The sequence below is a fragment of the Gymnodraco acuticeps genome, unplaced genomic scaffold (genome assembly GCF_902827175.1).
Source record: "Gymnodraco acuticeps unplaced genomic scaffold, fGymAcu1.1, whole genome shotgun sequence".
NCBI classification, from domain to species: Eukaryota; Metazoa; Chordata; class Actinopteri; order Perciformes; family Bathydraconidae; genus Gymnodraco; species Gymnodraco acuticeps.
The window spans coordinates 4,029-129,161 of NW_022991967.1; the positions used below are offsets into that span (position 1 = coordinate 4,029).

Below are 125,133 nucleotides of genomic sequence, written 5' to 3' on the forward strand. Positions count from 1 at the left end.
GTTTTTTTTGCATGTTAGGTCCACTTTAACTTATGAGGCAGCATACCTCTAGTGAGGGGCCCAGTTTGTCTGTATGTGACCCTCAGTGAAAAAGGTTTGGACTCTACAAAGAAACCTATACCACAGAAGAAGAACAGGGCCTCTTTGTTCGTGGAACATGTTGGCCTTTAGCTGCAGCCAACACGTCTCTAACAGGATATGTGGTGATTAGCTTCCTTTCTAACACCTTCCTTCAGAAACAGTGAGAATAACTTCAAACTTCCTGATTACTGGGTTCCTATAAAGCTAATAACTGGACGGACGTTTTGATAGCAGAGTCTGTCTGCGCTTTGAAGAAGTGACGTTAGCAGGAAGTGCACCTGGAACCTTTTGGCTTCTGAGAAAAATATCTGTGACCTTTTTTATTAAACCACAAAAACACGAAGGTGACCGAGTGAATGGAAAACACAGAAGTCAGACACACACACACACACACACACACACACACACACACACACACACACACACACACGTTTTTCTTCCTGTTTTGACAGAATATAAATGTCAGTGTGGTTTTACCTGCAATTAAACCATCGTTCAGTTTAGTAGAAACACTCACCTGACATTTGAGATGTTATTCTGTGTGTGTGTGTGTGTGTGTGTGTGTGTGTGTGTGTGTGTGGTGTGTGTGTGTGTGTGTGTGTGTGTGTGTGTGTGTGTGTGTGTGTGTGTGTGTGTGTGTGTGTGTGTGTGTGTGTGTGTGTGTGTGTGTGTGTGTGTGTGTGTGTGTGTGCGTGTGTGTGTGTGTGTGACCTAGCATTACTATACTTGTGGGGACCTAAAACTGTCTACACAGTCCCTTAAGGGGACAAATTGGAGGTCCCCATGAGGGGGATCATTCATTTTAGGGTGAAGACTTGGTTAGGGTAAGGGTAAGGTTAAAGGTGGGGTAGGTAAGTTTCAGAAACCGGCTCGAGTGCACTAAAATTTGAAAGTACACAGCCGAAAAGAATCCGCCCCTTCCTTCAGACTTCCTTACAGAGCACCTGCTCCAACACACATGAACGCGCAATGCACACGGCCAATGACGGCACGCCCAATGAGGGTACAAGATACATTTGTGCGTGCACGAGATGGAAGGCTGACAGACAGGGCGGCAATCGCTAAACGGATTGGTTGTACTTTTTACAGAACCACAGGCTTCCACAGATGACATTTTTGTATGGATTTGTTGTCAAAGCACTTCAGATATTCATTGCTATCGGGATGTTAAGAGCATTCCATGGAATATAACATCAAGTGTATCTCGAGCCGGTTTCTCAAACTTACCTACCCCACCTTTAAGGTAAGGGTTAGGGTAAGGGTAAGGGTAAGGGTTAGGGTTAGGGTAAGGGTTAGGTTAAGGGTTAGGGTAAGGCTTAGGTTAAGGGTTAGGGTTAGGGTTAGGCATGTGTTGGTTAAGGTTAGGATAAGTCTCCAGGAAATGCATGTAAGTCAATGTAATGTCCCCTGAAGTGATGTATACATGGTATGTGTGTGTGTGTATACATGGTATGTGTGTTGTTGTGTGTGTGTGTGTGGTGTGTGTGTGTGGTGTGTGTGTGTGTGTGTGTGTGTGTGTGTGTGTGTGTGTGTGTGTGTGTGTGTGTGTGTGTTGTGTGTGTGTGTGTGTGTGTGTGTGTGTGTGTGTGTGTGTGTGTGTGTGTGTGTGTGTGTGTGTGTGTGAGGCAGAAGTGTGGGTGGTGAATAATACATAAACCGCAGTACTTCCACTGCTGTCTCCTCATCAGGTGATGCATGTAGTTCTCATTATAAGCAGCTTATTGGAAATTAGAATATTTCCTTTTGTATCAGTTAAAGGAAAATACAAGAGGAAACTCCTCTGAATCTCTAACGGCAACAAGAGGTGAAGATGACTTAGTTGATGTCTTTGTGTTGATTTGTGGTCTTGTTGAGGTCAGTCAGTGTCTCTCAGCTGTCAGGAGGTGTGTCTTTTAAACATGTCTTTGAAGTCAGTTTCTTTCTCCTTCTAGTTCTCTTTAAAACGCTTTGAGGCCCTTTTCTGCCTGTTTGAGTCATTGTGTAGTCATTCTGTTTCCCATAGTAGTGATGTGTCTCTCAGCTGTCAGGATGGGATGTTGTGAACTCTTTTCTGCATCTTTGTATAATTGTGTGTCTCTTTTTTGTTATTCTGTGTTACATGTTATCCGTCGTGTGTCTCTCAAATGTCAGGTTTCGTGTCTTTTTAAAGTTTTCTGTGTCTTTTTTTAGTCATTTTCAGTCTATTTTTAGGTGTTTCGTGTCTTGCTGTCGAGACATTTTAGCTGTCATGTGTCTCTTAGTTTTAAGGATGTGTATCTTTTCAATCTTTCCTTTGTTTTTGTAGTCATAATGTGTCCCTTTGTTGTCATATGTCCATTAGCGGTCATAATGTGTATCTCTTGCATGTTATGTGTGTTTTTGTATCATGTGTCTCTTTTGTCTCTAAGTCATCAGGATTGTTAGAGAATATTTCTTCTTTCTTCCTAAGTGTCAAATAATAATTCTTCCTTACTCCTAAGATATTGAACATGTACGATCAGCCCTGCTCCTTATCTCCGTAAGGAATGTGATCATGCAGTCGTATGTTGATACTAGGTTTTACAGCTTGACCTACAGGGCAGAGGGAGGTTTTGTGAGTGTGAGAACGCTAGCTTCTAAGCTCCAGAGATGGGAGAGACATCTCCTGTAGCTCCACAGATGTTTACGCCTCCCCCAATATGCTCATTAACTCTCTGATAGTTAAAAGGTCTATCCAGAGATAGGCTGGGCAGAATTGACATGACAACCCACCGTGCAGTCAGAACCTTTTGCTGCTGTGACTTGTGATGTGAATTCTCCGGCCGTTGACTTGTAATAAACTATCATTGTTTGACATCAAAGCTCCAACTGTCCTCGTGTCTCTCTGAGTCCTGACTCTCCATTGCTGCAGAAGTTTCCCTTACAAGGTCCACCTCGCTGTGTATTTCTTATTGAGTGTCCCATTTTAGTTGTCACTTGTCTCTCAGCTGTCAGGATGTGTATCTTTTAAAAGTTTCCGTTGGGTTTTTTTGTAATGAGTCTCTTTGAGGTCATTTCCTCTTCCTATTAAACCAGCTTCTAAAAACAGTTAGAAAATATCCTTAATTTTCTCTCTAAGTAAAATACAAGAGAAGCTGAAGGTAACCACAGAAAAGAGGAAGATGAGGTCTGACACACTGCAGCGCCCCGAGATATCGTCGTAGATTGATTGATTCATTTCTAAGTAGTGACCTTTGAAGGGCATGATGTCATCTTCTGTTTCAACACTTCTTTTCATTTCCACGGAGAGAAAAACCTTATGAGTGTGGTGTCTGTCCACAGAGCGTCAGATGGAGTGAACCAGAGCTGTAAAGCAGACCTTGCAGCAACAAGTAAGACTTTGTGATGATTTATTAATAATGTGTAACATGCAGGAGGTGGTGGGACACGGTTAGTTTAGGAAGAGAGGAGGTGGGACACGGTTAGTTTAGGAAGAGGGGGTGTGGGACACGGTTAGTTTAGGAAGAGAGGAGGTGGGACACGGTTAGTTTAGGAAGAGAGGGTGTGGGACACGGTTAGTTTAGGAAGAGAGGGTGTGGGACACAGTTAGTTTAGGAAGAGAGGGTGTGGGACACGGTTAGTTTAGGAAGAGAGGAGGTGGGACACGGTTAGTTTAGGAAGAGAGGGTGTGGGACACGGTTAGTTTAGGAAGAGAGGGTGTGGGACACGGTTAGTTTAGGAAGAGAGGAGGTGGGACACGGTTAGTTTAGGAAGAGAGGATGTGGGACACAGTTAGTTTAGGAAGAGAGGAGGTGGGACACGGTTAGTTTAGGAAGAGAGGGTGTGGGACACGGTTAGTTTAGGAAGAGAGGGTGTGGGACACGGTTAGTTTAGGAAGAGAGGAGGTGGGACACGGTTAGTTTAGGAAGAGAGGAGGTGGGACACGGTTAGTTAGGAAGAGAGGAGTGTGGGACACGGTTAGTTTAGGAAGAGAGGGTGTGGGACACGGTTAGTTTAGGAAGAGAGGGTGTGGGACACAGTTAGTTAGGAAGAGAGGGTGTGGGACACAGTTAGTTTAGGAAGAGAGGGATGTGGGACACGGTTAGTTTAGGAAGAGAGGAGGTGGGACACGGTTAGTTTAGGAAGAGAGGAGGTGGGACACGGTTAGTTTAGGAAGAGAGGAGGTGGGACACGGTTAGTTTAGGAAGAGAGGGTGTGGGACACGGTTAGTTTAGGAAGAGAGGGTGTGGGACACAGTTAGTTTAGGAAGAGAGGGGGTGGGACACAGTTAGTTTAGGAAGAGAGGATGTGGGACACGGTTAGTTTAGGAAGAGAGGAGGTGGGACACGGTTAGTTTAGGAAGAGAGGAGGTGGGACACGGTTAGTTTAGGAAGAGAGGGTGTGGGACACGGTTAGTTTAGGAAGAGAGGGTGTGGGACACAGTTAGTTTAGGAAGAGAGGGTGTGGGACACAGTTAGTTTAGGAAGAGAGGATGTGGGACACAGTTAGTTTAGGAAGAGAAGATGTGGGACACAGTTAGTTTAGGAAGAGAGGAGGTGGGACACGGTTAGTTTAGGAAGAGAGGGTGTGGGACACGGTTAGTTTAGGAAGAGAGGGTGTGGGACACGGTTAGTTTAGGAAGAGAGGGTGTGGGACACGGTTAGTTTAGGAAGAGAGGGTGTGGGACACGGTTAGTTTAGGAAGAGAAGAGGTGGGACACAGTTAGTTTAGGAAGAGAGGATGTGGGACACGGTTAGTTTAGGAAGAGAGGGTGTGGGACACGGTTAGTTTAGGAAGAGAGGGTGTGGGACACGGTTAGTTTAGGAAGAGAGGGTGTGGGACACAGTTAGTTTAGGAAGAGAAGATGTGGGACACAGTTAGTTTAGGAAGAGAGGATGTGGGACACGGTTAGTTTAGGAAGAGAGGGTGTGGGACACGGTTAGTTTAGGAAGAGAGGGTGTGGGACACGGTTAGTTTAGGAAGAGAAGAGGTGGGACACGGTTAGTTTAGGAAGAGAGGGTGTGGGACACGGTTAGTTTAGGAAGAGAGGGTGTGGGATACGGTTAGTTTAGGAAGAGAGGAGGTGGGACACGGTTAGTTTAGGAAGAGAGGGTGTGGGATACGGTTAGTTTAGGAAGAGAGGAGGTGGGACACGGTTAGTTTAGGAAGAGAGGGTGTGGGATACAGTTAGTTTAGGAAGAGAGGATGTGGGACACGGTTAGTTTAGGAAGAGAGGAGGTGGGACACGGTTAGTTTAGGAAGAGAGGAGGTGGGACACGGTTAGTTTAGGAAGAGAGGGTGTGGGATACGGTTAGTTTAGGAAGAGAGGGTGTGGGATACGGTTAGTTTAGGAAGAGAGGGTGTGGGATACGGTTAGTTTAGGAAGAGAGGAGGTGGGATACGGTTAGTTTAGGAAGAGAGGGTGTGGGATACGGTTAGTTTAGGAAGAGAGGGTGTGGGACACGGTTAGTTTAGGAAGAGAGGGTGTGGGATACGGTTAGTTTAGGAAGAGAGGGTGTGGGACACGGTTAGTTTAGGAAGAGAGGGTGTGGGACACGGTTAGTTTAGGAAGAGAGGGTGTGGGAGTTTTTTTGCAATGATTTTTTGAGACTTGATGACTTTAAATCACACAATGACAAATGTTGACTGAAGCTGATGTGTTTGACTTTTTATCATAATTTATATTCATTTAAATTATTTTGTATTTTATTAGTTGAATATTTCGGTGATTTTTTTATTATTTCTCATTCATATTAATATTTACATTTTAATAAATGTCATTTTTATTTTTTTAAATGACTGATTTCTGATTAAAGGCAGACTGAACTTGTATCTATATCTTTACATCAGTATTTTTCTTTATATATATATATATATATAGTATATATTTGGGCTGTTATTATTCTATTTATTTTCTCTACACATAAAAAAACTACTTTCAGATTAAAGGCACACTTAACTTAAATACATTTATTTTGATGATTTATTATTTAAATATTATATAATTGTAAATGTGCTGGTTTTGTTTGATTTAATTTGATTATTTTAATACTATTATTTCTTCTCGACAAAAAAACTGCCTCTGGATTTAAAGGCATGTCAGCTTTGATCTAACTTCAAGTCTGTTAGTGTTTTTCTTTCTCAAATTATTTTCAATTTATTTTCAATTATTTTTGTTTGATTTTATTTGGTTTCTTTTTTTTATTAAATTCCATCATTTTAGTTTTTTATTATTCAAATGTTTTTTTTATTTATTCGTTTTATTCTTTTTTAATTTTATTTAACAAAACTATTAAAATGTCAGATTTAAGGCAGATGATAAGTTTCTTTGTTTTTTATGTATGTATAGTGTATGTTAAAAAGTAGATTTGTATTTGAACAAAGCAAATACAGAATACGGACAATAAGTCAATTCAATACATAATTAGTTTAAAAGAATGTGACTCGACTTTAAGCATTGCCTATCTAGTGTCACACCTCCCAAAATGCAACAACCCTTTACTTCTTACCTGGCTAGTATCAGTGATATTTGGTGTGTTCAGAAGTCAAACCAGCCTACGTGCCTTTGAGCAGGACCCTGGATCTCTAGGTGAATTATGTGTTCAATTAAAGTCAATTCAAATTCAACGTGGAGCTAATTCTGGCCTTGAAACAGATGATTCCACATCTCATTATCACTGGGTATTTGTCTCACTTCAAGCAGGTGTTGGAGTGTGTGAGTAGAACCAGATCACACCACCTGCGGCAGGATGTCAAACATTTCTATGTCTGTTTGTTGTTCTCGATCACCTGTCAGTGCTTCTCGATGTGGTCAGGGTGTTATTGGATGTGCAGAAAAAGAACACCTTGACACCCACCACACAAATAAAGAAGCAACCGTTCTCTGTGTATGCAGGATGAGAAGAAAGAGGAAGCAGTGAAAGGAGCCTTCGTCAAAACACTTCAAACGCTGGACATCATAAATGGAGAGGAGTCAGAAACCCCGTCTGCTGGTCCTGCTTCTCGCTCTGATGCAGGTCTGCCATGGAGAGGGACGTTGTTCGAGTGACCCGGGCAACAGTAAGTTATTTTGGTTTTGTAGAGTAACTTAACAATCTAATTGTGGTGGAAATGCCATACTTAAATATACAAGCTTAAGCCAAATTATGTTATTTAATATAGAGTTATAGCATTTAACAGAATCTATTTCCAGCTGGAAGGCCAGATAACCTGCACTAGTAGATGGTACCAGAATCTGACCCCGTTGCAACAGGAAAACAAGCACAGGGAAAAGACAAAAGGGGGAGGTCTCAGCTAGAATTGACATTACAGGCTATTGAAATGGGCTAAACTTGCATACGAGCTAATTACAAACCTAAGATCCATATCATAATTGCCTGACAACCATTCTGTCTGAGAACATTTAGTTGCTAGGCGTGAATTCAAACTGTTAGAAAATAAAGTTACAGTGAAATTATATATCATTAAATAAGACTTATGATACATGTCTACAATACTAATGTCCGTCCAGGAGCCCACAATTGGTCACATCAAACTTAAAAATATAATAATAATAAAGCTTTATTTATATAGCACTTTTCATACAACACATGCAGCTCAAAGTGCTTTACAAAATGTTTTAACATCACAAGTTAAAAATAAACAACAATAAATTCCCCTCAGCTCAGATGTCAAGACCTTTACAGACATGCAGCAAAATATAACACTTTAACAGGTTAAGAGACGCAAGGAGGGAAAATGTATGATAATACAAATAAAATACAATAAAATAAATAATGGTTTATCTCGGAAAGATGAGACACAACACAAGTGAATCGATGCAACAATATAAAACCCAATAGAATAAAGTGAACATATAGGTACAAACATGTATGATTGAATTAATACATTTAATTATTTAATTTAAAAGAGTCCTCTCTTCTGTACGCAGCTCTGACAATTGTTCTTCTATTGATAGCCATGTTTTGTACTGACAGGATTCTTGCTTTTTGGGTTTCTTCTTGGTTTATTGTCCCTTTGGATAAAAGTAATGCAATATACAAAATGGTGCAAACCTTGAGAATTTTTCAGAATGTGTCCAATCACATCATTTAAAGTGATTAGAGAACAATATGTGGAAAGTTATGAAGAAAAAAAGTGTTTTGAATTAGATAGACCTGAACATCAGCAGGAGAGAACTCTTTAAAGTAGAGACACTACATACTGATATACACCTGAACATCAGCAGGAGAGAACTCTTTAAAGTAGAGACACTACATACTGATATACACCTGAACATCAGCAGGAGAGGACTCTTTAAAGTAGAGACACTACATACTGATATACACCTGAACATCAGCAGGAGAGGACTCTTTAAAGTAGAGACACTACATACTGATATACACCTGAACATCAGCAGGAGAGGACTCTTTAAAGTAGATACACTACATACTGATATACACCTGAACATCAGCAGGAGAGGACTCTTTAAAGTAGATACACTACATACTGATATATACCTGAACATCAGCAGGAGAGGACTCTTTAAAGTAGAGACACTACATACTGATATACATCTGAACATCAGCAGGAGAGGACTCTTTAAAGTAGATACACTACATACTGATATACACCTGAACATCAGCAGGAGAGGACTCTTTAAAGTAGAGACACTACATACTGATATACACCTGAACATCAGCAGGAGAGGACTCTTTAAAGTAGAGACACTACATACTGATATACACCTGAACATCAGCAGGAGAGGACTCTTTAAAGTAGAGACACTACATACTGATATACACCTGAACATCAGCAGGAGAGGACTCTTTAAAGTAGAGACACTACATACTGATATACACCTGAACATCAGCAGGAGAGGACTCTTTAAAGTAGAGACACTACATACTGATATACACCTGAACATCAGCAGGAGAGGACTCTTTAAAGTAGAGACACTACATACTGATATACACCTGAACATCAGCAGGAGAGGACTCTTTAAAGTAGAGACACTACATCCTGATATACACCTGCACATCAGCAGGAGAGGACTCTTTAAAGTAGTGTTAGAAATTAAAATCAATGTTTTGATAGCATAATGTACCCTAAACATACCGTCAGTTTAAATGCTGTTTTATACTGAAAAACCAGAAGTTCTTGTGCGTCCAGTTGTTAAGCTTTTATTCTGAAAATCCTTCATGACGACTTCCGTGACTACCGCCCATTAGTATCATTAAAGTGGCTATTGACGCCGTTAACATGTATTACATATAAAGTTATGAAAGAGATAAGGAGGAGAAAAGGCATGTGGAAGTAAGCAATGAATGTAAAATGTCGAAATCCTCTGTTTAACGCGATATCGGACACAGACGAACGAGAGGGGGAAGTCCCTTACGTCACTACAGCTCACAGAGAGGAGGAGCGAACAGCGAGCAAGCGGGAAGGACGAATGCTTGTACGGTCTCTTCTGCACGGCCGGCACTTGGGAGAGGGAGCTGCAGACTTTCTCTCCTGAATGAAATATCCTGTTTGTGACTTTACCACGCTTTTTATTAATTAAAGTACCAATTTGAAAACATCTCAGAGACTCCATTTAGTCTCCTTTTTAAGCTTCTCTTTCCTGGACACGAGAATAACCATCACAGTTAACAGTAGAGACACTACATGAAAATAAACATAATCTATCCTCTTTCATTTCTCTCCTTCACTTCCCACAGATATCACCTGCTCCTCTGACTACAACCGTACAATCACGTGTGTGTGGAACAGCGCGTATGATCATTCAGGCAGTGAGTGCACGATAGATGCCTTAAATAAAGACAAGTAAGGACAGATGTATAATTTACATACATGCAGATAAACAATTACTTTGATATCAAATATTATGTGTCTGAAGTCAAAATGAAATGGAACATGTTTTTTTTACAGGCCTAGAAGGAAATCTTCCAACGCTTCATGCACGCTCAAACCTGTTGAAGGCAGATCAACGCAAATGACCTGTAACATGGAGTTCTTTAGAGACGAAAACGTGAGTCTGATTATCTCGCTAATTATACGGCTGTGTAATAAATAAACAAACCACTGGACTCACAATATCAATTTTAAAATGATTGTATTGCTTCCGCTAACAAATATAGTTTAGTCTTAGTTATTAACGGTCTGCTATGCTTAGCAACCGTCTGCATTCCTTAGTAACGGTCTACTATCCTTAGTAACTGTCTGCTATCCTTACGGCCCGTCCACACACAGGCATGAAAAAAATCTTTCAAAGCTTCGCCCATTCACTTGAATGGGCGAAGATTTTGAATCTTCACCGAACTGCATTGTGGGGAGCGGAGCATGGCTTTGCAAGCATCGTGAGCATCAAAAGTTGAGCAATGTTCAACTTTTGATGCTCCCGATGCTTTCGAAGCTGGCATCATCCAATCAAATCCCGTTTATGCAAATCCCGCCAGTACAAGCGCTAGCCAATCAAACCGCGTGCAAGCTGGGAGAGCCAGACCGCAGTTCATTTCCTCATATTCAAAACGAGAAATTACGGTAGCAAATCACCCGGTTCTTTACGACCAGAACTATTTACCGGGATACAAACCGGAGGAGCGAGGCATGGAGGGAGGTGGCAGAGACAGTGGGTGACACTAGTAGGTTTTCGCCTGTTTGGGGATTTTATATCCAGTTTACTTCGTTTTAACATTGCTATTGCTTTGTATGTCGGGGGCGGGAGATTCATGTGATTGGTTGTTGGTCGCGTTGCTCGCAAAAAATCGCCAAGCTTCAGACACGCCCAGCATCAAGATTTTTCAAGATTTGTTTCATGCCTGTGTGTGGACCGGCCGTTAGTAACCGTCTGCTATGCTTAGCAACAGTCTGCAATCCATAGCAACGGTCTGTTATCCCAAGCAACAGTCTGCTATCATTAGCAACGGTCTGCTATCCTTAGCAACAGTGTGCCATCCTTAGTTATAGGGCTGCAACAAACGACTAATTTGATAATTGATTAATCTATCGATTAATGAAAGGATTAATCGACTATTCGGACTATTACTGTATGCCTTGCACAATTTCTCAAACGCTCTTATTTATCAACTTTTAGATTTAGCTTGAGGTTGTTTTAGGCATGTGGAAACTAACAATGAAGACAATAAAGATGAATACTTGATTCAAAAATACATATATTATAAATTAACTAAACAAATTGTGAACAAAATTAACATTGCTTTTTATTTAAATTAAATAAATAATAATTCACATCAAAAGAAACAACAATGTTTTAACAAATAGTATTAAATAATCTGATGACAGAACTGTGAACAGAATAGCTGAAACTTTAACTAACTAAATAACTCAGTTTCCTCTAATCATTAACCCATGTTTGTATAATGTAGTTAACTCCGTGTGTTGCTGCTAGCATACATAACACCTGACGTGGAAACGTTCCTCGTGGATGGGGCTACAGAGCTGCTAGAAAGACAGTCGAACCCGGTGCATTTCCTCCGTCTGCATGTGGAGCACTTTTGATAAATGTTTAGACAAACTGCTCGTGTTACCGCCCTTACATGATAAACTCTTATTGCACTTTAGGTAACGAGCATTGTCCACATCGAGGCGGGTAACATTTAACCACACCTTGGAGCGCTTCTCTCCGCCATCCCCTCCGTGTGTTGCTGCTTGTAGCAGCCGCGTGTGTGTAAACTGCCCCGCCCCCTCGCGCACAGACGGGGGAGAGAGATCCCGTCTGGATTGGAAAGATCGAAAATACATCATAGACGCATTTGTTTGTCTTTTTGCATATTAGAAACGAGTTGGCGACACTAAGACTGTGATATAATGTTTATGTAGCAATAACACATATGACATATCTTTTTTAAATGTCTCCAGTACCGATAAAAAAGCCGATAACGTCGGAGCTTAACGCGTAAAACACACGTGATGACGTCACCAACGAATCGACGACTGAATTAGTTGTTGCACCCCTACTTAGTAACAGTCTCCTGTCCTAAGTAATGGTCTGCTATCCTTAACAACGGTCTGCTATCCTTAGCAACAGTGTGCCATCCTTAGTAACATACTCCTATCCCTTAGTAACGGTCTGCTATCCTTAGTAACCGTCTGCTATGCTTAGCAACAGTGTGCCATCCTTAGCAACGGTCTGCTATCCCTAGGAACAGTGTGCCATCCTTGGCAACGGTCTGCTATCCCTAGCAACAGTGTGCCATCCTTAGCAACGGTCTGCTATCCTTAGCGACGGTCAGCTAGCCAAAAAGAGCTTTCAACCAAACCCTGTAACAATTTGTTTTTATGTTTCCTAATCTTTATTGGTGACATTTTAAGGGGCAGGCATATAGCTATTCTCAGTATTTGTGCTAAGCTAAGCTAACTAGGCGAAGGCTACTAGTTGTTAAATAACATTTAGAGTACAAATATAAGAGTTGTATTCATCTTCTTATCCAACTCTCGATACAGCAATAATATTTACATTAAAGACTATTAGCTTGAGCTTTTAATCATATTCTCACCTTTATAAAAACATCACCTACCAACAGCTACTCTCATTTCATGTTGTATTGTTGTCCTATGAATGTTTTTTTTTAATCAACATTATTTTCTTACATTTTCTTAGTTTCAACCTGCCGATATCTTCTCCATGAATCTGACCTGTAATCCTGGGCCGGCCAATGTGACCATGTGCTTCCAGCCAGAGCATCACAGTGAGTACAATGAATATATCACCTTATGTGATTCAATCTGTGAGCTATTCATGATGACCTAAAACAAACTCTGTGTGTGTTTGATTCTGCAGTAAAGCTGAACCCTCCACAACGACCTCATATCAACTTCACCACCATTTCCTGGCACCCCCAAGTTAAAAAGAGATACAAAATCACACTGTACAAGTGCCAGTTGCAGTGGAAACAAGAGAAGCAGTCATGGAGTGTGTGTATATATGTTGTTACTGCGTTAGTATTTTAATGCATGAATAATTGTGTAATTATTTAGGCATAATTTCGCGTTCACACCAGCCTTGATAGTCTGGTTGAACCCTGGTTTAACCCCTTGGTGGGATCCAAGTCTCAGATAGCTTTAAGTGAACTAAGGTCTGTTTTATTTCTATTGTGAACATGCGTCAAACCCAAAAAACATTATTGTGTATTTGCATTTGTTTGAATAAACTAAACTAGTTCTGGTGAACTAGTAGTCAGTGGTGCTACCGCTGAGTTTGGTGAACTTAAAATGTATCAGCCAACAAATGAGACAATAATTAGCTAGCTAACACTCGCCGCCTCACTAGAAAATGATAGTTGAAACCCAGAGCTACCGCTGGTCGGCTCCCCGCTGTTTTGCTCATTTCCTGTAACCAGTGTAGGATAAAACATGAAGGAATAAGCAAACTAGCTAGCTAACTAGCCCGTTAGCAGCTAAGTGTCTTCTCATTCTCGTTCCATTGTAGAAAAGCACACCAGCCATGTTGAGCAGTTTACTATACAACTAACCTTACGTATGTTTATGTTTGAAACTCAGACTAGCACTGCCTGCTGGTTAGAAGAGTTATTTAGTCTTAGCAGTTGCAGAACATACGTGACATGGCTGTTGGTTGTCGTTTTTCATGTGCGACTTTTTGGCCAAAACACAGCAATCGACACATGTTTTGGTGAGTCACAGCCTTTAGTTCTGGACAGTTCTTTAGATTGTTTAATAACTTGCACACATGTTGTAGGATATCAAGAAACACTACATGAACATCAGCTTACTCAACATCCACTCATTTCTTCTCTGTCAGGATCCGTCTGTGCAGAAAAACACAAATACTTATCCATGGAAGTGGGAAGAATCAGGGTCCGCTGTAGAGCTTGACGATGATTGGCTGATTCGAGGCAAGAGGTACGAGGCACGCGTTCGAGTGAAGTCCGAAGAGACAGACCAAAGCTCTACCTGGAGTGGCTGGAGCCCCACTGCATCATGGGTATCCACCGTTGGAAGAACGGAACAACCCCAACCACCATCAGGTAAAGACGGCCAAATATCAACATAGATTGATTTTGTTTATGAAGGTCAATGTAAAGATTTTAGATACTAATTTGTGGGATTTGTATTCCTATTTGTTATGCTAATTAAGGATCATTAGAAAAAGAGTGTGGTATGTTCTCTTCCTGTATTTGAATTCCTGAGAATTAAGGAAACAAGTCGGACAAAAAAACTTTTTCTATGTTAATAATTTTTTGTTGTTTTTTTTATAACATATCACATGGAAACATGTTATAGTTTGATTGAACAGCTATAGAGGTCATGTGAATCAAGATCAAGCAAAGCCAAATAAACCTTGATATGCTAACGGTATATTCTCTGTCCTGTGTTTGTCAGATCTTGCTTGGCGTGTTTCGGGCCTTTTTGCCGTTGCAGCTGCGATTGCAGTGTTTCTGGTTATCGTACGATTTAAGACTGACAAAACCACCTGGTAAGCAACAACACAGTACTTTTACAAGACCTTAACTAAATGTTGTTCAAGAGCAATAAGCTATATTTGTTCTAACCTTGCTCATGTCTTTGTGTTTTATAGGGTTTACATCGTGAAGATAATCAAAGGTCCGCCTATTCCCAACCCAGAGAAATCCTTCCTGAAGGATCTAAAGTTCGAGGTGAGCTTAAATATGCTTTTCTTTTAACCTCTTAGGCCCCACGGACCCGGTTCCGGGACCGAAATCGCGTTATTTGCAGGAAACAACGTCTAAAGAACCGTAATATTTAATAAACTATGAATATGTTATATCCATATAACGGGAAAAAACACACAATGCCTATTACTGCACCGATAATCACTCTTAGCTCCCTTATTACTTATCCTAGCTGCACATCCAACACATCGTTTATGATCGTAAAGACACAGAATCTAACGGTGCCCACCTCAACACTGAAGGATACAAACTCCCGACGTTATCAACAAAAACGTACATCAAGACATGTGGCGCTAGGTAGCCTACAACGCTAACATGGCTTACCTTGGTTTTGTCTGGTCAAAACTGGTCTTCAATAGCATTAAAACGATAACAACGATACTGTACTTAATCCATAGGTTAATATCCAATGTGGCTGTGTCCCCTTTGAAATGTTCTGATAATCTAAGCAATAAAACTGCAATTCCATTCTCAAACATCAGAGCAGGGATATTCCTACGCTCTGTAGCAAGATTGAATGCGCGAAGACGCCCCTTTTTTTAACATGAGTGTGTGCGGGACGATTTCCCTTCGATTCTATTGGCTCTAACGGTCAGAAAAAGATGTCACATGTCAAAATTGAACAAGAGATAAGGAAAATCCACCCAAATGGCCCCAGAAGAGGTTTTTCTTGCTAAATCTGTCTAAAAAGGTCAAATATCACTTGTTTTGCATCAATCTTGATACAGGGTACTTATTATATGTTGTACTTTGGATTCCTAAAGCTTTTAGTCTACTAACCCATCATTCAAGGTTAGTTTTCACTATAAGTACAACATATTTTTTGGACGGACACTATAATTTACAGTTTTTGACTATGTTCAATCAGAATTGTCTTTAAAATAGAAAACATCTATATTGATTCTGACTCTTCTACATCCAACTCACAGGTTTATCATTACTTTGAGAAAAAGATTATTCATTTAACCCTTTTAGAAGATATGGTCATTTGTTCTGGGAATGTCATTTTCGAGCCTGAGACCTGAACAACAGGCTTGGGGCTGACCAAAAACAACGATATATGAAAACACAATCAACTAAAAGCTGAGAAGAGAGACACACTTTGTTATAAATATATAATTGATTTGTGGATTTCGAGACTTGTGTTTTCTGTTGGATTTTTTGTTTAACGATAGTAGAGATAATACAAATATCTTCTCTGGCTCTCCTTTTAAGTTTTTTTAAAACCCAGACATTTGTTCAACCGTGACATTTGCATAGTTTTGACCGTCGATATTGGACATCTGGAGTGTGTTATTATGTACAGACTAACGCTAACATTAGTCCGTCCTTTTGTGATGCAGCTTTGCAATGAAAGGAGCATAAAGAAAGGGAGGTGAAAAGGGAACGTTTATTATAACAGGTGTTGCATCAATTTGGTTTAAAGTATTATACAGTACCTCCACTACATTTATCTGACAGCTTTTACGGATTCAGATTACTTTCTAATAAAAACTATGAATCCACTAATAAATAAACATGTATTATAGGATCAGATATCTAAAGTCATTAAAGATAGCTCTAGATTTCAGCTGTGATGAACACATTGATGCATCAATAGTCATAATAATTGGTCAACCGCTTAGAGATGTCCCGCCCCTTGTGTTGGAGCGCTAGCCATTAGCAGCGCAATAGTTCCATAGTGATGTCACTATGTCCCACAAGTAAACAAAGGAGTCCAATGGAGGCATATTTTTACAGTTTACTCTTGCTACTTTTACTTATCTGAATATGTGAGTTCTTCCATCACTGTTTTCATATAGATTTAGAACCTTAACGGGTACTTTTAACACTTTAAGTATATTTAAATATATCTTGAACACTTTTTTACTTTCACTTAAGTAAGAATTAGGATGGACGTATCTTGTACTTCTTCCACCTCTGGCTTTATGCATCTTTACAGCCGTTATAATCCAATGAATATTTAAAATGAGATAAGAAGTACTTTATTGATCCCAAGTTGGGTAATGTTTGTGTTGCAGCAGCATAAAAAGACATGGCATTGTACAATAGAATAAACCTTCCAAAATGTCAACATCTCAATAGCATTAGCAAAACATATAAGAAAATATACAGTACATGTTGAATTACAAATGTACAGTGACACAATATAAAACAGGACATTATATATACATAAGTATGTGAGGAATGGAATATTAAATATTAGATTGGATATAAATGTTTCACGTTTCAAGGCTTTTATTGTCAACATAGCTACAGTTTAGATATATCAACGACAACCTGAGGTCACAGGCTCCTCCTCCAACGCAAAAAAACAGATGAAATATTACAGGTAGATAAAATAGAATGTAATAGAAACAGTGCCCAATAGTCTCTATGCCGTCACTGGAATATTGAAATGTAACATGTACAGTGTGATATTAGCAACATGTCCTTTAACCTCCTCTTCTCCTGCAGAGTCGGTCGAGTCCTCACTTCCTCATCGCTTCGGGGGAACTGGACTCAGTGGAGATCTCCTCCTGTGTGGACGCAGTGTTGCCGTGCAGCCAGGAGGAGGCGCTGCTGCACAAAATCAGAAGCGAAATGACCCACGAATCCACCAGTTCAGACTTCTCCAACCCCAATTACTCCCATCTCCTCCCCCAAACTCCTCCTCCTCCTCCTCCTCCTCCTCCTCCTCCTCCTCCTCCTCCTCCTCCTCCTCCTCCTCCTCCTCCTCCTCCTCCTCCTCCTCCTCACATGTCCTCCATCACAGCAGGGAACCTCCCTCAATGCGTCTCCGACGCTCCTTACGGGCCGGTGGGAGGTCAAAGAAGTGAAAAGGAAACGGATGAAGACAGAGGGAAGAAGGAGGAGGAGGAAATCCATCAGTTGTTCTCTAAAGGGAGTGAAGCCATGCTGCTGGTTTCAGACTATGAGAGGGTGGAGGAGTTAAAGGGGGAGAGAGGGAGGCTGCAGAGCTTAGATTCAGGTGTTGGTAGTGGGGGAGAGGAGGTGAGTCAGGAGAGCATGGAGGAGGTGAGTCAGGAGAGCATGGAGGAGGAGAGCATCACTGTGGAGGAGAGGGAGGAAGGGAATGAGGAGGAGAGGAAGGAGAAAGCGCAGAGGGAGGAGGTGAAGGAGGAGGAGAGAGAGAAGGAGGAGGAGAGAGAGGAGGAGGAGGAGGAGGAGAGAGTTGATTTCCACAAGATGTTTGGAGGTGGGGGCATTCAGGTGTGCTCTGGTTATAAAAAGATGCACCTGGTAGAGGAAGAGGAGACAGAAGAACTCCTGCTGTCTCCTCCTTCCTCCTGCTCCTCCCCCTCTCTCCCCTCTCTCCCCTCTCTCCCCTCTCTCCCCTCTCTGGGCTTCTCTGAGGGTTTGAAACCTGACCTCCTGGAGAGAATGTCTCTGATGAGCCGCAGCCGGTCAGTGGCGCCCTCTGGTGACGGATACATGCCGGTACGACAGGAACAGAGCTGACAAATAAATACATTATTCTCAGACAGTGTTTGCTCCGTCGCCTGCAGCTGGTCCAAAATGCGGCTGCACGCCTTCTTACCGGGAAGAGACGTTATGACCACATCACACCTTCCTGCCAGTTACAGGATCCAGTTCAAGTACTTACTTGTTGTTTTTAAATCTTGCATGGACTGGCACCACGTTACCTGTCTGCGTTGTTGCACCGCCATGCTCCAGCTAGAGCACTGCGCTCAGCTCAGCAGAACATGTTGGTGGTTCCTCGGAGCAGGAAACCCCAGAGGTCAGAGGGCTTTCAGTGTTGCAGCTCCCAGACTGTGGAACAGCCTTTCTTTCTTTTCTTTACTGTCATTACGTAGTACAGGTATCAGTAAGTGGTTTCTCTGCATTTGACCCATCCTAGTGTTAGGAGCAGTGGGCGCCCGGGGAGCAGTGCCTTGCTCAGGGACACCTCGGTAGCACTTGGTCTTGCCGGGGCTTGAACTGGTGACCTTCCAGTTGCCAAGCCAAGTCCCTATGCACTTGGCCACCACCGCGCAGCCTCCCAGTACATGTAGTACCGGGCTGCTGAATCTATTGAACTTTTTAAATCTCATCTGAAACTCACCTCTTTGCACTGGCTTTGAAGACTATCATGTTTTTAATGATTCTTTTATTATTTTACTCCCATTGTGTTCTTTGATATTGTATTGATTGCCCTACAGCACTTTGGTCAACTGAGCTTGTTTTAAATGTGCTATAAACACACAGATTGATTGAGAACAGAATTGGGGGAAAAGCTTTTAAATATACTGCTGTGTGGAATAATGTGCAGGTGTCATCACTTTGGGGAAGTTCAGGTCCATCTTGAAGGACAGAGAACACAGACTCAAGGTCGATGTGCTTGCTTTTTTATCCCCTCATTGAGTTTTTTGCTCTATAACAATTTGTGTTATTTGCATATCGACTGGCCATTTCATTTGTGTTTGACGACAGCTGTGTTTGTCTGCCTGTCTGCTTTGTGTTGTAAACATTGTTGATGCTCCTCTTGGCCCGACTGCCCTTTCAAAATAGATGTTTATCTCAGAGTCTTTTGGATTACCTGAAAATAAACCCGACAGCGGCAGTTTTCATTTCAATTGTATTTATTTAGTTAGCCGCTACAGTATACTGGTGTCATAGATGTCTTTATGATTGACTCTTTAAGTACAATCTTTACATATTTATAAAAACATTTTGATACTGAACCGTTAAAATATGATTCGTGAAACATGTATAATATATATGAACCCATGTATGGCAGCTGTTTCACAAAGTACTGACGGGAAAGATGAATATTTTCATGGACAAAACTTGATTTGAATCTGAATGTCTTCAGTTGTTCTCATCGCTGCAGCTATTACCATTCATTGTCCTGTTGTTGCTTCTCTGTACATTGTTTTTATAAGAAGAATAAGTGTTTTTATAAAATACATGAGAAGTAAATACTTGCTTTGTTATTATGTTTGACCTGAAGCATGATGCATATATGATTCACAAAGGGTCAAATAGGCAACAGAATAAATCAAATACATATTCAAAAAGTAATCAAATGATATCCCACTCAATCAAAGTGAGAGAGAAATAATACACCATTGTTTTTCATTAATAATACAATAACATTATATAAAAAGATAGATTATTCAAGATAAAATAAATAAATAAAAATAATTAAATTAATAAATCACTTAAAATAAACTAACTAACTAATAAATTAAAAACAATATAAAAATACTGTTACAAAAAGGTCGATGAAAAAAACTAGGGATGAATTAAGCTGACTCGAGTCACAACAAATGGTCCTTAGGTGCTTTTATTAACAGCCAACATGCTGAAAAACACAAAGTCACAAGGATTTACATAAAGAAAACCTCAATAAATATATATATATATAATATATATATATTATATATATATACAGGTCGTGGACATAGGACTGGGACCTCTCTGCTCTCCTGCCACAGTCAGACTAACTCTCAAAACGCTTGTGGCCAGGGGTTTATACGTTAAGCCCCTCCCCCTAGGACAATCCACTATTTATACCCCTAACCAGTGTCATTCTCATCTCCAAACACATTCACAATGCAAGGCAAATGACCCAAACACAACAGATCAAATAGGCCAACATATTCCATATCTCTGACCACAGAAGCCCCAAACAATAACATTTTTACACTCGCAAGAAAAGTGCCACCCGCGCCCATGCACTACATAGTATGCTCCAATTGAGCACTGGTGTTCCCACTGATTGAGCCTCGACTTAAGGCTGCTTCTTTCTGTTGCTCTGTTCGGCCTTCACAACCTTGAAGGAGAGGATAAGCAGGTTACTTGTATCTGACTTCCAATAAATCTGTTTTGAACAAACAATGACTTGGGTTTTATTTTATCAATCAATCAAATCACAAAATTATTAATATTAAAATTATTACTTTCTCTCAAAAATCTCAGAATTTTTACTTTTTTATTGCTTGATTTTAATTAGATGTTTTATCTTATCTTAATTGTTTGTAACTTCTTTTAGCACCTGATGAAGCGCTTGATGAATAAAATGTATTGTTATTATAATTAAATGTCAAGAATAAAATAACACTTGAGACAATAAATGATAATCTGAAGCTTCACATGTATTCTCTTTAATATCTAAAAGCAAAGTGAGTCACGAATGAAAAGTGGAAATGTTGATGAAAAATGGGGAAAATGTATAAAAGTCAAGAATGAACATTATGTGGGAATCTTGATTTATTCTTGACTCATCTTCCTCTTCCTCCCGGTTGTCTGTCCTTAGTGTTCTTCCATATTAAGAGGTGTGGTTTCAAAACCCCTCGCTTCTTCCTTTACTCTGAAGTCAACCCGTGTCATATAAGGTCATTTCCGAGTAAAAAAGTACACATAAAAATACGTTTTAACGGATGTTCAGATGAGACAGAAAGGAGTCCGACTCTGAGGAAGAAACATGTCTTCATAACCGGTGAGTCGTTATTAATAATATTAAAATCTCTCTGTCATCTCACTGGAAAACTGTTAGAGGGGGAGAAGTACTCAGATTGTGTACTTTAGTAAAAGTAGAAGTACTCAGATATTGTACTTGAGTAAAAGTAGAAGTACTCAGGTCTTGTACTTGAGTAAAAGTAGAAGTACTCAGGTCTTGTACTTGAGTAAAAGTACCAGAGTGTAGGAATACTCTATCATTCAAAATGTTCCTCAAGTGAAAGTAGAAAAGTATTCTCATCAACATATAGTGAAAGTAGCGACAGTGAAAGTAGTCGTTGTGCAGATTGGTCCATTTCAGAATAATATATATGATATGTTTAATAATGATTGATCATGAAAGTGTTCTCAAAGCTGGTGAAGGTGCAGCTAGTCTGAATGGCTTTGTATTCTGCAGGGTAGCTTGTGGATTTACTCCAGGTGGAACTAAAGTCTGATTCAACACTTGATTATATTTACCATCATTCATCCACATCTGTGAAGTAACTAAAGGTATTAAATACATGCAGTGGAGTAGAAGTACACCATGTACCTCTGAATTGTAGTGGAGTAGAAGTACACCATGTACCTCTGAACTGTAGTGGAGTAGAAGTACACCATGTACCTCTGAACTGTAGTGGAGTAGAAGTACACCATGTACCTCTGAACTGCAGTGGAGTAGAAGTACACCATGTACCTCTGAACTGTAGTGGAGTAGAAGTACACCATGTACCTCTGAACTGTAGTGGAGTAGAAGTACACCATGTACCTCTGAACTGCAGTGGAGTAGAAGTACAAAGTAGCATACAATGGAAATATTCAAGTAAAATTCAAACACCTCAAAATGTTACTTAAGTACTTGAGTAGATGTACTTAGTGTTAAAGAGGCTTTCATCCCACAATTCTGAACATACGGCTGAAGGAGAAGAGGGGATTATGAGGGGGAACAATGCTGAAACTTCTCTCAACTGGTCTGGAATCTGTGTTTTTCAAATGCTTAGAAATGGCAGGAGTTTCTATCTACATACAAACAGATTGAATTAAAGAAATACGTGGCAGAGTATAGTCAATTAAAGTCATTAATGTCTGGATTTTAATTGAACAGTTTTCACTGTTAACACGTGTGGTGCTTGTTGCTATTTAATTTGTATGTATTTTTAAAATGTTAAAAAAATAAAATAATTACATTACAATACATAAAACAATTGAAAAAGAGAAATACTTATTTTAAAATGTTGTCTTTTTAATACAATAAAATAATAAAAACAAACTTGAAAAAAAAGATAATACAAGCTAAGAAAAAGTTCCAAACATTACAAAATAACTACAAAATATCCTTAAAAAACTAATTATAACGATAAAATCTCAAATACAAATAAAGGAATTACTATCAAAAAAGATAATAAGAAAATAGAGGAATTAGTTTGTGTGTGAAATAAGTGGAAGTGGAAGTTTCTATCTATATACAAACAAATTGAATTAAAGAAATAAGTGGAAGTGTATTCCAAAGTCAATTAAAGTCATAATGTCTGGATTTGTATTGATAGAAAGATCATTTAAAAAAATAGAGGCATTAGTTTGTGTCCCCGAAACGTTTGGGGATATCTATCAGGGGACAGGGTGATATTTAAACATTCATGAGCATTACCTTCCACTGCAACATGTATTTGTTTATGTTTATTTCATGTGCTTTTGCTAAGAGTCTGCACACAAACTGAGAAACGTGAAGTTTCACTTGTTGTTGTCGGTTTTTAAAAAGACGAAGTGAAATAGTTTGTGGCTGAAAGTGAAAGTTTAACCTCTGATGTTTCTCTAAAATCTGTAAAACACTAATGTTGATTAAAGGTTTGTCCTGCAGCAGAAAGATCTGGATGGACAGCTTATTATGGTCTGTCTGCTCATCAGCTGGTTTGATATGTGACTATGGGACCATATTTTGGGCCAAACATGTGTATTTCTAGTCAACACACTCTCACTCCCTAATCGTCCAGGAGCGACGTTTGGTCAGGGTCCCGTGGCGTGCAGTTGTGACGCTCCTAGGCTCCTTCAGCTTCATAAAGGGACGCAAATAGCTTTCAACTGATTGCAATGGATTCCCATCTGCGGCGGGATTTGACGCTCATGGAAGCACCGCATTCGTTTGTGTCGGCTGCCCTTAAAGGCAATGTGAGCGTCCATTCCCATTGGATAACGGAGAATTGTACACCCGGAAGTAAGTATTCCCCTTACTGTCGATTGATTTTACAGTGATATCTGCACTACTCATCGACTAAAAAACACCAGATTATCCTTGTTAATTACACAACATTGATTGGTTTAAATTGTGTGCAATGCTTTTGTATTTTTCCCCTTCGATTCGGAGAAACAAATATTTTTTCTGAGTAAAGGATGGCAGAAGACACTACACTACCCAGAATCCCCAGCTATCGTTTGGACTACACCATGTGCTCTGTTTGACATCACGTGATCTTCAAATTAAAGTAAATTCAAAATTATTTTATTTATTGAATATAAGTGATCGTTAGTTACGTTACTTTGCAAACCTGAAAATCACTCCAAGCACGTTGAGAGCTGTACATACACACAAGGGGAGTGAGTCGGTTCTGTGAGAGCCAGCATGCGGGACCGGGACTCTGGGATTTGTAGTCTTTCTAGTTGCGTATTTTTCATAGTCTTATATTTCAACAGTTTTACGACTAAATGTGACTTTTTTGACATGGAAATTATTTGTTAAGATTGACAAACATCATGTGTGTAATTCATGGCACAATTCAAACGGGATCGAAAGATAATCTTTTTCTCTCCATTGACTTCAATACATACTTTTTCAGAAATAAGGTCCCATGGGGCGGAAGTAGAAGGGCGGGACTTCGCCTTTCTATGGTGATTATTTTTTTGCTGCACATATTAAATAGAAAAATACTCTGAGCATGCGCAGTGTAGTTTTACAGAACCCATTCACTTTAACAGCAGAGAGAGGGGCTTGCCCCACGTCGCTCAAAACGGCTCAATGGGCACACTGTAGACACTAATTAGAAGAACGCAGACTAAAACAGCAATGTACAGACGAGTTAGATGACTATACATGATCTTAAAATATATTTTAAGATGTATTTCTTTTGCATTTTTTTGCATTTATTTGGAATTCTTATTTGAATTATTATCTGCTGACACTGGGTGGGGCTGTAACAACTACTCATCAGCTACTCATCGAGCGTTAACTGAACAAACCGAACTCAGATATTACTAAAGCAAAAGTTGCAATACTAAAGGCAATATATTTAAATATACACATCGTGGGTACTATTACTACAATTTGCAAACCAGTTTTAAAATGTACAAAAACATTTTTACAAACTGTTTCTTCGGTCACCAAAGACTTTTTTTAGTGGAAACATTCAGAATTACACATTTATAAATATCTAACTTATTTTTCTCAATTTACACTTAACTCTTTCTTTTAACAAACACATGCTTCAGTATATTCCAGTGGGTACTTCAAATATAAGACTAGTAATTAAATCAGTTTATGTTGTACTTTGAGAGTTGAGTTGTTCCTCCAGGCGGTAGCAACGTCTCGTTAACACCTTGACTTTATTCTGCTTTTCAGAGAGCAATTAGTGGCTCATTAATGAAACACTCACACCGCGGGACCAATTAGCAACAGAGCGGTTAATGAGAGGGCACAAAGATTATGGTGGTTAAATAAGACAATAACAGTGTAAGCAAAAAAGAAACACATATGCAGTCATTTTATTACATTTGGATTTTATCAAAGCACATCTTATTTAGAGTTAAAAATGACGTGGAGCAGGAAATTAAATCCCTTACATGTTGAATGTGTTCCTGTGGTTTTACAGATGAGAAAGAGGTATTACTTTTGCAGTTAACATGTGTATTATATAGTGTGTGTAATGCTCTTTGTGGTCCATCAAATAAGTGTATTTGAATTTGAAAAAACATGTTAGGGGTTTGATCGACACGCTAAGAAGAAAACACTGAATAACGGAAAGATTTTGAAATCCTTGCTTTTATTGTCCAAAAAATAAAAAATAAAAATAATAATGAGCAGTATGGAAATAATGCAACACAATAATTACAACATTTTCCACAAAATCTTTCTTTAAAATAACAGTTTCAACATTTTATTAAAAGATTAAAAAAATCACATTTTTAATTCTTAGGTGGATACATTTAAGTATTAACAACTACATCTCCCATGATGCTTTGAGAGCACATCTGTGTCTGAGACTCATGGGAGATGTAGTTCAGTAGAAATAAACTACAGATATTAACTCTGAGTGATTTTCCTGTGCAGTTCCTTCAGATCCTCCTCACTGGCTTCAGGTCCGTCTTCTGAGGAAACGTACCCAGGATAGGTGGGGTAAAACTGGGGAGGGGCTTTTAGCTTAGCATCCTCTTCCTCCTCCTCCGAAGCTAACAGCGGTATCAACTTAGCGTGAGCGTAGTCGATTTCAAAACCCTCGAAAATAAGCCCCACCCCCGATGCTCCAAGCCCCGCCTCCAGGAGCCTCGCCACCTGGAAGAGGAATAACTTTTACAGTTAAAATGTGTAATATATTCTATATCTACCACCTCTTTCTTCAAAATAACATTTTATTAAAGAAAATCAGGAATTTATTTATGATCAATCACATTTAGCATTCTTTATTCTCACAAGGATACATTTAAACAATAACAACTACATCTCCCATGATGCTTTGAGAGCACATCTATGTCTGAGACTCATGGGGGATGTAGTAGAAATAAACGACAGGATTAACTCAGAAAGAGGAATAACTTTTAGTTAAAATGTGTAATATCCTATACCTACAAAATCTTTCTTTAAAAATAACATTTCTATTAAAGAAAACCAGGAAGGTTTGATGCTCTCCCACCTTCAGTGCTGCCAGAACCAGCCCCTCGTAGTCCTGCTTCTCTAACCTGAAGATATCGGAGGTCAGAGGTCGGCGCGGCACCAGAACCGTGAACCCGGGGGAGTTTGGGAAGGGCGTGAGGAAGGCCACGTGACTCTGGTCCTCCCAAACCCTCCATTGTTCCTCCTCCTCCCCCCGAATGATGCGAGGAAACAGGCCGGGGTCCGCCGGGTCGACCCCCAGGAAGGAGAGGTTCTGGGGGGCGTTGGGTTCTGGGAGCTGGGCTCTGATCCGGGTCTGGATCTCAGAGAGGCGAGAGGAGGGCCAGCGGGGGGCCGTTCTGGAGGAGATGTATCCTGGATCTATAGCGTTGTAATCCTCCTCTCCCGCCAGGTGGGGGCGCCACTCTGAGGCCAGCCCGTGAAGAGGCAGGATCCGGATCTGAGGGGAGGAAATACAAGGTTTTATTCAAATGGAGTCGGACGAAACAATAACATTTTATAATTTTTTTACATTTTTACCTGTCTATTATATTTAATATCTTATATTTGTTTTAAATGTTCTACTCGTATTTTTAAGTATAGTAAGTAACCATTTTTAAGCTCCATAATAAACACAGATAATATCTATTTAAATCTTCCCGGAGACGTTAAACCGTGGACTCTGACTGTACCACTCTGGACTGTACCACTCTGGACTGTACCACTCCCTCACCTGTGCGGGGGTGTCTCTGTGAGGCCGGTGCACCAGAGCACACCTGAGCACCCCGAGGCGACGGCAGAGCAGCTGGGAGACACTCTGAGCCCCGAGCAGCAGCTGCAGGAAGCGATGCTCCTCCAGCTGGAAGACGCTCCTCCCTGGGGGGCCGGGGGGGCACAGCTGCAGGGTTACACACCCCGGAGTACAGGGGTGGGGCGAGAGGGAGGCCACCAGACCCTCAGACCTCCAGATCACATAAGGGGGGAGAGAGGACATCCTGTGGGGGAGAGAGAGCATCATGAGAGGAGAGTGAACATCATGTTGTCTTCAAAACACATGTTAAAGTACTTTAGTACATGGCTTAGTTGAATACTCGATTCTGATTGGTCAATTCAGAACACGTGACACGTTGTTAATCCAGAAGAGACAGACCGCTGTCAAGGACTTATTGACCGTTGTTAAGGACGCTCACATCTGCACAAAGAAGTCCGTTCGATTGAACTGTTCAGCTGAAAAGCAAACTGCATGTTTGCTTGGCGTCGGGATCCTGATCAGCCTGTCGGTGTTCTTTCCCCCATGATGACCGCCTCGCTGCACATTATCCCTCACGTATTACATGCCCCCATAGTATCAACTTTCAAACTAAAGTTATTATGTATGTCAGAAAAATATATTGTATGCTATGTTATAAACACGTTATTAAAAAAGGCACAAATTGCGTCATAAACAGTTGAAAAAGTAAACACCTTAAATGACTCATAATTAAAAGCTGAGTGTCTTTGGATCAAACCCTGGACATTTTCGTTGTGGCCAAACTGCGTTACTATTTAAGACACTGACAACCACTACAAAGACACTTAAAACCACTACAAAGACACTTAAAACCACTACAAAGACACTTAAAACCACTACAAAGACACTTAAAACCACAGACACTGAAAACCACTACAAATATATATTGTATTCTGTAGATTGTGTACATTACTTTTCACTTATGCACTCCTGGTTAGAAGCTAAACTGCATTTCGTTGTCTCAGTACCTGTAATCTGTGCAATAACAATAAAGTTGAATCTAATCTTGAGCAGGAACAAATGTATTTACTTAGTACATATCTGACATTAACGATTAAACACATTTGTGCATTCTTCAGAAGAGAGAGACTTGCTCTGTCATACTGGGTCAGGGTACAAGGAAGTGGAGAGGGAAATATCACAAACAGATAACAGGATTGCTGGGAATATGCAAAGTTCCAGGGGCGTGGGTTTGGCTGGACGAGTGAGGAGAGAACGAGGGCATCTGGAGTGGAGACCATCACGTTTCCCCAGAAGCTAACATAGATGTGAGTATCATAGAAAGCAGAAAAGAGTGGTGAATAAATGAAGTGGGAATTAAAACGAGTACCTGAACGAAAAGTATTACGATTACCTCAACATTTACACAGATGGATCTAAGAAGCAAGAATGCGTGGGGATAGGCGTGTATATCCCAGAACTCAAAACGAGTGTCAAATAACCATCAGTTTATACAGAAGAAATACTCGCAGCAATTATTGGGCTACGATGGGTTGAAGAAGTCAGACCTGATAGGGGGGTGATATGCACAGACTCACTATCTGCTTTGCAAAGCATACAGTCCACAATAACAGTTAGAGAAGATTTAATCATTGAACTTAACCACTGCTTACTGAGACTTCAGAGGAGGGGAATAGATGTGCAGTTAGGCTGGGTGCCTGCACATGAGGGGCTAAAGGGAATGAGCATGCTGATAAGTTAGCAACAGAGCCAGAGGCGTTACAAAAGGAAATAGCAAAACCAGTTGGAGCCTGATGGGGACACTGGGAACAGAAGGTGAGGGGGTAAGAGAGGCAGGAAGGGAGTGGAGCCTGATGGGGACACTGGGAACAGAAGGTGAGGGGGTAAGAGAGGCAGGAAGGGAGTGGAGCCTGATGGGGACACTGGGAACAGAAGGTGAGGGGTAAGAGCTACCAGGAAGGGAGTGGAGCCTGATGGGGACACTGGGAACAGAAGGTGAGGGGGTAAGAGAGGTAGGAAGGGAGTGGAGCCTGATGGGGACACTGGGAACAGAAGGTGAGGGGGTAAGAGCTACCAGGAAGGGAGTGGAGCCTGATGGGGACACTGGGAACAGAAGGTGAGGGGGTGAGAGAGGCAGGAAGGGAGTGGAGCCTGATGGGGACACTGGGAACAGAAGGTGAGGGGGTGAGAGAGGCAGGAAGGGAGTGGAGCCTGATGGGGACACTGGGAACAGAAGGTGAGGGGGTAAGAGAGGCAGGAAGGGAGTGGAGCCTGATGGGGACACTGGGAACAGAAGGTGAGGGGGTAAGAGAGGCAGGAAGGGAGTGGAGCCTGATGGGGACACTGGGAACAGAAGGTGAGGGGGTAAGAGAGGCAGGAAGGGAGTGGAGCCTGATGGGGACACTGGGAACAGAAGGTGAGGGGGTAAGAGCTACCAGGAAGGGAGTGGAGCCTGATGGAGACACTGGGAACAGAAGGTGAGGGGGTCAGAGAGGCAGGAAGGCCATTCTTAAGTATTTGAGTGAAAAAGGGTTGATTGGAAGAATTTAAAACAACGTAAATACAGTGGTATAATTCCACAAGTGGTGATAGGATGATATGGTGATACACACTCTTGTACAGTAGGTGGCGGTAGCAGAAGAAGAAGAAGAAGAAGGAGAAGAAGAAGAAGAAGAAGAAGAAGAAGAAGAAGAAGAAGAAGAAGAAGAAGAAGAAGGAGAAGAAGAAGAAGAAGAATCGGCTTTAGCAGCAGCTCATCTCAAACAAGCCTATTGTTAGAACGTTAGTAGGTCACGTGATCTGACCTACCTTCTGATGATAGTCCTTGGAAACAGCATGAAGTGGATAAAGACACACACCTGTCCTCTGATCAGAGAATAGAGAGGTAAACACGAACAGCTGACAGACAGTCATGTGACTTCTGCTCGTTCTTCTTCTTCTTTTCTTCTTCTTGTGCATTCAAAATATTGCATTACTGCCTCCCACTGGATTGATGATGAAACTACAATTATTGATATTTTCAACAAAGTAAAATCTTCAGAATCAGAAACAGGTTTATCACCAGGTAGGTCCACACATACGAGGAATTTGACTTGATGTCATGGTGCAGACATCAAATATAAAATAAGAAATCTAATATAAAACAAAAATCTTTAAGGACACCGTAATAAAATATAGTTAAATAGCAATAAAATAAAGCAGTAATTTGCATGGAAATAGAATGCTATGAATGAATTATAGGATATAAAATATGAAATATGTGCAGTAAGCAGTAGGAACATTGTGTGCATTAATGTGATGCATATAGAGTCTACGATGTGGCAGAGGTAAAGTGTACATGGGGGGGGGGGGGGGGGGGCGGGCCTTGTTTGAGAGGCCGGTAGCGGAGGGGTAGAAACTGTTCAGGTGGCGAGAGGTTCTGGTCCTGATGGAGAGAGGTTCTGGTCCTGATGGAGAGAGGTTCTGGTCCTGATGGAGAGAGGTTCTGGTCCTGATGGAGCGCAGCCTCCTGCCAGAGGGGAGGGGGGTGAACAGTTTGTGTCCAGGGTGGGAGGGGTCGGCCACTATCTGCCCGCCTCAGGGTCCTGGAGGCGTGCAGGTCGTGGAGGGATGGCAGGTTGCAGCCGATCACCCTCTCTGCAGAGCGGATGACCCGCTGCAGCCGGCCCTTATCCTTGGCTGTGGCTGCAGCGTGTCAGAGGGTGATGGAGGAGGTGAGGATGGACTCCATGATGGAGGAGGTGAGGATGGACTCCATGATGGAGGAGGTGAGGATGGACTCCATGATGGAGGAGGTGAGGATGGACTCCATGATGGAGGAGGTGAGGATAGACTCCATGATGGAGGAGGTGAGGATGGACTCCATGATGGAGGAGGTGAGGAAGGACTCCATGATGGAGGAGGTGAGGATGGACTCCATGATGGAGGAGGTGAGGATGGACTCCATGATGGAGGAGGTGAGGATGGACTCCATGATGGAGGAGGTGAGGAAGGACTCCATGATGGAGGAGGTGAGGATGGACTCCATGATGGAGGAGGTGAGGATGGACTCCATGATGGAGGAGGTGAGGATGGACTCCATGATGGAGGAGGTGAAGAAGGGACTCCATGATGGAGGAGGTGAGGATGGACCCCATGATGGAGGAGGTGAGGATGGACTCCATGATGGAGGAGGTGAGGATGGACTCCATGATGGAGGAGGTGAGGATAGACTCCATGATGGAGGAGGTGAGGATAGACTCCATGATGGAGGAGGTGAGGATGGACTCCATGATGGAGGAGGTGAGGATGGACTCCATGATGGAGGAGGTGAGGATGGACTCCATGATGGAGGAGGTGAAGGATGGACTCCATGATGGAGGAGGTGAGGATGGACTCCATGATGGAGGAGTGAGGATGGACTCCATGATGGAGGAGGAGGTGAGGATGGACTCCATGATGGAGGAGGTGAGGATGGACTCCATGATGGAGGAGGTGAGGATGGACTCCATGATGGAGGAGGTGAGGATGGACTCCATGATGGAGGAGGTGAGGATGGACTCCATGATGGAGGAGGTGAGGAAGGACTCCATGATGGAGGGGAGGTGAGGATGGGCTCCATGATGGAGGAGGTGAGGATGGACTCCATGATGGAGGAGGTGAGGATGGACTCCATGATGGAGGAGGTGAGGATGGACTCCATGACGGAGGAGGTGAGGATGGACTCCACGACGGAGGAGGTGAGGATGGACTCCATGACGGAGGAGGTGAGGATGGACCTCCATGAGTAGGAGGAGTGAGGATGGACTCCATGATGGAGGAGGTGAGGATGACTCCATGATGGAGGAGGTGAGGAAGGACTCCATGATGGAGGAGGTGAAGAAGGACTCCATGATGGAGGAGGTGAGGATGGACTCCATGATGGAGGAGGTGAGGATGGACTCCATGATGGAGGAGGTGAGGATGGACTCCATGATGGAGGAGGTGAGGAAGGACTCCATGATGGAGGAGGTGAGGAAGGACTCCATGATGGAGGAGGTGAGGATGGACTCCATGATGGAGGAGGTGAGGATGGACTCCATGATGGAGGAGGTGAGGATGGACTCCACGATGGAGGAGGTGAGGATGGACTCCATGATGGAGGAGGTGAGGATGGACCCCATGATGGAGGAGGTGAGGATGGACTCCATGATGGAGGAGGTGAGGATGGACTCCATGATGGAGGAGGTGAGGAAGGACTCCATGATGGAGGAGTGAAGAAGGACTCCATGATGGAGGAGGTGAGGATGGACTCCATGATGGAGGAGGTGAGGATGGGACTCCATGATGGAGGAGGTGAGGATGGACTCCATGATGGAGGAGGTGAGGATGGACTCCATGATGGAGGAGGTGAGGAAGGACTCCATGATGGAGGAGGTGAGGAAGGACTCCATGATGGAGGAGGTGAGGATGGGACTCCATGATGGAGGAGGTGAGGAAGGACTCCATGATGGAGGAGGTGAGGAAGGACTCCATGATGGAGGAGGTGAGGATGGACTCCATGATGGAGGAGGTGAGGATGGACCCCATGATGGAGGAGGTGAGGATGGACTCCATGATGGAGGAGGTGAGGATGGACTCCATGATGGAGGAGGTGAGGAAGGACTCCATGATGGAGGAGGTGAAGAAGGACTCCATGATGGAGGAGGTGAGGATGGACTCCATGATGGAGGAGGTGAGGATGGACTCCATGATGGAGGAGGTGAGGATGGACTCCATGATGGAGGAGGTGAGGATGGACTCCATGATGGAGGAGGTGAAGAAGGACTCCATGATGGAGGAGGTGAAGAAGGACTCCATGATGGAGGAGGTGAGGATGGACTCCATGATGGAGGAGGTGAGGATGGACTCCATGATGGAGGAGGTGAAGAAGGACTCCATGATGGAGGAGGTGAGGATGGACTCCATGATGGAGGAGGTGAGGATGGACTCCATGATGGAGGAGGTGAAGAAGGACTCCATGATGGAGGAGGTGAGGATGGACTCCATGATGGAGGAGGTGAGGATGGACTCCATGATGGAGGAGGTGAGGATGGACTCCATGATGGAGGAGGTGAAGAAGGACTCCATGATGGAGGAGGTGAGGATGGACTCCATGATGGAGGAGGTGAAGAAGGACTCCATGATGGAGGAGGTGAGGATGGACTCCATGATGGAGGAGGTGAAGAAGGACTCCATGATGGAGGAGGTGAGGAAGGACTCCATGATGGAGGAGGTGAGGATGGACTCCATGATGGAGGAGGTGAGGATGGACTCCATGATGGAGGAGGTGAGGATGGACTCCATGATGGAGGAGGTGAGGATGGACTCCATGATGGAGGAGGTGAGGATGGACTCCATGATGGAGGAGGTGAGGATGGACTCCATGATGGAGGAGGTGAGGATGGACTCCATGATGGAGGAGGTGAGGATGGACTCCATGATGGAGGAGGTGAGGATGGACTCCATGATGGAGGAGGTGAAGAAGGACTCCATGATGGAGGAGGTGAAGAAGGACTCCATGATGGAGGAGGTGAGGATGGACTCCATGATGGAGGAGGTGAGGATGGACTCCATGATGGAGGAGGTGAGGAAGGACTCCATGATGGAGGAGGTGAGGATGGACTCCATGATGGAGGAGGTGAGGAAGGACTCCATGATGGAGGAGGTGAGGATGGACTCCATGATGGAGGAGGTGAGGATGGACTCCATGATGGAGGAGGTGAGGATGGACTCCATGATGGAGGAGGTGAGGAAGGACTCCATGATGGAGGAGGTGAGGAAGGACTCCATGATGGAGGAGGTGAGGAAGGACTCAACATACTAGTATGACTAAATGAGTATTTTATGCATTTTTCTCATTTTTCATTAATAAATAAAAAATCTTCGACACAATGTTTTTTCTCCTGATATTTGTGACATCCTATGATTTCATGCTAAACTTCGTTTTTCTCATATTTCTGGGCTTCTTATACCAAGTCATTCTTTCAGGACATAAACTAAAACGACTTTAATATGTTGTAACATTGCTAACACTCAACACTCAATACAATGATTTTGATAAATAAAAGGTTTTGTTTCAATGAGGAGTAGAAGAAATACAAATACAGTGAGCAAAACATGAAACAACTACTTTTACTCAAGTACAATATCTGAGTACTAGTAAATCCACCAGCTACCCTGCAGTATACAAAGTACTTCAAACTAGCTGCACCTTCACCAGCTTTGAGAATACTTTCATGATCAATCATTATAAAACATATCATATATATTATTCTGAAATGGACCAATCTGCACAACGACTACTTTCACTGTCGCTACTTTCACTATATTTTGATGAGAATACTTTTCTACTTTCACTTGAGGAACATTTTGAATGCAGGACTTTTACTGTAACAGAGTATTCCTACACTCTGGTACTTCTACTTTTACTCAAGTACAAGATCTGAGTACTTCTACTTTTACTAAGTACAAGATCTGAGTACTTCTACTTTTACTCAAGTACAGAGTCTGAGTACTTCTACTTTTACTCAAGTACAAGATCTGAGTACTTCTACTTTTACTCAAGTACAAGATCTGAGTACTTCTACTTTTACTCAAGTACAAGATCTGAGTACTTCTACTTTTACTCAAGTAACAGATCTGAGTACTTCTACTTTTACTCAAGTACAAGATCTGAGTACTTCCACTTTTACTCAAGTGCAAGTGAGCTGCTCCCTATTGAAAGGTGAACGTGACGTTTAACTAGTGGGTTTATATATACAGTCTAGTTACAATATACAATGACCTTTCCTCCTTTTGTTGACACATTATAATATCAGTTTTCATGTTTTTGAAACGCTATACAATCAGCCGCCAGCAGAGGGCGCTCTCGAGCTGCAAAGTGAAGTGCCTCCTCATTGGTTGAATGTCACACCATCGCTTCATTCAACACCTCCTGACTCGTATAAATGATTATGAAACGCATGTAACATATTTTCTTAATAACCACTTCCTGTTTCATCAGAGGGTGAATTATTCTAATTTTGAGGCTTTTTCTTAAGTACACTTCCTCTTTCTGGGGAAATTCGATATAGGATTAAACACACACACCACACGCACACACACGCACACGCACCCACAGCACACACACACACACACACACACACACACACACACACACACACACACACACACACACACACACACCCTACATTCCTGTGCTATTAATCTTCCCTAACCAGCCCATACTGATCTTCTCCTAACCTTAAACTAGAAATATTTCGACCTTAATCTTACACATAAAACATATTTTAAGACTCGTTGTGTTCCTCACAAAGATAGGCATACACAAACACACACACACACACACACACACACACACACACACACACACACACACACACACACACACACACACACACACACACACACACACACTGTCTATTTTTATATATTTACAGATATTACATATGTCCACATTTTAACCAAATGTATAATGTAGGTATAACTCTTATTTTATTTTTGTTTATATATTCTTTTAACAATTTTTACTTTAATTTCTCATTTTAATACAAATAACTTATTCTAAATGTGTTCTATTTGTATTGTAATCTTAATGGCACGTTCTTGTGTTCATATACATATTTGTATTGAATTGTATTTCATTGTAAATGGAGCATTTGTTTTACCGAACCCTCAGGATAATTAAAGTGTTCTTCTTCTGATGTACAAAACAAATATATTAAATATGATATGCTCTTAAACATAAAGCAGAATGCACCAATTATATATTATATATCTGTATTTTATGTATAGCTGCTATTGTGTGTAATAAAAACATGTAATGTCTGGTTTGATTGGGTGATCAGTTCTTAGAGAGAATTCATTGGCCTGTAAATCTGAGAGAGGATCTGATGTTCAGTGTAGGACGTGTGTTCAGTGTGTCCCCCTCAGCTTGCACGTGCTCTCATGTGAGAGACAGTTAAAGTGAGCGTCGTACCCCTCCCTGCAGTAGCCTACATCTGAGCAGCTGAGCAGCTGACCTCCGTAACGAGCTCAGCTGCTCAGAGCACAGGAGGAAGAGACTCTGAAGATCTGAACCTCATTCCCTCAGGTACACACGAGGACAGAAACTCTGACTCAATAACCCTCTGTGAGGGCCTAAGATATTCTACAAAAATAATATTTAAAAACATTAAAAAATAACATTTCCAAAGAAATAAATCCTTCGAATCTGCCTATTCAGTTTCAGTTGGAATGTGAAGGGTTACATTAAAGAAGCTCGTCTCTGCGAGTCTGTGAAGAGAGGAGCTGTTGGACGTCCAGGCGGTCCAGCTGTGAACTCACAGAGGGCTATAGTAACTGACCGAGAGAGTAATGTCAGATGACAGTACAATTGACCAATCATATCTTCCCTCTAAATGGGTGGGTGTTATTATCGCGGACTTTATGACAAGTTCCGCCCGCTGTGAAACTTTTCTTGTTTCCATAGCAACAACAACTTCCTGTCAACAGCGTTAACTCGCCTTCAAAATAAAAGCATGCCAAATTACACTTAAGACATACAACTGCAACGAAAGTAACAAACACAATGCAATATCCTTTTCAATTTCAAAGAACACAAATAGGGTTATTTACAGGTGTTGTTTTGTGTGGTAGAGGGTCGCTTTCATTGATGCGTTTTGCACCCCGGGCCGTTGTTTTGATATTCCGCTGAAGTATACGCTGTGACGTAATAACTCGACGGAAGGGGTGGCGGTCAGAGGGCCTAGGCATAAAAGTCACGGCTCGCCACTGGTGACATGTATGTAGTAACGTGTGTTGTTTGCATGTTATTGTTCTCTTTGATCCTTTCTAAACTAAACTGAACACATGCAGTTTTACAGGTCAAACTATGTCAAGTTAAAGGGGTTAGAATCTGCTCTTGAAGTCTTGAAGGTTTTCTGCATCAGAGAGGAAATGTTGTTTATTTTCATATAAAATCTAATAATCTTCAGAAAGCATTACAATTAAAACTATGCTTTAATATTCCTGAAACACGACAAAGACAAAAGGACCACAAAGACACGACAACTAGCACAAAGCGACTGGGAAGGACTGCAAGGAGACTAGAGACGACTAGGAAGAGAGACTTAAAACAATTACAGAGAGAATAGAGAGTACTACAGAGAGACTTAAGACGACTTCAAAAAGATACTTAAAACAACTACGAAGAGACTTAAAATAACTATATTAGACACAAAATAACAACAAACAGATTGAAAACACTTTAGACGATTTCAAAGACACTTAAAACAACCATAATGAGTCAGAAAACAACTACAAAGACACTTAAGTCACTTAAGACGACTGCAAAGACACTTAAAACAACTATAAACAGAATGAAAATGACCTGAAAGAAACTAACAACAACCAAAAATAAACTTAAAAAAACTTCAAAGACACTAAGACGAGTGCAAAAGTGGAAAAGCATCTTTAGAGACACATAAAGAGAGTTACTCTGACTGCAGAGAGTCAGTGATTTCCTGTAAACGGTGGTGAACTGAGTAGTAACAGTAATATATTTTTATTAATGCTGTCAAAATGATCGCGTTAACAGCGGTAATACATTTTTTGAATTAATTGCGTTAAAATATTTAACGCATTTAACGCATGTGCAGAATGGCCCGCCCCATACATCCCACCAGTGGCAGCGCCAGGGTATGGCTGGGGTAGGCTACACCCATACCAAGAAATGGCTTAGCCCCTCCGTGTGCACAGACAGGCTGCTGTTAACGTCGGTCTGTACAACGAACTTGTGCCAAAACTACGCCAATCCGCTGCGGAGGGAGACTCCCCCCCCTTCACTGGAGAACTGCGCTAAAACAGCTGATCACAACGTTCACACTCTGTGGTCACAAAGTACTCCACTGCCCCCGTCCCCCCGCCCCCCCCCCCCCCCGTCGACTTTCCTGAAGTACTCCCCCGTTGATAGAAATCAACACGTAATGAAATAAGACCTCACGGTTTGATGATTGATAGGTGTGTGGGCTGTCTTTCATTTTGACACACATAATTTTTTTATAATAAACATAGATACTGTATGTTAAATGGATATTACATTACATTACATTACATTGCATTTAGCTGACGCTTTTATCCAAAGCGACTTACAATAAGTACATTAGACCAGGAAGACACAACCTTGAAGAAAACAGAATCATATAAGTACATCAGGTTTCATAGAGCCAAACATTTCAAGTGCTACTCAACTGGCTTTAGATAAGCCAGTCCTTTATTAGTATATAAGTGCTTTGTTAATAGTTCTATCGCTCGAAGTGGAGTCGAAAGAGATGAGTTTTCAGTTTGCGCCGGAAGATGTGCAAGCTATCTGCCGTCCTGATCTCAATGGGGAGCTCATTCCACCATCTTGGAGCCAGGATAGCAAACCCACGTGTTTCTGCTGATGGGAACTTGGGTCCCCCTCGCAGCGAGGGCGCAACGAGTCGTTTGGCTGATGCAGAGCGGAGTGCACGTGCACGCGCTGGGGTGTACAGTTTAACCATGTCCTGGATGTAGGAAGGGCCAGATCCATTCGCAGCACGGTAAGCAAGTACCAGTGTCTTGAAGTGGATTCTAGCAGTTACCGGAAGCCAGTGAAGGGAGCGGAGGAGCGGAGTGGTGTGGGAGAATTTAGGAAGGTTGAAGACCAGACAAGCCGCTGCATTCTGGATGAGCTGCAGAGGTCGGATGGCACATGCAGGTAGACCAGCCAGGAGGGAGTTGCAGTAGTCTAGGCGTGAGATGACGAGAGCCTGGACCAGAACCTGAGTCGCTTTCTGAGTCAGCTGGGGACGTTCCTGATGTTGTAAAGCGTGTATCTGCAGCAGCGGGTTGTAGCAGCGATGTTTGCAGTGAAGGACAGGTTGTTATCTAGGGTCACACCCAGATTCCTTGCAGTCTGAGTCGGGGAAACAACTGAGGTGCCGATGTTGATTGTTAGGTCAAGAGTGGGACAATCTTTTCCCGGAAGGAAGAGCAGCTCAGTCTTGTCAAGGTTGAGCTTGAGGTGATGAGCAGACATCCACTGAGAGATGTCAGCTAGACAAGCAGAGATGCGTGCGACGACCTGGGTCTCTGAGCGGGGAAAGGACAGAATGAATTGGGTGTCATCAGCATAGCAGTGGTATGAAAAACCATGCGGGCTAATGACTGATCCGAGCGAGTTTGTGTACAGGGAGAAGAGGAGGGGACCAAGAACAGAGCCCTGAGGGACCCCTGTAGTTAATTGACAAGGGTCGGACTCAGACCCTCTCCAAGTCACCCTGTAGGTACGGTCTTTCAGGTATGAGGTGAGGAGGGAAAGTGCAGAGCCTGAAACTCCAAGTTTTTGGAGAGTGCGAAGGAGGATCTGATGATTCACCGTGTCGAATGCAGCAGACAGGTCCAATAGGATGATGACAGAGGAGAGGGATGCAGTTTTGGCAGTGTGCAGTTCCTCCGTGACAGCAATGAGAGCAGTTTCTGTGGAGTGACCTGCCTTGAAACCAGACTGGTGCGGATCCAGAAGGTTGTTCTGATTGAGATAACAGGAGAGTTGTTTAAAGACAGCGCGTTCAAGTGATTTAGACAGGAACGGGAGGAGAGAGACAGGCCTGTAGTTTATAACATCAGACGGGTTGAGAGTGGGTTTCTTTAGGAGAGGGTTTACTCTTGCCTCCTTGAGACTGTTTGGAAAGTGACCAGAAGTTAGAGAAGTGTTGATGAAATGGGTGAGAAACGGTAGAATATCAGCCTTCTTTCATTTATCTTTCCATTCCCACAACAATATACATAAAGAAATGGCATATTTTGGACATAGTTCGAATAGTGATTAATCATGATTAATTCATTTTTAAACTGTGATTAATCTGATTAAAAATGTTAATCGTTTGACAGCCCTAATATATATATATATATATACTGTGTGAGGGTATAGAAGGGCATTCCCTCACACAGCCTCTGATGCTCTGAGACAATCATCACGTTTATTTAAATTACATGACAGGACTTGATGGCATGTGACTCACTGAGAGGAGGGGGAACCCAGTAAGGCTGTCAGGCTTTAAATAGTTCCTCTACTGTGCATGTTTGTTAGCTCAGCAGTTTGGAACATATTCAGAGCACAAGCTGTGAGTGGGTATTCCAGCTAATATTAACACGTTAGATCAAGGAGACGTTTCTACAGCTGTGGATATTTGAAGAGACAGAAGTATAGGATACCAACTCGTAGGATTATGGATGCTTACGTTAAGAAGGAGAGGACTCTTTAAAGTAGAGACACTACATACTGATATACACCTGAACATCAGCAGGATAGGATTCATCTTCCTATTATACACACATGCATTTCCAAACATTTGGACTACCTATGTTGCAAATGTATTATCTTTTCAATTTGCACACGGCATCTATTGCACGTCTGTGCGTCCTGGGAGAGGGATCCCTCCTCTGTTGCTCTCCCTGAGGTTTCTCCCATGTTCCCTTTAAACTGTGGGTTTTCTCCGGAAGTGTTTCCTTGTACGATGTGAGGGTCTAAGGACAGAGGGTCTAAGGACAGAGTGTGTCGTATTGTCATACTGATATTTTGTACAAACTGTAAAGTCCACTGAGACAAATGTAACATTTGTGATATTGGGCTATATAAATAAACATTGATTGATTGATTGATTGATTGAGAGGACTCTTTAAAGTAGAGACACTACATACTGATATACACCTGAACATCAGCAGGAGAGGACTCTTTAAAGTAGAGACACTACATACTGATATACACCTGAACATCAGCAGGAGAGGACTCTTTAAAGTAGAGACACTACATACTAATATACACCTGAACATCAGCAGGAGAGGACTCTTTAAAGTAGAGACACTACATACTGATATACACCTGAACATCAGCAGGAGAGGACTCTTTAAAGTAGAGACACTACATACTGATATACACCTGAACATCAGCAGGAGAGGACTCTTTAAAGTAGAGACACTACATACTGATATACACCTGAACATCAGCAGGAGAGGACTCTTTAAAGTAGAGACACTACATACTGATATACACCTGAAACATCAGCAGGAGAGGACTCTTTAAGTAGAGACACTACATACTGATATACACCTGAACATCAGCAGGAGAGGACTCTTTAAAGTAGAGACACTACATACTGATATACACCTGAAACATCAGCAGGAGAGGACTCTTTAAAGTAGAGACACTACATACTGATATACACCTGAACATCAGCAGGAGAGGACTCTTTAAAGTAGAGACACTACATACTGATATACACCTGAACATCAGCAGGAGAGGACTCTTTAAAGTAGAGACACTACACTTTAAACACCTGAATCAGCAGGAGAGGACTCTTTAAAGTAGAGACACTACATACTGATATACACCTGAACATCAGCAGGAGAGGACTCTTTAAAGTAGAGACACTACATACTGATATACACCTGAACATCAGCAGGAGAGGACTCTTTAAAGTAGAGACACTACATACTGATATACACCTGAACATCAGCAGGAGAGGACTCTTTAAAGTAGAGACACTACATACTGATATACACCTGAACATCAGCAGGAGAGGACTCTTTAAAGTAGAGACACTACATACTGATATACACCTGAATATCAGCAGGAGAGGACTCTTTAAAGTAGAGACACTACATACTGATATACACCTGAACATCAGCAGGAGAGGACTCTTTAAAGTAGAGACACTACTGATATACACCTGGACATCAGCAGGAGAGGACTCTTTAAAGTAGAGACACTACATACTGATATACACCTGAACATCAGCAGGAGAGGACTCTTTAAAGTAGAGACACTACATACTGATATACACCTGAACATCAGCAGGAGAGGACTCTTTAAAGTAGAGACACTACATACTAATATACACCTGAACATCAGCAGGAGAGGACTCTTTAAAGTAGAGACACTACATACTGATATACACCTGAACATCAGCAGGAGAGGACTCTTAAAGTAGAGACACTACATACTGATATACACCTGAACATCAGCAGGAGAGGACTCTTTAAAGTAGAGACACTACATACTGATATACACCTGAACATCAGCAGGAGAGGACTCTTTAAAGTAGAGACACTACATACTGATATACACCTGAACATCAGCAGGAGAGGACTCTTTAAAGTAGAGACACTACATACTGATATACACCTGAACATCAGCAGGAGAGGACTCTTTAAAGTAGAGACACTACATACTGATATACACCTGAACATCAGCAGGAGAGGACTCTTTAAAGTAGAGACACTACATACTGATATACGCCTGAACATCAGCAGGAGAGGACTCTTTAAAGTAGAGACACTACATACTGATATACACCTGAACATCAGCAGGAGAGGACTCTTTAAAGTAGAGACACTACATACTGATATACACCTGAACATCAGCAGGAGAGGACTCTTTAAAGTAGAGACACTACATACTGATATACACCTGAACATCAGCAGGAGAGGACTCTTTAAAGTAGAGACACTACATACTGATATACACCTGAACATCAGCAGGAGAGGACTCTTTAAAGTAGAGACACTACATACTGATATACACCTGAAACATCAGCAGGAGAGGACTCTTTAAAGTAGAGACACTACATACTGATATACACCTGAATATCAGCAGGAGAGGACTCTTTAAAGTAGAGACACTACATACTGATATACACCTGAACATCAGCAGGAGAGGACTCTTTAAAGTAGAGACACTACTGATATACACCTGGACATCAGCAGGAGAGGACTCTTTAAAGTAGAGACACTACATACTGATATACACCTGAACATCAGGCAGGAGAGGACTCTTTAAAGTAGAGACACTACATACTGATATACACCTGAACATCAGCAGGAGAGGACTCTTTAAAGTAGAGACAACTAAATACTGATATACACCTGAACATCAGCAGGAGAGAACTCTTTAAAGTAGAGACACTACATACTGATATACACCTGAACATCAGCAGGAGAGGACTCTTTAAAGTAGAGACACTACATACTGATATACACCTGAACATCAGCAGGAGAGCACTCTTTAAAGTAGAGACACTACATACTGATATACACCTGAACATCAGCAGGAGAGGACTCTTTAAAGTAGAGACACTACATACTGATATATACCCTGAACATCAGCAGAGAGGAACTCTTTAAAGTAGAGACACTACATACTGATATACACCTGAACATCAGCAGGAGAGGACTCTTTAAAGTAGAGACACTACATACTGATATACACCTGAACATCAGCAGGAGAGGAACTCTTAAAGTAGAGACACTACATACTGATATACACCTGAACATCAGCAGGAGAGGACTCTTTAAAGTAGAGACACTACATACTGATATACACCTGAACATCAGCAGGAGAGCACTCTTTAAAGTAGAGACACTACATACTGATATACACCTGAACATCAGCAGGAGAGGACTCTTTAAAGTAGAGACACTACACTGATATACACCTGAACATCAGCAGGAGAGGACTCTTTAAAGTAGAGACACTACATACTGATATATACCTGAACATCAGCAGGAGAGGAACTCTTTAAAGTAGAGACACTACATACTGATATATACCTGAACATCAGCAGGAGAGGAACTCTTTAAAGTAGAGACACTACATACTGATATACACCTGAACATCAGCAGGAGAAGACTCTTTAAAGTAGAGACACTACATACTGATATACACCTGAACATCAGCAGGAGAGGACTCTTTAAAGTGGAGACACTACATACTGATATGCACCTGAACATCAGCAAGAGAGGACTCTTTAAAGTAGAGAAACTACATACTGATATATACCTGAACATCAGCAGGAGAGGAACTCTTTAAAGTAGAGACAATACATACTGATATACACCTGAACATCAGCAGGAGAAGAACTCTTTAAAGTAGAGACAATACATACTGATATATACCTGAACATCAGCAGGAGAGGAACTCTTTAAAGTAGAGACACTACATACTGATATACACCTGAACATCAGCAGGAGAGGAACTCTTTAAAGTAGAGACACTACATACTGATATACACCTGAACATCAGCAGGAGAGGAACTCTTTAAAGTAGAGACACTACATACTGATATACACCTGAACATCAGCAGGAGAGGAACTCTTTAAAGTAGAGACACTACATACTGATATACACCTGAACATCAGCAGGAGAGGACTCTTTAAAGTAGAGACACTACATACTGATATACACCTGAACATCAGCAGGAGAGGACTCTTTAAAGTAGAGACACTACATACTGATATACACCTGAACATCAGCAGGAGGACTCTTTAAAGTAGAGACACTACATACTGATATACACCTGAACATCAGCAGGAGAGGACTCTTTAAAGTAGAGACACTACATACTGATATACACCTGAACATCAGCAGGAGAGGACTCTTTAAAGTAGAGACACTACATACTGATATACACCTGAACATCAGCAGGAGAGGACTCTTTAAAGTAGAGACACTACATACTGATATACACCTGAACATCAGCAGGAGAGGACTCTTTAAAGTAGAGACACTACATACTGATATACACCTGAACATCAGCAGGAGAGGACTCTTTAAAGTAGAGACGCTACTGATATAATGAAACCTAATCAAGTGCAGAAACATATTTTCTGTGTCTGAAAATAAACGAACCGACGTGCTTCTGATTAAAAGAAGGAATGTGACGAGATAGGAATAATTTCTCTGCTTCAAGCCGACACACCCAGGATCTGCACCAGCATGCCGAGAAGCACACACACTTTACTACACACACACACACACTCTATAGCACACACACACTTCTCAACTTTCTCAGGGTGTGTGAAGCACATTTGAAGCCATTGCACAAAAAAAGTTGCAACGATATTTGAGAAATACTCGGCTGAGACACTTCTCACTCAGGAGACACTCCTTTAGCGGAATGCAACAGGAAGTGAAGCAGGAAGTGAAGCAGGAAGTGAAGCAGGTGTGAGAGGAACACAGGGATTCAAACAATAGGCGTCCTTTAAACAACTCTTTAGTAGGTCATAATAAAGCGGTCGTCTTTATCTCTTTCTCAGGAAGGCGAGGCCTCACTACTGTGTGTGTGTGTGTGTGTGTGTGTGTGTGTGTGTGTGTGTGTGTGTGTGTGGGTGGGCGGGCGGGGTGTGTGTGTGTTTTACTGCAGACTAAATTTACATAGCTCTCTGACACACAAGTGTGAGTCTCACGAGAAACTACAGCAAGTTGTTTTCAGTCTCAGGATGCATCACTGGACACACACACACACACACACACACACACACACACACACACACACACACACACACACACACACACACACACACACACACACACACACACAGGTCTGTGAAACATGTCTGTCTGGTTTCACAGTTTCTGAGCTTCTCGTAAACTCTTCTCTCCAGATGTTTCTCTCGCTCTCGTTTCCTGACACTTAGGATTGCAGGCGGAGAAGTGAGACTGCACTTTTTACACACACACACACACACACTTGAAAGTGTTCCAGTTTGAACTTGTCTGCCAGCTTAACGTAAGAGAGTTTGAACACTCACAGAACTTTTTAGGACTTTTGAAAACCACATTTACTTTGTATTATATATCTATATATTATGAATGAAGAGAAGTCCTAGAATCACTTTTAAACATTCAATATTCAAAGCGACACAAAGAACATGCATGAACACATCTGTCTTGTTTAATAATAACTATCCGTGATGCCGTTTGTGGATCAATGCTATAGAACATTACATCGTTGTGTTACCATCATTATTCAAGACGTGTGTATATTATTAAAGTTATATTGTGTTCCTGAAGACTTGCTTTCATTCTTATGTTTCAAACCGGTCTTATTCTGTTAGAGCGTGTTGTTATTTACTGTCTCTTTAATGCCTGTTTTTAAATGCCATCATATTTTGCATTTCTACTTAAAAATTCATTCGTAAACGTGTTGCCTTTAAATGTTCACACTGTTCTTTAGGAAACTACAGCATGTCTCATCTTCTGAGTGTAACTCTGTACACACCTTTCTCTCCGAACACACACAGCCAACAGGAAGTGTGTGTTCTCTCTGCAGGAACAAACACTGGAACCGGCCCATCAGGATCTGCCTCACTCTTCATATTCCCCATGTATTTATTTACACATTCAAATGGCGTCCAGAGAACACGTGTACATATTTAAATGACTATACTCACTCAGAAACGCTTGTTTGACTGCGTTTCTCATATCAGCATCAAATGATAACACTTTCATGGTCCAACATGTTTACACATTGATTCACTTTAAGTTTATAAGTTATACTTCTTATATTCTGTCTTTTCATCAATGCTTCGGTTCCAGCTTCTCAAACGTAAGGATGCTTTTCGGTTCGATACCCCAGGCTCCTGCTGACGGAAACGTCATTTAAACAACACATTATTTCTGGTTCTTCTCTGCTTTTAATGCGAGAGGTCAATGAAGAGGGTAGTTTGTTTTAAGCGACTGTACATCCTAAAAAGGATTGATAAATGTTTTCCTTTGCACGTCTTAGCATCGAGGATAACATGTAAGACTCGTTTCATACCAAACACAGCCCGTCTTCCTCTTAGTGTGTGCAGCAGGAATCAGTAAAGCACCGACACGTCGCTGAGCACTGAAAGATATTTATTAGAAAAGAGGAGCAAAGCATTTTTACAAGGCGATCAGCAGCACGATCAGGATTACCCTGCGATCAATAACAGGAGCTTCTATATCTGCAGCACAGGAGGAAACACTATATACACACACACACACGCACGCAGTTTAACATCAGGGACTGGTGGAGGTGTCGAGGCCCTTTCTGGACTTGAAGCTCTTGAGAAGGGGGTTCACTGAAGCGAGGGAACGGCAAACGGTTAGTGCAGAGGTGCATTGTGGGAGCTGAGGGACCTTCCCCCGACTGTATCTCCTGAGGAACCCTTTGGTTGTAGCGATGGCTATAAACCCCCCCGGCCGCTCTTCACAGAGCCTTGCTCTTGTTGCGGCGCCGCCGGACCTCCTCCATCAGCTCCGTCAGGTACCTGATCTCCCGGCTGATGGCCTCCGCTCTCTCCTCCAGAGCTTCGTTCTTCTTCATCAGCTCCTCGCACTCCTCGCTCACAAGGTCCTGCTCCACCCGCTTCTTCTGCCGGTAACGAGTGGCCGCCGTCTTGTTCTGCTCCATCTTCTTCAGCTTCTTCTCCACCACCTTGGGAGCGCCGGACACCGACTTCATTTTGATGGAGATGGAGGAGGAGGAAGAGGAGGAAGGTTCTGGTTTTTTAGAGTACGGCTTGGTCCTGGAGGAAGAGGGAAGCGTTGGAGTTGGAGGAGAAGAAAGGAGGCGAGGGGGGGAGTCGGTGAAGGACTCGATGCCTGAGTCGCTCTCACAGTCGCTGGATGGAGGAGAGGTTTTGATTGGCTGATCGGAGAGAGCGTTCACTACCAACATGTGGCCTGAGGAGGGAGGAGAGGGGAGTACAACGGGGGAGGAGAGGACATCCAGGACGTCCTCTTCACTCCCCAGGTCCAGGGTGAAAGCAGGGGAGGGGGGCTCGGACTTCAGCACCACCTCCTCCTCCAGGTGGGGGTCCAGAGGCAGAGGGAGGGAGGAGTGGAAGGCGTCCAGGTGGGGGTCCAGAGGCAGAGGGAGGGAGGAGTGGAAGGCGTGGGGGTCCAGGGGCAGAGGGAGGGAGGAGTGGAAGACGTCCAGGTGGGGGTCCAGGGGCAGAGGGAGGGAGGAGTGGAAGACGTCCAGGTGGGGGTCCAGGGGCAGAGGGCGGGAGGAGTGGAAGGCGTCCAGGTGGGGGTCCAAGGGCAGAGGGAGGGAGGAGTGGAAGGCGTCCAGGTCCATGTGGGGGTCCAGGGAGGCCAGCAGCTCCTCGCGGGAGTCGTCAGAGCCAATCAGAGACTCCAGGTCCAACTCACTCAGGTCGATTTTCTCCGACATCCAGTCCATGCCAGCGAACGCATCATCTGCCGAGAGAGGAGAGTCCTTTAGTTTATATACACAGAACCACATGACCATCGTGTTAGCCGACGTTTAAGACTATTCAAACCCTTTTAGGAATGACCCGCAGAAAAGCTGTACAAACCAATCTATCAAATAACAAACTGATTTGACCGGCGTCTTTGATTGATCACTGAAATGCTGGAATCTGTTTGACGTTCAATAATGACCTCAAACGTTAATTAAAACGTGAGTCTCACAGCCGTTGGCTTTAACAGACGCCAAGAACCACAATCATTACAACAAAGAACACGTCACTGAGAAACGCCACTTTTAACTAAACCAGTTTGACACACACAGAGAGAGAGAGAGAGAGAGAGAGAGAGAGAGAGAGAGAGAGAGAGACACACACACAGAGAGAGAGAGAGAGAGAGAGAGAGAGAGACACACAAACACAGAGAGACACACACACAGAGAGAGAGAGACACACACACAAACACAGAGAGACACACACACAGAGAGAGAGAGAGAGAGAGAGAGAGAGAGACACAAACACAGAGAGAGATGAGGAGAGAGGAGGCAGAGATAGGAGAAGGGATGAGTAGATAGACGATGAGACCGAGAGTGAGAGAGGATGAGAGAGAGAGAGAGACCACACACACAACCCACAGGGAGACACACACACACCCTAAACCATGACTGTTTTTCACAACCGAACACACCCACGCATACCGCGGCCGGTCCTTGATTGTCATGCAACTCGTTTTTCGTACCACGACCTTCAAAGGACTTCAGCTCAGAAGGAGGAATGACCCTAAATAGAGGGACAGTGACCTTGAGAGCAATTAGCTTCACCATCTGGAGACACGTCAAAGCTTCAGGAGATCCACTGACACCAAACAGCCGTAAAGCATTCACCAGTCTCCTCTCACCGCTCACTGAAGGAGTTTCTAACCTTACTTTCAAATCAGCTTCCAGGTAATGATGACCCATCAGTCTCTGTTGACGGGCTTCAGTGCTACCAATCCTCTGGTGCCTTTGGTAGGATTTAGGTCTCCAACAACGCAAGGAAGGTTTAAGACTTTTCCTAATTTAATACAAGACACTTTATAGCTGTCTGGATGCCATATTGTGAGATCTCTTTTATTCCAGTTTTAGTTAAACATGTTATTTCAATATTGTCTTTATATAAAGAACCCAATTCCCCACTAGAATAAATGGAGTATTCTGCCTTTTAAACAGAGGTGTTGAAATGAATCGTTTCTACGATGCGGACGATTCTGCATCGATGCAGAGACAGAACATAATCGATTATAGCGTAGTCACGTTGCTTCCTGATCTTCCGGCTAGACAATAACGTTTTTTTTTTTTCTTTTTCCCATCAAACCGGTCGGTGACGCAGAGATCAGGGAACGGACGTGACAGCGGCTCCAAACACGGAGCAGTCTGCGTTCTCCAGCAACAACAGCAGAATGACCCGCTCTGAATCAGCCCGTGTCGCTGCGGCTCAGACACATCGAGTTATGTTTTTGTCGTCATGTCAGGTTTTTGGTGGATTTAATCAAGTCTTGGATTGCAGAGTGAACGTCCTCTTGCTATTTTCAGACGATATATACGTGTGTACAGTTTGTGAAGGCAGGAGGAAAGCTTCCGCGATCACCGTCTCCTCTCTAGTGCTCCAAACCCCGCCCCCTAGTTTTGATATGCTGTTGTAAACACTCCTGTTGTCTGCTGTGTTCAGACTCAAGTCATGTTAGTGATGCCACATTCAGGACATTCAGTGTCCTTTCTTTAACCAGTTAAGCCCGAAGGTCCCCCCAGTGGACCCCTCCCACAGTTTTTTTTTTCTCACATGTCTCAGGGCTTCTTAACATTTCTGAAACTATTAATGTGTCATACCCTTTTAAAGGTAAGAAACTCCGCGAACTGACAATAAGAACAATTGTTAGCTAAAAAAAACACAAGAGTAATACCAAGCCTTTGAATTAGCATTGAGCGAAAAAATGCTAACTAATGCTAACGCTTTTTTACACACAACACACGGTAGAAATGCCCTTATTACTATCTTAACTGCACAAACAAGATATACGATTTAAAGCTGAGACTCCACAGATTCCACACATGTAATGTCATCACTGTCCGACCTTGAATTCCTGGAGCTATCAGCCAGAAAAGAGAAAGTAAACAACATCCGGTTTCAAAAATATTACAATAATTACGTCTTACCTTTTTTGATTTGTGATCAAAAGTTGTGTTCAACGGAATAAAAACGCATCTCAAGGTTAATCCAATGTCTTTGTGTCACGTAGAATGTTTTACTGATAATCAATCATCATATTTATGGCAATATACTCGGTATAAAGTATTGCCGTCCAGGCTTGCACTTTCAGATATGCTTCGTTTGCTTCTCTATTACGTCCGCTATGGTAATGTTTACGTAGATTTGGGAACTGCCCATCGATTCTATTGGTTCTGATGGTTAAGAAAAAGGTGTAAATCACACGAATCGACCAATGGGTTCCAGAGATATGGTCCTGCGCAAATTATAAAGAATGGCAGCCAACTTAAGTACATTACGCAGCCGACTTCATTTATTGTTTACAACGTAACGAAGCAGGAAATGCAGCAGGACCCAGAGCGCACGGAGCGCAGAGCGGACAGCAGATAACGGAATTGCAGTTTTATTGCTTATAGATTATCAGAACATTTCAAAGGGGACACAGCCCCATTGGATATTAATCTATGGATTAACTACATCATCGTTTTTATCGTTTTAATGCCATTGAAGACCAGTTTAGACCAGACAACGAGGAAGGTAAGTCATTGTTAGCCTAGCGCATTAGCGCTAGCGCCATTTGTTTTGATGTACGTTTTTGTTGATAACGTCGCAAGTTTGTATCTTTCAGTGTTGGCTGTTCAGGTGGGCACCGTTAGATTCTGTGTCTCCTTGCGATCATAAACAATGTGTTGGATGTGCAGCTAGGATAAGTAATAAGGGAGCGAGGAGTGATTTTCGGTGCAGTAATAGGTTAGCATTTTTCGCTCGGGGCTAATTCAGAGGCTCACTGTAAGAGTAAGCCTATGTTTTATTTAATTTTTTTTCACAACAGTTGTATTTGGATGGAATGAATACCTATAGTGATAATTCAAAGTAATAAAATGATTTTTACAGTGAAAAAGTTCAAATGGAACTGTTGGTTCCCAAATTACCCAGAGGTGAGTCCGCTTAGACTTTATTTTTCTAAATCTCTCTAAAAAGGTTTTTTTCTCAAATTTCACTTGTTTTGCATCAATCTTGATACAGGGTACTTATTATATGTTATAGTTTGGATTCCTAAAGCTTTTAGTCTACTAACCCATCATGCAAGGGTGGTTTTCACTACAAGTAAAGGTTTTTTTTTTAGTTGGACAATAGAATTTACATGTTTTTACTATGTTCCATCTGAATTTACTTTAAAATAAAAACATCTATATTGATTCTGACACTTCTACATCCAACTCACAGATGTAACCTTGCTTTGAGAAAAATAATTATTAATTTACCCCTTTTAGAAGTGAAGATATATCATTTGTTGTGTTAGTGGCATTTTCGAGGCTGAAACCTGAAAAACAGGCTCAGGGCTTAACTGGTTAACAGAAGAGCGTTGCTAGAAGATGCATCTCGACCGCAGGAGCATTAGTTTTTGAGGATGGAACAATTTCACACACAGATACGGTATAGGGAGGCTAGACCGACACAATTGGTTTATTTTGGTTTATAATTTAATGTCAAGACATTTATGTTATTGATCTCTGACGCCTTTCTAAATAATTGACTGCATGTATTCATTGATGAAACAGAAGCCATGTGCAGTAATATAGAGAATTGAGGATGCAACGCATTGTGATGCATCAGGATATCGAACCGAAGCGTGAGACCAGTGAAGATGCACAGCCCTACTTTTAAACACTTCTTAAATATTGATTGTCATTTTAACACCAACTAAGAAGACTTTGAGTATCCGGGGAAACCTTGAAGCGTATTTACTCTAAATACACAGATAAATGGTCTCTCACCGCTGCAGTGCTCTGCTCCTGTCGGGGCGTGGAGCAGCCAGGCGAGGGGGTCCTCGGAGGCTTTGGTACCCAGGAACAGAGAGGCGTGGGAGGGGGGAGGGGAGGAAGAGAAAGAGAGGGGGGGCGAAGCTGGAGCCTTCCCCTCTAGATAGCAGGAGGGAGAGAGAGCTTCTTCGTCTTCATGGTCCAGAAGGGGCCCCATGGGGTCAGCCGTCAGAAAGGAGGGCCCTGTAGACGAGGGGCCGTTAACATCTTACTTCCTGAAACAATATATTGATTTAGTTTGTCGAGCACATGCTGCCTGGTGCTCAGCTGGAGTTTTACCATTACAACTTTGAGACTACTCGGGGACAGTTTCATCCTACAAGACTGCTAAACACCTGAACTAAGAACATCCATCTGGTATATATCAATATACTGTTCAATAAAACAGATCAAATAGTGCAAGTAAATAAAACACACTTTCCCACTTGTTACCCAACTAAAGGCTCAGTATAAATGAGTGTCCTTGTGGAAACGACACTAACCTAAGTTCAGGGCCTCCACGTCCTCCAAGGCCAGGCAGAGCGTCATCGCGGCTGCTCTGGGTTTTCAGGGAGAATAGAAATAAAAAGGAGTCCGGTATCGAGTGGAGGCGGTCGGGCCTGCTGTCGACGGCAGCAAAGCTGAGGGTGATTGCCGAGAGAGACCTGGGGGAAAGGGAAATGGGTTATATACATCGTTTTAGATTAGCAACCCCACACTTTAAATGTTCTTTTCGTCTTTATTATTTATCTACCTTTGTTTTGTTTTATTTATTTTATAGGTCTTAATCTTTTTTTATTTATTTCTGTTGTACCGATATGTTCACTTTGTTTTATATTGTTGCATCGACTCACTTGTCTTCTGTCTTATCTGTCGGAGAGAAACTATTATTTATTTTATTTGTATTATCACACCTTCTACCTCCTTGTGTCGATGAACCTGATCAAATGTTATATTTTGCTGCATGTACCTTTTAAAGTTCTTAACAGGTAATCTGAGGGGAATTTCTTGTGTGTTTTTACTTGTGATGTGTCATCTTGTAAAGGCAAGGCAAGTTTATTTTTATAGCACCAACACAAGGCAATTCAAAGTGCTTTACAAAAAATGAAAGAGATTAAGAAAATGGCATTTAAAATCAGTCATTAAAAGAAAAGCTAATAAAATAAACATTAAAAGAAAAAAAAAGCGCTTTGAGCGGCACGTGCTGTATGAATAAAGCTTTATTAAGTGTGCACTTTATGGACTTTTGTTTATCTAAAAAGATTATCATATTTATCTCATCTGCACAATGAATACTTGTACTGTCGCTACTTTAACTATATTTTGATGCTAATACTTTAGTACTTTCAGTTGAGTAACATTTTGAATGCAGGACTTTTACTGTACACTCTGGTACTTCTCCTTTTACTCAAGAACAAGATCTGAGTACTTCTCCTTTTACACAAGTACAAGATCTGAGTACTTCTCCTTTTACACAAGTACAAGATCTGAGTACTTCTACTTTTACTCAAGTACAAGGTCTGAGTACTTCTACTTTTACTCAAGTACATGATTTGAGTATTTCTCCTTTTACTCAAGTACAGATCTGAGTACTTCTACTTTTACTCAAGTACAAGACCTGAGTACTTCTTCTTTTACTCAAGTACAAGATCTGAGTACTTCTACTTTTACACAAGTACAAGATCTGAGTACTTCTACTTTTACTCAAGTACAAGGTCTGAGTACTTCTACTTTTACTCAAGTACATGATTTGAGTATTTCTCCTTTTACTCAAGTACAGATCTGAGTACTTCTACTTTTACTCAAGTACAGATCTGAGTACTTCTACTTTTACTCAAGTACAAGACCTGAGTACTTCTTCTTTTACTCAAGTACAAGATCTGAGTACTTCTACTTTTACTCAAGTACAAGATCTGAGTACTTCTTCTTTTACTCAAGTACAAGATCTGAGTACTTCTTCTTTTACTCAAGTACAAGATCTGAGTACTTCTACTTTTACTCAAGTACAAGATCTGAGTACTTCTACTTTTACTCAAGTACAAGGTCTGAGTACTTCTACTTTTACTCAAGTACAAGGTCTGAGTACTTCTACTTTTACTCAAGTACATGATTTGAGTATTTCTCCTTTTACTCAAGTACAGATCTGAGTACTTCTACTTTTACTCAAGTACAAGACCTGAGTACTTCTACTTTTACTCAAGTACAAGACCTGAGTACTTCTACTTTTACTCAAGTACAAGACCTGAGTACTTCTACTTTTACTCAAGTACAAGATCTGAGTACTTCTACTTTTACACAAGTACAAGATCTGAGTACTTCTACTTTTACTAAAGTACAAGATCTGAGTACTTCTACTTTTACTCAAGTACAAGATCTGAGTACTTCTTTTACTCAAGTACAAGATCTGAGTACTTCTACTTTTACTCAAGTACATGATTTGAGTATTTCTCCTTTTAATCAAGTACAGATCTGAGTACTTCTACTTTTACTCAAGTACATGATTTGAGTACTTCTCCTTTTACTCAAGTACAGATCAGAGTACTTCTCCCTCCTCTGGTCTCGTTAATGCTGTTAGCATGTGGGGGAAGGGAGGCTAATGTTGGGCTAATCCGTTCCTCTGAGGTGACAAAGCTGTGTAGAAAAGAAGAAACGCCCCGCCCTCCACCGGGGGATAACATTGCCTAATTTGGTCATGCTCTGGCCGGTAGTCCCATCTCATACGTGACGGCGAGATGTGGGAGGGTAACCGCCATTTTCACAACAGAGCAGCAAAGACAAAAAAATACAGCGCGCCATTTTGGACACGCCACGTTGTCATTTGTTCATTATTCAAACATTACTTGTGTTTAAAATCACTCAAACTGTGTTTTAAATGTGGAATAAATGACTTTAAAATAGGGGGTTTGACAGTTAAGTATAGCAAGACGATCGTTAAAGCCTGTCTCGCGAGCGTTCTAACTCCAACTGACAGTTTGTGTAATTTGACACTGACACCCAAAAACAGGAAATATTCACAACATTAATGTCGATATTAATACTTATATTTCCCCTAAATATTTAAATAATTATATCACAAAGAGATAGAAACCTCTGCTTTTTATTTACCCCCATTGTTTCTCACACCACGGATGATTACATTTAGATTTAAATACAAATGCTCCTTTTGTAATTCGGATATTTAAACATTAGAACATATTTTCTTATAATTTATTTTATTCTTTTCAAATATGTTGGGATGCTTTCCAGTATTTTGTTAACTTATAATGAGCAAAACATCCCAGTCTTAATATATGATAGGATAAGATATGGCATTGAATTGGATAACAAAACGAACATTAATAATTTGATTATATTGGCAAGATATTTTATACACAAATGTCACTTTCTCAAAATGTCCCCAGTATTTATATTTTCCTAAGGACATGAAATTCTAGTTAAAAATTGTCCAAAAAACGTATAAAAGCACAACAACTTTACACATTTCTTAACACCTTTAAACAGTTTTTACCAAGGCAGATTCCTCGTTGTGTAAAAACCAAGTTATAATAATAAACACAAGAGAAATACATCCGGCATGTTGCCAGAAATAGCAACTGTTCTAACTTCAACTGACAGTTTGTAATTTGATACTGACACCCGCAACTGCCAATATAAATGAAGATATAAAGAACAATACTTACGCCATGTTGCCAGAAATAGCCAGTGCACTTTGCCTTTGCACAGCCGGGTTATTGCCAATGCAGGAGAGCCGCTGCACGCCGTTAAATTGCCATGTTAGCGGGGATAGATTTTACTGAGGGTCGGTGTTCACATTTAAATCTGAATTAACTTAGAGAGTCGGTGTTTATATTTGAACCTGAATGAACGAAGACTGGAGAACACAGAGTGGACGAGGTGTAGGGAGTCACGCTAGTATATATAGAGCCGAAGCACCGCCGTGTGTATTCCTCCGCGGTATCAGTCCGCGGGCTGCGCTTGATTTTGTGGCAGCGCAGCCGGGCAGTTTTAATCAGTTGACACACGAATGAATAGTAAATGAAATAAAACAAAAGATAACAAAGAGAAGAAGTTATTTAAATGAACACAAGAACATTTGAGAAAAAAAGTCCAATAAAAAGAGGGTTTGCCTGCTGACGGTGAAGTATTTCTTATTTTAATTCAAGTTTAACTCTTTAGCACACTTTTCACAGGGCAGTTAACACAAACCAGACACAAACACACTGCTGTGATGACGCTACACGACTCTGGCCTGTGATTGGTTGGATTCATTACGTCAACACGGCTGACAAAATAGATCCATATGTAGCTTTAAACCTACATGAGGGCTCCCTTACTTCAGATGTAGGTCAAATGCAAAATGTAAACATTGGGGAAAAAAGGGGTAAGGACGGAATTAGGAGATGTTTTATTCCTAATATTGACTCTTATTTTACATGTCATGTCCTAAAAGAGCTTTTCTGTTTATAATATGTAACGAAAATGCAAAGAAAGAATATTAAATAATCATTTATTTGTTTTATTCCAAATTAAACAGGTCTTAAGCATAATGTATTATATTAAAAATAACTGATACACTAAACATAAGAAGACTATATATATATATATTATATTTAGTTCTACCTCCAAATGTGTGTATATGTATATTTGTGTCTATGTATGTGTAGTGTCCCTACTTTAAAGAGTGCTCTCCTGCTGATGTTCAGGTGTATATCAGTATGTAGTGTCTCTACTTTAAAGAGTCCTGCTGATGTTCAGGTGTATATCAGTATGTAGTGTCTCTACTTTAAAGAGTCCTCTCCTGCTGATGTTCAGGTGTATATCAGTATGTAGTGCCTCTACTTTAAAGAGTCCTCTCCTGCTGATGTTCAGGTGTATATCAGTATGTAGTGTCTCTACTTTAAAGAGTCCTCTCCTGCTGATGTTCAGGTGTATATCAGTATGTAGTGTCTCTACTTCAAAGAATCCTCTCCTGCTGATGTTCTGGTGTATATCAGTATGTAGTGTCTCTACTTTAAAGAGTCCTCTCCTGCTGATGTTCAGGTGTATATCAGTATGTAGTGTCTCTACTTTAAAGAGTCCTCTCTGCTGATGTTCAGGTGTATATCTGTATGTAGTGTCTCTACTTTAAAGAGTCCTCTCCTGCTGATGTTCAGGTGTATATCAGTATGTAGTGTCTCTTCTTTAAAGAGTCCTCTCCTGCTGATGTCCAGGTGTATATCAGTGTGTAGTGTCTCTACTTTAAAGAGTCCCTCTCCTGCTGATGTTCAGGTGTATATTCAGTATGTAGGGTCTCTACTTTAAAGAGTCCTCTCCTGCTGATGTTCAGGTGTATATCAGTATGTAGTGTCTCTACTTTAAAGAGTCCTCTCCTGCTGATGTTCAGGTGTATATCAGTATGTAGTGTCTCTACTTTAAAGAGTCCTCTCCTGCTGATGTTCAGGTGTATATCAGTATGTAGTGTCTCTACTTTAAAGAGTCCTCTCCTGCTGATGTTCAGGTGTATATCAGTGTGTAGTGTCCTCTACTTTAAAGAGTCCTCTCCTGCTGATGTTCTGGTGTATATCAGTATGTAGTGTCTCTACTTTAAAGAGTCCTCTCCTGCTGATGTTCAGGTGTATATCAGTATGTAGTGTCTCTACTTTAAAGAGTCCTCTCCTGCTGATGTTCAGGTGTATATCAGTGTGTAGTGTCTCTACTTTAAAGAGTCCTCTCCTGCTGATGTTCAGGTGTATACAGTATCAGTATGTAGTGTCTCTTCTTTAAAGAGTCCTCTCCTGCTGATGTCCAGGTGTATATCAGTGTGTAGCGTCTCTACTTTAAAGAGTCCTCTCCTGCTGATGTTCAGGTGTATACAGTATCAGTATGTAGTGTCTCTACTTTAAAGAGTCCTCTCCTGCTGATGTCCAGGTGTATATCAGTGTGTAGTGTCTCTACTTTAAAGAGTCCTCTCCTGCTGATGTTCAGGTGTATATCAGTATGTAGTGTATCTACTTTAAAGAGTCCTCTCCTGCTGATGTTCAGGTGTATATCAGTATGTAGTGTCTCTACTTTAAAGAGTCCTCTCCTGCTGATGTTCAGGTGTATATCAGTATGTAGTGTCTCTACTTTAAAGAGTCCTCTCCTGCTGATGTTCAGGTGTATATCAGTATGTAGTGTATCTACTTTAAAGAGTCCTCTCCTGCTGATCTTCAGGTGTATATCAGTATGTAGTGTCTCTACTTTGAAGAGTCCTCTCCTGCTGATGTTCAGGTGTATATCAGTGTGTAGTGTCTCTACTTTTAAAGAGTCCTCTCCTGCTGATGTTCAGGTGTATACAGTATCAGTATGTAGTGTCTCTTCTTTAAAGAGTCCTCTCCTGCTGATGTCCAGGTGTATATCAGTGTGTAGTGTCTCTACTTTAAAGAGTCCTCTCCTGCTGATGTTCAGGTGTATATCAGTATGTAGGGTCTCTACTTTAAGAGTCCTCTCCTGCTGATGTTCATGTGTATATCAGTATGTAGTGTCTCTACTTTAAAGAGTCCTCTCCTGCTGATGTTCAGGTGTATATCAGTATGTAGTGACTCTACTTTAAAGAGTCCTCTCCTGCTGATGTTCAGGTGTATATCAGTATGTAGTGTCTCTACTTTAAAGAGTCCTCTCCTGCTGATGTTCAGGTGTATATCAGTATGTAGTGTCTCTACTTTAAAGAGTCCTCTCCTGCTGATGTTCAGGTTGTATATCAGTATGTAGTGTCTCTACTTTAAAGAGTCCTCTCCTGATGATGTTCAGGTGTATATCAGTATGTAGTGTCTCTACTTTAAAGAGTCCTCTCCTGCTGATGTTCAGGTGTATATCAGTATGTAGTGTCTCTACTTTAAAGAGTCCTCTCCTGCTGATGTTCAGGGTGCTATATCAGCCTATGTAGTGTCCTCTACTTTAAAGAGGGAGTCCCTTCTCCTGACTGATGTTCAGGTGTATGATCAGTATGTAGTGTCTCTACTTTAAAGAGTCCTCTCCTGCTGATGTTCAGGTGTATACAGTATGTAGATGTCCTACTTTAAAGAGTACCTCTCCTGCTGATGTTCAGGTGTATTATCAGTATGTAGTGTCATCTACTTTAAAGAGTCCTCTCCTGCTGATGCTGTCAGGTGTTATATCAGTTATGTAGTGACTCTCTACTTTAAAAGAGTCCGCTTCCTGCTGATTGTTCTAGGTGGTATATCAGTATGTAGTGTCTCTACTTTAAAGAGTCCTCTCCTGCTGATGATTCAGGTGTATATCAGTATGTAGTGTCTCTACTTTAAGAGTCCCTCTCCTGCTGATGTTCAGGTGTATATATCAGTATGTAGTGTCTCTACTTTAAAGAGTCCTCTCCTGCTGATGTTCAGGTGTATATCAGTGTGTAGTGTCTCTACTTTAAAGAGTCCTCTCCTGCTGATGTTCAGGTGTATATCAGTATGTAGTGTCTCTACTTTAAAGAGTCCTCTCCTGCTGATGTTCAGGTGTATATCAGTATGTAGTGTCTCTACTTTAAAGAGTCCTCTCCTGCTGATGTTCAGGTGTATATCAGTATGTAGTGTCTCTACTTTAAAGAGTCCTCTCCTGCTGATGTTCAGGTGTATATCAGTATGTAGTGTCTCTACTTTAAAGAGTCCTCTCCTGCTGATGTTCAGGTGTATATCAGTATGTAGTGTCTCTACTTTAAAGAGTCCTCTCCTGCTGATGTTCAGGTGTATATCAGTATGTAGTGTCTCTACTTTAAAGAATCCTCTCCTGCTGATGTTCAGGTGTATATCAGTATGTAGTGTCTCTACTTTAAAGAGTCCTCTCCTGCTGATGTTCAGGTATATATCAGTATGTAGTGTCTCTACTTTAAAGTGTCCTCTCCTGCTGATGTTCAGGTGTATATCAGAGTGTAGTGTCTCTACTTTAAAGAGTCCTCTCCTGCTGATGTCCAGGTGTATATCAGTATGTAGTGTCTCTACTTTAAAGAGTCCTCTCCTGCTGATGTTCAGGTGTATATCAGTATGTAGTGTCTCTACTTTAAAGAGTCCTCTCCTGCTGATGTCCAGGTGTATATCAGTATGTAGTGTCTCTACTTTAAAGAGTCCTCTCCTGCTGATGTTCAGGTGTATATCAGTGTGTAGTGTCTCTACTTTAAAGAGTCCTCTCCTGCTGATGTCCAGGTGTATATCAGTGTGTAGTGTCTCTACTTTAGAGAGTCCTCTCCTGCTGATGTTCAGGTGTATATCAGTATGTAGGGTCTCTACTTTAAAGAGTCCTCTCCTGCTGATGTTCAGGTGTATATCAGTATGTAGGGTCTCTACTTTAAAGAGTCCTCTCCTGCTGATGTTTAGGTGTATATCAGTATGTAGTGTCTCTACTTTAAAGAGTCCTCTCCTGCTGATGTTCAGGTGTATATCAGTATGTAGTGTCTCTACTTTAAAGAGTCCTCTCCTGCTGATGTTCAGGTGTTATATCAGTATGTAGTGTACTCTACTTTAAAGAGTCCTCTCCTGCTGATGTTCAGGTGTATATCAGTATGTAGTGTCTCTACTTTAAAGAGTCCTCTCCTGCTGATGTTCAGGTGTATATCAGTATGTAGTGTCTCTACTTTAAAGAGTCCTCTCCTGCTGATGTTCAGGTGTATATCAGTATGTAGTGTCTCTACTTTAAAGAGTCCTCTCCTGCTGATGTTCAGGTGTATATCAGTATGTAGTGTCTCTACTTTAAAGAGTCCTCTCCTGCTGATGTTCAGGTGTATATCAGTGTGTAGTGTCTCTACTTTAAAGAGTCCTCTCCTGCTGATGTTCAGGTGTATACAGTATCAGTATGTAGTGTCTCTTCTTTAAAGAGTCCTCTCCTGCTGATGTCCAGGTGTATATCAGTATGTGGTGTCTCTACTTTAAAGAGTCCTCTCCTGCTGATGTCCAGGTGTATATCAGTGTGTAGTGTCTCTACTTTAAAGAGTCCTCTCCTGCTGATGTTCAGGTGTATATCAGTATGTAGGGTCTCTACTTTAAAGAGTCCTCTCCTGCTGATGTTCAGGTGTATATCAGTATGTAGTGTCTCTACTTTAAAGAGTCCTCTCCTGCTGATGTTCAGGTGTATATCAGTATGTAGTGTCTCTACTTTAAAGAGTCCTCTCCTGCTGATGTTCAGGTGTATATCAGTATGTAGTGTCTCTACTTTAAAGAGTCCTCTCCTGCTGATGTTCAGGTGTATATCAGTATATAGTGTCTCTACTTTAAAGAGTCCTCTCTGCTGATGTTCAGGTGTATATCAGTATGTAGTGTCTCTACTTTAAAGAGTCCTCTCCTGCTGATGTTCAGGTGTATATCAGTGTGTAGTGTCTCTACTTTAAAGAGTCCTCTCCTGCTGATGTTCAGGTGTATACAGTATCAGTATGTAGTGTCTCTTCTTTAAAGAGTCCTCTCCTGCTGATGTTCAGGTGTATATCAGTAGTGTAGTGTCTCTACTTTAAAGAGTCCTCTCCTGCTGATGTTCAGGTGTATATCAGTATGTAGTGTCTCTACTTTAAAGAGTCCTCTCCTGCTGATGTTCAGGTGTATATCAGTATGTAGTGTCTCTACTTTAAAGAGTCCTCTCCTGCTGATGTTCAGGTGTATATCAGTATGTAGTGTCTCTACTTTAAAGAGTCCTCTCCTGCTGATGTTCAGGTGTATATCAGTATGTAGTGTCTCTACTTTAAAGAGTCCTCTCCTGCTGATGTTCAGGTGTATATCAGTATGTAGTGTCTCTACTTTAAAGAGTCCTCTCCTGCTGATGTTCAGGTGTATATCAGTATGTAGTGTCTCTACTTTAAAGAGTCCTCTCCTGCTGATGTTCAGGTGTATATCAGTATGTAGTGTCTCTACTTTAAAGAGTCCTCTCCTGCTGATGTTCAGGTGTATATCAGTATGTAGTGTCTCTACTTTAAAGAGTCCTCTCCTGCTGATGTTCAGGTGTATATCAGTATGTAGTGTCTCTACTTTAAAGAATCCTCTCCTGCTGATGTTCAGGTGTATATCAGTATGTAGTGTCTCTACTTTAAAGAGTCCTCTCCTGCTGATGTTCAGGTATATATCAGTATGTAGTGTCTCTACTTTAAAGAGTCCTCTCCTGCTGATGTTCAGGTGTATATCAGTATGTAGTGTCTCTACTTTAAAGAGTCCTCTCCTGCTGATGTCAGGTGTATATCAGTATGTAGTGTCTCTACTTTAAAGAGTCCTCTCCTGCTGATGTTCAGGTGTATATCAGTATGTAGTGTCTCTACTTTAAAGAGTCCTCTCCTGCTGATGTTCAGGTGTATATCAGTATGTAGTGTCTCTACTTTAAAGAGTCCTCTCCTGCTGATGTTCAGGTGTATATCAGTGTGTAGTGTCTCTACTTTAAAGAGTCCTCTCCTGCTGATGTCAGGTGTATATCAGTGTGTAGTGTCTCTACTTTAGAGAGTCCTCTCCTGCTGATGTTCAGGTGTATATCAGTATGTAGGGTCTCTACTTTAAAGAGTCCTCTCCTGCTGATGTTCAGGTGTATATCAGTATGTAGGGTCTCTACTTTAAAGAGTCCTCTCCTGCTGATGTTTAGGTGTATATCAGTATGTAGTGTCTCTACTTTAAAGAGTCCTCTCCTGCTGATGTTCAGGTGTATATCAGTATGTAGTGTCTCTACTTTAAAGAGTCCTCTCCTGCTGATGTTCAGGTGTATATCAGTATGTAGTGTCTCTACTTTAAAGAGTCCTCTCCTGCTGATGTTCAGGTGTATATCAGTATGTAGTGTCTCTACTTTAAAGAGTCCTCTCCTGCTGATGTTCAGGTGTATATCAGTATGTAGTGTCTCTACTTTAAAGAGTCCTCTCCTGCTGATGTTCAGGTGTATATCAGTATGTAGTGTCTCTACTTTAAAGAGTCCTCTCCTGCTGATGTTCAGGTGTATATCAGTATGTAGTGTCTCTACTTTAAAGAGTCCTCTCCTGCTGATGTTCAGGTGTATATCAGTATGTAGTGTCTCTACTTTAAAGAGTCCTCTCCTGCTGATGTTCAGGTGTATATCAGTATGTAGTGTCTCTACTTTAAAGAGTCCTCTCCTGCTGATGTCAGGTGTATATCAGTATGTAGTGTCTCTACTTTAAAGAGTCCTCTCCTGCTGATGTCAGGTGTATATCAGTATGTAGTGTCTCTACTTTAAAGAGTCCTCTCCTGCTGATGTTCAGGTGTATATCAGTATGTAGGTCTCTACTTTAAAGAGTCCTCTCCTGCTGATGTTCAGGTGTATATCAGTATGTAGTGTCTCTACTTTAAAGAGTCCTCTCCTGCTGATGTTCAGGTGTATATCAGTATGTAGTGTCTCTACTTTAAAGAGTCCTCTCCTGCTGATGTTCAGGTGTATATCAGTATGTAGTGTCTCTACTTTAAAGAGTCCTCTCCTGCTGATGTTCAGGTGTATATCAGTATATAGTGTCTCTACTTTAAAGAGTCCTCTCCTGCTGATGTTCAGGTGTATATCAGTATGTAGTGTCTCTACTTTAAAGAGTCCTCTCCTGCTGATGTTCAGGTGTATATCAGTATGTAGTGTCTCTACTTTAAAGAGTCCTCTCCTGCTGATGTTCAGGTGTATACAGTATGTAGTGTCTCTACTTTAAAGAGTCCTCTCCTGCTGATGTTCAGGTGTATATCAGTAGTGTAGTGTCTCTACTTTAAAGAGTCCTCTCCTGCTGATGTTCAGGTGTATATCAGTATGTAGGGTCTCTACTTTAAAGAGTCCTCTCCTGCTGATGTTCAGGTGTATATCAGTATGTAGTGTCTCTACTTTAAAGAGTCCTCTCCTGCTGATGTTCAGGTGTATATCAGTATGTAGTGTCTCTACTTTAAAGAGTCCTCTCCTGCTGATGTTCAGGTGTATATCAGTATGTAGTGTCTCTACTTTAAAGAGTCCTCTCCTGCTGATGTTCAGGTGTATATCAGTATGTAGTGTCTCTACTTTAAAGAGTCCTCTCCTGCTGATGTTCAGGTGTATATCAGTATGTAGTGTCTCTACTTTAAAGAGTCCTCTCCTGCTGATGTTCAGGTGTATATCAGTATGTAGTGTCTCTACTTTAAAGAGTCCTCTCCTGCTGATGTTCAGGTGTATATCAGTATGTAGTGTCTCTACTTTAAAGAGTCCTCTCCTGCTGATGTTCAGGTGTATATCAGTATGTAGTGTCTCTACTTTAAAGAGTCCTCTCCTGCTGATGTTCAGGTGTATATCAGTATGTAGTGTATCTACTTTAAAGAGTCTTCTCCTGCTGATGTTCAGGTGTATATCAGTATGTAGTGTCTCTACTTTAAAGAGTCCTCTCCTGCTGATGTTCAGGTGTATATCAGTATGTAGTGTCTCTACTTTAAAGAGTCCTCTCCTGCTGATGTTCAGGTGTGTATCAGTATGTAGTGTCTCTACTTTAAAGAGTCCTCTCCTGCTGATGTTCAGGTGTATATCAGTATGTAGTGTCTCTCCTTTAAAGTGTCCTCTCCTGCTGATGTTCAGGTGTATATCAGTATGTAGTGTCTCTACTTTAAGAGTCCTCTCCTGCTGATGTTCAGGTGTATATCAGTGTGTAGTGTCTCTACTTTAAAGAGTCCTCTCTCCTGCTGATGTTCAGGTGTATATCAGTATGTAGTGTCTCTACTTTAAAGAGTCCTCTCCTGCTGATATTCAGGTGTGTATCATTATGTAGTGTCTCTACTTTAAAGAGTCCTCTCCTGCTGATGTTCAGGTGTATATCAGTATGTAGTGTCTCTACTTTAAAGAGTCCTCTCCTGCTGATGTTCAGGTGTATATCAGTATGTAGTGTCTCTACTTTAAAGAGTCCTCTCCTGCTGATGTTCAGGTGTATATCAGTATGTAGTGTCTCTACTTTAAAGAGTCCTCTCCTGCTGATGTTCAGGTGTATATCAGTATGTAGTGTCTCTACTTTAAAGAGTCCTCTCCTGCTGATGTTCAGGTGTATATTCTCTGGGATAGTGAGAAACTACATTTCGATCTGTGTAACACAAAAAGAGGAATTGACAATGAAGATATGAAACTGTCAAAGGAAGTATTTTATGGAATAACTTTAAAAATGAAATTCAAACACACTTCATGGATTAAAAGCAATATTTAATGATCAAAACAGATAGAGCTGAGTTATATATAAGAGGGTTGTGCCGCCCCCTGGAGTTCATCTGGAGGTATTACATTATATCCCAATTCAGAACAGAAGAAGAATGAGAAGATAATCACTTAATTTATAAGAGCACACAATTGAGTAAAAACATTTCCTGCAGAAAGGTACAGAGTATATAGCATATTCAAATATATATATCAAGACACAATTTACACATTTTGAGCATCAATTAAATACTTTTTGTGCAAAATATAGTAACTAATATAGTATTTAAGGTAAATAATTAATACAATCGGATCAATGTTTTTAATAATTTATGCAAAAGATCAGTGCAAATGTTATGTTTGTATCATTATTTTTATGCTATTTAATGTTAGCTTGTGTTTATTTCAATACTTGTATTCGATTTTATTTTAGGCTAGATGTAGTTTAACCCAAGTTTAACCTGGGATAGAATTTAGCCCAATTTAATTCAATGTCTTAAGTCTATAGACATTTATTAGTTTTTTATTTAATTTAGTTCTAGTATGAAGCGTCTGTGATGGAAATCTATTCCCAGGATAAATGGAGTGTTCAGATTCAGATTAAAGAACCACATTGCCCCACGCAGCAGCTCAATACACAAGATGTGTCAACAGTAATGTCTGTATGTAAGTATAAGACTTTCTAAATATGCAAATGAAGTCTGTATCTGTTACGGAGCGTCCACACTACAGCTTCAAAAAAAGCTTGGAGCTGGGCGTGTCTGAAGCTTGGGGATGTTATTCAAGCAACGCGACCAACAACCAATCACATGAATCTCCCGCCCCCGACATACAAAGCAAAAAACCCGGGGGATTTTATGCGAGCAATATATATATATATATATATATTAGGGCCGGGACTTTAACGCGTTAATTAAGATTAATTAATTACACAAAAATTAACGCGTTAAAAAAATTAACGCATTTTAATCGCACTTATTTTTGCACCGCGGAACGTTTCTCACTGGATGAGTTTCAGGCGTACCGATTATACTGGAGCACCAACTAACGTTCATGACTTCAGACAACAACAAACCACAGTGAACAACAGTGGGAAATGTTGTTTTAAAAAACGGACGGATGGAAGCGTCGATAAGAGCACGGTTGTGTGCAAATTATGCAAAAAGGAATTCGCATATCACCGCAGCACATCAAGCCTCAAGTATCACCTCAATGCAAAACATATAGCAGCTAGCGTGGAAGCTAGCGTGGACGTTAGCCTCTTTTATCGCGTTCACACCAAAAAGAGCCGGTACTAAAATTAGTTCATGAGAACCTTTTTACCCCCACGAAAGTCCCTGCTAGAGAGCAGAGAGCTGCTAGAGAGCAGGGACTTTCGTACGGCTCTCTTGTGAGAAAAGAGCTATATTTCTGATTGGCTGGGCGGATTGCAAACCACGCCCCGTAAAACTCCCAAAAAGTTTTGTGAAGACGCCATTTTATTATCCTCGCATTAGCATTATTAGCATTAGCATTAGCCCAGCGCAGAAACGCAGAGAGACTAACTTATGGCAACACAAAATAAAACATGGGAGCGGTGGAGATGAGGAGGTGTCGGCGTTCTGGCGATTTACTCGGAAGGCTGCTGGGAGTCCCAGCAGCTTCTACTGAAGCCAGTCCCCAACTCCGGGGACTTCCGGCTGGGGACTTTGGGCGGCAGTATACGCCGTGAAGTGGTTTGCGGCCTGCCAGTAAACCCAAAGCAGAAGAAGAAGAAGTGACGTCAGCGGCTTAATTTGCCTAATCCTCCCCCAGGTTCAAAGAGTTCTCATGAACTAAGTTCTCATGAACCTTTGTGGGAAAAGTACTGCGGTGTGAATGCGCCTAATGGTATACTAAAATCCATGTGAAAAAAAATTGCTTCTCACTGTTCTTAGGTCAAATATTTATGTGATTAAAAATGCGATTAATTTCGATTAATTAATTACAAAGCCTCTAATTAATTAGATTAATTTTTTTAATCGAGTCCCGGGCCCTAATATATATATAAACTCCCCAAACAGGCGAAAACCTACCAGTTTCACCCACTGTCTCTGCCACCTCCCTCCATGCCTGGTTCCTCCGGTTTGTATCCCGGTAGGTGAAGAGGGTCTGGTCATACAAAACCGGGTGATTTGCTACGGCGATAATTCGTTTCTCCTCCATATTTTTTTGAAATATAGAAATGAACGGCGGGATATCTTTCCCAGTTTAGACGCGGTTTGATTGGCTACGGCTTGAGCTGTCAGATTTTCAGAAACGGGATTTGATTGGCTGGCGCTGGCTACTCCGGCGTCTCCGGCGTCAGAAGTTGAACATTGTTCAACTTCTGACGCCGGAGACGGACCGCTATGCTACCCACAATTCAGTTCGGCGAAAAGCGAGGCAACGTGACGTCACCCCATTCAAAGTGAATGGGCAGACGCGTTGGAAACCGTTTTTGAAGCTGTAGTGTGGACGGGCCGTTACTCTGCTGCACAGTAACCCTTGCCTCTCTTGTTTGTTTGTTTGTTTGTTTGTTTGTTCACCATGTAAAGCAGGCTTGGGTCCCTTGAAAGTCGCTATCCATGAGCGGTGCAGTGACGAGTCCTAAAACCCGGAAGTGAGTCAGCATTTCACCACTTCCTGTTCCCTCGTCTCAGAGCCAATGGGAACTCTCCATAGGATTTAGGAAGATAGCTGAACTAAGGTCTGTGGTTGAAACACATTTAAGAGACGGATCACGTTTTGTTCTAGGACATTAAATCCATCAGCAGTGACCCCACTGGTGATTTCTGAAGAGTGGACGTGTCTGAAAAACGATGGTTGTTACCCAAGTGGCTGAATAGGACTACAGAAGTCGTGGAGGTCGTTGTACGTCATTACGCCGAACACGTAAACACTCCTCTAAGTTAGTTGCTGTTCTGCTTGAAAGCAAGTCCCTGCCTCCTGCAAAGTGTTCAAACAAACGCTTCAACTCGTTCCATTTAGAATCTGTGTGTTTGAATATGGAATCTGAAGTTGGCGTGACGTTGAAGTCGTGCTGCTGGACTCGGCTGTAGCTCCTTTATAGCATAACGTTAGCATTTTGCTTTGACATTAGATTTATGATTCGAACATTGTAAAGTAGGGAAGACATGTGGAGATTATCCGGCAGAGCAAAACGTGCATTTATCAAACAGCTTTGTTTCCACAGATCTTATTTCCAGCTATTTTCCTAAATCCTATGGAGAAATCCCGTTGCTTTTTTGTCGAGGGAACCGGCAGCTTACTTCCGGTAAATACGTCATCCCTGCACCGCCTCTATCTATTACTATTATTAGTATTATTATATTATTATTATAAGACTTTTAAATATGGAACTGCTACCCCCGCGACCCGACACGGATAAGCAGGAGAAGATGGATGGACTTTTAAATATGCAAATTAAATGGTATATGTCACTCTGCTGCACGGTAACTAGGGCTGCACGATATTAGAAAAAACTGACATTGCGATTATTTTTTTCCCCTGCGATATATATTGCGATACGAAAAAATACAGGAATTGAAGAAAAGACAGTTTTTTTTATCCGCAAACCATCCTTTCTTTAACTTTAATGAAATACAATTGGTATTTTTTTAACGATATTTAACCCGGATGAAGGATTTTAGTCACAGACTTCTGGAACTTAAGTTATCAGAGCAACAAGCTGAGCTAGCTCGGTTATCCTGCTGTGATCTGATCAAGAATGATTGTGATTGGTGGTTTGCTGTGCCTGCATGTCACTCACTCAAGTACCCCTGACATGAGAGCCGCACAAGTTTTCCTTTTATAGCAAGCAGCAAAAATAATTGTAACATGACGTGTTTGAGTTAATTTGCCTACTTAACATCGCACGTCCTGCAATGTGAATATCGATGCATAACGCAATTATCATCACGACACGATATATCGTGCAGCCCTAACGGTAATGCTTGAACAGGTCGTAGAGTTTGTCCACGCCTCTTTTCAGCTCCTCTGTCAGTTTCCGGATCTTTGTGGCCAGCCCCGACTCCAGGACCTGCTTCTTCTTGGCGAATTGGAGGTCTATGCCGAGGGCCAGACCCTCCATCAGCCCGGAGGCTTGGCTGTGTGTCGCGAGGGCCAGAGACATGACCCCCCCGGAGGCTGTGAGCGTCACCATGCTGGCTGCTCTCCCCCCCCCCTGAGAGACTTCGCTGAGGGAGGGGAGGTTGTGGCGCTGCAGATGATCCATGCCCTGCTCGATGAAGCTCAGGCTCTCCTGCAGCTTCCCCGCGATCTGCTGGAACTCCTCGAAGGTCTTATTGATATCCTTCTTGCCCTGGTCCACGTTCGCCTGCAGGAAAAAAAAGACGGCAGCTTTAAAAGTCTCCTATTATACTATTATTTAGGCATTATAGGTCTCACTTATATACAAATGTATAAAAAACACGTGTCAATGAGTGTTTTGCTCAAAATACCAAACAGATCATTCTAGCTCATATATCCCTCTATTTCAGCCTGTTACTAAAGTGCTGATTCTGGGTGGTGACGTGAAGTCATGTGAACGAGCTGTAGTTCCTTTATAGCCCCACATTAGCCCCCTTTAGCTTAGCGGTGGTGACGTAAAGTCATGTGACCGTGCTGTAGTTCCTTTATAGCCCAACATTAGCCCCCTTTAGCTTAGCGGTGATGACGTAAAGTCATGTGACCGTGCTGTAGTTCCTTTATAGCCCAACATTAGCCACCTTTAGTTTAGCGGTGGTGACGTGAAGTCATGTGACCGTGATGTAGTTCCTTTTTTTATTTCCTGCTTTTTAAACACGTGCTCTCCAGTAGGCTACAGGTTAGCTCTGAGTGTTAGCGAGGCTTGCTAATGTAAACAAAGACGTCCAAAACACGTCAGGCATGGTTTCTGATAGCAACTTTCTGTGGGTCCACCGCCGATTTGACGTCATATCTGTACCCCCTCGTTGTTCCCCCGTTTTTAGAGATGTGGGTTTTATTGTCTGACGCTGCGTGAGTTCCCCGACACACCGGGGACACATGTTGATGTAGAGAAGACATCACAAAGTGCATTTTGCTCGATAGGTCTCCTTTAAATTCTACAGGAAATGAGCAGCGTTTCTAAAAGATATCCCAAATATTCACCTGGAGCTCAAACTGCTGTGTGTGATAATAATAACTCAGGAGGAATTTGGCAAATTATTTATTTATGATTACGAGATTTTACAATTCAACATCAGAAGAAAAATAAAACGTAATCCCCTTTTCGGGAATTTTCAAGATTTTTTAAACAAGGATATAAGAAAAATATTAATACCAATGAAAGGAAGTAAAATATATTTAACTTTTAGATCACTTTGTAAGGAGGATGTGAAAATGAAGCAACTCAAATGAGGAGATGCATTCAGAGCAGTGTGTGTGTGACAGTGTGTGTGTGTGTATCTGACAGTGTGTGTGTGACAGTGTGTGTGTCTGACAGTGTGTGTGTATGTGTGTCTGACAGTGTGTGTGTATCTGACAGTGTGTGTGTCTGACAGTGTGTGTGACAGAGTGTGTGTGTGTGTGCAGGAAAACACCTGCTCAGATTCAACCTATAAAAACATTTCTCCTCACAGTCTTCGTGAGAGACATAAAAAGGAGGTTCAAGCGGAGAAAATCCAGTCCAGAAACCCGTTGACATCCACCAAAGAGTTTTTTTTGTGTTTTTAGGGTGCGCTTCATTTCTTCTCCTCCACAGTCCTGCCGAAGTACTCCTTCTGGAACTGCTGGAACTCTTTCTCCGTGAACAAGGACTCTTTCTCCGGGGTCTTCGGAGCGGGGGCGTCCGGACGGTTCCTCGACTGACGCCCTGAATTGTGGCTCAAAATCTACAAAGAATACAGGATCAAATAAAAAGTTAAATGGAGTTCATACAATAGAATATCAGAAACCTTTATTAGTCCCACAGAGGGAACATTTACGTTGTTACAGCAGAAAAAGAGCAAAAGACGTGCATAAAAAAGTATTAGTTAAAGCAAAGTTATAATATAATCAAAAATAGAATAAAATAAAAAGTGACAATTTACAAAACACACATCCTGTAACAGTCCTGTACAGTAAGTAGATTCGAAGATGCCTAATTTCTGACTGCCGCTAGCTGAAGCTTGGTTGCTAGGTTACTAGCTGGGTGTTCTCCGATAAGGGGCCGGAGGAAAGAAAGCTAGTGATTACTGGTTCCATGTTGATTTAATTCAATACAGATCGTGTGGGGGAGCTGAAAGGCTCTTACCGTACTGGTTACTTTGCAGCCCGGACATTTCCACACAGAAGTACCTTTCAAATCCCATCATTTTAAGACCTTCTAAATCATATTTAAGACCTTTCTTATTTGTTTGATCATATTTAAGACTTTTTAAGGCCTTCAATTCAGATTATCAAATGTAAGACTTTTTAAGGCCCCGCGGGAACCCTGGATGGAGAGATGGAGAAATGGAGAGATGGAGAGATGGAGAGATGGAGAGATGGAGAGATGGATAGATGGAGAGATGGATAGATAGATGGAGAGATGGATAGATGGAGAGATGGAGAGATGGATAGATAGATGGATAGATAGATGGAGAGATGGATAGATGGAGAGATGGATAGATGGATAGATAGATGGAGAGATGGAGAGATGGAGAGATGGAGATGGAGAGATGGATAGATAGATGGAGAGGTGGATAGATAGATGGATGGATAGATGGAGAGATAGATGGATAGATGGATAGATAGATGGATAGATAGATGGATAGATAGATGGAGAGATGGATAGATAGATGGAGAGATGGAGAGATGGATAGATGGATGGATGGATAGATGGAGAGATGGAGAGATGGATAGATGGAGAGAGAGATGGATAGATAGATGGATAGATGGATGGAGAGATGGATAGATGGAGAGATGGATGGATAGATGGAGAGATGGATAGATAGATGGATGGAGAGATGGAGAGATGGATAGATAGATGGATGGATAGATGGAGAGATGGAGAGATGGATAGATAGATAGATGGATGGAGAGATGGATGGATAGATGGATAGATAGATGGATAGATGGATGGAGAGATGGAGAGATGGATAGATGGATAGATGGATAGATGGATGGAGAGATGGAGAGAAAGAAAAAGCTAAATGATGTCTGCATGATTGATGCCTAAAAATACAAGTAAATGATAAATAACCAATAAAAACAAAGACGTTGATTGTTCAACGGCTCTTACCTTCGCAGTGTCCGAGTCTCTGGCTTTGTCGACATCTTCCATAAAGTACTTCAGGTTAACGCTCAGCTGACTCTTCTTCTGCTTCTTTCTGAACTCCTCTACAGAAATACCAACGAAGAAGAGGAGGATGTTTAGAGACAGGAGGAAGGTGTGCAGATGATGTGATCTTTACTAAATAATACAATTAACTTATAAAGCGCTTTCAAGACACACAAAAAGACGTTTTACAAAAGTCACATTTAACAAACACAGTTTTTCTAGATGGGGGAGTTATGAGATGGGGGGGGGGGGTAAAGCAGTTTAGGAGTGGGTTTGGGGGTTAATGAAGACGCTGAATCCACTTCTGACATGTTCAGGAATAAAACTGGCAGTTTTAACCAGAAAGTGGCCATATGTGTACTCTGTGGACTCATTTTGACTACCATGAGGAGTGTTTGATATAGAGAGCACAAGATGAACATGATTATCTCTACTGTGGACAATTTGTGTTCAAATAAGCAATCTGTCCAAATGATCCAGAGTCACTTAAATCTGCAGAATCGACCCAAAATCCATCAAATTCAGCCCAGAGAGACTACAGATATCAGAGACTACAGATATCAGAGACTACAGATATCAGAGACTACAGATATCAGAGACTACAGATATCAGAGACTACGGATATCAGAGACTACAGATATCAGAGACTACAGATATCAGAGACTACGGATATCAGAGACTACGGATATCAGAGACTACGGATATCAGAGACTACAGATATCAGAGACTACAGATATCAGAGACTACAGATATCAGAGACTACAGATATCAGAGACTACAGATATCAGAGACTACAGATATCAGAGACTACAGATATCAGAGACTTCAGATATCAGAGACTACAGATATCAGAGACTACAGATATCAGAGACTACAGATATGGACATTTTCTGGTAAAAACTGCCATTGTTGATGCTGGAAATGTCCTAAATGGACTCAATGGAATAATGATAGACAGTAATAATCAAATTTAAAAAATGTAACTGACCCACTGCAGATTTGATCCTCTTGTCCTTCACGGTGGCTTTGTTCCTCCCGGGTCCCATCTGACCCTGCAGCCTCTTCTTCTGCTTCGTGACGCCCGAACGCTTCGAGCTCACCAGATCCATGACGTCCACAGGGCTGGGAGTCTTCTTCTTCTTCTTCTTCTTCTCTTTACTCACATCTGGGAACAACACAAGGCAGAGGCGAAGTTCAAATTCAAATCCCTCCAACGTAAACAATACAACAACAATAAGATTATGTTACGAGATGCGCAGAGGCCTGTACCACGAAGCCGGATGTTCTCTTAGCGGCTAAATTCAGGGTAAACTCCGGCTTTCCGGTCCTACGAAGCTGGTTCTCTTCTTAGCGGCTAGATCTCCATGGTAACTGATGCTGTGCGGCTAACCTGGTCCGGAGCAGGTTAGGTTGCAGGCTAAGAGCTCAACTCAGTGAAAGCACCGCCTGCTGACCAATCAGAGCTCAGTGTGCGGAGTTTAAAGCGATCAAGTCATATTACAGGAGAAAGGAAATACAGAAAAGCTGCCGTCGCAGGAAAGACGGCCGGCAAAAATCACCGACTGTGTGAACGTGAAAATTAATAGAATATCAGCTCCATCTTCAGAGCAATCTCACTATTATAACATTAGCGTTAAGAAAGCTTACTTAAATATCTGCCACAACATAAGTAACCGGATCAGAGTAACATTAAGTACAGTCCGCGGCATATCACTTCATAATGTATCATATATCTCCTGATCTGAGTCAGCTGAGCCGTATCTGGCCGTGCAACACTCACAGTGTCACATGCTGTATGCAGAAGTATTATTTTAAGCAACACATTAAGTTGATGAAACACTGGAGTCAAATGTAATGAAAGTCAGATCGTGTCTTAGACGGGCAGTGATATCATAAACCTGTTAATGTACGCATTCAAACACTTGTTCTGTCACCAGCTGTATTCACCTTGCAGGTGCAGCTCTGTGGCTTTGATCCTGGATCAAGTGTTTGAGTCATGGATGTTTAAAGTTTAACTTCTTCATATGTCTAATATTAAAGTTCACTTTTCATTCAGGAAGTATGACGCTGCGCTGTCAGTATGCTTCATGTTTGTGATTGGTCGAATGCTCCAGATACCACCCCTTTCATGTGAACGTGCACCTAACTAGATAGGACACGGCTGGCTTGAGCGATCCACTTGATAACCCGCGTCGTAGTACCGTTTAGCGAGAGCGCGTATGTTTTGGATTAGGCCAACCGGCTAACTCAAACATATCCAGGTTAGGTTGAGCCAGCTTCTGATATACACCTGAACATCAGCAGGAGAGGACTCTTTAAAGTAGAGACACTACATACTGATATACACCATAACATCAGCAGGAGAGAACTCTTTAAAGTAGATAGACTACATACTGATATACACCTGAACATCAGCAGGAGAGGACTCTTTAAAGTAGAGACACTACATACTGATATACACCTGAACATCAGCAGGAGGACTCTTTAAAGTAGAGACACTACATACTGATATACACCTGAACATCAGCAGGAGAGGACTCTTTAAAGTAGAGACACTACATACTGATATACACCTGAACATCAGCAGGAGAGGACTCTTTAAAGTAGAGATGCTACATACTGATATACACCTGATCATCAGCAGGAGAGGACTCTTTAAAGTAGAGACACTACATACTGATATACACCATAACATCAGCAGGAGAGAACTCTTTAAAGTAGATAGACTACATACTGATATACACCTGAACATCAGCAGGAGAGGACTCTTTAAAGTAGAGACACTACATACTGATATACACCATAACATCAGCAGGAGAGAACTCTTTAAAGTAGATAGACTACATACTGATATACACCTGAACATCAGCAGGAGAGGACTCTTTAAAGTAGAGACACTACATACTGATATACACCTGAACATCAGCAGGAGGACTCTTTAAAGTAGAGACACTACATACTGATATACACCTGAACATCAGCAGGAGAGGACTCTTTAAAGTAGAGACACTACATACTGATATACACCTGAACATCAGCAGGAGAGGACTCTTTAAAGTAGAGATGCTACATACTGATATACACCTGATCATCAGCAGGAGAGGACTCTTTAAAGTAGAGACACTACATACTGATATACACCATAACATCAGCAGGAGAGAACTCTTTAAAGTAGATAGACTACATACTGATATACACCTGAACATCAGCAGGAGAGGACTCTTTAAAGTAGAGACACTACATACTGATATACACCTGAACATCAGCAGGAGGACTCTTTAAAGTAGAGACACTACATACTGATATACACCTGAACATCAGCAGGAGAGGACTCTTTAAAGTAGAGATGCTACATACTGATATACACCTGATCATCAGCAGGAGAGGACTCTTTAAAGTAGAGACACTACATACTGATATACACCTGAACATCAGCAGGAGAGGACTCTTTAAAGTAGAGACACTACATACTGATATACACCTGAACATCAGCAGGAGGACTCTTTAAAGTAGAGACACTACATACTGATATACACCTGAACATCAGCAGGAGAGGACTCTTTAAAGTAGATACACTACATACTGATATACACCTGAACATCATCAGGAGAGGACTCTTTAATGTAGAGACACTACATACTGATATACACCTGAACATCAGCAGGAGAGAACTCTTTAAAGTAGAGACACTACATACTGATATACACCTGAACATCAGCAGGAGGACTCTTTAAAGTAGAGACACTACATACTGATATACACCATAACATCAGCAGGAGAGAACTCTTTAAAGTAGAGACACTACATACTGATATACACCTGAACATCAGCAGGAGGACTCTTTAAAGTAGAGACACTACATACTGATATACACCTGAACATCAGCAGGAGAGGACTCTTTAAAGTAGAGACACTACATACTGATATACACCTGAACATCAGCAGGAGAGGACTCTTTAAAGTAAAGACACTACATACTGATATACACCTGAACATCAGCAGGAGAGGACTCTTTAAAGTAGAGATGCTACATACTGATATACACCTGATCATCAGCAGGAGAGGACTCTTTAAAGTAGAGACACTACATACTGATATACACCATAACATCAGCAGGAGAGAACTCTTTAAAGTAGAGACACTACATACTGATATACACCTGAACACCAGCAGGAGGACTCTTTAAAGTAGAGACACTACATACTGATATACACCTGAACATCAGCAGGAGAGGACTCTTTAAAGTAGATACACTACATACTGATATACACCTGAACATCAGCAGGAGAGGACTCTTTAAAGTAGAGACACTACATACTGATATACACCTGAACATCAGCAGGAGGACTCTTTAAAGTAGAGACACTACATACTGATATACACCTGAACATCAGCAGGAGAGGACTCTTTAAAGTAGAGATGCTACATACTGATATACACCTGATCATCAGCAGGAGAGGACTCTTTAAAGTAGAGACACTACATACTGATATACACCATAACATCAGCAGGAGAGAACTCTTTAAAGTAGAGACACTACATACTGATATACACCTGAACATCAGCAGGAGGACTCTTTAAAGTAGAGACACTACATACTGATATACACCTGAACATCAGCAGGAGAGGACTCTTTAAAGTAGATACACTACATACTGATATACACCTGAACATCAGCAGGAGAGGACTCTTTAAAGTAGAGACACTACATACTGATATACACCATAACATCAGCAGGAGAGAACTCTTTAAAGTAGATAGACTACATACTGATATACACCTGAACATCAGCAGGAGAGGACTCTTTAAAGTAGAGACACTACATACTGATATACACCTGAACATCAGCAGGAGGACTCTTTAAAGTAGAGACACTACATACTGATATACACCTGAACATCAGCAGGAGAGGACTCTTTAAAGTAGAGACACTACATACTGATATACACCTGAACATCAGCAGGAGAGGACTCTTTAAAGTAGAGATGCTACATACTGATATACACCTGATCATCAGCAGGAGAGGACTCTTTAAAGTAGAGACACTACATACTGATATACACCATAACATCAGCAGGAGAGAACTCTTTAAAGTAGATAAACTACATACTGATATACACCTGAACATCAGCAGGAGAGGACTCTTTAAAGTAGAGACACTACATACTGATATACACCTGAACATCAGCAGGAGGACTCTTTAAAGTAGAGACACTACATACTGATATACACCTGAACATCAGCAGGAGAGGACTCTTTAAAGTAGAGATGCTACATACTGATATACACCTGATCATCAGCAGGAGAGGACTCTTTAAAGTAGAGACACTACATACTGATATACACCTGAACATCAGCAGGAGAGGACTCTTTAAAGTAGAGACACTACATACTGATATACACCTGAACATCAGCAGGAGGACTCTTTAAAGTAGAGACACTACATACTGATATACACCTGAACATCAGCAGGAGAGGACTCTTTAAAGTAGATACACTACATACTGATATACACCTGAACATCATCAGGAGAGGACTCTTTAATGTAGAGACACTACATACTGATATACACCTGAACATCAGCAGGAGAGAACTCTTTAAAGTAGAGACACTACATACTGATATACACCTGAACATCAGCAGGAGGACTCTTTAAAGTAGAGACACTACATACTGATATACACCATAACATCAGCAGGAGAGAACTCTTTAAAGTAGAGACACTACATACTGATATACACCTGAACATCAGCAGGAGGACTCTTTAAAGTAGAGACACTACATACTGATATACACCTGAACATCAGCAGGAGAGGACTCTTTAGAGTAGAGACACTACATACTGATATACACCTGAACATCAGCAGGAGAGGACTCTTTAAAGTAAAGACACTACATACTGATATACACCTGAACATCAGCAGGAGAGGACTCTTTAAAGTAGAGATGCTACATACTGATATACACCTGATCATCAGCAGGAGAGGACTCTTTAAAGTAGAGACACTACATACTGATATACACCATAACATCAGCAGGAGAGAACTCTTTAAAGTAGAGACACTACATACTGATATACACCTGAACACCAGCAGGAGGACTCTTTAAAGTAGAGACACTACATACTGATATACACCTGAACATCAGCAGGAGAGGACTCTTTAAAGTAGATACACTACATACTGATATACACCTGAACATCAGCAGGAGAGGACTCTTTAAAGTAGAGACACTACATACTGATATACACCTGAACATCAGCAGGAGGACTCTTTAAAGTAGAGACACTACATACTGATATACACCTGAACATCAGCAGGAGAGGACTCTTTAAAGTAGAGATGCTACATACTGATATACACCTGATCATCAGCAGGAGAGGACTCTTTAAAGTAGAGACACTACATACTGATATACACCATAACATCAGCAGGAGAGAACTCTTTAAAGTAGAGACACTACATACTGATATACACCTGAACATCAGCAGGAGGACTCTTTAAAGTAGAGACACTACATACTGATATACACCTGAACATCAGCAGGAGAGGACTCTTTAAAGTAGATACACTACATACTGATATACACCTGAACATCAGCAGGAGAGGACTCTTTAAAGTAGATACACTACATACTGATATACACCTGAACATCAGCAGGAGAGGACTTTTTAAAGTAGAGACACTACATACTGATATACACCTGAACATCAGCAGGAGAGGACTCTTTAAAGTAGAGATGCTACATACTGATATACACCTGATCATCAGCAGGAGAGGACTCTTTAAAGTAGAGACACTACATACTGATATACACCATAACATCAGCAGGAGAGAACTCTTTAAAGTAGAGACACTACATACTGATATACACCTGAACATCAGCAGGAGGACTCTTTAAAGTAGAGACACTACATACTGATATACACCTGAACATCAGCAGGAGAGGACTCTTTAAAGTAGATACACTACATACTGATATACACCTGAACATCAGCAGGAGAGGACTCTTTAAAGTAGAGACACTACATACTGATATACACCTGAACATCAGCAGGAGGACTCTTTAAAGTAGAGACACTACATACTGATATACACCTGAACATCAGCAGGAGAGGACTCTTTAAAGTAGAGATGCTACATACTGATATACACCTGATCATCAGCAGGAGAGGACTCTTTAAAGTAGAGACACTACATACTGATATACACCATAACATCAGCAGGAGAGAACTCTTTAAAGTAGAGACACTACATACTGATATACACCTGAACATCAGCAGGAGGACTCTTTAAAGTAGAGACACTACATACTGATATACACCTGAACATCAGCAGGAGAGGACTCTTTAAAGTAGATACACTACATACTGATATACACCTGAACATCAGCAGGAGAGGACTCTTTAAAGTAGAGACACTACATACTGATATACACCTGAACATCAGCAGGAGGACTCTTTAAAGTAGAGACACTACATACTGATATACACCTGAACATCAGCAGGAGAGGACTCTTTAAAGTAGATACACTACATACTGATATACACCTGAACATCAGCAGGAGAGGACTCTTTAAAGTAGATACACTACATACTGATATACACCTGAACATCAGCAGGAGAGGACTTTTTAAAGTAGAGACACTACATACTGATATACACCTGAACATCAGCAGGAGAGGACTCTTTAAAGTAGAGACACTACATACTGATATACACCTGAACATCAGCAGGAGAGGACTCTTTAAAGTAGATACACTACATACTGATATACACCTGAACATCAGCAGGAGAGGACTCTTTAAAGTAGAGACGCTACATACTGATACACACCTGAACATCAGCAGGAGAGGACTCTTTAAAGTAGAGACGCTACATACTGATATACACCTGAACATCAGCAGGAGAGGACTCTTTAAAGTAGAGATGCTACATACTGATATACACCTGAACATCAGCAGGAGAGGACTCTTTAAAGTAGAGACATTACATACTGATATACACCTGAACATCAGCAGGAGAGGACTCTTTAAAGTAGAGACACTACATACTGATATACACCTGAACATCAGCAGGAGGACTCTTTAAAGTAGAGACACTACATACTGATATACACCTGAACATCAGCAGGAGAGGACTCTTTAAAGTAGATACACTACATACTGATATACACCTGAACATCAGCAGGAGAGGACTCTTTAAAGTAGATACACTACATACTGATATACACCTGAACATCAGCAGGAGAGGACTTTTTAAAGTAGAGACACTACATACTGATATACACCTGAACATCAGCAGGAGAGGACTCTTTAAAGTAGAGACACTACATACTGATATACACCTGAACATCAGCAGGAGAGGACTCTTTAAAGTAGAGACACTACATACTGATATACACCTGAACATCAGCAGGAGAGGACTCTTTAAAGTAAAGACACTACATACTGATATACACCTGAACATCAGCAGGAGAGGACTCTTTAAAGTAGAGACACTACATACTGATATACACCTGAACATCAGCAGGAGAGGACTCTTTAAAGTAGAGATGCTACATACTGATATACACCTGAACATCAGCAGGAGAGGACTCTTTAAAGTAGAGACACTACATACTGATATACACCTGAACATCAGCAGGAGAGGACTCTTTAAAGTAGAGACACTACATACTGATATACACCTGAACATCAGCAGGAGGACTCTTTAAAGTAGAGACACTACATACTGATATACACCTGAACATCAGCAGGAGAGGACTCTTTAAAGTAGAGACACTACATACTGTTATACACCTGAACATCAGCAGGAGAGGACTCTTTAAAGTAGAGACACTACATACTGATATACACCTGAACATCAGCAGGAGAGGACTCTTTAAAGTAGAGACACTACATACTGATATACACCTGAACATCAGCAGGAGAGGACTCTTTAAAGTAGATACACTACATACTGATATACACCTGAACATCAGCAGGAGAGGACTTTTTAAAGTAGAGACACTACATACTGATATACACCTGAACATCAGCAGGAGAGGACTCTTTAAAGTAGAGACACTACATACTGATATACACCTGAACATCAGCAGGAGAGGACTCTTTAAAGTAGAGACACTACATACTGATATACACCTGAACATCAGCAGGAGAGGACTCTTTAAAGTAAAGACACTACATACTGATATACACCTGAACATCAGCAGGAGAGGACTCTTTAAAGTAGAGACACTACATACTGATATACACCTGAACATCAGCAGGAGAGGACTCTTTAAAGTAGAGATGCTACATACTGATATACACCTGAACATCAGCAGGAGAGGACTCTTTAAAGTAGAGACACTACATACTGATATACACCTGAACATCAGCAGGAGAGGACTCTTTAAAGTAGAGACACTACATACTGATATACACCTGAACATCAGCAGGAGAGGACTCTTTAAAGTAAAGACACTACATACTGATATACACCTGAACATCAGCAGGAGAGGACTCTTTAAAGTAGATACACTACATACTGATATACACCTGAACATCAGCAGGAGAGGACTCTTTAAAGTAGAGACACTACATACTGATATACACCTGAACATCAACAGGAGAGGACTCTTTAAAGTAGAAACACTACACACTGATATACACCTGAACATCAGCAGGAGAGGACTTTTTAATAATACGCATATTCTGGCTATATTAAGACAATGTCCTGTGAAATACATTAAAAAAGCCTGGTTTGGAGGAGTTTTTAAAGTATTTAGGAATTCAATGATGATGACAAATATAGGAATAAATGAACCTCTGTTTACATTTCATTTTAAGACAGCAGCAGAGGAGAAGAACTGTTCAAACGGATGCTAACGCTAGCTGTGATTTAGCTATGAAGCTACGGATAAAAAGCTAAAACGGACCTTTAATGTCTTCGTTCAGCAGCTCCAGCCCTCTGCGGACCAACGACGCAGACATCCCGGTTTTAATACAACGAGTTTGAGTTTAAATGAATAAACTATAGCAGCTACATGAATATGAAACAGCTTCAACTCTCAACAGCAACACATGTGCGTTTATCAACATCCGGTGAGAAGCTCGTGTGCATCACTTAAAAGCGACCGACTGGAAAACCGTTCAAGAAGCGTGACGTTCTCTTCTTCTTTTTGGATCTAAGAGGCGGTTGGCTTCCAGAGGTTGCATTACCGCCCACTGCTGGATAACTAATGAAACTACCCTTTTCAAAACTAACAGACAATACTAATAAAGGTAAAGATGACAATAAATAAAGGTGAATATGTTAACCTCTTATCTCGAAAAACTAGCCTGCTAATTTAATTGCTCTAGACTGAGAGGAGATGACTCTCAGCACCATCAAAAACTAGTTAACTTCTCTCAGACTTTCTTTCTGCCTCGTCAGCACAGTGTAGTGAATTCAGATCTTATACTTGAGTAAAAGTAGAATTACTCAGATCTTGTACTTGAGTAAAAGTAGAAGTACTCAGATCTTGTACTTGAGTAAAAGTAGAAGTACTCAGATCTTGTAGTAAAAGTAGAAGTACTCAGATCTTGTAGTAAAAGTAGAAGTACTCAGATCTTGTAGCAAAAGTAGAAGTACTCAGATCTTGTAGTAAAAGTAGAAGTAATCACCTTTGGATAAAAGCCAAGTTTTATGGAGAGCTGTGATGTTGTTTTTTTCTTACAGCATTTTTCAAGTATCAAGAATAATTTACCTACATTGGATTGTCTTTTCAACCTTATAACAGACATTATGAGGCCATATATCTAACAAAAAAGTGTGGACACTCCTGGTCTACAGCAACGACAACATGGAAATGGCTATGCAAAACACACTGCAATGACATCTCCAGAACCCCCCTAAAAGGGTCCCCATGCTACTTGGGAAGGTAACTAACTAATACAAGTACCTTTATCAAAACTAATGCAAACTACTAATATAGGTAAAGATGACAATAAATAAACGTAAATAAAGCTAAATATGTTAACCTCTTATCTCGAAAAACTAGCCTGCTAATTGAATTGCTCTAGACTGAGAGGAGATGACTCTCAGCACCATCAGAACTAGTTAAATCCTCTCAGACTTTCTTTCTGCCTCGTCAGCACAGTCGTGGCTTTCTTCCTTATTTTCCATCGAGCCACGAGACGCCTTCAACAAACATTTCTAACTAGTTTTCCTTCTTTTATATTTGTTGAACTCACAGTTGATGAGTTGCTTGGCCTCCGATGGTTTGGATGATATTTTGCAATGTGTTTGCTAAAAATAAAATAACAAACTTTTCACACAGGTAACAAAGACAACAGGCCTTTACAAAAGTCAAAACAAATCAAACACAACTCAAATAAAATAACAACTTAGGTGCTCTTTCTTTCTTCCTTTCTATGTATACATTTAATGGTAACTTAAACGGTATCTTAACGGTTAAAAACTGCCTCGGTGGCTTCTTTCTGACAGGTTTCGGACCCATCTCTGTCTCTTTAGAGGAGGCACGTGGGAAATGTAGTCCTTTATATGTTGTTGACTACAAACGTCACAATTAGTTGGCCTTTTTATAAAAACAAAATACTGGCTCTAACAATCCCAGTTGATCACCATGGCCAGAAACGCTATGAACTTAGTCTCGTCCTAAAACAAGCAATAATCCTCTCGACTCCAACCGGATTTACACTCCCTGTTTCCTCGACTCTTCCCTTTCTTTTTTTAATAACAATTCACTCAAAACAAACAAATCAATTCAAAGGCTTTATTGTCAAATGCACATAAGCTACAGGTAGAGATGGCAATAGAAATCTTAAGACATAAATCACGACAAAGACATCAAAGATACGATGAAAATAGTGCAAGAAATCTATATAAACGTAAATAGAACATGATATACAAGAACAGAATGTAAAATGTAATATTGTAAAGTAAGATGAAAATACTGTTTATTACGGTGATAACTATTGAGATAAATACATGGTAAGATGACAACAGATGAATGTTTATGGATGTTCTTAAAGGTCACATGTCATGGCCATTTCTACTGATCATAATTCCATTGTTGAGGTCTACTAGAATAGATTTACATTGATCAATGTTCCAAACTCTCATTGGTTTCTCACAGCATCTCTGTAAAGTCTGTGTATTCACTCTCTGTCCTAAACGGCTTGTTGGAGCTCCTGCCCCCCCCCCCCCCCCCTCCCTGTGAGCCCAGTGTGCTCTGATTGGTCGGGACGTTGCAAGGCTCGCTGCTCAGCGAGCTGGCTTACTGGTGTGGTTTCCGGGTCGGCGAAACAGCGAGACACAGCGAAACTCATCCTGAGCACACACACACACACTCACAGCCGAAGTAAAAACAATAAGTATGGCTTGATATTGAGAAGGAAAAAGGTTTATAACGCTGTGAGAATGGGTCTGCGGAGAGCGTTCCTCCACCATCCCAACTCGTCTGTTACCAACCAGGGAGCTCTATGCAAGTCAATGGGACTCCCTGATAGTTGAACATTTACGCTAAAGATCCTGGTGTGTGAGGAGCTCCGCGGATTGGTCCATTTTGGTTCCGGGAAGAAACAAATGGAAAAAGAGAAATGTCCAACGAGGCGTTCTGGGGCAGCACAGACAGGTCTTCTCTGTGATAGAGCTTTACTCGCTACCAGTAGCGTGGCGTGGGGGGAAATGTAGGGGAAGCCCATTTTTTGGGTCGGGCGGGTGGTCAATAACGTAACCAGAGGAGTGATTACAGCGCCCGGTATCGTTTGACACACATTTGTATCACACAGATGCAGGACTTGCACACGCCTGTTATCTAACCGAAAGGTCCGCACGCACTCTCCAGCTGAAACTCTCTCCTTATTAATTTAAGCATTTTACTTATTAATGTATGCAGACAATCACACAATCTATGTGATTTTTGGATTTACCGTGCCTCTCAATTGCCCGTGACAGGTTGGCAAGGTCGATGAATCCTGAAGTTGCCCAAGGATTGTTCAGGGAGCACGAATCCTTGTCAAAAAGAAGACATGGCCAGCAAAATAGACGCTGAAGTTTAGCGTTTCCAGTTAGCCACTCCGTGCGGACATAATTGTTCTCATTGAACATCCGATTCTCTCCCTTTTTCCTCTGTGTACACACAGCTCGAGTGTGGGCATTGGCCTGTCATCTGATTTAATTTTTAGTTGCTGCTGTAGCGGAAGTTTAGTAAAGTTATGTTTGATTAAGTACGCCAAATCTCCACCCTCCATAATGCTTCATTTGCTTGATAATTTCTAACGGCGGTGATGACAGTATTAAAACTGATGTTGATGTGATTTGATTGGATGGCAGTGTCCAATCAAATCGCCAGCCGCCAGCCGCCTCTGAAGGGAAGCAAGAGGCGGCTGGCTTCCCTTGGCAAGGTCCTGACCAATCACAGGTTGGCAGGGGCATCACGTGGGCCTCATCTGATTGGTCAATCCCTCCATTTTTTTTCACCAAGGGAAGCCAGATTCGGCTGGCCTCCTCTCGCAACAGAGAGTGCAATCTACTGTTTCACCATAACATCTAGAGGGGTGCTGTTTGTTTCACTCTTTGTAAAATACTCAATGAGAATGGGGGAGAGACGGGCCGGCAGCAACACACAGCAAAGGAGAATTATCGAAACAAAACAAAGTGTTTTTATTTATTTATTTAAATTATAACTACAATCCGAAAAAACAGGGGAAGCCTGGCTTCCCTTGGCCTCCGGGAGAAAACGCCACTGCTCGCTACAGGGTGCACTTTGAGGGTTTGTGACTCTGCAGACCGTTTACATGCAGAGAAACCTTCTGAACACACAACCTTTAAAGAGTTCAGGTGTTTAACAGTCTTATTGCCTGTGGGATGAAACTGTCTCTGAGTCTGGTGGTTTTAGTCCTGATGCTACAGAACAGTTTGTTGCTGGGGTGAAGCTTCCAGATAAAGCATCTTATTAATGGTGCACCTAAATGAATAATGCATTGAAATAAAATGCATCTTTTGCTAAAGGTCTGTGTACTTTCGTTTTATTTTTTAACGGCGACTGTAATGTTTTTGTTTTCAAAGCATGAATGGACACTGTCTTTCTGATACAGACACATATTTATGTATAAAATACGTCAAAAAGTGCATTTTGCATGATAGGAGAACTTTAAAGGATCTGCTGCTAACGTCTTGGTGCCAGATATCACACTCCTTCAGAGGTCTAGTGGAGTCCATGCCTCCACGGGTCAGGGCTGTTTTGGAGGCAAAAGAGTATCTACACAATATTAGGCAGGTGGTCATAATGTTATGGCTGATCGGTGTATATTTATGTTTCTTCTCTACATCTTTATTTGTAAGAAAAGCCTTAAGTGAAATTGATTGTTGCTTTACGGAAATTATACCGTCAGTTGATCCAGTTTTCACTTCCTGTTTGACACCCGAGTCTCCTGAAAGAATAATAATAATCAAACATCAGCAGAGAGAAACATTGGCAGCTAAAGTGATTGAAGAGAGCTGAGCGGAAACAAGATGGAGTAGATACATGTTTTCATTTTAAGATCAGACTTTAATGTAGGATAGCCTGATGAATATGGTTTCAATACTCACATCTCTTCTGTTTCTTGGCTCTGATCGTCTCGTCATTGATCCTGTAGGGATGAACACAACCCAACAGTTATGGGTTAAAATAAGCGTTTGTGCTTTGAGTCAGCTTCAGAGTCCTGACTGATCTCCTGCTTTACATCATCTCTTCTCTGCAAACACTACGACTGACTGCCTCAGCTCTCAACTAACAGGACATAACTGCTCATTAGTCTAGAAACAAAAGCATTACAGGAGAACCAAGCAGACTCACTCCTCTGTAAAATCCTGTACATCCATTAAAAAGTAGCTTACTTACAAAAATGTGGATTTGTATTTTAAGCTCACATTACAATGTTGGTGGAATAACGAAAATAAATAAATAAGAAACTGCAGTGAATGGGTAGCATTATGAGTTGTGCTAAGCTAGGCTACGTCTGGAAGGAAGAACTGGAGGTTCAGTGTGAGAACACATCAACCCCCCAACACAAAAGAGAGAGACCCCTTACTGACCTGAGAGTCTCCAGTCTGCAGTCTGGACTCTTCAGAAGATTTCTCAGCAGCTTCACTCCTGAATACTTCAGAGCGTTGTGACTCAGGTCCAGATCTCTCAGACGGGAGGGGTTGGACTTCAGAGCTGAGGCCAGAGCAGAACAGCTGATCTCTGACAACCTGCACCCACTCAGTCTGAATAAAGAATACATGAAGTAAGTTTCAAGGTTTAATAATCTGTTCAGAGCTGAAGAAGGTTTAGATGTCAGAGTCTAGAAAGATGTAGATCCATGATAATCCAAGCTCAAACTCTGCAGCAGTTTTTCTCATCAGATCTTTAATAACTCCTTCCTCTCCCTCACAGCTCATCAGTACTGACAGCATCTCCACCGACTCACGGAGCACAGTGTGAGTCTGTGGAAGCTCAAACACGTTATTCTGTTTTTAAACCAAAATGGGAAAACAGATAAATCAACGTTTTTTGAATCCGTGTATCTTCGGACCATTTGTGTTTCTAACCCTGCGCCCATGGAAGTAAACTAGTTCTTTGTCACTATTCCTTGTTGCATGTTTGTAAGTATAAAAGATTTGTCTTCACATTTCCCCAGAATTCACTGGATTATCCGTAAATCATACAAACAAAACCAAAAAGTTGATTTATCTGTTTTTCTGATTTGGTTTAAAAACAATGGACATCAGTTACCATTTATTATATATTTTTTAAATGTAGTGGTAACTACGGAGCCCCTAAACTTGGGTCATGAACAAAACAAAAAAGTATCTTGTGCGCACAATATACTTTCTAGTGTGCAGAGTTAGGGTTAGAAAAACTAATGGTCCGAAGATACAAAGATTAAAAAATGTTGATTTATCTGTTTTCCTGTTTTGGTTGAAAAACAGAATAACGTTTTTCAGCTTCCACAGACTCACACAAACTAAAAAACTGTGTTTTTTTATTTTTCCTATTTGGTTTTGAAACGGAATAACCAAAAAACGAACCATACAGAGATTCTTTGTTCTCAGGCACATTTTTAAACACAACAAATCTATATAAACAACAGTCAGTGAACTGACCTGAGAGTCTCCAGTCTGCAGTTTGGAGCCTTTAGTCCAGAACTCAGCAGCTTCACTCCTGAATCCTGCAGATCGTTGTAACTCAGGTCCAGATCTCTCAGATGGGAGGGGTCAGACTTCAGAGCTGAGGCCAGAGCGGCACAGCTGATCTCTGACAAACTGCAGCTCCACAGACTGAATAAGGAATACATGATGTAAGTTTAAACTATTCAGTCAGCATCATGGAGCTTCAGAAAAATATTGGAAAAGGCAAATACTGAATATAATCTTTATTGTTGATAGTTTAAATAGAAACATTTATTAATTTGTCTTTTATATCATTTATTAAAATCTGTATTAAGACTGTAAGATGAATTTCAGGTGTTTAAGAGGTTCAGAGTGACTTATGCAGTGGAGGATTTTTCTTGTTATTTTTTAAATGTAATGATCAACATGGCTCTGCCACAGTCAGTGAACTAAACCACAGAAGAAGAAAGTAGACTATAGGCGCTTTCACAACGGAGTACTTTTCCCAGGAATAGTTCCGATAGTTCCTGGGACCAGGGGCGGCGGGTACTGTAGGCTAGGGAAGGCTAAGCCTTCCCAAATATTTGTGTCACTGCATCCTGGTAAAATAAAAATATAATGTATAATGTTTGTGTCTTTGACATTAGCGCTGCTATGCAGCCACCAGTAAACTGTACTACGAAGCCAGTTCAACAGACCCTGGATATGTTTGAGTTATCTTAACTAACTCTAACAAACGAGCGGTCCTACGACGCTGGTTATCAACTCGGTAAATCAAGCCAGGGTTTCTCTCTCCAGCTGAGAGCGCGTTCACGTGAAAGGGGCGGGGTTAGCTACATTTGACCAATCACAAACAGGGATAAGTGTACTGACAGCGCAGCGTCATACTTCATTAATGAAAAGTAAACTAATATTAGACAAATATGAGCTTTAAACCTCCATGACTTAAACATATAATCCAGTATACAAGCCACATAGTTGCACCTGCAAGGAGAATACAGAACAACTCGTTAAAAAATAAATAAACTACCGAGTGTTTGAAAGTGTACAACAGTTTTATGATACTGCCCCATAAGACACGAGTGGATCTGACTTTAATTACATTTGAGTTGAGTGTTTCGTCAACTTAATGTGCTGCTTAAAATAATATGTCTGCATACAGTATATGTGACAATGTAAGTGTTGCACGGCCAGATACGGCTCGAGAAGCTGACTCGGATAAGGAAATATTGTGATATTATATGATCGATGATCTGATTGATGATGTGATATGAATGATAAGTGCCTGGTGTGCGACACGTCGGCGTCTTCTCTGCAACGGCAGTTTAAACTGTATTTCCTTTATCCTGTAATATGACTTGATAGATTTAAACTCTGCCCACTGAGCTCTGATTGGTCAGCAGGCGGTGCTTTCACTGAGTTGATCTCTTTTCTATAGACGCCGGAGGCGGGCAGCGTCAGGTAAAAGAAAGTTATTTAGCCTTCCCAAACTTGAGCCTCACGCGCCGCCTATGCCTGGGACCAAAAAGATCTGGAACAATAACTTTTTTTCGGGAACATTTTCACCCCTTTTCAGTCCCTGCTAGAGAGGTGGTACTTTCCTGGGGAGGAAAAGGTTTCAATTTCTGATTGGCTGGGCGAATTGCAAACCACGCCCCGTAAGACTCAGAAAAGTTTTTGTGAAGCCGGCATTTTATTTGCTCGCATTAGCATTATTAGCATTAGCCCAGCGCACCAACGCAGACAATTGTTGTCGTCTTCTCTGTGAACGTTTTTTTCGCCGTTCTTTTGCCATTTTGAGATTTAAATTTCTAGCGGAAAGCTAACCCGGAAGTGTTTTAGCACATCACGTGACGCATCTGAACGAAATCACGTTGTCAGAAATTGACACCAGCAAATGAGATTTCGTTTCTTGGTTTAAGAACCCTTTGTGCTTTCACAAATGGTTGCTGATACAAAGGAAATGACCATATTTGGATCCGATGAGATTGTGCAGGAGAGACGGAGCTTTCCAGCGATACCTCTGTTGACATGGTGCACACAGCGGTCGCGGTACTTTATGTTACGTTAGAATGCTAACTTTTGGTGAATTTAGGAGAAATCTACAGACGCAAATAGACAAACTATAGTAAAATAAACACTTAAATGTGTATTTTGTACGTTTTCCTTCCAAAAGTCTGAAAGAAAACATGTTATAGAATCAAAATAGCACAACATCTCAAAATTGACCAGTGCATGAAAAACGATGTTTTTGCCTGCCGTGTCTCGCCTTAATCTCAGCACAGAAGTAAAAGATGGGGAACTGACCTGAGAGTCTCCAGTCTGCAGTCTGGACTCTCCAGAAGATCTCTCAGCAGCTTCTCTCCTGAATCCTGCAGCTTGTTGTTACTCAGGTCCAGATCTCTCAGATGGGAGGGGTTGGACTTCAGGGCAGAGATCAGAGCAGAACAGCTGATCTCTGACAACATGCAGCCCCACAGTCTGAATAAAGAAAACATGATGTACGTTTCAAGGTTTAATAATCTGTTCAGAGCTGAGGAAGGTTTAGATGTCAGAGTCTAGAAAGATGTAGATCCATGATAATCCAAGCTCAAACTCTGCAGCAGTTTTTCTCTCTCATCAGATCTTTAACAACTCCTTCCTCTCCCTCACAGCTCATCAGTACTGACAGCATCTTCACCGACTCATGGAGCACAGTGTGAGTCTGTGGAAGCTCAAACACTGTCCGTCACACATTCACCTTCTCTGATCTTTGTTATTCTGCTAGATACTCAACCATTTGAAAAAACATAACAACATGAACAAAGTCCTGTTCTCGGGCACATTTTTTAAAAGAAAAATGAACCGTATGAACTGCAGTCAGTGAACTGACCTGAGAGTCTCCAGTCTGCAGTTTGGACTCTTTAGTCCAGAACTCAGCAGCTCCACTCCTGAATCCTGCAGCTTGTTGTAACTCAGGTCCAGATCTCTCAGATGGGAGGGGTCAGACTTCAGAGCTGAGGCCACGACTTCACAGTGAGTCTCTGAGAGTCCACAGGAAGTTAGTCTGTCAGGACAGATATTACAGAGTGAGTTTTTCATAAGAAGATTATATGAACATCATGCATTTGATGAAAACAGTAGACCCATCATGTTCTGATTAACAATGTGCGTCATTATGGATCCCTTTTGCTCTCACAGTATTAGAAACAGCATAATTTATATAGTGTTTATTTGAAGACGTAAACTTCTTATCTGGACTAATTTATGAAGTTAATCGCATGTGGACTCACTCAGCCTTCCTGCAGTTCCTCACAGCTGGAATCAGTCTCCGTTTTCCCTCCGCTGATGTGTTGTACTTCTTCAGGTCCAACTCCTCCAGAACCTCCTCTGACATCTGCAGCATGTCGGCCAGAGCTGAGCATTGGATCTCAGAGAGTCTCTTCCCTGATCTGTTCTCTGATTTCAGGAACTTTGTGATCTCCTGATGTACTGAGTGGTCCTTCATCTCAGTCAGACAGTGGAAGATGTTGATGCTCCTGTCAGGAGAGATTTCATCACTGCTCATCTCCTTCAGGTTCTTGATGGCTCTCTGGATTTCTTTGCGACCCAGCTGGCCTCTGAAGAGTCTCTGGATGATTTTTGGACGGATGTCTGTGCGACCAAGAAGGCCTCCTAAGAGTCTGTGGCTGGACTCCAGAGAGAGGCCGTGGAGAAAGCGGACAAACAGGTCCAGGTGGCCATTTTGACTTCTGAGGGATTTCTCCATGGCTTTCTTCAGGAAGACATCCAGGGATGGGTAATCCGGATTACTGCTATCACTTTCTTCGTCCCAGTCTCCCTGCAGGAAGTCCTTCGTTACCTTTGTGTCTCTGTTGGTGTAACAGTGCAACATGTAGACTGCAGCCAGAAACTCCTGAATGCTCATATGAACAAAGCAGTAGACTGTTTTCTGGAAGATCACACTCTCTCTTTTGAAGATCTCTGTACATACTCCTGAGTGCACCAAGGCCTCGGTGACATCAAGACCACAGCGCTGCAGGTCTTCTTGGTAGAACATGATGTCTCCTTTCTCCAGATGTTCAAACGCCAGCCTCCCCAGCTTCAAAAGAACCTCCCTGTCAGCCTCCGTCAGCTGCTGTGGACTCGTCTCATGTCCCTCTTCATACTTCTGCTTCTTCCTCTTGGTCTGGACCAGCAGGAAGTGTGAGTACATGTCAGTGAGGGTCTGGGGCAGCTCTCCTCTCTGGTCTGTAGTCAACATGTGGTCCAGAACTGCAGCAGTGATCCAGCAGAAGACTGGGATCAGACACATGATGTGGAGGCTCCTGGAGCCCTTGATGTGAGAGATGATTCTGCTGGACAGGCCTTCATCACTCGATGTCCTCCTGAAGTACTCCTCCTTCTGGGCGTCAGTGAAGCCTCGTACTTCTGTTACCCTGTCCACACACTCAGGAGGGATCTGATTGGACGCTGCAGGTCGGGAAGTTATCCAGACGAGAGCCGAGGGAAGCAGCTTCCCCCTGATGAGGTTTGTCAGCAGCACGTTCACTGAGGACTGCTGTGAGACATCAGACACAACCTCATTGTTACTGAAGTCCAGAGAAAGTCTGCTTTCATCCAGGCCGTCAAAGATGAGCAGCACTTTGCAGACAGCCAGCTGCTCTGCTGTGACCTTCTGTAAGGTTGGATGGAAAACATGGAGCAGCCTGAGAAGACTGTACTGCTCACCTTTGATCAGGTTCAGCTCCCTGAAGGAGAGCGGGATCACCAGACTGACATCTTGGTTTTCCAAACCCTCGGCCCAGTCCAGAGTGAACTTCTGCACTGAGAAGGTTTTTCCAACTCCAGCGACTCCGTTGGTCAGGACCGCTCTGATGGGAGTCTGTTGGTCAGGTGAGGCTTTAAAGATGTCCTGGCACTTGATTGGAGTGTCATGGAGGGGCTTCTTCTTGGAAGCTGTCTCCAGCTGCCTCACCTCATGTTGGGTATTAACCTCTTCACTCTGGCCTTGTGTGATGTAGAGCTCAGTGAAGATGCTGTTGAGGAGGGTTTCACTTTGATCAGTTCCTTCAGTCACACGTTCACATCTCCTCCTCAGACTGAGCCTATGTTCATCTAAAACCTTCTGCAGACCACTATCTGCTGGAAGAGAAGAAGAGTGAGATAAATTGAAGTGGTTAAAAATCACAAAAACAATTAACAGGAAGAATTCTTTTTTCAGAAATGAAGACATCAGCAGAAATATGTTGAGACTGTGGTGATTGACATTATTCACCCACGGATCTATGAGTTGGGGTATTGTTCCGCACGGACATTTTAGTTAACCGGACTTCCTGATTCCGCCGGTCTTCGCTTCCCGGGCTTGAAGCTGTTTATATGTTGTTCTGTTGCTAATTAAAAGTCTAGCTTGTACCTTTGATACCCCGCCTCCGACTCCCGTCTCTCGGCACTACATTGGTGACTCCGACGTAAGTCTCTTAGAAGGATCCAAGACTGAACCGAGCATGGCAAATAACGCCGTTATTTTCAAACTGCCAGAGTTTTGGGAGACATCTGCGGCTGCATGGTTAGCTCAGGCGGAGGCTCAGTTCGCCCTCCGCAGAGTAACTGATGACGCAGCACGCTATTTTCACGTCGTTTCAGCACGGGGAAGCTCCACTGCAACCCGGACGGTGGGCTTTATTACATCTCCCCCTGCCCAGGATAAATATGCTGCGTTCAAGGCTTTCCTGCTAAAGACTTTTGAGCTGTCACGGTCGGAACGAGCCCGGCGTCTGCTCGCTATTCATAGCCTGGGAGACAGCAAGCCTTCCAACCACATGGAAATGATGCTCAGCCTGCTAGGTACGGAAGAACCCCATTTTTTGTTCATAGAACTGTTTCTTCGGCACATGCCGCCGCATGTTCAGACGGCGCTCGCTAACACGGCTATCACTGAGCCCCGCGCTTTAGCTGAAGAAGCCGACCGGTTCTTCCTGGCCACCCAGCGTTTTGCCCCTGAGGTGCTGGCCCCGACACGCAGCGGCACCTTCCCTGGTAGAGGCATGCCACCTAGCAGAAGCTCCGGAGCCGACGTCAGCGACTCCAGCCCTGGCCTGTGTTCATACCATGCACGCTTCGGGGCGAAAGCGAGGATATGCCATCCCCCCTGCACATCCAACCGGCTCCTGTTAATCAGGGACACTCTCTCTGGTCGCAGACTCCTTTGTGACACAGGAGCCCAGCGGAGCGTCCTGCCGGCTACGGTAGTGGACGCCGCCGGTGGGGGCCACGGCCCACCTTTAACGTCCGCTAACGACACCCCTATTCGCACCTATGGCACAAAGACAGTGGACCTGTGTTTCGGGGGTCGGCGGTTTAAGTGGGATTTCGTCACGGCTGACATCTCCTTCGCCCTCCTCGGCGCAGACTTCCTGTGCGCTCACGGACTGCTGGTGGACGTCAAGAACAGCCGCCTGGTGGACGCACTGACGTTTGTCTCGTTCGCATTTACCGGCGGCGAGGCGTCATTCAGCGGGCTCTCCAGCTCACTCACAGGGTGACAAGATTCAGCACCTTCTCAGTGAGTTTCCCGGCTTGACGCAGCCCACCTTTTCCGCTGCCACTTCCAAACACGGGGTAGAGCACCACATTGACACTGAAGGCCCCCCAGTCTACGCTAGGGCTCGGCGGCTCAACCCTGACATGCTGGCAGTCACAAAGTCAGAGTTCGTCATCATGGAGCGTCTGGGCATCATCCGCCGCTCAGGCAGCCCTTGGGCTTCGCCGCTCCACATGGTCCCGTGTGGTGACTGCCGCCGCCTTAACGACGCCATTACGCCAGACCACTACCCGGTCCCTCACATCCAGGACTTCTCTGCACAGCTGGCGGGCAAGTTGGTCTTCTCCAAGGTGGATCTGGTGCGCGGCTACCACCAGGTTCCGGTGCACCCCTCGGACGTCCCCAAAGCTGCGGTGATTACGCCGTTCGGGCTTTTCGAGTTCCTGCGTATGCCGTTTGGACTTAAGAACGCAGCTCAGTGTTTCAGCGGCTGATGGATTCAGCGCTCAGAGACATGCCATTCATCTTCGTCTATTTAGACGACATCCTGGTCGCTCCTCCTCTGAAGAGCACCAGGCACATCTCCGTGTCCTTTTCGCGAGGCTCAACCAACACGGCCTGATTCTCAACCCGGCAAAGTGTCAGTTCGGGTTGTCCTCCATCCATTTCCTCGGGCATCTCATCAGCAAGAATGGAGCCGCCCCCCTCCCGTCGAAGGCGGAGGCCGTGTCCGCCTTTCCACGACCTGCTACAGCTCGAGCGCTCCGAGAGTTCCTCGGGATGGTGACGTTTTATCACCGGTTCATCCGCCAATGCCCCCGCTGTACGAGGCCCTTCGAGGACAAGTCCCCCGGCCAGGCCATAGACTGGACGGCTGAAAGGGAGGCCGCTTTCGATGCCACCAAAGCCGCCCTGAGTGAAGCCGCCATGTTGGCTCACCCGTCACACAGGGCCCCCATCGCTATCACCACTGACGCGTCTGACTACGCTGTGGGCGCGGTGCATGAGCAATGGGTCGACGGCGCCTGGCAGCCGCTCGTCTTTTTCAGCCGCCAGTTGACTCCCAGGGAGCGCAAGTACAAGGCTTTCGACAGGGAACTCCTTGGTCTCTATTTGGCGGTTCGCCACTTCCGTTTCCTGCTGGAAGGCCAGGAGTTTGCGGCGTATCGTGGATCACAAGCCTCTTACTTCCTGCATGTCCAAGGTGACTGAGCCGTGGTCTGCCCGACAGCAACGCCAGCTTTCGTACATCTCCGAGTACACCACGGACATACGACACATCGCTGGCAAGGCTAACGTAGTCGCGGACTGCCTCTCCAGAGCGGTCATCGGAGCTGTGCAGCTGGGCCTCGATTACCTCCGCATGGGCGCTGACCAGGCCTCTGACCACGGGGTCCAGACCCTCAAGGCCTCGGTCACGGGATTACGACTGGAGGAGGTCACGGTCGGAGCTGTGGTGTGACATCTCCACGGGCCAGCTTCGACCGCTAGTCCCAACGGACTGGAGCCGACCCGTTTTTGAGGCGGTTCACAATCTTTCCCACCCCGGTAGGAAGCCGTCCGTGAAGTTGGTGTCGCAGAAGTTGATGTGGCAGGGGCTTAAGAAGGACGTGAGGTCCTGGGTCGACTCATGTGTGGCCTGTCAACGGGCTAAGGTCCACCGCCATACTAGGGCCCCTTTTGAACTTTTTGCGGTTCCTGAGAGGAGGTTTGACCATGCCATTGTCGACCTTGTAGGTCCGCTTCCCCCCTCTCACGGTTTCATCTACCTGTTTACGATGGTGGACAGGACGACCCGCTGGCCCGAGGCCGTTCCCCTCGCCTCAACGTCAGCTTCCGACGTCGCCCGCGCTTTCATCGGCACGTGGGTGGCGCGCTTCGGGACCCCGTCTGACCTCTCCTCTGACCGCCCTCCAATGTCCCGCCCCCTGTGGGGATGCCCTCGCCCTCGTTGGCGCCCCTGCCCTCGCCTGCGGCCCCGCCCTCCTCGGCCCCTGTGGTCCGTACGCGCCGGGGTCGGGTGGTACTTCCTCCCAGGCACGAGGATTTTGACTATGGGTGAATTCTGGGGGGGCTTGTGTGGTGATTGACATTATTCACCCACGGATCTATGGGTTGGGGTATTGTTCCGCACGGATATTTTAGTTAACCGGACTTCCTGTTTCCGCCGGTCTTCGCTTCCCGGGCTTGAAGCTGTTTACATGTTGTTCTGATGCTAAATAAAAGTCTAGCTTGTACCTTTGATACCCCGCCTCCGACTCCCGTCTCTCGGCACTACAAGACTTACTTTGTATAATACTGCATCTTTCTCCACACTGGGGACAGCAGGAGTCTCCTGATGGAGTTGGCTGCTCCCAGTATGAGGTGATGCACTGTCTGCAGAACCAGTGTCCACAGCTGGCAGAGACTGGATCCTTCAGGACGCCCTGACACAGAGCACAGCTGAACAGCTGCTCCTCCACAGGAACAGGACGTTTCCTCTTCTCTCTGTATAGATGAACACATCCTTTATAGCACTTTACATTAGTGGTGGACGATTTTAACCAATGGTACAATAAGGAATAAAGTTCTGTTTTGAGGTTTTAATCCTTTTTCCACCGCTTATTCGAAGTTAAGTTCCCAAGTGTGGAGTTAAATCTCTCCACCAGGTCCTGGAACTGTCCCTCGGTCTCCTGCGAGCTGAACACCTCCCTAGGGAGTCGGTCAGGTGGCTTCCTTACTGCCCGAACCTCCTCAACTGGCTCTTTTCTACACGAAGGATCAGCTAAGTCACCCTCCCGGATCACTAAACTTCTCATCTTATACCTAAGGGAGATGCCAGCCACCCTCCAGAGAAAACCTGTGTCAGCCGCTTGTTTAACCGCACACATTTGGGCATACCAAGTTTATCCAGTATACTTCAAATACTGGAGAAGATGCAGTTATGTATTTGAAGTGAACAAGGCCATATCTCAACATTGCAATTGGCCAGGAAGCTGATAGTTGAACTGTGTCCTGCATATAACCCATGGTATTAGTGGACCTATTCCCGAGATGAAAAGTGGTCCCACAGATGAGTATTTCAAAATGACTTGCACGTATCCCTTGGCATCTTGGATATATGACCTTGTCCACTTCAAATACATGACTGCAGGATCTCGGGTATTTGAAGTACCCAAGACCCTGCAGAAATGTATATGAAATGTAAAGGCCTATACTTCAACATTGCAATGGGCCAGGAAGCTGATACTTGAACTGTCTCATGCCTCCAGCCCATGGATTGAGTTTGCAGAATTTCGAGATGATTGGAGAAACTTAGATTTTGGACCTTTTCAAACTCATCTCTGAAGACTGGGCTCTTCCTGAAAAACAGGTCAAAAATAAAGTTGCTCCGATTTGCATGAAAGTTGGTGTAAAAAGAAAAGTGGCGTCACAGATGACTAATTCAAAGTGACGTGCATATAGCCCTTGGGATCTTTTAAATATGACCTTGTACGTTTCAAATATGTCAAGTCATGTGAGGAAGGGTATTTCACATTGCCTCAAATGGAGATCAGTGAGGTCTCAGAGGTTACGTGATAAGTGATTATGGAACAACAACAACGTCCATCCGACACCCCTTTCCCTGCCTCTGCCTTGCCCGTGGGCCGTCCGCCCGGATAACGCACATAACTTTTGTTGGACAACATTTTTTTTAAATAAGTACATATCAATATTATAATTTCCTCATGATGGTCATTTTAAAACCGTTTTATAACAGGTTCATAATACTTGAACACCATTGCAAAAAAGCCATTGACTGATCATCCTTAAAGATTCATTGCAATGTGAAAACAAATGATGGCCACCGTGTTTCTTTACTGTACTGCGTTTTAACTGTATTTTACTTTTACTGTAATCTGCTTTGCTTCTTTACTGACTTCAAATGTGTTTCTTTGCTGTAAACAACTGTGATTATTACTGGGTGTGCTCATGTAGTTAATAAAGAAGAGGTTATTATCAGGTAACATAAACTGAATCCTCTTCGGGTCAGTTTACAGTAGAAACAGACTTACTTTGTGTCCGAGGGTCCAGGTTCATCACTGAAGACTGGAGGTAATCCTTTAGACCGCTCACTCTTCAGAGACAGACAGCTGGAGACAGAAGATCTGTCCTCTTCCTCATCTTTTAAATCACTCATCTTCTCCAGTCTGAGAGATAAACCAGTAACACTGGAGACACACAAAATAGAACAATCAGTCAGACTTCAGACAGGCCGCTACATGTTGACTGTGCTGGGCTGTCACATGTTATGTAACTCAGATGAATCAGAAACCAGGTAATTGAAAAATCTTTACAACAGTTGCAGAAGTCTCATTGGACTCTAGGACGCTGATTTTTTGTCAAGAAGTTATGTTCTGAAATCAGTTTAAGTAAATAATGTGTTATAAAGCAGAGCCTGGTGTTAACACTCACCCTGTTGTCGTCCTCCTCTCTGTCGAAGTGTAAAATTGCGTCTGGCAGTCTGACTTCATTCTTTAACTTGAACAGCCTCACCTGTCTGCAGCTCCTCCTCCCTTTGTTTCATGACCAGCCTCATCAGAGGAATGTGAACATACAGGATGATATTCAGTAAGATAGAAATAGACATACAGCAAGTAAACATCCTGCATTAAAACCCTTACTTAAGTTAAAGTGTGTAGGTATTTAAGAGCTACTACTGTTATCTGAGTATTACAATGATATGTATTGCAATTTCTTGTAATTATTTGAATAAAAATGTAAACGTTGTATTTTTTGTCAAAGTACATTTCTTTATATATTTTATTATTTTAATGTATAAAAATTCATTTATTGACATTTAATTTTTTATATTTTTTAATATATTTTTCATGTTTTTTATTCAATTTAAAAAAAAGATTTGTTTAATATTATCATTTTTAATATATTCTGTAGTACCTTCGTTTCAATCGTCTTTCTTTCTGATACCAGTAATCGGAAAAGCAACTGCAATATTTCTTTGGTTTTAGTTTTTTACCTTAAAAGCTTACTGGCTAGGAAATCATTTCAAAATAAAAGGCCTCGTCTGTTAAAAGCATGGATGTGTTTAGCGAACAAACAACACTTGATGATAGCCACATATTGTAAGATGTCGTGTGAATTACAAGAGAGGCCGTAGAGACAGGCTGTAATTCCCTCTCAGAGACTTTACTGATAAGACTAGCTTTCCATTGTGAGGTTTATTTTGAAAGATATGGACGGATCAATAGCCTAAACACAAATCGTTCCCGAAACACAAACCTCTTAACAACCACAGTAAGGTAAACAAGGAGGTTCAACCTCATTTCTATCAAATCAAAGCCAATAATATAAAAAAATAAAATACATTTAATTTTGAATAATCTTTTATGATTTAAGATATGCTTTTGACAAGAGATATGTTTGCAGATATGAGAGGGAGGTAGTGGGGTCTGAAGTGTACTGCCATGCTCGGGATTTGAACCTAAAACTAAGATGTTTTGAAGGTATGAATTAATTTACATAAAATAAGTTTAAAAAATGCTTCATCTGTTAGGGCTGTACAAGGGCGTGGAATCAAATGTACGATGCAGAGACAAACAAAGTATCAAAATAAAGTGTTTTAATGTAGACAGGTCATAACACACTGAATACATAAAGCAACAAAACAAAAACTACTAATACACTAATCTAACTCTATGGACAATGACAAAAGGATCTTACGCTGGAAGGCTTGGAACACACAAGACAATCTGGCAACGAGACAGGGGAAGACGAGAACTATATATACTAGACAGACAACACCAGGTGAAGACAATTAGACAATCACAACCGTGGGAAAACAGACAAGGCAGGAAACGTACTTTAGACACATGAGGGTGGACAAGACTATCAAAATAAAACAGGAACCTATCTAAACATAACATGAAACCTAAACTAGGGAACAATCTTAGCAGAGCCGTCTACGCACAACATCATCTGGAAGAGCAGATATTTATTTGAAATGTATTTATTAGGATAAACCTCCTGAGATGCACCATCTCGTTCTCAAGGGGCCCCGACAAAAGCAACGTCATACAGACATTTAAAAAAAACAGAAAACAAACCTAACTAAATAACAGAAAGCAGCAACGAACGAGGACAAACCATGAACAGTCTGTTGAATTAAGTATTAAGTAATACATACAATCATTACCATTTGATGGACAGTAGTGTGTTTCCCACTCAAGTTTTTTGTCAAGTTATGAGTTTGGAAAGAGAGATTTTACTGGAGATTCAGTGGATCTGCCAGGCTCAGGATTCAGACCCACATCCCCACAACAACACTGAGCTCTGACCACTGAGCGATACGACACCTTCTATCGGCCCCTGATGGTTATACATGAATTCTTCTTTTAAATAAAGATGTGTTTTTGACAAGAGATATATTTGCAGATAAAGTGTTGAAAGAGGGAGGAAGTGGGGTCTGAAAAGTACTGCCAGGCTCGGGATTCAAACCCAAATTGATAAAACATTCATACATTTATTTAGGTATGAAGTCATTTACGTAAAATAGGTTCAATCTGGAAGAGCAGGGTTGTTTTGCACTCCAATTTTTGGACAGAGAGATTCAGTGGGAGTGTGTCTGCCAGGCTCAGGATTCAGACCCACATCCCACTGGTTGCTGTCTGTCAGCTCTGACCACTGAGCTATGCGTCTTCTCTCTGCAGCGTCTACAAAGTGCAACACACAAAAAGGATGAAACCAAAATATGAAATGACTTTTTAAATAAAGTCCTACCAACATCCCTTCACACATCTTCTAACACTGGTTATACTGCATTCATACATTTCTATATGACGGTATAAATGCTTTTGCACTAAGGTTTATTTAAAAATAATCTCTTTTATCTGATCTGAATTGTAGCTACTGCCATGCAAAGGATTCAAAGCCACATTCCCACTGATTATGGGCAGCCTGATCTAACCACTGAGTTACTGCAACCTGTTAAAGATGCATTCATCTGGAGTTACTGGAGCTCATGACCCTCACCCTAACTTTGGCTCTTCTTCGTCATGCATTATTCTCTTGGACCTATTTTAATCTCACGTTCTCTCTTTGGACAATCAGATCTCCATGCTTTGTGACTCCCCCCCCCCCTCCCTCACACACCCTGACTACACCTGGGCTCATTCTCACAGTTTCTACCGCAGCACCACTCATCCCCACATTTGCCACAAATCCCCAAAGAGTGTCTGCAGACGGAAGAACTGTGACCAACATCGCCTGCAGCGGCGCCGCTGACCAGGTGCCAACGAGCCAAATGTGGGACATGTTCGGGACAATGTTTACTGCTTTGCTAAGAGCTAGTTTACATTTCAATATAATGTTTATCTAACCCAGGGGTCTCCAAACTTTTTTCACTGAGGGTCGCATACAGGAAAATATACGAAGGTCTGGGCCCCTCACTAGAGGTCTATCGCCTCATAAGTTCAGCTATAAGTTGGAAAAGTCAATATAATGTCGGTAAATTATTCTTGATAAATGAAAATGCTGTTAGAAAAAAACAGCTCACAGCTCTCCAGAGGGTTTTCTTTATTTTGTTAGCAGCTCATTCCTTAAAACAGAAGCTTCAGATTGCTGATAAGAGGAAATATGAATGGGCTTTTTTCATAGGCGGATTTTGCGGGGGGGCAGGGGGGGCATTGCCCCCCTAGTGGCTGAAATATATTACAGCATTACTACGTCGAAAACTGTTCCAATACAAATATTTCGTATATCAATATTTTAATAAGGTAGGACACTGGTTAATAATATTGTAGAGTGTTCAAGTAACCAAGGGATATAGTAGTTATCAAATAAGTATAAGATGTGCACAGTTATGATAAGTTTTACAGTTATGTAATGCATGTTGTTGGGGGGAGAGACCGCCCCTTCCATATGAGTGAGTGTGTACGGCGGGCATGGAAAAGTCATACTCAGTGCGGTGAGCGCTGGCTTTATTGCTACTGTATCCGTAGCATCCCACGCAATAGTTGGGACTGTGTACTGACGTCAGTAAAAAAGGTTTGCCCCCCCAAGCGCAAATGTCAAACTCTGCCTATGGCTTTTTTCTTCTCAACTTATATTTGATTGAACATGTTTTCAACTTTAATTGACTGAATTTATTGGAAAATTGGGCCGCAGTTTATTATACTTCCTACTCATTATACTTTTTGAATTTTCTGAGGGCCGATTAAAAATGGTCCCGTAGTTTGGACACCCCTGATCCAACCCTTCAAAATACACATTCATTTTGAAACTGTTAGCTTATAAATATAATTTACAACGCTTTCCTATCCTTTAATTGTTTGCACAAACTATGCAAGTGTGTGGTATTTTGTATGCAAGTAGGTAGAAAGTATGAGCCGTAGGCACGTGTGCTATCCTTTACTGCATCTTTATTCTTCTTCCTCTCACTTCCACCTTCAGGCATCCTATCTCAACTCTCTGTCCAACAGCGCCCTCTGGCTACAGTCACAGGACACAACATTTCCCCTTTTCTTGAAGGAATAACCTCCTACTATATGTAACTCAGTAATATTAAATATTTTAGTGAACACAGCATCCTGTAACTCAAGACAAAGAAATCAACATATTAAACCATAAAGTATGACTGGTTCTTAGTGCAAGACTTGAATGCAAACTCAGGTTACTCTTAGTATCTAAGTCAAATGACCTTATGAATGAAAACACCAATTTAAACATTCAGTTTTGGTATTCAAATGTAATGAAGTACTGTAAATATTTTTTCTTTAACTCAGTCCTCAGAACAGGATAAATTCACACACCAGTATCAATACTTACATTCACATAACAGTATCAATACATTCTCAGTTATGGCATTACTGTTAGTCCATATTTTCACATGTTTTATCTTACAAAACCTGTCAACCACTGTGGTGGGTTTCTGACTCTCTGGTTTCGTCTTGGACCAGGTTCAGGCATTATGAACCCCGTTCTCTGGCACCATGAGTCCATCAAGAGGTAAACTGACATGCGTTGTCAGAGACCAGGATGGATTTCCCTCACGACTGAACACTGAAGTGAGGAAGCGAATGATGACATCTGTAGTGACAAATGCCACCTCTGGCCACTTACTGTAATAATCTGTGAGGCCGATGGCATGGCGGCAGTCCCATGTAGCACTTTCAAAGGGTCCTGATATGTCAATAGCTACCTTTTCCCAGGGTCCATCTGGCAGCTCCACATGTGTAAGTGGTCCAGGTGCAGTCTTTGCTGTTTTGTCACTGTATTGGCATGAAACACAAGAAGCAATCATAGTCTGTACACATTTGTCCATTTGTGGCCATAAATATAACTCACACAGTCTCTGCTTAGTACGCACTATCCCTTGGTGTCCCTCATGAGCCAATTCCACCACTCTGGAACGTAGTGAAGTGGGAACGACCATGCGATCAATGCCTCTCATGATAAGTGAGTTATCCACGGCCAGTTCATCTCGCACATTGAAGTACGGAGCAAGTTCTGGTGATACACTCTTTCTGCATTTTGGCCAACCAGCTTGTATTTGACGTCACAGTTGTGTCAGTTCAGGGCAGGTGTCAAAGGCAGCAGTATATTCTGGAACAGACAGTGCATGCAAGGATTCTTTAAAAACCGTAGCCACCATCTGGTACCTCAGTGGTATCTGTAGTGGTAGGCAGCGGAAGTCTGGAAAGGCAGTCAGCTGTCACATTTTGTTTCACAGGACGGTAGGTGACATCATAAGTGAAGCAGAGCAGTCGTGTTGACCATCGTGCGATGCGCAGACCCGCTCGACCAGCCCCCTTGGATGTGAGCAGGGTTGTAAGGGCTTGGTGATCTGTACATAGCACAAAGGAATGTCCCCAGAGATAGGTTCTCCCCATTTCCCACCGCCTAAACACATGCAAGTGCTTCACGTTCAACCGTAGAGTACTTCCTTTCAGCAGGAGAAAGCGTCCTGGATGCAAATGCTACAATTCTCTCAGTCTCATTAGAGTGAATTTGGGTGAGTACAGCATCCAGTCCATAATCAGAAGCATCAGTAGTAACAAATGTAGGCAACTGGGGGTCATACAAGGAAAGAGCAGGGCTCTCAGATATCAGTCTCTTAATGTCAGCAAAACTGGAATCAGCCTCAGTAGTCCACTGGAACCTCAGGTCAGTAGAGTCTCTGAGTACTGCACGTAGCGGTTCAACAACAGTGGCAAAATCCAGAATGAACCTACTGTGGTTACGCGCCGGTCTAAGGGAACCTAGGCGCAGCACAAAATTGCCCTCTCCCCACTCTTCCCACTCCCAAGAAATGGTCAATGACACAGGAAATTGCGTTTGGTAATTTTAATTGCCTGTTTTTTTAAAGGAGGCGAGACAAACCCACATCAACAAATAAACCTTTGCATACATCTTGCCTAACAAAAGAAGTAAAATAAAATATAGGCTTCTTACCTAACCTAACAAAAAACAGGAGAAAACGGGATTTAAACAAAATAAAAGGGTTTCGCAGGCAAATCCCAGCATGTCTTCAAGACAGATTACATTAGCTTAGCTTTACAGATCTACTACAACAGACACAGAGTTGGGAGTAGGAAAGGTCGATGAGAGAGAGGGCAGAGGAACTGGCTCCAGCTTAAATGCCCCTGTCTCTTCAGGTGGACCAATCAGCATGTCGAAGGCAGTCAATCAGCTAACGCACATCACCTGCTCACTCTCACACACACACACACACACACACACACACACACACACACACACACACACACACACACACACAATCACAGGAGGAGGGAAAATATCCACACACAAAATGACCGAATGACCCAGAGTCATAACACCCCCCCAACTAAAAATCCAACATTTCCCCCTAAATAAATGTTGGATTGAAAGAGATATGGTTATTATAAAGTTCTAACGGTTTCTCACACGGACTCTAACGGACTCTGATGGACTCTGATGGACTCTTACGGACTCTTACGGACTCTTATTGACTCTAAAGGCCCGGACACAGCAAGCCGATTTTGGCCATCGATGGGCGTCAGGCCGACGATGAGCGTTGACACACCCTACTCAGATTGGTGTGTCCCGCACCGTCGTGTCTTTTCAGCCGTGCCGACACCTTTTCGGCCGGAAACCCACCGGGAGGCTGTCGGCTACAGGCTGTCTGCAAAAGAAACCACTCTGATTGGCTGTTCAGCTAGCGAATCAGTGCATGAGAAGCGAAACGGAAGTGAGGGACCCAAACAAACTATTAAGAAGGCAAATCTGAGATTCCATTTCACTCCAGCTCTCGACTCAGGTTCGGGAAAGCCCCGTGAGCTTCTCGCTGTAGAGTGAAAATGGAACGCACACGCTATTTGTTGTTTGTTTATATCACGCAGTCTGTTCTTATTCTCTCGGTTATCACGCAGCCTGTCCTCCGATTGTTGCCTCTTTTGAATGACGAAAACACACTACCGCCGCCTGCTGGTAAGGAGAGTTATTGCAACTCACGCATGCGCAGTCCGTACGTGCTTCTTTGCCGTCGGCTGAAGTCTTTGCGGTGTGTTCCAGTGCGACACATGGCCAAGACGCAGAGAAGCGAGGCAAAACAACAGTCGTGGGGTCCGTCTGTGTCAGTTATTTGGTGTCAGCTTGGTGTGTCTTAACGGACTCTGAAGGACTCTGAAGGACACTGAAGAACTCTGACGGACTCTGACGGACTCTAACAGACTCTGAAGGACTCTGGAGGACTCTGACGGACTCTGGAGGACTCTGTAGGACTCTGGAGGACTCTAGCGGACTCTGAAGGACTCTAATGGGGGACTAATGCAATGTGCCTACTTACATCAAAACTGTCTTGGGGATTTGTGGATAGCCTATGGGTAGGTGATGTACTGGATGTTAGAGCGGCTCTCCAACTCTTTGTGTCTCAGCTCTACCTCCCTGATGCGCAGTCAGCTGTAGCTCTTCTGCAAACATCCCAGCTTGGGAAGTCAGGCCTTGGAGTGGGGGAAAAAAACCTGCGACATCATGCACTTTATCTGTGAGAGTTAGCTCATCAAACAGACCCCTCTTGATTAGTGTCTCACATACCTCATTCACACCAACGCAACTCTGGTTCAAGCTCCGTGCTAGAGCTTTTCAGGTTCAGAACCAGTTCTTCGGTTTAGCGCTGGCTCTTTTCACACCGCCCAGAGTCCGACTGGTAATGCGTCGTTGCGTCATCGTTTGCGTCATGACGTAACCGTTTGCGTGCCTGCTTCATAAAGCCAAACCGCGTGGATGAAATCAGTTGCATTCATTTCTTATGGCTCTATCTGCAGCTTTTCCGGAGTCATTTCTGTGGTTTAGTTATATTCTTATAAAAAAGTGTACTCGTGTCAATAAAGGTTTTTTTAAAACACAACTGCTTCCGAGGTCGGTCTTATTTCTTAAGGTGGACTGAACCATGAGTGTGGAGTAACGTTGTATCTTTCATTTAAATGAACTGTAACCTTCACCCAGGTATGTAACAGCTGTTCTCAAATGAACACGTGAAGTAAAGTTGAATATTTATAGATTTATAGATTTATAATGAGTTATAATGAGAGGTGATCAACGTGAATGCTCAGGTTCCACCTTAACATGCAGACACGTTGCTTCACCATGAGCAGAAACCTTTATATACAGTCTATGGCAGAAACACTGAAACTCTGAAACTCTTGTTAAGTTTCTCCATCGTTGTACAAACTGGATAAAACGCGGGCTTTTTGTTGTTGTTCAGGAGTTGATCTGTCTCTGCCCCTGCCCCCGCCTCAACGTAAGCGTGACGTATGCGGTGCTTTTGCTCTAGCCGGACAATTTTTTGGTGCTTGAAACGAACCGGATTCCGGAGCTAAGAGGCTGCTCCGCTGCGGTGTGAAGAGGAAAACCCGGTGCTTTTCAAGCTCCAGCTCCGAACCGGCCCTGAAACACCGTTGGTGTGAATGAGGCAACACAGGAGCTCCTTTAACCTGTTAAGCCCCGAGTCTGTTTTTCAGGCCTCAGGCTCGAAAATGACATTTCCAGAACAAATAACTATAATAAGACCATATCTTCCCGTCTAAAAGGGGTAAATTCATAATATTTTTTCTCAAAGCAATGATAAACCTGTGAGTTGGATGTAGAAAAGTCAGAATCAATATAGATGTTTTTATTTTAAAGTAAATTCAGATTGAACATAGTAAAACGTTTTTAAATTACTATAATTTACAGTTTTTTACTATGTTCAATCTGAATTTTGTTTTCATTATAGCAAGGGGAGCGTGTCTGATACATGTGTATTACAGTCCTTCACATGCACTGTTGTCGTCATTATAACAAGGGGAGGATAACAGGGAAGATGTATGATAAATGTGTATTGAAACGTGCGTATTATACCCCCACAGAAACACAGAAAAACAGAAACACAGAAACACAGAAAACACAGAAACATAGAAAACACAAAAACACAGAAACACTGAAACACAGAAAACACAGAAACATAGAAAACACTGAAACACAGAAAACACAGAAACACAGAAACACTGAAACATAGAAAACACAGAAACACAGAAAACACAAAAACACTGAAACACAGAAACACAGAAACACTGAAACATAGAAAACACAGAAACACTGAAACACTGAAACACTGAAACACAGAAAACATAGAAAACACAGAAACACTGAAACACTGAAACACTGAAACACTGAAACACTGAAACACTGAAACACTGAAACACTGAAACACAGAAACACAAAAACACAGAAACACAAAAACACAAAAACACAAAAACACAAAAACACAAAAACACAAAAACACAAAAACACAAAAACACAAAAACACTGAAACACTGAAACACTGAAACACTGAAACACAGAAACACAGAAACACAGAAACACAGAAACACACTGTTACGTGCCAGGCAGGCTGTACTGGTGTGGTTTTCCTTCCCTCCTGTGCTTCTCTCTTCTCCCTGTCTTCTGCACAGCTAATCAGCAGCTGATCGGTATCTGCCTGTGCACCTGAGTCTGATGGCTGATTGGATCCTCTCACCCTCAGCTGGCCTATCAGCAGCCAGGGCCGACCATAAAGGAGGCACCCAGGAAGTCTTCTCGCTCTCTCACTCTGGGCCTGTTGCTGATGAAGGAGCCTGCAGTGTTTAGCAACTAATTCACTTTGTATTGTCTGACCCTTTTGAAAGTGTGTGTGTTGAGAGATGGAGGAGTTAGGTAAGTCTGGGGTACCCTGTACATTTCTCACCACATAGCTAACTAATGTTTACACACTAGGTTAGCGGATTGTTGCCACCCCTGTATATTGTTTTGTCAAAGTCTTTGTAGTTTAGTTAGTGAGGGTTTTTGTTTGAGTTTTGGTTTCAAAGGATAGATGTAGAGATAGGCCTGGTTTTGTTATGCTTGTTTCTTTTGTTTGGCGTAATCCTTTGACTCCTCCTCCTCCTCCTCCTCACCAACTAAGGGTTCAGTTACATGTCTGTTCTGAAGAGATTCTCAGGGCATCAACTTCAAGCCGCTTTAACGTGATAGGATGATAGGAAGTTTCTAATGTATCTGTAATTTGACAGATTGAACTTTACTTTATTGCAGACCTTTTTGATATGGGTTTTGAAATTGTGGTTTGTGTCAATATGTACTCCTAAGTACTTGTACTCCGAGACAACCTGAAGTCTCCTTCCAGAAAAGAAAACATCTTGTTCTGTTATAATGCTGTGGCCCTTGGAGAAGAACATACACACTGTCTTTGAGACATTTGGTTGCAAACAATTATTGTTAAGCCAGGATGTAATATTCTCCAACACATCAGCGACCTTGGTAGCAGCCTCTTCTGCGGTTTTGCCATGAGTAAAAACAACTGTATCATCAGCATACATTAATACATCACATTCTCCACACACAGAAGGCAGATCATTTATGTACATACTAAACAGGATTGGGCCCAATACAGAGCCCTGCGGTACTCCAGTTGACAATCATAGTGCACTAGACTTATGGTTCTCAATTTGAACACATTGGGAGCGGGATGAAAGATATGAATTAAAGAGGTTGGTGAATTCTATAGAAAAATGTAAGTTGAGTATTTTTTGCAATAAGATGTTGTGATTAACAGTGTCAAAAGCTTTCCGTAAGTCAAGGAACACGGCCCCCACAACCCCACCCCACAACCCCACCCCTGTCCATTGATGCCTTAACCTTCTTCACGAAGAAGCATGTCGCTGTTTCTGTTGAGTGATTAGCCCTGAATCCAAATTGCATTGGATGCAGTGGAAAGGAGCTGTTGTTCAGGTGATTGATGATTTGTTTGGCAATCAATTTCTCAAATACCTTGGATACTACGGGTAAGATACTGATGGGCCTATAGTTGGATGTCATGAGAGGGTCTCCACCTTTGAATAACGAGACCACAACAGCAGGCTTCCATTGATTGGGAAAACTCCCTTGATTGATTGCGATATTAATGATCTGCGTTAGGGGCTTAACAATTGAGGAGTTAATGTCTTTCAGCATGAATGTGTCCATACCGTAGATATCCTTGGCCCTTGAGGATTTCAGATTGGCAATTACTTCCGCAACCTCTGTCTCAGACACTGACTTTAGAACAGCTGCTGGTTCGCTAGTGTTGACAGTCGGGAGTGCATTAACTTCCTGAGCTATGAAGTTACTGGCTATGGTAGCTGCTGACTCAACAAAATAATAATTGAGTGTAGTTGCCACATCAGCTGGGCATTGCAGAGTTGCGCCCTCAACCCTCAATTCAATTGGCTTGGCTGTCGTAGTGTTTTGACCAGTTAATTTTTTTATTTGGCTCCATATAGCTTTTTAGTTGCCCTGAGCATTTTCAATAATTGTGATAAAGAAGTCCGCTTTTGCTTTTCTCAGTTCCCTTGTTGCCTTGTTTCTTAGCCCTGCAAATATATGTCTATCATGGGACATCTTTGATTTTATGGCAGTTTTTAAGGCACTGTCCCGCTGCTTCATTACATTTCTGACATGTCCGTTCATCCTGGGGAGAGTCTGTTTCTTATTTTTATGTTTTATCATGATTGAAAATTCATTTATTGTGGCCTGTAGTTTTCCCGTAAAGTTTTGACTGGTTACTTCTAAATCATTTTCAAGTACTAGATCTTCCCAATCTAAGTTTTGTATAGATCTGAAGTCTTCTTGCTTGTTTTTTGGGATGCGAAAGGATTCTTTATTACCTGCATACGCAGTGAACCGTTTGCCAGTTAGTTTTCTAGATACCAGCACCATATTGTGGTCTGACAGCTCTGTTACCATATTGTATGATTTTGTAATCCTTTCAGGTCGATTTGTTAAAATTAGGTCAAGCTGGGTACTGGTGCTGTTTGTTATTCGCGTTGGGCCTTTAACGATTTGAGTCAAATTAAAACTATCAGTAATTTGCTTAAAGCTTCTTCCTTGACGACTTATCTTCCCAATTCAAATGTAAGTCACCCATTACAATTACCTCTTGTTTAAAATCACATTGACATAAAACCTTCTTGAATTGATCATAGAAGCTAACATTTGAGGAAGGTGGTCGATAAATTACTATTAAAGTAAAGGACATCTGAGGCGACAGGATCCTATTTAGGCCTACACATTCTAGTTCGATTAGGTCTTGCCATAAAATCTCATTGCAACACATTTGAAGTGTACAAGGTCATATATCCAAAATGCCAGGAGATGCATGTACGTAAGTTTGAAATACTCACCTGTGAGGCCACTTTTCTCAGTATACCAACTTTCAGGCAAATCAGAGCAACTTTATTTTTCTCAGGAAAATTGAAGTTTTTCAGATATGAGTGTGAAATGTGACACAAAGGTTCTCCAATCATCTCTGGAATCGGTCCACTAATTCCATTGGTTATATGTATGACACAGTTTAAGTATCAGCTTCCTGGCCCATTGCAATGTTGAGATATGGCCCTGTCCACTTCAAATACATAACTGCATCGTCTCGAGTATTTGAAGTGGACTGGATAAACCTGGTGAGCCCAAATGTGTAGTGCGGGTAAACAAGCGGCTGACATGGGTTTTCTCTGGAGGGTGTCTGGCATCTCCCTTAGGGATAAGGTGAGAAGTTAGCTGATCCTTCGCATAGAAGAGAGCCAGGAGAGGAGGTTCGGGCAGTAAGGAAGCCACCTGACCGACTCCCTAGGGAGGTGTTCAGCTAGCAGGAGACCGAGGGACAGTTCCAGGACATGGTGGAGGGATTTAACTCCACACTGGCTTGGGAACCTGACCTCGGATAAGCGGTGGAAAAAGGATTAAAACCTTTTAATAATATCAAACCAGAACTTTCCTCCTTATTGTACCATTGGTTAAAATCGTCCACCACTAATGTAAAGTGCTATAAAGGATGTTTTCATCTCCACAGAGAGAAGAGGAAAAGTCGTGTTCCTGTGGAGGAGCAGCTGTCCAGCTGTGCTCTGTGTCAGTACGTCCTGAAGGATCCAGTCTCTACCAGCTGTGGACACTGGTTATGCAGACAGTGCATCGCCTCATACTGGGAGCAGCCAACTCCATCAGGAGACTCCTGCTGTCCCCAGTGTGGAGAAAGATGCAGCATTATACAGAGTAAGTCTATACATATTTCTGCTGGTGTCTTGATTTCAGAAAAATAATTCTTCCTGTTAATTGTTTTTGTGATTTTTAACCACTAATTTATCTCACATGTGTTCTTCTCTTCCAGCAGATAGTGGTCTGCAGAAGGTTTTAGATGAACCGAGGCTCAGTCTGAGGAGGAGATGTGAACGTGTGACTGAAGGAACTGATAAAAGTGAAACCCTCCTCAACAGCATCTTCACTGAGCTCTACATCACACAAGGCCTCAGTGAAGAGGTTAATACCCAACATGAGGTGAGGCAGCTGGAGACAGCTTCCAAGAAGAAGCCCCTCCATGACACTCCAATCAAGTGCCAGGACATCTTTAAAGCCTTACCTGACCAACAGACTCCCATCAGAGCGGTCCTGACCAACGGAGTCGCTGGAGTTGGAAAAACCTTCTCAGTGCAGAAGTTCACTCTGGACTGGGCCGAGGGTTTGGGAAACCAAGATGTCAGTCTGGTGATCCCGCTCTCCTTCAGGGAGCTGAACCTGATCAAAGGTGAGCAGTACAGTCTTCTCAGGCTGCTGCATGTTTTCCATCCAACCTTACAGAAGGTCACAGCAGAGCAGCTGGCTGTCTGCAAAGTGCTGCTCATCTTTGACGGCCTGGATGAAAGCAGACTTTCTCTGGACTTCAGAAACAGTGAGGTTGTGTCTGAAGTCTCACAGCAGTCCTCAGTGAACGTGCTGCTGACAAACCTCATCAGGGGGAAGCTGCTTCCCTCGGCTCTCGTCTGGATAACTTCCAGACCTGCAGCGTCCAATCAGATCCCTCCTGAGTGTGTGGACAGGGTAACAGAAGTACGAGGCTTCACTGACGCCCAGAAGGAGGAGTACTTCAGGAGGAGATCGAGTGATGAAGACCTGTCCAGCAGAATCATCTCTCACATTAAGAGCTCCAGGAGCCTCCACATCATGTGTCTGATCCCAGTCTTCTGCTGGATCACTGCTGCAGTTCTGGACCACATGTTGACTACAGACCAGAGAGGACAGCTGCCCCAGACCCTCACTGACATGTACTCACACTTCCTGCTGGTCCAGACCAAGAGGAAGAAGCAGAAATATGAAGAGGGACATGAGACGGGTCCACAGCAGCTGACGGAGGCTGACAGGGAGGTTCTTCTGAAGCTGGGGAGGCTGGCGTTTGAACATCTGGAGAAAGGAGACTTCATGTTCTACCAAGAAGACCTGGAGCGCTGTGGTCTTGGTGTCACCGAGGCCTTGGTGCACTCAGGAGTATGTACAGAGATCTTCAAAAGAGAGAGTGTGATCTTCCAGAAAACAGTCTACTGCTTTGTTCATATGAGCATTCAGGAGTTTCTGGCTGCAGTCTACATGTTGCACTGTTACACCAACAGAGACACAGCGGTACTGAAGGACTTCCTGCAGAGAGACTATAGCAACAGGTATAACAGTGATCAGGATTACCCATCCCTGGATGTCTTACTGAAGGGAGCCATGGAGAAATCCCTCAGAAGTGAAAATGGCCACCTGGACCTGTTTGTCCGCTTTCTCCACGGCCTCTCTCTGGAGTCCAACCACAGACTCTCAGGAGGCCTTCTTGGTCGCACAGACAACCGTCCAGAAATCATCCAGAGACTCTTCAGAGGCCAGCTGGGTCGCAAAGAAATCCAGTACATCAGGAGATCACAAAGTTCCTGAAGTCAGGGAAGAGACTCTCTGAGATCCACTGCTCTGCTCTGGCCCACATGCTGCAGATGTCAGAGGAGGTTCTGGAGGAGTTGGACCTGCAGAAGTACAAAACATCGCAAGAGGGAAAACGGGGATTGATTCCAGCTGTGAGGAACTGCAGAAAGGCTGAGTGAGTCCACATGCGATTAACTTAATAAATTAGTGCACATCAGAAGTTTACTTCCTCAATTAAACACGACAACCTGTCATGACAACTGTGAGAGCAAAAAGGAACCATTATGAAAAACTCAATAATATAATAAGTGAACCATACAGTGAATATTAATCAGAACATAATGTGTCTAATGTTTCTCATCAAATGCACCAAGTTAATATAATGTTACATCTTTTTGTGAATAACTCACTCTATAATTCCTGTCCTGACAGACTAACTTCCTGTGGACTCTCAGAGACTCTCTGTGAAGTCGTGGCCTCAGCTCTGAAGTATGACCCCTCCCATCTGAGAGATCTGGACCTGAGTGAGAACAATCTGCAGGATTCAGGAGTGAAGCGTCCGAGAGATCTTCTGGAGACTCTCGGGTCAGTAAGGAGTCGACTCTTTGCTGGTTCAGCAGTTTTGTGTTGGGGGGTTGATGTGTTCTCACACTGAGTAATCCCTCCAGTTCTTCCTTCCAGACGTAGCCTAGCTTAGCACTGTGTGGTTCTCCTGTCATGCTTTTGTTTCTAGACTAATGAGCAGTTATGTCCTGTTAGCTGAGAGCTGAGGCAGTCAGTCGTAGTGTTTGCAGAGAAGAGATGATGGGATGTAAAGCATGAGATCAGTCAGGACTCTGAAGCTGACTCAAAGAACAAACACTTATTTTAATCCATAACTGTTGGGTTGTGTTCATCCCTACAGGATCAATGACGAGACGATCAGAGCCAAGAAACAGAATCCTACATTAAAATCTGATCTTAAAATGTATCTATTCCATCTTGTTTCCGCTCTCTTCAATCATTTTAGCTGCCAATGTTTCTCTCTGCTGATGTTTGATTATCATTATTCTTTCAGGAGACTCGGGTGTCAAACAGGAAGTGAGAACTGGATGAACTGACGGTATATTCTCCATAACAAACAAACAGTCAATTTCACTTAAAGCTTTTCTTTAAAAGAAATATGTAGAGAAGAAACATAAATATATTTAAAACCAAAGATTAACAAATATATTTCATACCAGCCCTAATGTGCTGCGATTGGCTGGTTCTATTAAAATAAATAACTTGAGGCCTTTCATTATTCCAGGCTCCATTTCCTTCTCACCTGAACACACCCCTACATCTTCATACAGGTAATCCTATAACATGAGCAGACACTGTTCCAACTACTTCACAAAAGTAAACATTTATTTATTCTTAGCTAAACAGGATTTTTTACAAGACCTCTGTTTAAAGTGGTTGTTGGTTATATAATAAAAGTGTTTTCCTGTTCTTTCAGGTCCACGAGGGGAAATGTCCTAAAGAAAGGTTGCATTTTGCAGTGAAGATCCGATTAGAGCATATTCCCAAAAGCAATGCATCAAAATGTGCAGCTCAGAGAGTCCTGTTGTGAACCCGGAAATGTTGAGTACCCCAAAGTGTTATGATATAAATGTATTGCGGGTTCCCAGTATGAGGGTATTTTAAATGTTTTAATGTTATGAGTTTCATCATGAGGTGTTGCGTACCATCTCTTTCCAGCAGACATGTTTAATATGACGCCTCTCTATAAAATGGTGTACTCCAGCGGTTCTCAACCTCAATCCGCTGGTGACTTCCTCCCCCCCGACCCTCTTGTAAATCCCCCGTCAGAAACTCAAGGCACACTTTTGACTCTCAAATGACTCCTTAAAACCTGTTCTGGGGTTAAGGATGTCGCCAGTACAGGTGAGTTTCCTTGGTATCCTTTCGTGACCCCCCCCCTAGGTAGAGAACCACTGGTATACAGAATACTGTTTAGTCAGATTAGAGCATATTCCAAAAAGAAATACATTAAAATGTGCAGCTCAGAGAGTCCTGTTGTGAACCCTGAAATGTTGAGTACCCCAAAGTGTTATGATATAAATGTAGGGGTCCCCAGCACGAACTGTGAACAACCTCCATCTCTGGGAGTGGGACTCCCCTCACAAACACACCTGTTTGCTCTCCTGGCTCCTAAATGATGGAATGAGCTCCCGTTGACATCAGGACAGCAGAAACTCTGCATATCTTCCATCGCAAACTGAAAACGCATCTATTTTAACTGTACCATAGCAATTAAGTTATTGCAACAACAACACAAAAGCAGTTATTGAGTTAATTTAGGCCTTCTAACTAATTCACCAGCACTTGCTATGGTATGATCTTGCTTGAAGTGAATATATCTGCACTTTCCTTCTTGTTCGGAGTTTGATTCTTTATAGTTTTTGCACTTATTGTTAGTCGCTTTGCATAAAAGCATCAGTTAAATGATATGTAATGTAATGGAGGCTAAATTGGATATGTTGGGCTATTTTCATAATTAGCACAAGTTGCATTAATTAGCATTAATAACCATCATAGCGGACAATAGTTTCAAAACGGCTTGGCCGATTTGGGCTCTCTTTCAGTGGTTTTTGGGGGTTATTGAGGATGCTGAGTCCATTACTGAAATGTTCATGATACAAAAAAAAGACAGTTTAAACCAGAGTGGCCATATTTGTAATCTCTGTCGGCTGATTTTGATGAATGTGTGTAAGTCGCTTTGGATAAAAGCATCTAATAAGTAACATGGAATGTCATATCATGTATTCTAATGCATGTGGTTTATTATTGTCATTTATAACAATCCCATTGGGTGGCGGTATTGTCAAATAAATCCAGCGTGGCAACAACACGGAAGTGATGGCTGTTTGTTTCTTTGAACCTTTTAAAAAATGAACTCAGTTGGTGTTATCATGTAACCTTTTAAAATATCAAATGTAGAGAAAACACACGGAAATAAAAAACATAAAATACCAAGTTTAACGAAATGACATGGATGCTGCGTTAATGGGCTGTCGGAAATTAGGGAATGCATAATTATTGTTGTATAAAACGATACATGAACGATATAAACACAAAGTAAATGTAGGAGTCCTTGCCAACACCTGAACGAAATATAAATAACAAATCAAATTGTATTGTTTTGCACTTAAAAGTAGGAAGTTAGGTTTTTTTCTGCATCAAAATATGGAAGTTCGGACTTTCAAATGAGTCCTTGAACGCAACGAGTTCAACATGGCGGCCCAGCGGAGGAATTTGATGCAAAGCGTGAGAAAAACCTCCTTTTAAACCTTCTTTATTACATAAATGTTGATGTTAAAATACCCATAAAGAGTATTTAAGTCTCCCTTATCTCCCTATGTGGTCGGCTGGGTTTTGTCTTCTTCTGTTTGTCGGTGTTTAAGGATGCTAATGACAGCTAGTTTAGATGAGTTTTTCATGTGTGCTAACAGTTAGCTATCTTTGCTAACTTTAATGGGATTTATTAGTGTGTAAAACCCAGGAAAAGTCGGCCTATTTAACTAGAAATAGGATGAATAAACTGATTATGTTACGGGGTTTAACTGTCCACATCGCGGTGTATGTTTTATTGATTTCTGAGACTGCTAATCGGTTTACCTTTTAGGCTTTTTCCTCTTAAACTCTGCACTTTGTGATGGTGTTCCTCACTGACACTTAAATCAGTTACGCTTCTATCAGTCTGAGGGCTGTGGTTCTAACTACTCAATGTAGAGACAATGACAACGATATTAGGTGAAATATCCTTTAATTAAACCTCGTTGTAAACCGTAGTGATTCTTTATAGTCCCATAAATAATCACAAAGTGCAAAGATTATGAGGAAAAAACTAAACATTTAAAGAGATTGTGAGCCTCAGATAGGTGTAACACATTTACCGAGCGATGAACAGTAGTAGGAGGTTTGTCTATTTCCTGTGTAATGGCTCATTTTCTAAGGATTATGATTGCAAAGTATTTTCTCATATTAGGGTACAAACAGGACTATAATGGATCACTGCAGTTCATAACGAGGCTTTAATTGAATGATATTTCACTTAATATCTTTGTCTGTCCATTGAGTCATTATAACCAGAGACCCGACACTGAGAGAGAAAGTATCAGAGGGAGAAGTACTCAGATCTTGTACTTGAGTAAAAGTAGAAGTACTCAGATCTTGTACTTGAGTAAAAGTAGAAGTACTCAGATCTTGTACTTGAGTTAAAGTAGAAGTACTCAGGTCTTGTTCTTGAGTGAAAGTAGAAGTACTCAGATCTTGTACTTGAGTAAAAGTAGAAGTACTCAGATCTTGTACTTGAGTAAAAGTAGAAGTACTCAGATCTTGTACTTGAGTAAAAGTAGAAGTACTCAGATCTTGTACTTGAGTAAAAGTAGAAGTACTCAGATCTTGTACTTGAGTAAAAGTAGAAGTACTCAGATCTTGTTCTTGAGTAAAAGTACAAGTACTCAGATCTTGTACTTGAGTAAAAGTAGAAGTACTCAGATCTTGTACCTGAGTAAAAGTAGAAGTACTCAGATCTTGTACTTGAGTAAAAGTAGAAGTACTCAGATCTTGTTCTTGAGTAAAAGTAGAAGTACTCAGATCTTGTACCTGAGTAAAAGTAGAAGTACTCAGATCTTGTACTTGAGTAAAAGTAGAAGTACTCGGATCTAGTACTTGAGTAAAAGTAGAAGAACTCAGATCTTGTACTTGAGTAAAAGTAGAAGTACTCAGATCTTGTACTTGAGTAAAAGTAGAAGTACTCAGGTATTGTACTTGAGTAAAAGTAGAAGTACTCAGATCTTGTACTTGAGTAAAAGTAGAAGTACTCAGATCTTGTACTTGAGTAAAAGTAGAAGTACTCAGATCTTGTACTTGAGTAAAAGTAGAAGTACTCAGATCTTGTACTTGAGTAAAAGTAGAAGTACTCAGATCTTGTACTTGAGTAAAAGTAGAAGTACTCAGATCTTGTTCTTGAGTAAAAGTAGAAGTACTCAGATCTTGTACCTGAGTAAAAGTAGAAGTACTCAGATCTTGTACTTGAGTAAAAGTAGAAGTACTCAGATCTTGTTCTTGAGTAAAAGTAGAAGTACTCAGATCTTGTACCTGAGTAAAAGTAGAAGTACTCAGATCTTGTACTTGAGTAAAAGTAGAAGTACTTGGATCTAGTACTTGAGTAAAAGTAGAAGTACTCAGATCTTGTACTTGAGTAAAAGTAGAAGTACTCAGATCTTGTACTTGAGTAAAAGTAGAAGTACTCAGGTATTGTACTTGAGTAAAAGTAGAAGTACTCAGATCTTGTACTTGAGTAAAAGTAGAAGTACTCAGATCTTGTACTTGAGTAAAAGCAGAAGTACTCAGATCTTGTACTTGAGTAAAAGTAGAAGTATTCAGAGTATAGGAATACTCTGTTACAGTAAAAGTCCTGCATTCAAAATGTTTCTCAAGTGAAAGTAGAAAAGTATTCTTATCAAAATGTAGATAAAGAAGCAAAAGGAAAAGTAGTCGTTGTGCAGATTTTACACTTCTGTCAATAATGAACACAATCAATCAGAAAGTGCAAAAGGGTTATGTTACTTAAGTACAAGTAGAAATACTACAGTGTACTGTACATGTCCTGCATTACAGAACCAAAGTATTAGGTTGTTTGAATAATCACCAAAATGTCTCCTTTGGTAAAGTTAGGGTTTTATTTAGGTAGCTTAACCTACAATAATGAATCATAATTTAAATCTGAAAAACCAGGAGAAGTCGGCTAAACTTACTAGTAATAGGATGAACAAACTGAATACGTTACGGGAGTTGACTGTTCATAGCTCGGCAGAGATGGCAAAAGTACACATCGTTTACTCAAGTAGAAGTACAGAAGAACAATAATGTCATTGTTAGCTAATGAATGTTTCCATGCTGAACAACGGCAACATGACAACGTTTCCATTGGTCCCTCTTCTTTAGAGAAGACCAGGAAATGATGGATACACGGATCGTGTTCAAATCAATAGGCACGCAATGACTCTAAAGAATAATGATCACGCATCAAACACACATTCAGACTAAAGGAACCAGCTGTTTGGAAAAAGAGAGAAGTAGAAAGTACAGGTATTTGAGTTCAACATGTAAGAAGTAGAAAGTACAGGTATTTGAGTTCAACATGTAAGAAGTAGAAAGTACAGGTATTTGTGTTCAACATGTAAGAAGTAGAAAGTACAGGTATTTGGGTTCAACATGTGAGAAGTAGAAAGTTCAGGTATTTGAGTTCAACATGTAAGAAGTAGAAAGTACAGGTATTTGAGTTCAACATGTAAGAAGTAGAAAGTACAGGTATTTGTGTTCAACATGTAAGAAGTAGAAAGTTCAGGTATTTGGGTTCAACATGTAAGAAGTAGAAAGTACAGGTATTTGGGTTCAACATGTGAGAAGTAGAAAGTTCAGGTATTTGAGTTCAACATGTAAGAAGTAGAAAGTACAGGTATTTGAGTTCAACATGTGAGAAGTAGAAAGTACAGGTATTTGTGTTCAACATGTGAGAAGTAGAAAGTACAGGTATTTGTGTTCAACATGTGAGAAGTAGAAAGTACAGGTATTTGTGTTCAACATGTGAGAAGTAGAAAGTTCAGGTATTTGGGTTCAACATGTGAGAAGTAGAAAGTACAGGTATTTGAGTTCAACATGTAAGAAGTAGAAAGTACAGGTATTTGAGTTCAACATGTAAGAAGTAGAAAGTACAGGTATTTGTGTTCAACATGTGAGAAGTAGAAAGTACAGGTATTTGAGTTCAACATGTAAGAAGTAGAAAGTACAGGTATTTGAGTTCAACATGTAAGAAGTAGAAAGTACAGGTATTTGTGTTCAACATGTAAGAAGTAGAAAGTTCAGGTATTTGGGTTCAACATGTGAGAAGTAGAAAGTACAGGTATTTGTGTTCAACATGTAAGAAGTAGAAAGTACAGGTATTTGTGTTCAACATGTAAGAAGTAGAAAGTACAGGTATTTGTGTTCAACATGTGAGAAGTAGAAAGTACAGGTATTTGTGTTCAACATGTAAGAAGTAGAAAGTTCAGGTATTTGAGTTCAACATGTAAGAAGTAGAAAGTACAGGTATTTGTGTTCAACATGTAAGAAGTAGAAAGTTCAGGTATTTGGGTTCAACATGTGAGAAGTAGAAAGTACAGGTATTTGAGTTCAACATGTAAGAAGTAGAAAGTACAGGTATTTGTGTTCAAAATGTAAGAAGTAGAAAGTACAGGTATTTGGGTTCAACATGTGAGAAGTAGAAAGTACAGGTATTTGAGTTCAACATGTAAGAAGTAGAAAGTACAGGTATTTGTGTTCAACATGTAAGAAGTAGAAAGTACAGGTATTTGGGTTCAACATGTGAGAAGTAGAAAGTACAGGTATTTGAGTTCAACATGTAAGAAGTAGAAAGTACAGGTATTTGTGTTCAACATGTAAGAAGTAGAAAGGTACAGGTATTTGAGTTCAACATGTAAGAAGTAGAAAGTACAGGTATTTGAGTTCAACATGTAAGAAGTAGAAAGTACAGGTATTTAGTTCAACATGTGAGAAGTAGAAAGTACAGGTATTTGAGTTCAACATGTAAGAAGTAGAAAGTACAGGTATTTGAGTTCAACATGTAAGAAGTAGAAAGTACAGGTATTTGAGTTCAACATGTGAGAAGTAGAAAGTACAGGTATTTGAGTTCAACATGTAGAGAAGTAGAAAGTACAGGTATTTGTGTTCAACATGTAAGAAGTAGAAAGTACAGGTATTTGTGTTCAACATGTGAGAAGTAGAAAGTACAGGTATTTGAGTTCAACATGTAAGAAGTAGAAAGTACAGGTATTTGAGTTCAACATGTAAGAAAGTAGAAAGTACAGGTATTTGTGTTCAACATGTGAGAAGAAAGTAGAAAGTACAGGTATTTGTGTTCAACATGTAAGAAGAAGAAAGTACAGGTATTTGTGTTCAACATGTAAGAAGTAGAAAGTACAGGTATTTGAGTTCAACATGTAAGAAGTAGAAAGTACAGGTATTTGAGTTCAACATGTGAGAAGTAGAAAGTACAGGTATTTGAGTTCAAAGTGTAAGAAGTAGAAAGTACAGGTATTTGAGTTCAACATGTAAGAAGTAGAAAGTACAGGTATTTGTGTTCAACATGTGAGAAGTAGAAAGTACAGGTATTTGAGTTCAAAGTGTAAGAAGTAGAAAGTACAGGTATTTGAGTTCAACATGTAAGAAGTAGAAAGTACAGGTATTTGTGTTCAACATGTAAGAAGTAGAAAGTACAGGTATTTGGTTCAACATGTAAGAAGTAGAAAGTACAGGTATTTGTGTTCAACATGTAAGAAGTAGAAAGTACAGGTATTTGAGTTCAACATGTAAGAAGTAGAAAGTACAGGTATTTGGGTTCAACATGTAAAGAAGTAGAAAGTACAGGTATTTGAGTTCAACATGTAAGAAGTAGAAAGTACAGGTATTTGAGTTCAACATGTAAGAAGTAGAAAGTACAGGTATTTGAGTTCAAAGTGTAAGAAGTAGAAAGTTCAGGTATTTTAGTTCAACATATAAGAAGTAGAAAGTACAGGTATTTGAGTTCAACATGTAAGAAGTAGAAAGTACAGGTATTTGAGTTCAAAGTGTAAGAAGTAGAAAGTACAGGTATTTGAGTTCAAAGTGTAAGAAGTAGAAAGTACAGGTATTTGAGTTCAACATGTAAGAAGTAGAAAGTACAGGTATTTGTGTTCAACATGTGAGAAGTAGAAAGTACAGGTATTTGAGTTCAAAGTGTAAGAAGTAGAAAGTACAGGTATTTGGGTTCAACATGTAAGAAGTAGAAAGTACAGGTATTTGGGTTCAACATGTAAGAAGTAGAAAGTACAGGTATTGAGTTCAACATGTAAGAAGTAGAAAGTACAGGTATTTGAGTTTCAAAGTGTAAGAAGTAGAAAGTACAGGTATTTGAGTTCAACATGTAAGAAGTAGAAAGTACAGGTATTTGAGTTCAACATGTAAGAAGTAGAAAGTACAGGTATTTGAGTTCAAAGTGTAAGAAGTAGAAAGTACAGGTATTTGAGTTCAAAGTGTAATAAGTAGAAAGTACAGGTATTTGTGTTCAACATGTGAGAAGTAGAAAGTACAGGTATTTGAGTTCAACATGTTAGAAGTAGAAAGTACAGGTATTTGAGTTCAACATGTAAGAAGTAGAAAGTACAAGTATTTGAGTTCAACATGTAAGAAGTAAGGATTTGTGGTTCAACATGTAAGAAGTAGAAAGTACAGGTATTTGAGTTAAACATGTAAGAAGTAGAAAGTACAGGTATTTGGGTTCAACATGTAAGAAGTAGAAAGTACAGGTATTTGAGTTCAACATGTAAGAAGTAGAAAGTACAGGTATTTGTGTTCAACATGTAAGAAGTAGAATGTACCGGGTATTTGAGGTTCAACCATGTAAGAAGTAGAAAGTACAGATATTTGAGTTCAACATGGAAGAAGTAGAAAGTACAGGTATTTGAGTTCAACATGTAAGAAGTAGAAAGTACTGGCATTTGAGTTCAACATGTAAGAAGTAGAAAGTACAGGTATTTGTGTTCAACATGTAAGAAGTAGAAAGTACAGGTATTTGAGTTCAACATGTAAGAAGTAGAAAGTACAGGTATTTGATGTTCAACATGTAAGAAGTAGAAAGTACAGGTATTTGTGTTCAACATGTAAGAAGTAGAAAGTACAGGTATTTGTGTTTCAACATGTAAGAAGTAGAAAGTACAGGTATTTGAGTTCAACATGTAAGAAGTAGAAAGTACAGGTATTTGTGTTCAACATGTAAGAGTAGAAAGTACGTGGCATTTGAGTTCAACATGTACGAAGTAGAAGTACAGGTATTTGGGTTCAACAGTAAGAAGTAGAAAGTACAGGTATTGTGAGTTCAACATGTAAGAGTAGAAAGTACAGCATTTGAGTTCAACATGTAAGAAGTAGAAAGTACAGGTATTTGAGTTCAACATGTAAGAAGTAGAAAGTACAGTATTTGAGTTCAACATGTACGAAGTTAGACAAGTACAGGTATTTGGAGTTCAACATGTAAGAAGTAGAAACTACAGGTATTTGTGTTCAACATGTAAGAAGTAGAAAGTACAGGTATTTGTGTTCAACATGTAAGAAGTAGAAAGTACAGGTCATTTGAGTCTAACATGTCAGAAGTAGAAAGTACAGGTATTGTGTTCAACATGTTAGAAGTAGAAAGTACAGGTATTTGGGTTCAACATGTAAGAAGTGAGAAAGTACAGGTATGTGTTGTTCAACATGTGTTAGACGTAGAAAGTACAGGTATTTGTGTTCAAATGTTAAGAAGTAGAAAGTTACAGGTATTTGAGTTCAACATGTAGAAGTAGAAAGTACAGGTATTGTGTTCAACATGTTAAGAAGTAGTAGAAAGTACAGGTATTTGAGTTCAACATGTAAGAAGTAGAAGTACAGGTATTGTGGTTCAACATGTTAGAAGTAGAAAGTACAGGTATTGTGTTCAACATGTAAGAAGTAGAAAGTACAGGTATTTGAGTTCAACATGTAAGAAGTAGAAAGTACAGGTATTTGTGTTCAACATTAGAGTAGAAAGTACAGGTATTTGAGTTCAACATGTAGAAGTAGAAAGTACAGGTATTGTGTTCAACATGTTAGAAGTAGAAAGTACAGGTATTTGAGTTCAACATTGAAGAGAAGAAAGTACAGGTTTGTGTTCAACATGTTAGAAGTAGAAAGTACAGGTATTGTGAGTTCAACATGTAAGAAGTAGAAAGTACAGGTATTTGTGTTCAACATGTAAGAAGTAGAAAGTACAGGTATTTGTGTTCAACATGTAAGAAGTAGAAAGTACAGGTATTTGAGTTCAACATGTAGAAGAGTAGAAAAGTACAGGTATTTGGGTTCAACATGTAAGAAGTAGAAGTACAGGTATTTGTGTTCAACATGTTAGAAGTAGAAAGTACAGGTATTTGTGTTCAACATGTTAGAAGTAGAAAGTACAGGTATTTGAGTTCAACATGTTAGAAGTAGAAAGTACAGGTATTTGTGTTCAACATG

At 41.7% G+C, this 125,133-nt stretch overlaps 6 protein-coding genes across 9 annotated transcripts; 2 read left to right on the plus strand and 4 right to left on the minus strand.

Annotated features, from left to right (window-relative positions):
- Positions 1–3,149: 3,149 nt before the first annotated feature.
- Positions 3,150–19,592, plus strand: LOC117536052. 2 transcript variants are annotated; one of them, XM_034200783.1, is made up of 10 exons: positions 3,150–3,410; positions 6,914–7,077; positions 9,717–9,822; positions 9,928–10,027; positions 12,620–12,707; positions 12,800–12,933; positions 13,793–14,003; positions 14,359–14,452; positions 14,555–14,633; positions 17,127–19,592. In XM_034200783.1, exons 2-10 carry the CDS (start codon positions 6,981–6,983, stop codon positions 18,129–18,131), a joined length of 1,914 nt encoding a protein of 637 aa, XP_034056674.1. In that variant the 5' UTR covers positions 3,150–3,410; positions 6,914–6,980; the 3' UTR covers positions 18,132–19,592. The 2 variants fall into 2 exon arrangements, with proteins under 2 accessions (XP_034056674.1, XP_034056672.1); XM_034200781.1 differs by having other exon boundaries at positions 3,155–3,410; positions 13,778–14,003.
- A 5,458-nt stretch (positions 19,593–25,050) lies between these two features.
- Positions 25,051–29,804, minus strand: LOC117536057. Of its 2 annotated transcripts, none has more exons than XM_034200790.1 (4): positions 29,527–29,804; positions 26,705–26,966; positions 26,012–26,431; positions 25,051–25,653 (listed from the first exon to the last, which is right to left on the minus strand). In XM_034200790.1, exons 2-4 carry the CDS (start codon positions 26,963–26,965, stop codon positions 25,405–25,407), a joined length of 930 nt encoding a protein of 309 aa, XP_034056681.1. In that variant the 5' UTR covers position 26,966; positions 29,527–29,804; the 3' UTR covers positions 25,051–25,404. The 2 variants fall into 2 exon arrangements, with proteins under 2 accessions (XP_034056681.1, XP_034056679.1); XM_034200788.1 differs by having other exon boundaries at positions 25,054–25,653; positions 29,531–29,802.
- Positions 29,805–46,386: 16,582 nt separating this feature from the next.
- On the minus strand, positions 46,387–55,708 carry atf4a (activating transcription factor 4a). The gene is made up of 4 exons (XM_034200786.1): positions 55,467–55,708; positions 52,290–52,451; positions 51,763–51,990; positions 46,387–47,732 (listed from the first exon to the last, which is right to left on the minus strand). The coding sequence occupies exons 2-4, from the start codon at positions 52,333–52,335 to the stop codon at positions 46,738–46,740; spliced, it is 1,269 nt and encodes a 422-aa protein (XP_034056677.1). The 5' UTR covers positions 52,336–52,451; positions 55,467–55,708; the 3' UTR covers positions 46,387–46,737.
- Positions 55,709–70,065: 14,357 nt separating this feature from the next.
- rps19bp1 (ribosomal protein S19 binding protein 1) lies at positions 70,066–82,273 on the minus strand. 2 transcript variants are annotated; one of them, XR_004567491.1, is made up of 5 exons: positions 82,075–82,273; positions 73,143–73,319; positions 72,116–72,213; positions 70,387–70,745; positions 70,066–70,350 (listed from the first exon to the last, which is right to left on the minus strand). XR_004567491.1 is itself a non-coding variant. In XM_034200787.1 (4 exons), exons 1-4 carry the CDS (start codon positions 82,127–82,129, stop codon positions 70,596–70,598), a joined length of 480 nt encoding a protein of 159 aa, XP_034056678.1. In that variant the 5' UTR covers positions 82,130–82,273; the 3' UTR covers positions 70,066–70,595. The 2 variants fall into 2 exon arrangements, 1 of the variants encoding a protein (XP_034056678.1); XM_034200787.1 differs by having other exon boundaries at positions 70,066–70,745.
- Positions 82,274–86,482: 4,209 nt separating this feature from the next.
- Positions 86,483–99,296, minus strand: LOC117536053 (NLR family CARD domain-containing protein 3-like). Its single transcript, XM_034200784.1, has 10 exons — positions 99,238–99,296; positions 98,838–98,993; positions 97,091–97,290; positions 91,553–93,404; positions 91,153–91,326; positions 90,588–90,761; positions 88,275–88,448; positions 87,222–87,395; positions 86,736–86,776; positions 86,483–86,575 (listed from the first exon to the last, which is right to left on the minus strand). Coding segments are annotated over exons 1-10 (3,006 nt in total). The 3' UTR covers positions 86,483–86,573.
- A 4,451-nt stretch (positions 99,297–103,747) lies between these two features.
- On the plus strand, positions 103,748–114,051 carry LOC117536054 (protein NLRC3-like). The gene is made up of 3 exons (XM_034200785.1): positions 103,748–103,785; positions 112,160–112,359; positions 112,475–114,051. The coding sequence occupies exons 1-3, from the start codon at positions 103,748–103,750 to the stop codon at positions 114,049–114,051; spliced, it is 1,815 nt and encodes a 604-aa protein (XP_034056676.1).
- Positions 114,052–125,133: the final 11,082 nt, after the last annotated feature.

Excerpts from the sequence above, each read along its gene's own strand:
- LOC117536052 (XM_034200781.1), top strand. The coding sequence starts at position 6,981 with ATGGAGAGGAGTCAGAAACCCCGTCTGCTGGTCCTGCTTCTCGCTCTG. Across the intron at positions 14,453-14,554 it reads AAGACTGACAAAACCACCTG|GGTTTACATCGTGAAGATAA; the intron begins GTAAGCAACAAC and ends TGTGTTTTATAG. Across the intron at positions 14,634-17,126 it reads TGAAGGATCTAAAGTTCGAG|AGTCGGTCGAGTCCTCACTT; the intron begins GTGAGCTTAAAT and ends CTTCTCCTGCAG.
- LOC117536057 (XM_034200788.1), bottom strand. The coding sequence starts at position 29,559 with ATGCTGTTTCCAAGGACTATCATCAGAAG. Across the intron at positions 26,967-29,530 it reads CCAAGGACTATCATCAGAAG|GATGTCCTCTCTCCCCCCTT; the intron begins GTAGGTCAGATC and ends TCTCCCCCACAG. Across the intron at positions 25,654-26,011 it reads TGGTTCTGGCAGCACTGAAG|GTGGCGAGGCTCCTGGAGGC; the intron begins GTGGGAGAGCAT and ends TTCCTCTTCCAG.
- atf4a (XM_034200786.1), bottom strand. The coding sequence starts at position 52,335 with ATGACGCTCTGCCTGGCCTTGGAGGACGTGGAGGCCCTGAACTTAG. Across the intron at positions 51,991-52,289 it reads CGTGGAGGCCCTGAACTTAG|GGCCCTCCTTTCTGACGGCT; the intron begins GTTAGTGTCGTT and ends CCTCGTCTACAG. Across the intron at positions 47,733-51,762 it reads AGGAGCAGAGCACTGCAGCG|ATGATGCGTTCGCTGGCATG; the intron begins GTGAGAGACCAT and ends CTCTCTCGGCAG.
- rps19bp1 (XM_034200787.1), bottom strand. The coding sequence starts at position 82,129 with ATGTCTGCGTCGTTGGTCCGCAGAGGGCTGGAGCTGCTGAACGAAGAC. Across the intron at positions 72,214-73,142 it reads GAGGATCAAATCTGCAGTGG|AGGAGTTCAGAAAGAAGCAG; the intron begins GTCAGTTACATT and ends GTATTTCTGTAG. Across the intron at positions 70,746-72,115 it reads GAGACTCGGACACTGCGAAG|ATTTTGAGCCACAATTCAGG; the intron begins GTAAGAGCCGTT and ends TATTCTTTGTAG.
- LOC117536053 (XM_034200784.1), bottom strand. The coding sequence starts at position 99,296 with ATGAAGTCAGACTGCCAGACGCAATTTTACACTTCGACAGAGAGGAGG. Across the intron at positions 93,405-97,090 it reads AAGATGCAGTATTATACAAA|CAGATAGTGGTCTGCAGAAG; the intron begins GTAAGTCTTGTA and ends CTTCTCTTCCAG. Across the intron at positions 88,449-90,587 it reads TGCAGACTGGAGACTCTCAG|TCTGTGGAGCTGCAGTTTGT; the intron begins GTCAGTTCCCCA and ends TTCCTTATTCAG.
- LOC117536054 (XM_034200785.1), top strand. The coding sequence starts at position 103,748 with ATGAACCCCGTTCTCTGGCACCATGAGTCCATCAAGAG. Across the intron at positions 103,786-112,159 it reads CACCATGAGTCCATCAAGAG|AGAGAAGAGGAAAAGTCGTG; the intron begins GTAAACTGACAT and ends TCATCTCCACAG. Across the intron at positions 112,360-112,474 it reads AAGATGCAGCATTATACAGA|CAGATAGTGGTCTGCAGAAG; the intron begins GTAAGTCTATAC and ends CTTCTCTTCCAG.